Genomic DNA, 144179 nt, shown 5'->3' on the forward strand with positions numbered 1-144179 from the left:
AAACAATTAGACAGGTACATGGATAGGACAGGTTGAGAGGGGTATGGACCAAACGCAGGCAGAAGGGACGAGTACAGATGTGAGCAAGTTGGGCTGATTGTGCTGATTGCTCACTGGGGATAATTACAATTTCGGACTGCAGTGTAAAATGTGCGATGTCAAACATCTGCCAATCACAAACCCTGCTCACCCTGTATCCACCTATCACTTGTCAGACCTTGACCGTCCCACCACCCTTCCAGCCCCCCCCCCTCTCTCCTCACGACAATGGAGCTGAAGAAGGGTCCCAACCCGAAACGTCACCCATCCATGTCCTCCGGAGATGTTGCCTCTATCTGCACCCATTCCCATCGCTACAGTAGGATATTTATTCAAAGATTTTAAAACTACTTTGTGCTAATGTTCAGTGGAATATGACACAGATCCTTAATGGAAAATGCAAATTAAATTAGGAAGGACTGGTTCAGGCCAGTAGATTGGTTGATTAGTTTAAACTCGCATTAATTAGGATTTACAGTGCAGAATTATCTTGTACAAAGAACATCTGATCCTAACAGTAATTAGCACAGCTTCCTCTTGCAACTGGACTGTGGACTCGATAGAGTCGTAACACAGGGGAGAACAGAGGCAATGTTTCCAATGTTCTGCTTTTCAACATAGAGGCATAGAGTCATAGAGTGATACGGCGTGGAAACAGGCCCTTCGGCCCAACCTGCCCACACAGGCCAACAATGTCCCAGCTACACTCGTCCCACCTGTCAGCATTTGGTCCATATTCCTCCAAACCTGTCCTATGCATGTGCCTGTCTAATTGCTTCTTAAACATTGGGATAGTCCTCAACTACCTCTTCTGGCAGCTCGTTCCATACACCCACCACCCTTTGTGTGAAAAAGCTATCCCTCAGTTTCCTATTAAATCTTTCCCCCCCTCTCACCTAAAACCTATGTTCTCTGGTCCTCGAATCCCTTACTGTGAATGGGGGGAGAATTAATAAATGTGCCTCGCACTGGAGTTTAGAAGGATGAGAGGGGATCTCAGATTCCTATTAAATCTTTTCCCCTTCACCTTAAACCAATGTCTTCTACTTTTTTTTGGAAATTCACTGCAAGTGTTAAGTAACGCACGTAGGATTAGGATACAGAAGATAAAGGAAAAGGGCGTTTTGTTAATAAAAAACTACCTCCCTTCCATTGGCACAGAGTCAGTGGGCTGAAGGGCCTGTTTCCACGCTGTGTCTCTAAAGGGACTGTCGTACGTTGAAAGACTGGAGCGACTGGGCTTGTGTACACTGTAATTTAGAAGGATGAGAGGGAATCTTATTGAAACATATAAGATTATTAAGGGATTGGCCACGTTAGAGGCAGGAAACATGTTCCCAATGTTGGGGGAGTCCAGAACCGGGGGCCACAGTTTACGAATAAGGGGTAGGCCATTTAGAACGGAGATGAGGAAAAACGTTTTCAGTCAGAGAGTTGTAAATCTGTGGAATTCTCTGCCTCAGAAGGCAATGGAGACCAATTCTCTGGATGCTTTAGGTGATGTTTAGATTTAGATTTAGAGATACAGCGCAGAAACAGGCCCTTCGGCCCACCGGGTACGCGCCGCCCAGCGATCCCCGCACACTAACACTATCCTACACCCACTAGGGACAATTTTTTTTTTAACATTTGCCCAGCCAATTAACCTACAAACCTGTACGTCTTTGGAGTGTGGGAAGAAACCGAAGATCTCGGAGAAAACCCACGCAGGTCACGGGGAGAACGTACAAACTCCGTACAGACGACGCCCGTAGTCAGAATCGAACCTGAGTCTCCGGCGCTGCATTCGTTGTAAGGCAGCAACTCTACCGCTGCGCCACCGTGCCGCCCTGAAGTTCCCTTTTCCGTGTTCCAGCAACAAGTTACTTTGGTTTCTTCTTTAAAGAAGCCTGATGTCTTGTCATCCCTCATGGAATATTTCACACCCGGCAACGCATTGCAACGCCAGCTGGAGTGATAGCTCCCTCCATTGCCCCTGTGATATCTGGCCTTTGACGGAGCAGATAATTCTAATTGAAGGCAGGTTATGCTAAACCTACCATAATATTTTGATGGCAGCATCATCTTGGAAAGACTTTTCAATGTTTTCCGGATGGTTTCAAGTGCCGTGAGAAGACAGGTGATTAAAGCTGTGAGGACACCTAATGTGTGATTGCTGGCATCCCTAGGATAGAAACAGCTGGAATTTTCATTGCAGAAACCACATTAAAATGGGACATGTTCTCAACAACGGGCGGCACGATGGAGCAGCGGTAGAGTTGCTGCCTTACAGCGAATGCAGCGCCGGAGACTCGGGTTCGATCCTGACTACGGGCTCCGTCCGTACGGAGTTTGTATGTTCTCCCCGTGACCTGCGTGGGTTTTTCTCCGAGACCTTCGGTTTCCTCCCACACTCCAAAGACGTGCAGGTATGTAGGTTAATTGACTGGGTAAATGTAAAAATTGTCCCTAGTGTGTGTAGGATAGTGTTAATGTGCGGGGATCGCTGGGCGGCGCGGACTCGGTGGGCCGAAGGGCCTGTTTCCGCGTTGAATCTCTAAATCTAAAAAAAAAATCTAAAACACTTCATTTTTGTTACGTTCGCCTATGGCACGTCAAAGTATTTGTCTTTGCACTACAAGGAGAAGCGCAAAACAGCAAATTTTGTTAATTTTTTTCGTTTAGTTTAGGGGAAACAGCATGGGAAAGGACCATTCGGCCCACCGAGTCCGTGCTGACTAGCGATCACCCGTACACTAGTTCTACCCTGCACACGAGGCACAATTTACGATCTTTACCACAGCCAATTAGCCTACAAAGCTGCAAGCGTTTGGAAATGCGGGAGGAGACTGGAGTACCCGGAGAAAACCCACGCAGGTCACAGGGAGAACATTCAAACTGGAATTGCAAAATGTCCTTTGTGTGTGTGTAGGATAGTGTTAATGTGTGGGGATCGCTGGTCGGCGCGGACCCGGTGGGCCGATAGGTGTGTTTCTGCACTGTATCTCCAAACTAAACTAAACTAAACATGCTCAAAACAATGGAGGATAAGGTTGAATCTGTGAGATTTTCTGTTGCACGAATTTCTGCTTTATGCAAGAATGGATTGGAGAGTATATTAAAAACAGCGCTCCACCATAATTAACCACCACATCCAATTAATTGTCCAGCCCACAGACTTGTCAAATGGCACGCCAAATAGAGAGTGCAGTTTCTAAATTAGACAATAGACAATAGGTGCAGGAGGAGGCCATTCGGCCCTTTGAGCCAGCACCACCATTCAATGTGATCATGGCTGATCATTCTCAATCAGTACCCCGTTCCTGCCTTCTCCCCATACCCCCTGACTCCGCTATCCTTAAGAGCTCTATCCAGCTCTCTCTTGAATGCATTCAGAGAATTGGCCTCCACTGCCCTCTGAGGCAGAGAATTCCACAGATTCACAACTCTCTGACTGAAAAAGTTTTTCCTCATCTCAGTTCTAAATGGCCTACCCCTTAATCTTAAACTGTGGCCCCTTGTTCTGGACTCCCCCAACATTACTGACCTTTTTGAGTACCAAACCCTCCGTGACCTGCGTGGGTTTTCTCCAGGAGCACCGGTTTCCTCCCACACTCCAAAGGTTTGCAGACTATTTGGCTTCGGTAAAATTGTAAATTATCCCTGGTGTGTGTAAGATAGTGTTAATGTGCGGGGATCCCTGGTCAGCGTGGACTCGGTGGGCCGAAGGGCCTGTTTCCGCGCTGTAGCTTTAAACTAAACTAAACTAAGTAGCTGCCGTTCATTGTGTTTCCACAGAAGTTCATAGTTTGTGTTGTGCTGTGTTCAGGAGCCTGATGGTTGCTGGGAAGAAGGTGTACATGAATCTGAGAGTCACAGTTTTCAGGGTCTTGCGCTTTCTCCCCAAAGGTGGTCGTGAGATGAGAACTTGGGCAGCATCTGCAGTTCCTTCCTGCCTGCACACTAACCCCTGGCAGTCAGGGTGAGGGAAACAGGTTTGAGTGTTCAGATTCGATAGGCCGCAGATTAGTCAAGGCATCCACTCTGGCATTCAAGCAGAATGTGCAGAGTCTAGCTGTCACACATCTCACACGGTTCGACTGCATTGCAGGGCAGCTGCCTGATTAACGGGATAACCTGACATCTGTTAAACCAAGCACACACCATGAGCTCTGTTTGCATTCGACAGTGGGCAGCACAGCGGTAGAATTGCTGCCTTACAGCGTTAGAGACATGGGTTCGATACCGACTACGGGTGTTATCATATCATATCATATCATATCATATCATATATATACAGGCGGAAACAGGCCTTTTCGGCCCTCCAAGTCCGTGCCGCCCAGTGATCCCCGTACATTAACACTATCCTACACCCACTAGGGACAATTTTTACATTTACCCAGCCAATTAACCTACATACCTGTACGTCTTTGGAGTGTGGGAGGAAACCGAAGATCTCGGAGAAAACCCACGCAGGTCACGGGGAGAACGTACAAACTCCTTACAGTGCAGCACCCGTAGTCAGGATCGAACCCGAGTCTCCGGCGCTGCATTCGCTGTAAAGCAGCAACTCTACCGCTGCGCTACCGTGCCGCGTTAGCTGTTTACAAAATTTGCACGTTCTCCCCGTGCCCTGCGTGGGTTTTCTCCGGGTGCTCCGGTTTCCTCCCACACTCCAAAGCCGCACAGGTTTGTAGGTTAGTTGGCATCGGCAAAATTGTAAATTGTCCCTTGTGTGTAGGATAGTGTTAGTGTGCGGGGATCACTGGTCGGCACGGGTTTAGTGGGCCGAATGGCCTGTTTCCGCCCTGTATCTCTAAACTAAACTAAAAATTAATCAAAATAAGACCTTTATGAAAGAAAAAGCCCAGAATTTGTCTGTGGCATATCCAACGTTTCTGTGGCATATGCAAAAGGATGTCACAGAAACATAGAGAAACATAGAAAACAGGTGCAATAACCTTCCTTGTTTATATTAAACTGATTGACCATGGTGTCTGGAGAAGATGACATTGTCAAAAAGTGAAAAATAGACAATTTGATGTTAAATGCCACATTCACATCTAAAACTGAATATAATGAATCCAACTAAACTTTGATTTGTAGCATTGTCAGATAGATCATCATAATCATAATCATAATCATACTTTATTAGCCAAGTATGTTTTGCAACATACGAGGAATTTCATTTGCTATGCAGTCAATAGACAATAGTCTATAGACAATAGACAATAGGTGCAAGAGTGGGCCATTCGGCCCTTCGAGCCAGCACCGCCATTCAATGTGATCATGGCTGATCATTCACAATCAGTACCCCGTTCCTGCCTTCTCCCCATACCCCCTGACTCCGCTATCATTTATACCAATAAAAAGCAACAGGACACACAAAATACATTTTAACATGAACATCCACCACAGTGACTCCTCCATGTTCCTCACTGTGATGGGAGGCGAGAAAAAGTTCAACCTCTCCCTTCTTTGTCCTCCTGCGGTCGGGGGCCTCGAACCTTCCGTTGACGGAACGATGTTGACTCCCGTAGCCGGCGGCCAGGCCTTCCTCGTCGGGGCGATCAAGCTCCTGCATCGGGGGGGATCTCAGCTCCCCCACGCCGGGCGATCTACCCCGGGTCGGGGCGAGTCGAGCCTCGTGCAGACTTTGGAGCTTCCCGACATCGGTCTCTACCTGAGACTACGAGCTCCTCGATGTTGAAGTCCGCAGGCCGCGGTTGGAGCGTCGATCCCAGGCAAGGGATCGCATGCTCTGATGGTGGGGCTCGAAGTCAGTCCCGAGCAAGGCCTCCAGCTCCACGATGTTAGGCTGCAGAGCAACCGGAGATACACACAGATAGAGTGTATAAGAGGGTTTGATTGGAGTCAGCATTGAAACCCACTGAGGTTGAATAGCTCCCCCATCGAAGTTTCAGTGCAAGTTGTGGCTCAGTGGCAGCTCTCAAGCCGATGAATCAGATGACTGAGCATTGCTTTGTAGGACTGTATTGTCCACTACATTGTCCGAGGTACCATTTCTCCAACAAAAAATTAAACGGAGGCATTGCCTGCCCTCTCAGATGAACGCAAAAGTCACCACAGCACTTTCTGAAGAAGGACGCTATTAGTTCATGGAGCTCAAAAAAAAAAAATTATTATATATTATCTGTGTGTATGGTTTTTGCAGGACTTTTAAGCTGCCGAATGTAAGAATTTAGAAAGATGACCAAGGAACTGCAGATGCTTGGTTACAAAAAAAGGACACAAAGTGCTGGAGTAACTCAGCGGGTCAGGCAGCATCTCTGCAGAACATGGATAGGAGATGTTTTGGGTTTTCCGGTCCCATCCCGGCTTGAAATGTCGCATAACCATGTTACCGACAATAAATGGCGCCTATCCATGTTCTCAACCCGAAATGTCACCCTACCCATGTTACTGACAAGAAATGCCACCTATCCATGTTACCGTCCTGAAACGTCACCTATCCATGTTCTCCAGAGAAGCTGCCAGACCAGCTTAGTTACTCAAGCACATTGTATCCTTGCAAGTAAAAATGTGATTACTCTGTTATTAGCACAGATGACAATTAAACCCTCTAGAGTCTTGGGAACAGGAAAGTGCTGCAGCTGCCTGCCCTGGCCAATATTGATCCACCTAAAATAGACACAAAATGCTGGAGTAACTCAGCGGGACAGGCAGTATCTCCGGAGAGAAGGAATGGGTGAAGCTTTGGGTCGAGAGACTCCTCTTCAGAGACCCTTATTGAGATTCTGCCTGTCCCGCTGAGTTACCCCAGCATTTTGTGCCTATTTTTGGTTTATACCAACATCTGCAGTTCCTTCCTACACATTTATCCACCTTGGCAGGGAGGAAAATATGCAAGATCGGAGCCCTGCTGATTATACACAGAGGCCTCCCAAATGGCCAGTGACAACTCCTTTTTTTTCCCAAACCAGGTTTGTCCCCCGAAATTACAGCTCCTAAAAGCATTCCCTGCAGCAGCAGAACGAAACCCAGTAATGATTAACTGGGAGACTTTAAAAAAAAAGGGTAGAGAGCCTTTTAGCCAGTGTGCCGTCAAGCCTTCTCTCTCTCAAGTCTATCAACACTTAAAGCCAGACAGCAAATAACACAGCTGCAGCCGGACAAAGCCCGGGAGGGTCAGAGGTCGATGCCTGCATCTGCATGGTGGTGGCTGAGAACAGAAAAACAAACGCTCCCTTAATTCTATTTTCCACAAGTCAGCAGTATTTTTTTTTTAAAAGAGCAGATACTAACTTAATTACCACCTTCTCCCTTTGTGCCTCAGCTGAGCTGAAGCGCATAAATCAATGGCCGGGGTAACACTGAGGAGAAAAAACAACAGCCTCCAGATGATGCTGTTCCCTTCCTCACGGTTTAGTTGGACCGCTAGTCAGCGACCCCGTTAAAGTGGCTGTGAAAGGGGAGAGTGAAACAACACACTTTAAAAAGGTCTGCTGTAAGATCAATTTCCTTTGTCAGCTTCTCCAGGGCCCATTTTCCGCCCTTCCCCCCTTCGCCCCAACCCTCCTCCCCTGGACATACAGTCAGCACCCGTAGTCAAGATCGAACCTGGTTCTCATAGAAACATAGAAACATAGAAAATAGGTGCAGGTGTAGGCCATTCGGCCCTTCGAGCCTGCACCGCCATTCAATATGATCATGGCTGATCATCCAGCTCAGTAACCTGTACCTGCCTTCTCTCCATACCCCCTGATCCCTTTAGCCACAAGGGCCACATCTAACTCCCTCTTAAATATAGCCAATGAACTGGTCTCAACTACCTTCTGTGGCAGAGAATTCCACAGACTCACCACTCTCTGTGTGAAGAAATGTTTTCTCATCTCGGTCCTAAAAGACTTCCCCTTTATCCTTAAGCTGTGACCCCTGGTTCTGGACTTCCCCAACATCGGGAACAATCTTCCCGCATCTAGCCTCTCCAACCCCTTAAGAATTTTATATGTTTCAATAAGATCCCCCCTCAGTCTTCTAAATTCCAGCGAGTATAAGCCTAGTCTATCCAGTCTTTCTTCATATGAAAGTCCTGCCATCCCAGGGATCAATCTGGTGAACCTTCTCTGTACTCCCTCTAAGGCAAGAACGTCTTTCCTCAGATTAGGAGACCAAGGCAGCATCTCTACCACCGGGCCGCCCTCGATGGTTTATAAAAAAAAGACACAAAGCGCTGGAGTAACTCAACGGGTTAGGCAGCATATTTGGAAAAAAATGGGTGACATTTCGGGTCGAAACTCTGCTTCAGACTAAACGTCGTGCTTCAAGTTTCTGGGCACTCACATTTTGGAGGACCTAACATGGTCCACTAACACTGCTGCGCTGGTTAAGAAGGCACAGCAACGATTGTTCTACCTAAGAACACTGAAAAACTCTGGTCTATCCCAACAGCTGCTGACGACCTTCTACCGCTGCACCATAGAGAGCATCCTAATACATGGCATCCCTGTGTGGTATCTCAACTGCATGGAGGCAGAGAGGAAAGCTCTTCAGCGGGTAGTCCATAGAGCTCAGGAGACTATCGGAACACAGCTACCAGCCTTGGAGGGCATCTACAATGCACGATGCCTCAGGAAAGCCACCAGCATCCACAAAGACTCCTCACACCCCTGCAACAGTCTGTTCGAACTCCTTCCATCGGGCAGACGATACAAGGCCTTCTACGCCCGCACCTCCAGACTCAGGAACAGCTTCATCCCCAGGGCCATAGCTGCTATGAACCGGTCCTGCTGAGCCGGATGGTCACATCGCACAGTGAACCGGCACAGATCTACTTGCACTTTATTCTGTTTTAAAACTGTTTCTAATTTGTTTCACTGGGTTGTTTAAATTTATACTGATTAGCTAATTAAATTATTGCATCGTATGGGAGGCGCGTTCCCAATCTCGTTGTACCCCTGTACAATGACAATAAAGATATATTGTATTGTATGTGTTCCATCTTTCCTTGTTTCTCTGTTGTTGGCCCTGATTTGTTTTGTTCTGGACTTTTCCTACCTCCAGTCCCCCCCACACCCCCTACCTTTAGTCTAAAGAAGGGTCGTCAGTCATCAGTCTGATGATTGGGCATTAACTAGCCAGAATGTATCTGTCCCTACGTTCCTACTTTTATCCTGTCCGGTTATCAGGCAACTGAATCATTCTACCACAACCAGAGAGCTGTGATGTACTACTATCTACCTATTCCTTCTCTCCAGAGATGCTGCCTGTCCTGCTGAGTTACTCCAGGTTTTTGTGTCTGTCTTCGGTTTAAACCAGCATCTGCAGTTCCTTCTTACACACTACTATCTATCTCTGATGACCCTCGGTCTATCCTTGACTGGACTTTGCTGGCTTTACCTCACACTAAACGTTATCCCCTTATCATGTGTCTATATCCTGTAGATGTGTGTCGATTGTAATCATGTATTGTCTTTCTGCTGACTGGTTAGCACGCAACTAAACACTTTTCACTGTACCTCGGTACACGTGACAATAAACTAAGCTAAACAATACTTTTAATGAACATGTCACGACTTGACAATTGTCGGTAATATACCAGTGATGTAACAGTACAATAGACAATAGGTGCAGGAGGAGGCCATTTGGCCCTTCGAGCCAGCACCACCATTCAATGTGATCATGGCTGATCATTCTCAATCAGTACCCCGTTCCTGCCTTCTCCCATACCCCCTGACTCCGCTATCCTTAAGAGCTCTATCCAGCTCTCTCTTGAATGCATTCAGAGAATTGGCCTCCACTGCCTTCTGAGGCAGAGAATTCCACAGATTTACAACTCTCTAACTGAAAAGGTTTTTCCTCATCTCCATTCTAAATGGCCTACCCCTTATTCTTAAACGGTGGCCCCTGGTTCTGGACTCCCCCAACACTGGGAACATGTTTCCTGCCTCTAGCGTGTCCAACCCCTTAATAATCTTATACGTTTCGATAAGATCCCCTCTCATCCTTGCAAATTCCAGAGCATCTCGGCTAGAGGTGCATCTATTTCTTTAATGCAAGTGTTCACTACGATGGGCGCGGCGGTAGAGTCGATGCCTTTCGGCGCCAGAGACCCGGGTTCAATCCCGATTGCAGGTGCTGTCTGTACGGAATTTGTTTATTCACCCCGTCACCGTGTGGGTTTTCTCCAGCTGTTTCAGTTTCCTCCCATATTCTAAAGACGTACATTAATGTAGGTTAATTGGCTTCACTAAATTTCCCCTGGCGTGCAGGGTGTGAAAGTGGGTCAGGGTGGAACATAATGTTAATTGGCTTTGGTAGAACACAAGTGCTCCCCAGCTTACGATAGGGTTCCCTTCCGAGAAACCCATCACAAACCGAAAATATTGTAAGTCAAAATGCACTTAATACGCCTGATCTCGTGGCCGGAAGCGAGCGGCGGCTCGCTGCGGGGTCGCTGCCGTTTACACCACCGCAAAGTCGAAATATCGCAGGTCGCAGCATCGTAAGCCGGTGAGGTCCTGTTGTAAAGTGTTCCCCGTATGTAGGATAGTGCTAGTGTACAGGGATCGCTGGTCGGCGCGGTGGGCCGAAGGGCCTTGTTTCCAAGCTGTGAATGAATGAGTGAATACTTTACTTTATTGTCACATGTGACAAGTCGCAGTGAAAGTCTTTGTTTTGCTTACCCAAGGTATGCGAAGAGTGGCCACACAAAGGGTGCCGACAAACTTACAAAGTATCCAGGTCTTCCTTTGTTCTCCCCGACTCCCCCCCCCCCCCCCCCCCCCCCACCACGCCTGGTATCTCTAAACTAATCTAAACTAAACTATGGCCGGGTATGTTATTGGTTAGTTTAGTGTAGTTTAGTTTGGGTTAGTTTAGTTTAGTTTACTGTCACGTGTACCGAGGTACAGTGAAAAGCTTTTTGTTGCATAGAAACATAGAAACATAGAAACATAGAAATTAGGTGCAGGAGTAGGCCATTCGGCACTTCGAGCCTGCACTGCCATTCAATATGATCATGGCTGATCATCCAACTCAGTATCCCGTACCTGCCTTCTCTCCATACCCCCTGATCCCTTTAGCCACAAGGGCCACATCTAACTCCCTCTTAAATATAGCCAATGAACTGGCCTCAACTACCTTCTGTGGCAGAGAATTCCACAGACTCACCACTCTCTGTGTGAAAAAATGTTTTCTCATCTCGGTCCTAAAAGACTTCCCCCTTATCCTTAAACTGTGACCCCTTGTTCTGGACTTCCCCAACATTGGGAACAATCTTCCCGCATCTAGCCTCTCCAACCCCTTAAGAATTTTATATGTTTCTATAAGATCCCCCCTCAGTCTTCTAAATTCCAGCGAGTACAAGCCGAGTCTATCCAGTCTTTCTTCATATGAAAGTCCTGCCATCCCAGGGATCAATCTGGTGAACCTTCTCTGTACTCCCTCTATGGCAAGAATGTCTTTCCTCAGATTAGGAGACCAAAACTGTTCACAATACTCCAGTTGCGTGCTAATCAGCCAGCAGAAAGACAATACGTGATTACAATCAATCCATTTTCAGTGTATATAGACACATGATAAGGGAATAACGTTTAGTGCAAGGTAAAGCCAGCAAAGTCCGATCAAGGGTAGTCCGAGGGACATCAAAGAGATAGATAGTAGTACAGCATTGCTCTCTCTGGTTGTGGTAGGATGATTCAGTTGCCTGATAACAGCTGGGAAGAAACTGTCTCTGAATCAGGTGGTGTGCGTTCTTCACACTTCTAGTTCAGCACTGCTCTCTGGTTGTGGTGGGATGATTCAGTTGCCTGATAACAGCTGGGAAGAAACTGCCCCTGAATCTGGTGGTGTGCGTGTTGGGATGATGGTGGTCTTCTTGAAGCATGTTGGGATGATGGTGGTCTCCTTGGGTACTTCAGAACGGAGTGGGGAGAGGTTAAAGATGTCGGCGAATACTCCTGCTAGCTGGTCCGCTATCTGGTCCTGTTGCCTTCAGTGTCTCCAACGGTGTCAGCCATTGGGTTGATCTTGGGGGCAGCGCATTGAGTTGGTCGATGACTCTTATCACCATGACCTGGGCTATCTATCTATTGGGAGTCCTGCGTGCGGCTTCCTCCCACCAACCCCCCTCGATCCCAGCACCTGAGCTGAGAGTAAGTCCCTTTTGTTCGGCTCTATACTCCATTGTTTGCTGAAGTGTCCCGACTGTAAATGCCGAGCATCAAGGAAATGTCAATGTTTTTAAGCACGTAACTATGACAAATTGACGCAGAAACCACCAAGCTTCGCTGTCAAGCGCAGCGACTTTCTGCAGAGAGGAATAAACGGATTCGGAATAATGAATGCAGCCAGCCAGCCAGGCTGGGGAAGAATGTGGCCGCATAGTTTTTGTAGACAATGTGAGCAATGTTTCATCCAGGTCTCTTGGCAACACTTCAGGCTGCAAGGACAATGCAAGTTTACTTTAAGCAAAATGGTAACTTCAGTATGTTAAAATCAAACTTTTGGAAAAAAACATATTTGGCAAAACCTCTGTTAATTGGTGTTTTCAGATATTTTCTTTTCGTGATTGCTCAATGCTCAGCATTGAGACAGAACAGAAAGAGGCAAATTCGACCCAAAAGAATTGGGCAGCACAGTAGCACAGCGGTAGAGTTGCTGCCTTGCAACGCCAGAGACCCGGGTTCGATCCTGACTAAGGGGGGGTGGCTTTATGGAGTCTGAAGACAGGTCTGGAGACAGGTTCAGAGACATCTGAAGAAGGGCCTTGACCCGAAACGTCACCCGTTCCTTCTCTCCAGAGATGTTGCCTGTCCCGCTGAGTTACTCCAACTTTTTGTGTCTATCTTCGGTTTAAACCAGCATCCTAATTTGAGGAATCCTAATTTCCTCCTAATCTGAGGAAAGACGTTCTCCTAATCTGAGGAAAGACGTTTTCCTAATCTGAGGAAAGACGTTCTTGCCTTAGAGGGAGTATAGAGAAGGTTCACTAGATTGATCCCTGGGATGGCGGGACTTTCATATGAAGAAAGACTGGATAGACTAGGCTTGTACTCGCTGAAATTTAGAAGACTGAGGGGGGATCTTATTGAAACATATAAAATTCTCAAGGGGTTGGAGAGGCTAGATGTGGGAAGATTGTTCCCAATGTTGGGGGAGTCCAGAACCAGGGGTCACAGCTTAAGGATAAGGGGGAAGTCTTTTAGGACCGAGATGAAAAAACATTTCTTCACACAGAGAGTGGTGAGTCTGTGGAATTCTCTGCCACAGAAGGTAGTTGAGGCCAGTTCATTGGCTATATTTAAGAGGGAGTTAGATGTGGCCCTTTTTGCTAAAGGGATCAGGGGGTATGGAGAGAAGGCAGGTACAGGTTACTGAGTTGGATGATCAGCCATGATCATATTGAATGGTGGTGCAGGCTCGAAGGGCCGAATGGCCTAGTCCTGCACCTATTTTCTATGTTTCTATGTTTCTATATCTGCACTTCCTTCCTACACATAGTTCTCAGCATTGTAGGTGTTTATGATCCTCCTCATATTTCTTTTTATATAATCTTCTATTCCTATCTCCTTCACGCATCTAGTTAGCTTCCTCTTAAATGTCTCTGCGCTTTTCACTTAAATCTCTCCAGTGGTATCACATTCCCACATTCCAGCCACTCCTTCATTCCTGATTGGAATGTTTTATGAATGTCTTACATTCTCCAGTCAAACATCATCGCTGCTATTAGCTTACATGCTTAATGGTCTAACCTTGTTGCAATGAGGTACATTGGTTTTCACCAGGGCACTCAAAGTCTGCTAATGTTTCCCATAACATGGTGCCCAGAACTGAACACAATATTCTAAATGCGGTCTCACCAACGTCTTATACAACTGCAACATGACCTCCCAACTTCTATACCCTATACTGTGACTGATGAAGGCCAATGTGCCAAAAGGCACAAGTCTTCTGTGAATTGTCTCCAGTGTGTAGGATGAAACAAGTGTCGGTGCGGACGTGGTGGACTGAAGGCTGTTTCCATGCTGTATCTCCAAACTAAACTAAAGTAAAACCAATTAACAAGCTCAGTAACCATATAACCATATAACCATATAAAAATTACAGCACGGAAACAGGCCAGTTTGGCCCTTCTAGTCCACGCCGACCATTCTCCCTGACCTAGTCCCATCTACCTGCTCTCAGACCATAACCCTCCAATCCCCTCCTATCCATATACCTATCTAATTTACTCTTAAATAATAAAATCGAGCCTGCCTCCACCACTTCCACCGGAAGCCCATTCCACACAGCCACCACCCTCTGAGTAAAGAAGTTACCCCTCATGTTACCCCTAAACTTTTGTCCCTTAATTCTGAAGTTATGTCCCCTTGTTTGAATCTTCCCCACTCTCAAAGGGAAAAGCCTACCCACGTCAACTCTGTCCGTCCCTCTTAAAATTTAAAAAACCTCTATCAAGTCCCCCCTTAACCTTCTGCACTCCAAAGAATAAAGACCCAACCTGTTCAATCTCTCTCTGTAGCTTAAGTGCTGAAACCCAGGCAACATTCTAGTAAATCTCCTCTGTACTCTCTCTATTTTGTTGACATCCTTCCTATAATTTGGTGACCAGAACTGCACACCATACTCCAGATTCGGCCTCACCAATGCCCTGTACAATTTTAACATTACGTCCCAACTTCTATATTCGTAAGATAGCAGATTACCTATTTTCTACCTATTTACCGCCTTTCCTTAGATGAATACCAAAGGTTTCTTCGTATCTCTTTCACTTCCAACCAATCCATCCTACCATTGGACACATGATTCATTCAATCATGGAAACAGGCCCTTTGCCCCGCCAAGTCCGCGCCGACCAGCGATCACCCCGTACACGAGCACTATCCTACGCTTTCGGGATATTTTACACTTTGCAAAAGCCAATTAACCTACAAGCGTTTTTGGAGTTTTTGAGGTGCGGGAGGAAACCGGAGCACCCGGAGAAATCCCACGCGGTCACAGGCGAACGTGCAAACTCTGTACAGGCAGCACCCGTACGATCCAGCAGGAACGAACTTGGGTCTCTGGCACAGTAGGGACCTGTCCCACTTAGGCGAGGTTTAAAGGGCCTGTCCCACTTAGGCGATTTTAAGGCGACTGCCGGTGACTAGGCTGTCGCCGACAGTTCGCCGGGGTGTCGCGGGCATGATCGTGAGGAGTCTTCCAAGAATCGTAGTGGATCTCGGCGCGTCACTAAGAAATCATCCAGAGTGAAATTTCTCGGCGACAGCTGGCTTGTCGCCAGGTATCGTTGCTTATTGCGGGCGCTGTCACATGCTGTCCCCAGGTTTGATAGTTTCTCTTAGATGCATTTAGAAGCACATAATATTAAAATAAGTAAAGTAATTTGAAGATACCATAAAATACTTGTGTTTAACCAATTTATTTACCATCAGGACATTTGACAGGTAGATTGCAGGCGACAGTTTGACGGTCAGGTAAGCGTGGGGATTTTCGCGATGTTTATGGCCATCAGCGATTACATTTAAAGTGGGCTCCCAACCCAGATATGCAACCCAGAAACCAGATATGCATCTCACGTACATTTTCAAAGAATGCCCACACTCCGCACAAAAATCCATTTAACCACTTTTGAAATTAATTTTCTTAATACAGCTATTAGTAAACTGGAAGTAAATCCAGTTTATGCCTTGTTACCGTGAAGCTTGGTTTTCAAGTAACCCGGTCAAGATGTTATATTTCAAAACTCTCAAGTACTTACCGACTTGTCAGTGATTTTAGCGAAAATTAGGACGCCGGAGAAGCATTGACAGCGTGGGAATTTCGCGATGTTTCCCAAACTGTATAATCTCGACCTGACTCGGCATTGTCATGGTCATTGTCGGTAAAAGAAAATTTTGGCGATCTGCTACAACTTTGACAGTCGCCGGCAGTCGCCTAAAAAATCGCCTAAGTGGGACAGGCCCTTAAGTTGACTGCTGGCAACTGTCACAGTCGTAGCAGTTCGCCAAAAAAACGGCAACTGGACCCCTCCCTACGACAATGTCTACGACAAGCTACAACAACCTACCACCTAGTCGACATCAAGCTACGGCAAGCTACTGACAACCGGCGACCCAATCGTCGCGACTTAGGACGTCCACCTACGACCGCACCTACGACAACCTATGACCACGCAGGCGACAACCTACAACAACCAAAATCAACCTACGTCCACCCGCGACAAGCTACGACCGTGTCGGCGACAACTGAAGACAATTCACGTCATTTTGGCCCCCGGTTTTGACGCCGGTACCTGTCGCCGGTTGACGTCGTTAGTCACCAATGGAATTCAACAAAGTCAGCACCGGCGACAACCTACGTCACCTGGCGACGACCTGGCGACAACCTACGACAGCGCCCATGTCAGGAGACGTTAAGCTACGATCATTGGCGTCAAACCAACAGACGGCGAAAATGTTTAATCATTTCAAAATCGAGCGGCGACCAGAAAAACGCTACGACTCTTTGGAGACGACTCACGACCGTACAGGCGACACCCCAGCAACCGTGTGGCGACAGACTAGTCGCCTGTGGTCGCCTAAATAATCGCCTAAGTGGGACAGGGGCTTAAGGCAGCAACTCTACCACTGCGCCTCCCTTCGACGCCCTCTTCTTCCGCAGTGCCCCAAAAATAAAGTTAGAGAGTTCATCATCGATTCAGAGGAACCCAGGACAATCGTGGCTCGGCAGTGGTATCGATGCCAGAAGGTGGATTGCTTTCGGGAGAAGCTGACTGGGAAACATGATCAATAGACAATAGACAATAGACAGAGAATTCCACAGATTTACAACTCTCTGACCATTCGGCCCTTCGAGCCAGCACTGACATTCAATGTGATCATGGCTGATCATTCTCAATCAGTACCCCGTTCCTGCCTTCTCCCCATACCCCCTGACTCCTCTACCTTTAAGAGCTCTATCTAGCTCCCTCTTGAAAGCATCCAGAGAATTGGCCTCCACTGCCTTCTGAGGCAGAGAATTCCACAGATTCACAACTCTCTGACTGAAAAAGTTTTTCCTGATCTACATTCTAAATGGCCTACCCCTTATTCTTAAACTGTGGCCCCTGGTTCTGGACTCCCCCAACATTGGGAACATGTTTCCTGCCTCTAACGTGTCCAACCCCTTAATAATCTTATACGTTTCGATAAGATCTCCTCTCATCCTTCTAAATTCCAGTGTATTCAAGCCTAGTCGCTCCAGTCTTTCAACATATGACAGTCCCGCCATTCCGGGAATTAACCTAGTAAACCTACGCTGCACGCCCTCAATAGCAAGAATATCCTTCCTCAAATTTGGAGACCAAAACTGCACACAGTACTCCAGGTGCATTTATTCATATTGTATTCTGGTGGTGGGTTCTGTTTGGTTTTATTACATTGTAAATATTGTTTTTAAATAATTGAATAAATGTTTTGATTGAAACAAAAATAATAATAAAAGTTAAAAAAATAAAGTAAGGAAGGGAAAGTTGTACAGCCGCAAATAAGAATGTTGGGGCGCAAATGAATGTCAGACATTTCTCTGGTTGAGTGGAAACAGATAAAGGTTGGAAAATGATCTCTCCAGTTTCCACCGGGCACTGATAATATTTGCCATATCTGCCATCTGTCTTCCCTTTCACCAATGATCCAGAACAAGGGGCCACAGTTTAAGAATAAGGGGTAGGCCATTTCGAAAGGAGATGAGGAAAAACCTTTTCAGTCAGAGAGTTGTGAATCTGTGGAATTCTCTGCCTCAGAAGGCAGTGGATGCCAATTCTCTGAATGCATTCAAGAGAGAGCTGGATAGAGCTCTTAAGGATAGCGGAGTCAGGGGGTATGGGGAGAAGGCAGGAACGGGGTACTGATTGAGAATGATCAGCCATGATCACATTGAAAGGCGGTGCTGGCTCGAAGGGCCGAATGGCCTACTCCTGCACCTATTGTCTATTGTCTATTGTCTATTGTCTATATTATAATCCCGATCCAGGATGCATCCAACCCCCCAGCGGTGCCCAGCGGTCCCGGAAATCCCCCAGGGTGCCCGTGGACAGCGCATAGTCCCTCTCCAACACCACCCGGGCGCGGGCGTAACCCCAGAACAAGGGTGGGCAGCCGGCTCTCGCAGAGCCCTCTTCCACCTGGCGTCTTGACCCGCGGATGGCCAGCTTGGCCAGGCCCAGGAGCAACCCAACCAGGACATCTTCGGGCCTACTCTCTCCCCATACGCACAGGGTGTCCTTACTTTATTTTGGGAGGTTGGGTGCCTGACAAACGCCATCCTGCTGGCACGTGTGGTGGAGTTGGCGTGTATTGCTTTACGTGGCTGTAATGCTTTAGAAACACAGACACATAGAAAATAGGTGCAGGAGTAGGCCATTCGGCCCTTCGAGACAGCACTGCCATTCGATGTGATCATGGCTGATCATCCACAATCGATACCCCCATAGCCACTTTTTCCCCATATCCCCTTGATTCCTTTAGCCCTAAGAGCTAAATCTAACTCTCTCTTGAAAACATCCAGTGAATTGGCCTCCATTGCCTTCTGTGGCAGAGAATTCCACAGATTCACAACTCTGCAGGTGAAAAAAGTTTTTTTTCATCTCAGTCCTAAATGCCCTTATTCTTAAACTGTGACCCCTGGTTCTGGACTCCCACAACATCGGGAACAATTCACCTGCATCTAGCCTGTCCAATCCCTTAAAAGTGTTATATGTTTCTACAAGATCCTCTCTCGTCCTTCTAAATTCCAGTGAGTACGAGACCAGTCGACCCATTCTTTCATCGTACGCCAGTCCCGCCATCCCGGGAATTGACCTGGTGAACCCATGCTGCACTCTCTCCCCCCCCCCCCCCAATAGCAAGAATGTCCTTCCTCAAATTAGCGTCACCCTTGACCCTGATGCTGTAGGGGTTTGCATCAGCTGGAAACAGCTGGGTTATTCCAGCCATGCTCAACCATCTGAAACTGCCATGAGTTTTGCAAAGCAGGGCAGGGGGAAGGGGAGGGGATATATCTGAAAGAAGGAAGCCGCATCCATGTAGCACCACACACAATCTCAGGAGAGGGGAGGAGGAGATTCGAGAACCAGAGGGAGGGCATTGGTTTAAGGTGAAGGGGGAATGTTGGCCTTCATAACAAGAGGAGTTGAGTATAGGAGCAAAGAGGTCCTTCTGCAGTTGTACAGGGCCCTAGTGAGACCGCACCTGGAGTACTGTGTGCAGTTTTGGTCTCCAAATTTGAGGAAGGACATTCTTGCCATTGAGGGCGTGCAGCGTAGGTTTACTAGGTTAATTCCCGGAATGGCGGGACTGTCATATGTTGAAAGACTGGAGCGGCTAGGCTTGTATACACTGGAATTTAGAAGGATGTGAGGGGATCTTATCGAAACGTATAAGATTATTAAGGGGTTGGACACATTAGAGGCAGAAAACATGTTCCCAATGTTGGGGGAGTCCAGAACCAGGGGCCACAGTTTAAGAATAAGGGGTAGGCCATTTAGAACGGAGGTGAGGAAAAACCTTTTCAGTCAGAGAGTTGTGAATCTGTGGAATTCCCTGCCTCAGAAGGCGGTGGAGGCCAGTTCCCTGAGTGCATTCAAGAGAGAGCTAGATAGAGCTCTTAAGGATAGCGGAGTCAGGGGGTATGGGGAGATGGCAGGAACGGGGTACTGATTGAAAATGATCAGCCATGATCACATTGAATTGCGGTGCTGGCTCGAAGGGCCGAATGGCCTCCTCCTGCACCTATTGTCTATTGTCTATTGTCTGTAAAATGTGAGTATGTGGATATACACATTCGGAACCTTTTTTTTCTCTCCTGTTACTATACCGTTTACAGTGTATTATGTTTACATATTCTGTTGTGCTGCTGCAAGTAAGAGTTCTATCTGGGACACGTGACAATAAAACACTCTTGACTCTTGACTCTCGACTCTTGAAACCAGTTGAAGACCAGGGAGATCTGCCGTTTATTTCAGAACAGAGACGTACAGCACAAGACAGCAAGAAATATTTGTACAAACACCAGCTATTGCAATGAACAGGATGAGTTACTAGTTCTGTATTCTTATGCCAGTCAGTCCTTGGCAGGCGCTGAATATTCCCTTTGTTTTGGAGAATGTGTTTTCATGTTCCTTGTGCAGTTACATATTTGAAAGTCAAAACACAGAACATTTTGACGTATGCTATGTGAATGTCTGAAGGAGGGTCTCGACCCGAAACGTCGCCCATTCCTTCTCTCCAGAGATTCTGCCTGTCCCGCTGAGTTACTCCAGCGTTTTGTGTCTATCTTCGGTTCATCTGCAGTTCCTTCCTACACATATGAATGTAAGCCTTCCTTTCTTTGGAAATCCCAGATGTATGAAGTACTTTTGAAGTGTAGTCACTGTCACAATGTAAGAACCGCAGTAGCTAATTGATATAGAGTAATTTCGCACGAATAACAATAGTGATTGGTTTGGTTTAGTTTAGAGATACAGCGCGGAAACAGGCCCTTCGGCCCACCGGGTCCACGCCGGCCAGTGATTCCTGCACATTAACGCTATCCTACACACACTAGGGACAATTTACATTTCTACCAAGTCAATTAACCTACAAACCTGTACGTCTTTGGAGTGTGGGAGGAAGCCGAAGTTTCGGAGAAAACCCACGTGGTCATGGGGAGAATGTACAAACTCTGTACAGACAGCACCCGTAGTCGGGATCGAACCCAGGTGTGTGGCACTGAAAGCGCTGTAAGGCAGCAACTCTACTGAGGTTTGACCGTGCCGCCCCTAATTGGATTGGATATATAAGAACAGAGACCAATACAACACAGGCCCTGTGGCCCACGTTACACATGCTGAACATGATGGCAAATTAAATTAATCTCTTCTCCTTGTTCGTGGTCCATATCCTTCCAATCCCTACATACCCATGTGTCTGTCTAAAATCCTCTTGATTGCCACTGTTAAATCTGCCTCCATCTCCAATCCTGGCAAAGCATTCTAGGCACCCAGCACTGTGTAAAAGAAACATGCCTCGCCTCTAAAACATCTCCTCGAAACTTTTGTCCCTCGTTGGCGACATGCTAGGGTTGCGACTTTCCAGCCCCGGAGACCATATTGACACTGACTACAGATGCCGTCTGTACGGAGTTTGTCAGAAGGTCATAAGGAACAGGAGTGAAATTAGGCCGTTCGGCCCATCAAGTCTACTCCGCCATTCAATCACGGCTGATCTATCTCTCCCTCCTAACCCCATTCTCCTGCCTTCTCCCCATAACCCCTGACACCTGTACTGAATAAATATATCCTGTACATTCTCCCTGTGACCACATGGGTTTTCTCCGGGTGCTCCGGTTTCTTCCCACACTCCAAAGATGTACAGGTTTGTTTGTTAATTGGCTTCGGTTAAACAATTGTTCCCTTGTATGTAGGATAGTGCTAGCATAGAAAACATAGAAAAACATGGCACAAAGCTGGGTGGCAGTGTGAGCAGTAGCAGGATGCTATGAGGCTGCAGGGTGACTTGGATAGGTTGGGTGAGTGGGCAGATGCATGGCAGATGCAGTTTAATGTGGATAAGTGTGAGGTTATCCACTTTGGTGGCAAGAACAGGAAGGCAGATTATTATCTGAATGGTGTCAGATTAGGAAACGGGGAGGTGCAACGAGACCTGGTCGTGCTTGTACATCAGTCACTGAAAGTAAGCATGCAGGTACAGCAGGCAGTGAAGAAAGCCAATGGCATGTTGGCCTTCATTGCGCGAGGATTTGAGTTTAGGAGCAAGGAGGTCCTACTGCAGTGGTACAGGGCCCTGGTGAGATTGCACCTGGAGTATTGTGTGCAATTTTGGTTTCATAATTTGAGGAAGGACATTATTGCTATTGAGGGAGTGCAGCAAAGGTTCACCAGGTTAATTTCCGGGATGGCGGGACGGACATATTATGAAAGAATAGGTCGACTGGGCTTGTATTCACTGGAATTTAGAAGGATGAGAGGGGATCTTGTAGAAACATATAAAATTCTTAAAGGATTGGCCAGGCCAGATGCAGGAATAATGTTCCCGGTGTTGGGGGAGTCCAAAACCAGTGGTTACAGTTTAAGAACAAGGGGTAGGCCATTTAGGACTGAGATGAGGAAAAACCTTTTCACCCAGAGAGTTGTGAATATGTGGAATTCTCTACCACTGAAGAAAGTGGAGGCCAATTCAGTGGATATTTCAAGTGTGAGTTAGATTTAGGTCTTAGGGCTAAAGGACTCAAGGGATATGGGGTAAAAGCACATACCGGGTACTGATTTTAGATGATCAGCTGGGATCATATTGAATGGCAGTGCTGGCTCGAAGGGCTGAATGGCATACTCCTGCACCAATTTTTCTATGTTCTACTTTTTCTCGTATATGGGTGATCGCTGGTTGGCACGGACTCGGTGGGCCAAAGGGCCTGTTTACACAATGTATCTCTAAAGTCTGAGGTAAAGAACCAGGGGCCACAGTTTAAGAATAAGGGGTAGGCCATTTAGAACGGAGATGAGGAAAAACTTTTTCACCCAGAGAGTTATAAATCTGTGGAATTCTCTGCCTCAGAAGGCAGTGGAGGCCAATTCTCTGAATGCTTTCAAGAGAGAGCTAGATAGAGCTCTTAAGGATAGCGGAGTCAGGGGGTATGGGGAGAAGGCAGGAACGGGGTACTGATTGTGAATGATCAGCCATGATCACATTGAATGGCGGTGCTGGCTCGAAGGGCCGAATGGCCTCCTGCTGCACCTATTGTCTATTGTCTAAAAGTGTGTCTGAAGAAGGGTCTCGACCCGAAACGTCACCCATTCCTTCTCTCCTGAGATGCTGCCTGACCTGCTGAGTTACTCCAGCATTTTGTGAATAAATACCTTCGATTTGTGCCAGCATCTGCAGTTATTTTCTTGCACAACATTGTCTAAAGTAAAGTCGTTTGTTAAGGGATAAAAGTCAACCAGAACACTGGGAAACATTGCACTTCTTTGAACAGCATCAAGGGGGCTGTCGCACAGATCCACGCGAGAGGTATCGGGCTTTTAGATTAATGTACCAGTGGGACAAAGTCGCACTGGAGGTTCAGCTTATATTTTCCATTGCAGTCTCTGCGTGAGGTTTGAATTCACAGCCTGCTTACTCCGAGATGTGGGTGATATCATCATGTCTTTCCCCTATAATCAGCTTCAAACTGTGAATTATACATCAAATGCTGTGGTGCAGGCCATTCTCTATTTCCTTCCCCCGCGGGCCAAAACACACGAAGAACCATAAGTCTGCCTCCGTCAGATCTAAATCACATAATTTGTAGTCTGAGAGATTATGTTCTAACTTGTTTGGTATGGAGAGAGATAAGGTTTATCTGTTATCTCGGCACGTCAGCTATCTCTGTATATCTGAGCATAATTGTTTTCAATCTGAAGACTCCAGAACAAGAAAAACATATTTCAAAAGGCTGCGATTTTATAAAAATCAATCACAGCAGAGCATGTTTTTATGGAAGCAGTTATGGCTCCATTTATCCTACACTTGATACCAAAGAACCTGTCATTCTGAACACTTCTAGACAATTTTCTTTACTGACCTCAATCCTGATCCCAGAATGATTCATGGTTACAGCTAGGATGCCTGGCGTTCAGTTTTCCCATTATTGTAATGGCTTCTCACCCAACCATGCAGTGGTAAAGTCTGCCTTTGCTGCGAGCAGGGCCTTAACTCCAGTTGACTACAAGTTCTTTAAGGTGACCTATTGTGAAACACAATACAACACAATACAATATATCTTTATTGTCATTGGACAGGGGTACAACGAGATTGGGAATGCCACTTCCATTCGATGCAATAAATTAATTGGCTAATCAACAGAAATTTAGACAACCCAGAGAAACAAAATCAGAAACAGTTAAAACAGTATAAAGTGCAAATAGGTCTGTGCCGGGTCGCTGAGCGACGCGACCATCCGAAGGGGACAGTTCATGGGGGGGGGGGGGGGGGGGAACTCAGCAGGACCGGTTCAGAGCAGCTATAGCTCTGGGGATGAAGCTGTTCCTAAAGGGCCTGTCCCACTTTAGGCGATTTTAAGGCAACTGCCGGTGACTAGGCTGTCGCCGACAGTTCGCCGGGGTGTCGCGGGCTTGATCGTGAGGAGTCTTCCAACAATCGTAGTGGATCTCAGCGCGTCCCTGAGAAATCATCCGGAGTGAAATTTCTCAGTGACAGCTGGCTTGTCGCCAGGTATCGTTGCTTATTGCGGGCGCTGTCGCATGCTGTCCCCAGGTTTGATAGGTTCTCTTAGATGCATTTAGAAGCACGTAATATTAAAATAAGAAAAGTCATTTCAAAATACCATAAAATGCTTGTGTTTAACCAATTTATTTACCGTCAGGACATTTGACAGGTAGATTGGAGGCGACAGTTTGACGGTCAGGTAAGCGTGGGAATTTTCGCGATGTTTATGGCCATCAGCCATTACATTTAAAGTGGGCTCCCAACCCAGATATGCAACCCAGAAACCAGATATGCATCTCCCTTATATTTTCAAAGAATGCCCACACACTTTTCACAAAAATCCACTTAACCACTTTTTAATATATTTTTTTTAATACAGCTATTAGTAAACAGGAAGTAAATCCAGTTTATGCCTTGTTACAGTGAAGCTTGGTTTTCAAGTAACCCGGGCAAGATGTTATAGTTCAAAACTCTCAAGTACTTACCGACTTGTCAGTGATTTCAGCGAAAATTTAGGACGCCGGAGAAGCATTGACAACGTGGGAATTTTGCGATGTTTCCGAAGACGGTGTAATCTCGACCTGACTCGGCATTGTCGTGGTCATTGTCATCGGGTAAAAGAAAAGTTTGGCGATCTGCTACGATTTTGATAGTCGCCGGCAGTCGCCATAAAATCGCCTAAAGTGGGACAGGCCCTTAAGTCTGGAGGTGCGGGCGTAGAAGGCCATGTAACGACTTCCGAATGGTAGAAGTTCGAACATATTATTGCAAGGGTGTGAGGAGTCTTTGTGGATGCTGGTGGCTTTCCTGAGGCATCGTGTATTGTAGATGCCCTCCAAGGCTGGAAGCTGCACCCCGATAATCTTCTGAGCTCTGTAGACTACCCGCTGAAGAGCTCTCCTCTCCACCTCCGTGCAGCTGAGGTACCACACAGGGATGCCATGCGTTAGAATGCTCTCTATGGTGCAGCGGTAGAAGGTCGTCAGCAGCTGTTGGGGTAGACCAGACTTTTTCAGTGTTCTTAGGTAGAACAGTCGTTGCTGTGCCTTCTTGACCAGCGCAGCAGTGTTAGTGGACCATGTGAGATCCTCCGAAATGTGAGTGCCCAGAAACTTGAAGCTGGACACTCTCTCCACACTGTCCCCGTTGATAAAGATCGGAGTATATTCCCCATTATGTGACCTCCTGACGTTGATGATCAGCTCCTTGGTCTTGGTGGTATTTAGGGACAGGTTGTTATCAGAGCACCAGTCCGCCAGGTTCTGCACCTCCGCTCTGTAGTGTGTTTCATCACCGTTGGTGATCAGCCCGATCACCGTTGTGTCGTCTGCAAACTTGACAATGGTGTTGGTGGCGAATGCAGGAACACAGTCGTGTGTGAAGAGGGAGTAGAGCATCGGGCTCAGAACACAGCCCTGTGGTGTGATAGTGGAGGACAGTGGAGTGATAGTGGAGGACAGGTGCGGGCCCATTCTCACTGCCTGCGGTCGCTCCAGCAGGAAGTCCAGGATCCAGTTGCATTACAGTCTGAAGAAGGGTCTCGACCCGAAACGTCACCCATTCCTTCTCTCCCAAGATGCTGCCTGACCTGCTGAGTTACTCCAGCATTTTGTGAATAAATCCAGTTGCATAACGACGAGCTGAGGCCTAGCTGGTGGAGTTTGGTGATGAGCTTGGTGGGGATGACCGTGTTGAAGACAGAGCTATAGTCAATGAATAGCATCCTCACGTACGTGCCCTGTCTCTCCAGGTGAGTCAGGACAGTGTGAAGAGCCAGAGAGATGGCGTCCTCTGTGGATCTATTTGCCCTGTATGCAAATTGATGTGGGTCCAGTGAGGCAGGGATGCTGGATTTGATGTGTGAGAGGACCAGCCTTTTAAAGCACTTCATGATTATTGGTGTTAGGGCAACCAGACGGTAGTCATTCAGGTTGGTGATCTTTGCTTTTTTCGGCACCGGAACTATGAGAGCCGACTTCAGGCACTTGGGGACCGTAGCCAGAGATAGTGACAGGTTAAAGATCCTGGTGAATACCTCAGCCAGCTGTTCAGCACAGTCCTTCAGTACCCTTCCTTGAACTCCATCCGGGCCTGCAGCCTTGCGTGGATTGACCCTTCGCAGAGTGCGTTGTACTTCCTGTGTGCTCAATTGCAAGACCTGTCCCTCCGCCTCGGCTGGGGTTCTTTCACTCAAGGTGGTTTTGCCAGTTTCAAAGCGGGCAAAGAAGGTGTTAAGCTCGTTGGCCAGTGTGACATCACTGTGGGGGCAGACAGGGCTGCTCTTGTAGCCAATGATGTCCCTGACACCCTGCCACATGCTTCTGGTGTCCGTGGTGTTGAAGTGGTCTTCCACCCGTTGCCTGTGGGTGTCTTTGGCCCTTTTAATACCTTTGTTCAGGTTTGACCTGGCAACACTGTATGCTGAAGTGTCACCAGATTTAAAGGCATTGTTGCGTGCCCTCAACAGATTCTGTACCTCCTTGTTCATCCTTGGTTTCCGGTTTGGGAACATCTTTGTTTCCTTGTCCTCCGTGACATTCTCCACACAGCAGTTGATGTAGGAGAGCACAGTGGATGTGTATTCCTCCAAGTCTACCTCTGAACCGCAGTTGGCCTGTTGTGCAAACAGGTCCCAGTCGGTGCGATCAAAACAGTCCTGGAGTTGTAGGGGGGCATCCTCGGGCCAGATTTTGACCGTCTTTATTGCAGGTTTGGTCTTGCGGATGAGGGGTTTGTATGCGGGCAGTAGAAACAGTGAGAGGTGATCGGATTGTCCCAGGGGTGGGCAGGGGAGAGATCTGTATGCGTCCTTTACGTTGGTGTACACTTTATCCAGCGTGTTTGAGTCCCTGGACCAGAGGCCACAGCCTCAGAATAAAAGGACGTACCTTTAGAAAGGAGATGAGGAGGAATTTCTAGAGTCAGAGGGTGGTGAATTTGAGGAACGCATTGCCACAGACGGCTGTGGAGGTCAAGTCATCGGTCTGAAGAAGGGTCTCGACCCGAAATGTCACCCATTCCTTCTCTCCTGAGATGCTGCCTGACCTGCTGAGTTACTCCAGCATTTTGTGTCTGCCTTCAATTTGAACCAGCATCGGCAGTTATTTTCCCACACATCAAGTCATTGGGTATTTTTAAAGCAGGGATCGACAGGTTAGTGATCAGTAAGGGTTTCGCAAAGGTTGTGGGGAGAAGGCGGGAGAATGGGGTTGAAAGGGAAGGAGAGATCAGGCAAGATTGAATGGTGCAGTAAACTCGATGGGCCGAATGGCCTAATTCCGCTCCGATTATTTATGACTTATGAGATAGCTTCAAGGTGAGGTGGGGGGGTGGGGGGGGTGAGGTTTAAAAGAGAAGTATGGAACAACCTTTGCTCCACAGAGACTCTTGGGTGCCAGAAACATGCTGACTGGGGTGGTGGTAGAAGCAGATTGCAGATTGGTGTATTTATGCTTTAAATGTTGCTATTGTCTGGACATGCTTGGGGATGCAGGGATAGGGTTCACATGTAGGCAGATGAGGTTAGTTTACCTTGGCATTATGTTAAGCACAGATATTTGGGGTTGAAGGGCCAGCTCCCGTGCTGTACTAGTCAATGTTCTATGTGTTGTGTGAAGACGACCTTCATTTACCTTCATCAGCCCGTCCCTTTGCCCTGTCCAATTTAGGTTAGTTTAGAGATACAGCGCGGGAAACAAGCCCACTGGGTCCGCGCCGCCCAGCGATCCCCGCACACTAGCACTACCCAATACCCACCAGGGGCATTTTTTACATTTACACCAAGCCAATTAACCTACAAACCTGCACGTCTTTGGAGTGTGGGAGGAAACCCACGCAGGTCACGGGGAGAACGTACAAACTCCGTACAGGCAGCACCCGTAGTCGGGATCGAACCCAGTTCTCCGGCGCTGCATTCGCTGTAAGGCAGCAACCCTACCGCTGTGCCACCGTGCCGCCCAGTCTTTTCCTTACTTCCATCTCTCCAACATCCTTGATCAAATGGGAAAGAAAGGAGCGAAGAGTTAAATTACGTGCCACCATTTGTAGGAAGCTGGTTTAAGTTCCACATCAAACACCAAGATGCCTTTGGAGACGGCAGGGAGTGCAGGTGCTGGAACCCTGAGTGAAACACAAAGTGCTGGAGGAACTCAGTGGGTCAGGCAGCATCTCCGGAGGGAATGGACAATCAACATTACAAAAGGTCACCTGTCCGTTCCTTCAGAGATGCCACCTGCCCCCCCGAGTTCCTCCAGCACCTTGTCATTCAATGAAGATGTCCTTCCCTGCTGGTGTAGGAAGGAACTGCAGAAGAATAGGTGACGTTTCGGGTCGAGACGTCCCGACCCGAGTAGGGTCTCGACCCAAATCGTCACCTATTCCTTTTCTCCAGAGATGCTGCCTGACCCGCTGAGTTCAAGCTTGTATACACTGGAATTTAGAAGGATGAGAGGAGATCTTATCGAAATGTATAAGATTATTAAGGGGTTGGACACGTTAGAGGCAGGAAACATGTTCCCAATGTTGGGGGAGTCCAGAACAAGGGGCCACAGTTTAAGAATAAGGGGTAGGCCATTTAGAACTGAGATGAGGAAAAACTTTTTCAGTCAGAGAGTTGTGAATCTGTGGAATTCTCTGCCTCAGAAGGTAGTGGAGGCCAATTCTCTGAATGCATTCAAGAGAGAGCTAGATAGAGCTCTTAAGGATAGCGGAGTCAGGGGGTATGGGGAGAAGGCAGGAACGGGGTACTGATTGAGAATGATCAGCCATGATCACATTGAATGGCGGTGCTGGCTCGAAGGGCTGAATGGCCTCCTCCTGCACCTATTGTCTATTGAGTTACTGAAGTATTTTGGTCTGCCTTTGTCTGCTTGGCAGTTCTCCTGTGTAAACATTATTCTCAGCAGTTTAAGGGACAGCTTTATGAATTACAGCCTTGGCAGTGTTGACTATCGGTGAAATACACTGGTGCACTTTGACCTAATGAATAAAGTTTTACCTCCCTCACCTGAAACGCCTAAGATGCAGGATAACATAGAAACATAGAAACATAGAAACATAGAAAATAGGTGCAGGAGTAGGCCATTCGGCCCTTCGAGCCTGCACCGCCATTCAATATGATCATGGCTGATCATCCAACTCAGTATCCCGTACCTGCCTTCTCTCCACACCCCCTGATCCCTTTAGCCACAAGGGCCACATCTAACTCCCTCTTAAATATAGCCAATGAACTGTCCTCAAATACCTTCTGTGGCAGAGAATTCCACAGATTCACCACTCTCTGTGTGAAAAAAAACTTTCTCATCTCGGTCCTAAAAGACTTCCCTCTTATCCTTAAACTGTGACCCCTTGTTCTGGACTTCCCCATCATCGGGAACAATCTTCCTGCATCTAGCCTGTCCAACCCCTTAAGAATTTTGTAAGTTTCTATAAAATCCCCCCTCAATCTTCTAAATTCCAGCGAGTACAAGCCGAGTCTATCCAGTCTTTCATATGAAAGTCCTGCCATCCCAGGGATCAATCTGGTGAACCTTCTCTGTACTCCCTCTATGGCAAGAATGTCTTTCCTCAGATTAGGAGACCAAAACTGTACGCAATACTCCAGGTGCGGTCTCACCAATGCCCTGTACAACAACTGCAGTGTCACACAGTTCATGCAAGTGCTCAGAACTAAACCGACCTCCATTTTCATCAGCTCAAGCATTTACAGAGAGCACGATTTTAATTTAGAATTTTCAATGCAGGCAAGGCCAAACTAATTTGTACAACACACCATGTCTGCGGAGATGGTCTGCCTCACATTGCTCTGCGTTAGTGAGTGAAGTTGTTCAATGTGGTTTGACACTGATAGTCACCAGATGATAGCAAGAAGCGTTTGACCCAGCAACGCCTCTTGGCATGAATAAATGAGTAAAGCGGAATGCCAAGAACAAAATAATTTAATGTCACATCTTGCACCTTGGGAAACATCGTTTTACAATACAAAGTGCTGGAGGAACTTAGTGGGTCTGCACCAAGGGAGGGAATAGACAGGGGGATACTTCTTGTCAGAACACTTTTTTTCGACTCACGCAAGTTCGCAAGTTCATGTTATCGGAGTAGAATTAGGCCATTCGGCCCATCTCTGCCTCCCTAATCCCATTCTCCTGCCTGTGTAGGAAAATAACTGCAGATGCTGGTACAAATCAAAGGTGTCACTAAATGCTGGAGTAACTCAGCAGGTCAGGCAGCATCTAGGAGAGAGGGAATGGGTGACGTTTCGGGTCGAGACCCACCTTCAGACTGGAAGGCCAGCTCTGTCCTGGGTTGCCCCCTCGACTCAGTGCAGGCGGCGGGAGAGAGGAGGATGATGGCAAAGCTAACATCGCTCCTGGACAACGACTCCCACCCCATGCAGGCCACTGTCACTGCACTGAGTAGCTCCTTCAGTGACAGACTCCTTCACCCCAAGTGCGTGAAGGAGAGATATAGGAGGTCCTTCCTTCCCGCTGCTGTGAGTCTGCACAACCAGCACTGCTCCCAGCAGACCAGTCAACAATAACAGCTAAGAACACACGGAATACTGATGACAATTTATGTATCTTTTATTTATTGATAATGAATGATCTCTTGATCTCTTGCTATCCACTTTGCTGCTGTAACACTGTCAATTTCCCCGGTGTGGGACGATCAAATCTATTCCGCCATTCAATCATGGCTGATCCATCTGTCCCTCCTAACCCCATTCTCCTGCCTTCTCCCCGTAACCTCTGACACCTGCACTAATCAAGAATCTATCTATCTCTGCCTCAAAAATATCCACCGACATGGCCTCCACAGCCTTCGTACAAACGTGCAAACACCGTACAGACAACACCCATAATCGGGATCGATCCTGGATCTCTGGCGCTGTAAGGCAGCAACTCTACCGCTGCGCCACCGCGCCGCTCTGTAAACGGACTTGATGAAGGGTCAAGGAAAGGTGATCAGAGGTGGAATAAGGGGTAGGACATTTAGAACGGAGATGAGGAAGAACTTTTTCAGTCAGAGAGTGGTGAAGGTGTGGAATTCTCTGCCTCAGAAGGCAGTGGAGGCCAGTTCGTTGGATGCTTTCAAGAGAGAGCTGGATAGAGCTCTTAAGGATAGCGGAGTGAGGGGGTATGGGGAGAAGGCAGGAACGGGGTACTGATTGAGAGTGATCAGCCATGATCGCATTGAATGGCGGTGCTGGCTCGAAGGGCTGAATGGCCTACTCCTGCACCTATTGTCTATTGTCTATTGGATGGGGTGTGGAGAAGGATGGGGTCAATGTGGTGGAAGATCCAAGCCTGAAGGTTAGGAAAGGGAGAATACTCAAGACTTTTCTTTTGTTTAGTCTAGTTTATTATTGTCACGTGAACCAAGGTACAGTGAAAAGCTGGTGGTTGCGGGCTCTCCAGTCATTGAAAGGACTAGGCATGAATACAATCAAGCCTTTCGCAGAGTACAGATAAAGGAAAAAGGCTACAACAGTTGGTGCAAATGCTGGGGTTCACATGGCTATTTGGTGTTCAGTTCACAGATCAAACTCTGTCTAAACAGAGGCACTTCTACTTACGTATTTGGGTCCCGAAACAGGCACAGAAAAGACAAAAGGAGGAAATGGAAGTTAAATTAAGCGCTGGCTCGAAGGGGAAAATGGCCTCCTCCTGCACCTATTTTCTAAACATAATGGAAATTAAACGACAGGTTAATTCTTCACCCCAGGAAATACTGGCCCCCAATATCTCATTAAAGATTTTAATCTTTTATCTGATGACACCCATGGTATTTTAAATTGAAAGTTGCCATTTAGTTCCAGGCAAAATTATTCCTAACTCTGAAAATGTGTTCAAATTGCCTGCAATGATCGGTAGTCCTGATGACTCCTATAATAATTGGCTGCAATGTTTATTTTGTTTTTTTTTTTTTTTTTTTTGTTTTTTTTTTTTAAATAAAATTTTATTGGGGATAGGTACATAACCTGTTTACATCTTTACAGTCATACATTTTTGAATTGATAATATTGTCAATTATTATTATATACCTTTTACCCCTTTTTTTTAAATTTATTTTATATAAACTAAATAAAGCTAACGAAGTAGATGAAGTGAAGAAAGAAAAGAGAGAGAAGAAAACTAAAAACAAAAACCAATTTAAAAGAAAAAATAACTAAAAACAAAAAAAAAAAAAAAAAAATAAGGAAAAAATTAGTTAAAGAAGAATGGAAAAATTTATTAAAATAACAAAAACTTCATTCGAGATATATTCGTACATTCCAAAGTATAGCATTTCATTCATTCTTTAGTCCGAGTGCTAGTCAGGTTCCTGTGCTGAACTATTCTGACCCTTTAAGTAATCAATAAAAGGAGACCATGTTTCAATGAATAATTCCTGTTTGTCCAACAGGGAAAATCTGATTCTTTCCACGTTTAAGGTCTCCGTCATTTCTATAATCCACATTTTAATTGTGGGGGCCGTAGGGCCTTTCCAAAATTTTAGAATTAATTTTTTTCCTGTTATTAAACTATAATCAATAAAGTTTTTTTGTGTTGTTCTGAATGTTTTATTTAATTCTAATTCTAATATTCCGAGTATAATTAATTTTGGATCTGGGTCCAATTGTGTGCTGGTTATTTTAGATATTATACTAAAAATATTTACCCAAAATTTTTTAATTTTTATACAGTTTGCAAACATATGAGATAATGTAGCTTCTAAATGTTGACATTTATCACATTTAGGTGAAATATGTTGGAAAATTTTATGTAGTTTTGTTTTGGAATAATGTAACCTATGTAATACTTTAAATTGTATTAGAGAATGTCTGGCGTTTAGTGAACACTGATCTATATGTTGCAAACTTTCTTCCCAAGTATCTTTCGTTATTACTTGATTTAATTCTTTTTCCCATTTTTGTCTATATAAATCCGTAGAAGGCATGTCACTGTCTAATAAAATATTATATATATAAGATATTAATTTTTCTGTATTAGGATGTTTGTTCCAACATTCGTCAAGAATTTCTGAATTTCTAATTTGAAAATTTTGGGAGTTCGACTTTACGTAATCTCTAAGTTGAAGATATCTGAAATAATCATTTCCACGAAGACCATAAATCTGTTGCAACTCCTGAAATGTCAGAAAGGTGCCTTCCTTATAAAGTTGTCCCATATTTTTAATTCCATAATTCTTCCACTGTGTAAAACCCCGGTCTAACCATGAAGGCTTAAACAAAGGATTATTCACAATTGGAAGAAAAAGCGATAAATTATCTAGTTTTAATGTCTTTTTTAATTGTTTCCAAATTCGTATAGCACTAAATATTATAGGGTTTTCCCTATAAATTTTTTTGTTTAATTTAGACGTGGCAAATAATATCGAACCAATATCAAAAGGCAAACAATCTTCCAATGTTTATTTTGGATTTACAATGCAATTTTAAGCAGACAAATAGCTTTTTTATGATAACCATTTGCAAAATAGCAGAATTAAATACAGATTACATTAGCACTTAGGTCATGTCATTGACTTATCAATATGTAAATACCAAATCAAACTGGTGTAGGAAGGAACTACAGATGCAGGTTTGAACCGAAGATCGACACAAAAAGCTGGAGTAACTCAGCGGGTCAGGCAGCATCTCTGGAGAGAAGGAATGGGTGACGTTTCGGGTCGAGACCCTTCTTCAGACTGAAGAAGGGTCTCGACCCGAAACGTCACCCATTCCTTCTCTCCCGAGATGCTGCCTGACCTGCTGAGTTACTCCAGCATTTTGTGAATAAATCGATTTGTACCAGCATCTGCAGTTATTTTCTTATACTCCAGCATTTTGATGTGCTGGAGTAACTCTGTGGAGATAGATTTGGTTTATCTCCAAATTAAACTTGCCAGGTTTCAATGACAAACTATTTTAAAGATAATTAAGTTTAGAAACATAGAAACATAGAAACATAGACAATAGGTGCAGGAGGAGGCCATTCGGCTCTTCGAGCCAGCACCGCCATTCATTGTGATCATGGCTGATCATCCCCAGTCAATAACCCGTGCCTGCCTTCTCCCCATATCCCTTGATCCCACTAGCCCCTAGAGCTCTATCTAACTTTCTCTTAAATCCATCCAGTGATTTGGCCTCCACTGCCCTCTGTGGCAGGGAATTCCAGCACGATTCTCTCAGCAGGATAAATTGACTTTGATCATGGTTCGATTTGTATTAACCCATTAATCAGCCATCAAAAGACTCGTGCCACTAAACAAAGGGGAGCAATTGAGTCCAGATTGTGTGGGTGCAATAATCAGGTATGTTAAGTAGGGCCATGATTAAACCATTGTAACACCATCCTTTCATCAAATAAACTATGTCCCAAGCAATGAAACAAATCTGTGTGCTGTGTGGGAGGATTATTGCTGCTTGAGGGGCAGTTGGATTCATAATACTTTGGGAATTATAGTCACAAAATGCAGGAGTAACTCAGCGGGTCAGGCAACATCTCTGGATAAACCATACAGGCGGCACGGTGGCGCAGCAGTAGAGTTACTGCCTTACAGCGCCAGAGACCCGGGTTCGAGCCTGACTATGGGTGCTGTCTGTACGGAGTTTGTACGTTCTCCCTGTGACCGTGTGGGTTCTCTCCAGGTGCTCTGGTTTCCTCCCACACTCCAAAGACGTGCAGGTTTGTAGGTTAAATTGGCTTCAGTAAAATAACATTGTAAATTGTCCCTAGTGTGTGTAGGATAGTGTTAGTGTGCGGGAATCGCTGGTCGGCGCGGACCCGGTGGGCCGATGGGTCTGTTTCCGTGCTGTATCTCAAAAACTTTTGTAAAAAACTGAAAAGAATAGGTGACATTTCAGGCTGGACAAATCTGAAGAGGGGTTCTGACCCGAAACGTCGCCTATTCAATAGACAATAGGCAATAGACAATAGACAATAAGTGCAGGAGTAGGCCATTCGGCCCTTCAAGCCAGCACCGCCTTTCACCGTGACCATGGCTGATCATGCACAATCAGTACCCCGTTCCTGCCTTCTCCCCATACCCCCTGACTCCGCTATCATCAAGAGCTCTATCTAGCTCTCTCTTGAATGCATTCATTGCCTTCTGAGGCAGAGAATTCCACAGATTCACAACTCTCTGACTGAAAAAGTTTTTCCTCATCTCAGTTCTAAATGGCCTACCCCTTATTCTTAAACTGTGGCCCCTTGTTCTGGACTCCCCCAACATTGGGAAAATGTTTCCTGCCTCTAACGTGTCCAACCCCTTAATAATCTTATACGTTTCGATAAGATCTCCTCTCATCCTTCTAAATTCCAGTCTATACAAGCCTAGTCGCTCCAGTCTTTCAACATATGACAGTCACGCCATTCCGGGAATTAACTTAGTAAACCTACGTTGCACCTAGCTCTTGGCTTGGCTAATTGGCTAATTATCCCTAAGTGCGCATAGTGTTAATGTGAGCTGATCGCTGGTCGGCGCGGTTTCGGCGGCCGAAGGGCTTGTTTCTACGCTGTATCTCTAAACTAAACTAAATTAAACTATGATTCCTGTGGCTGAATGCCAACATATTTCCGTTCTGTCCCACTCGGGGAGTTTCGGTTAATACTCCTCAGTACCACGAGCCACTTTCCCCTCGTACCACAGCCTCTCCTGTGGGTGATGCACAATGATAAACATTATTAGTGCATTAGACATGCTTATGTTCAATTACTGTGAGGTTGCATGTGTTTTCAATTCACTTTGACATCATAATCACAATAATAATCTTGTACCACATTCTATATTACTTTGGAAACCATTTGGATCTGTATGGAAACTTTTTCCAACTCTAAATGAAATGCAAAAATGTTACCTAACAATATTAAATTTAGGCATATTCAATATCATGATTAAGTGGAGGTAAAAATCAATCCTTTTTTTTAATGGGCCCATTGATTCCCACAATGTCTTAGGCGAAATTTGATCTTAACTTCCATTAATCAAGTGTTTTAGTCTCAAGGCTGCTCAAGTTAATTCTCAATAAGTAACTCTAAGAAGCATACCACTAATTATAATTAAATACGGAGCATAGAATAGTACAGCATGGGAACAGGACCTTCAGCCCAAAATATCCATGCTGAACATGATGCCAAGATAAACAGATCTCCACTGCCTGTACATGAAACAGTGGCATCAATCAGTGTGCCATGCATGTTTAGGAAGGTGCTGGTTTAAACCGAAGATACACACAAAAAAGCTGGAGTAACTCAGTGGGCCAGGCAGCATTCCTGGATGGAAGGAATGGTTGACGTGTCGGGTCGAGACCCTTCTTCAGACTGGAGAAGAGACTCGACCCGAAATGTCACCGATTCCTTCTATCCAGAGAGGCTGCCTGTCCCGCTGAGTTACTCCAGCTTTTTGTGCCTATCTGCAACGCATGTTTGCCATAACTGCACGTTTGACATGAAGAAACAGTATTGATCCTGACCAGAAAACAGCAAGATAAGTTCTTCAGGAAGATAGGTTCACCAAGTTAATTCGTGGGATGGGCAGGACTGTCGTATGACAAAAGAATGGGTCGACTGGGCTCATATTCACTAGAATTTAGAAGGATGAGAGGGGATCTTATAGAAACATATACAAATTCTTAAGGGATTGGACAGGCTAGATGCAGGAAACATGTTCCCCGATGTTGGGGGAGTCCAGAACGAAGGGTTACAGTTTCAGAATAAGGATGAGGCCATTTAGGACTGAGATGAGGAAAAACTTTTTCACCCAGAGAGTTATGCATCTGTGGAATTCTCTGCCACACAAGGAAGTGGAGGCCAATTCACTGGATGTTTTCAAGAGAGAGTTCGATATAGCTTTTAGGACTAAGGGAATCAAGGGACATGGGGAGAAGGCAAGAACAGGGTACTGATTTGGGATGATCATCCATGATCATATTGAATGGCGGTGCTGGCTCGAAGGGCCGAATGGCCTACTCCTGCACTTATTTTCTATGGTTCTACAAAGGCCTGACACTTAAATGCATTTGCCCCTGCCCGCACTGGTGCAAAACCGTCCATTGAATCTTAGATTTTTTTTTTAGATTTAGAGATACAGCGCGGAAACAGGCCCTTCGGCCCACCGAGTCCGCACCCGCGCCCAGCGATCCCCGCACACTAACACTATCCTACACCCACTAGGGACAATTTTTACATTTACCCAGTCAATTAACCTACATACCTGTACGTCTTTGGAGCGTGGGAGGAAACCGAAGATCTCGGAGAAAACCCACGCAGGTCACGGGGAGAACGTACAAACTCCGTACGGACGGCGCCCGCAGTCAAGATCGAACCTGAGTCTCCGGCGCTGCATTCGATGTAAGGCAGCAACTCTACCGCTGCGCCACCGTGCCGCCCTTCTTTTGTCGACTTGCTTCAATTTTTGGTGAGGCAAGTGGGAGAACAGAAGGGAGCAGAACAGGACGGCCAAGAGAAGGGACCACCAAACATTCCCCCCTAACGTTGATATCCACAGCAATAAACATGATCATTTATTGAGACATGGACAGCACCCTCTGCCATTCTGCTGTTGCTGGCTCGAGCATCCCAGGTGTTGGAGGGGACGTCCACTAGGATAACTAGGATTGCATGGAGGCACAGCGATATAGTTGCTGCCTTACAGCGCCAGCGACCCAGGTTCGATCCTGACCATTGCTGCTGTCTGTACGGAGTTTGCGCGTTCTTCCTCGTGGGTTTTCTCCGGGTGCTCCGGTTTCCTCCCACATTCCAAAGACGTAACAGGTTTGTAGGTTAATTGGCTTGGGTGAAATTGTAAAATTGTCCCGAGTGTGTGTAGGACAGTATTAGTGTGCGGGGATCGCTGGTCGGTGTGGACTCGTCGGGCCGAAGGGCCTGTTTCCGCGCTGTATCTCTAAACTAAACTGAATACCTGCTTTATTAGCTTCCATCATAATTATGTGTAAAGACTCACGCTTTATGCATAAGGCTTGATGTTAAATGAGGTTACTTCAATAACTGTGGTGGACGCTTAGGATTCATAACACATCATCTGATCAAGAACATCAGTATCCAGTGGCCTCCGGCAAAACTGGCAAGGTTCCCACATGCAAAACCACTTTGGCATGTGTGTCCACATGCTCTATTATTTCCACTCTGAACTGTCTTCAGTCCTTGTCGGGTGAACCCAGTGGGTTGAATGCACCCATTGTGTGCAGACGGGGTTTACCAGAATGCTGCCTGGATTAGAGGATATTATCTATAACGAGAGGTCATAATGTCATAAGGAATAAGAGTAGAATTAGTCCATTCGGCCCATCAAGTCTACTCCGCCATTCAATCATGGCTATCTATCACTCCCTCCTAACCCCATTCTCCTGCCTTCTCCCCATTACCTCTGACTCCCCAAACTAATCAAGAATCTATCTATCTCTGCTTTAAAAATATCCACTAAATTGGCCTCCACTGCCTTCTGCAGCAGAGAATTCCACAGATTCACAACTCTCTGACTGAAAAAGTTTTTCCTCATCTCCGTTCTAAATGGCCTACCCCTTATTCTTAAACTGTGGCCCCTTGTTCTGGATAATTCAAGGCCAAAGAAAAGTCAAGAGTCAAGAGTGTTTTATTGTCATATGTCCCAGAAAGAACAATGAAATGAGTTGTGAATCTGTGGAATTCTCTGCCTCAGAAGGCAGTGGAGGCCAATTCTCTGAATGCGTTCAAGAGAGAGCTAGATAGAGCTCTTAAGGATAGTGGAGTCAGGGGGTATGGGGAGAAGGCAGGAACGGGGTACTGATTGAGAATGATCAGCCATGATCATATTGAATGGCGGTGCTGGCTCAAAGGGCCGAATGGCCTCCTCCTGCACCTATTGTCTATTGGCTATTGTCTATTGTCTAAATAATAATAATAATAATAATAATAATAATAATAATAATAATAATAATAATAATAATAATAATAATAATAATAATAATAATAATAATAATAATAATAATAATAATAATAATAATAATAATAATAATAATAATAATAATAATAATAATAATAATAATAATAATAATAGTCTATTGTAGTTCAGAGCTTATTTAAGGCTGTAGTGTTTAATAGTCTGATGGCTGTAGGGAAGAAGGTGTTCCTGAACCTGGACAATAGACAATAGACAATAGACAATAGACAATAGACAATAGACAATAGACAATAGGTGCAGGAGGAGGCCATTTGGCCCTTCGAGCCAGCACCGCCATTCAATGTGATCATGGCTGATCATCCTCAATCAGTACCCCGTTCCTGCCTTCTCCCCATACCCCCTGACTCCGCTATCCTTAAGAGCTCTATCCAGCTCTCTCTTGAACGCATTCAGAGAATTGGCCTCCACTGCCTTCTGAGGCAGAGAATTCCACAGATTCACAACTCTCTGACTGAAAAAGTTTTTCCTCATCTCAGTTCTAAATGGCCTACCCATTATTCTTAAACTGTGGCCCCTTGTTCTGGTCTCCCCCAACATTGGGAACATGTTCCTGCCTCTAACGTGGACGTTACAGTTTTCAGGCTCCTGTACCTTCTTCCCGATGCCAGTGGTGAAATGAGTGTGTGGCAGATACATAAATCCATGCACCATTTACCATCATTTCCAATCAGACACAGCTTGCAGTGAACGAACCATTTATTGAGGTGCCTGGATAAAATTCCTAACATTGCTTGCGATACCATGTTGAGCTTTACTCCAGGAATGAGTAGGTGAACCTATGATGAGCGTTTGTCGGCTTGTACTCGCTAGAGTTTAAAAGAATGAGGTGGGGGACCTCATTCAAACATACGGAGGCTTGGATAGAGTGGATGTGGAGGGGATGTTTCCCACCAGTGGGAGGGTCCAGGACTAGAGGTGATAGCCTCAGAATTAAAGGACGATCTTTTAGGAAGGAGATGAGGAGAAATTATTACTTTAGTCAGAGGGTGGTGAATCTGTGGAATTCTTTGCCACAGAAGGCTGTGGAGGCCAAGTCAGTGGATATTTTTAAGGCAGAGATAGACAGGCTCTTGATTAGTACGGGTGTCAGTGGTTATGGGGAGAAGGCAGGAGAATGGGGTTAGGAGGGAGAGATAGAACAGCCACAATTGAATGGTAGAGTAGACTTGATGGGCCGAATGGCCTAATTCTACTCCTATCACTTATGATCTTATGACTTCATGACCTTACTCAGGTGTTGGAAGAATCCTCAAGAGCACTACCTGCTAAGTCTCAGGACCTCGTGGATGGGAGAAGTGTATGCCAGAAAGGCCTTCAGGTTGACATGTGTAGAGGTGGAACTGCAGATGCTGGTATGTACCGAAGGTAGACACAAAGTGCTGGAGTAACTCAGCGGGTCAGGCAGCATCTCAGGATGGGTGACGTTAATTTTGAGTAGCTTGAGAAAGGAGATGAGAAGGGAGGAATGAGCTGAGAAGGACTTTCTTCAGCCAGAGGGTGGTGAATCTGTGGAATTCATTGTCACTGACGGCTGTGGAGGCCTAGTCAATGGATATTCTTAAGGTGGAGATTGACAGATTCTTGATTAATAAGGGTGTCAGTGGTTACGGGGAGAAGGTAGGAGAATGGGTTTGAGAGGGAGAGATAGATCAGCCAGGATTGAATGGCGGAGTAGACTTGATTGGCCAAATGGCCTTATTCTGCCTAGCCTAGAACTTATGAACCTATGAACATTTCGGGTCAGGGTCTGAAATTAGATCTCAACCCGAATCGTCACCCATCCTTTTTCACCAGGGGTGCTGCCTGACCAGTTGAGTTCCTCTAGCACTTTGAGTCTATCTCGGACTAATGTTAAATTGTATTCCAGTGCCCTCTACTGGATATTTGCACTGTGTAGGAAAGTTTAGGTTGCAGTGATGGCCAGGACAGGTCACCTATTGGCTGGGGACCACAAAGATGATCGAAGTGCAATAATATAATCGCCCCCTTTTAACAGGCAGCCTTATCCTAAGTTCCAAACAGTTACCAACTGAATCACCATATTGCAGCAATCTTATTGCCCTTGTTCTGAAACAAACACAACTCTATATAATTGTGCTATCAACAAACAGTTCATAGAAACACATAAATCAAAGAACACAGTGACTCCAGTATTCAACTTAGACCAAGTTAATATGACTTTGATTGGAGTCAGATGTTGGTGCTACTGCAGAACCTGTAGTATGTAAAAGAAAGATATGCTTGAAAAGCAACTCTTATGGGCTTCAGCATTTCTAAAGCCTTTTTGGTCATTGAAACACTTTTGAAGTCGATAGAACATAGAACAGTGAAGCACAGGAACAGGCCCTTTGGCCCACAATGTTGGCGCTGAACATAATGCCAAGGAAAGCCAATCTCCTCTGACTGCACGTCCAATCCATGTCTCTACATTCTCTGCTTAAAGTCGGCCGCGTGATCTTCCATCGCCCGGCGGGGGCTTCAGAGTCGGGGGCCTTGATCACCTCGACGCAGCGTGACCGCGGGTGAAGAAGCAAGAAAGAGATAAGACTTTCTTCTGACCTTCCATGAGGGTACCTTCGAAACATCCATCACAGTGAGGGGGTGCCTGGAGGAGAGTCACTGTGATGGATGTTTGTGTTGAATTTTGTTGCTTGTGACTGCAGGGCGGCACGGTGGCGCAGCGGTAGAGTTGCTGCCTTACAGCGAATGCAGCGCCGGAGACTCAGGTTCGATCCTGACTACGGGCGCCGTCTGTACGGAGTTTGTACGTTCTCCCCGTGACCTGCGTGGGTTTTCTCCGAGATCTTCGGTTTCCTCCCACACTCCAAAGACGTACAGGTATGTAGGTTAATTGGCTGGGTAAAATGTTAAAAATTGTCCCTAGTGTGTGTAGGATAGTGTTAATGTGCGGGGATCGCTGGGCGGCGCGGACCCGGTGGGCCGAAGGGCCTGTTTCCGTTGCTGTATCTCTAAATCTAAAAATCTAAATTCTATAGGATGCTAGACACAAATCTAAAAATAAAAAAATCTAACTAAATTTCGTTCAAACCTGTTTTTGAATGACAAATAAAGAAATGCAATTCAATTCGATATCCATGCATTGACAACAATTGGCAGTCTTGCAATAGGGGAACCAAGGTAATGTTTCGGAGATAGGCACAAAGCGCCGGAGAAACTCAGCGGGTCAGGCAGCATCTCTGGAGAAAAGGCATAGGTGACGTTTCGGATCGAGACCCTTCTTCAGACTGAGAGGGAACCAAGGGACATGAAAAGGTACAGAGAACCGATTAATGAAAGATATGCAAAAAGAAAGATCAAAGCCAGCAGCCACGACGTTCAAGGAAAAGTGAACCCCACAGTGGACCATTGCTGGCTGTGGGGAAGGTGATAACGAGTTGTACCGACAGTGAAACTCAGCAGGCCGACAGTGAGACTAATGTGACAACTGGGGTGCTGGAGGGACAGGGAGGGACAATAGACAATAGGTGCAGGAGGAGGCCATTCGGCCCTTCGAGCCAGCACCACCATTCAATGTGATCATGGCTGATCATTCACAATCAGTGCCCCATTCCTCCCTTCTCCCCATACCCCCAGACTCTGCTATCCTTAAGAGCTCTATCGAGCTCTCTCTTGAATGCATTCAGAGAACTGGCCTCCACTGCCTTCTGAGGCAGAGAATTCCACAGATTTACAACTCTCTGACTGAAAAAGTTTTTCCTCAGCTCCGTTCTAGGGAGGGATGCAATCTTTACTTGAAGTTACAGAAATTAATATTCATTCCGCTGGGTTGTAAACCCCAGATGCTTCAGAGATTTTTACTTATTCGGAGTAGGTAGCTACCTGAAACAGGAGGTGGCATTGCCATCTATTCCAATAATGTTATTCAACTTATCATCCGAGACTCCAAACTCAGCGAGTACAGGCCTGGTGCAGTCAAACACTCATCATATGTTAACTTCTTTACATCGGCGAAACCAAACACAGGCTCGGCGATCGTTTCGCACAACACCTTCGCTCAGTCCGCCTCAACCAACCTGATCTCCCGGTGGCTGAGCACTTCAACTCCCCTTCCCACTCCCAGTCTGACCTTTCTGTCATGGGCCTCCTCCAGTGCCATAGTGAGGCCCACCGGAAATTGGAGGAACAGCACCTCTTATTTCGCCTGGGCAGCTTGCAGCCCAGTGGTATGAACATCGACTTCTCCAACTTTAGATAGTTCCTCTGACACTCTCTTCCCCTCCTCCTTCCCAGTTCTCCCTCTAACTTCCTGTCTCCACCTATATCCTTCCTTTGTCCCGCCCCCCTGATATCAGTCTGAAGAAGGGTCTCGATCCGAAACGTCACCCATTCCTTCTCTCCTGAGATGCTGCCTGACCTGCTGAGTTACTCCAGCATTTTGTGAATAAATACCTTCATATGTTAACCCAATCAGTCCTGGGATCATTTTGAGTGCTTTATGTAGTTTTTGGTTCCTACAGAGGGATATTTACATCAGAGCATAGACTCAGCAGAAGAAGAATCTGAGCGTGAAGGGGTATCCAGCGAGTCAATATTGGCATAAACTCACTCAAGCTGAGTATGGTGGTGGTGGTCATTGAAATGTGCAGGATTCTGAGAGGGAATGATGGGGTAGGTGCTCGGAAGCTGTGCCTTCTAGCCAGAGAGTCTCACAGAGAATGGTCTCAGAATGGATTTGGACATTTGGAATTATGACTATGAGAAATTTGCATCCTCTAGGCTAAGACCAATAGCTTTTTAGATGAAGGGAATCAGAGGAAGTGGGCATGCGGTGGAAAGGTGGACAGGCCATAGGTTTGAAGAAGACAATAGACAATAGACAATAGGTGCAGGAGGAGGCCATTCAGCCCTTCGAGCCAGCACCGCCATTCAATGCGATCACGGCTGATCACTCTCAATCAGTACCCCGTTCCTGCCTTCTCCCCATACCCCCTCACTCCGCTATCCTTAAGAGCTCTATCCAGCTCTCTCTTGAAAGCATCCAACGAACTGGCCTCCACTGCCTTCTGAGGCAGAGAATTCCACACCTTCACCACTCTGACTGAAAAAGTTCTTCCTCATCTCCGTTCTAAGAAGGGTCTGACCTGAAACGTCACCTATCCACTTTCTCCAGAGAGTGGGAGAAGGCAAGAGAATGAGGTTAGAAGGGAGAGATAGATCAGCCATGACTGAATGGCGGAGTAGACTTGATGGGCCTATTGGCCTAATTCTAATCCTATCACTTATGATCTTATGATCTAATGCTTTAGCAGAGTGGCCTATGATGCCAAGTGACCAACTTATGCCAACATGTCCTATATTTTAACATCTCATCCTAGTAGCCAGTGTATTTAGTGCAAATTCACTGCCAATGAACTGGCCAACAAGTTGCTGTATTGTTGCAAGATTTCAATCGATTCATGAATGCGATTTGAGAAAAGAGACCTTCCAATTCCCACGCTATGCAGTTCCAATGCAATGTCAAAATGATTGACTCATAATTGCCCTTTGCCTTGACAAGCCAGTTAATTATGTGTATTGGACAATCTACTGTATGTTGGTGTAAGAAAATAACTGCGGATGCTGGTGCAAATCGAAGGTATTTATTCACAAAATGCTGGAGTAACTCAGCAGGTCAGGCAGCATCTCGGGAGAGAAGGAATGGGCGACGTTTCGGGTCGAGACCCTTCTTCAGACTGATGTCAGGGGGGCGGGACAAAGGAAGGATATAGGTGGAGACAGGAAGTTAGAGGGAGAACTGGGAAGGGGGGAAGGGTGGGACAGAGGAACTATCTAAAGTTGGAGAAGTCGTAGAGCAGGAGGGTAGGAGAAATCACAGAGGGGGAGCAGCAAGAGAGCATGTTGCTAAACTCTCGTCGAAGAGAGGGGGAGAACTTCTTCAAAGAGGACATACCTTGAGGAGAAATCGCAGTGGAGCAACAGGTAGTGTAAGAAAATAACTGCAGATGCTGGTACAAATCGTGTGGGCATCCTAAGTTTAGTTTAGTTTAGTTTAGTTTAGTTTCGAGAGAGAGTGTGGAAACAGGCCCATTGGCTCACCGAGTCCGATCGCTGTACACTAACACTATCCTACACATTAGGAACAATTTACAATTTCCAGAGACCAAATTAAGCTACAAACCTGTTCGTCTTTGGAGTGTAGGAGGAAACCGGGGCACCTGTGGAAAACTCGGGGAGAACGTACAAACTCCGTACAAAGAGCACCCTACATTCAGGATCGATCCCGGGGGTCTGCTGCTGTAAGGCAACAACTCTACCGCTGTGCCACTGTGCCACTGTGCCACTGTGCCACTGTGCCGCCCCTAGGCTTGTATACACTGGAATTTAGAAGGATGTGAGGAGATCTTATCTTATCGAAACGTATAAGATTATTAAGGGGTTGGACATGTTAGAGGCAGGAAACATGTTCCCAATGTTGGGGGAGTCCAGAACAAGGGGCCACAGTTTAAGAATAAGGGGTAGGCCATTTAGTACTCAGATGAGGAAAAAAAATTTCAGTCAGAGAGTTGTGAATCTGTGGAATTCTCTGCCTCAGAAGGCATTGGAGGCCAATTCTCTGAATGCATTCAAGAGAGAGCTAGATAGAGCTCTTAAGGATAGCGGAGTCAGGGGGTATGGGGAGAAGGCAGGAACGGGGTACTGATTTAGAATGATCAGCCACGATCACATTGAATGGCGGTGCTGGCTCGAAGGGCCGAATGGCCTCCTCCTGCACCTATTGTCTATTGTCTATTGTCTAATGGCTCTTCTTACTAAAGTGCCCATTAAGAACGGGAGCTCGGAGCAATTTTGGGAGCTCTGTCACCTCACTCCCTGCTGCACGAGACTATAAAACATGATTACTTCTTCGTAGTCTGAAGAAGGGTCTCGACCCGAAACGTCACCCATTCCTTCCCGCCAGAGATGCTGCCTGTCCCGCTGAGTTACTCCAGCGTTTTGTGTCAATCGTATGATTACTTCTTCTCTGATTTTCGACACCAGACCATTTGTAGGAATTCATTTTGTTCACCTTGTTCCTAAAATTTTTTAAGTTGGACTCGACGGACAAAACCAATGACCTGGGAAGAGTCCCAGTTCACATTCAAACACGCAGCAAAAGCTACAACTTTTAATTTAGGGGTATGAAGCAAAATGTGTTTGTTATAGAGTTACACAGCACACAAAAAAAAGCCCTTGGGCCCAACAAGTCCATGCCAGCCGTCAACCACCCGTCTTCACTAATCCTACACTAATCCTCTTTCTTCATTCCTCTCACATTCCTGTCACCAACCCGACCCCCCCCCCCCCCCCCCCCCCCGCACCCTCCCCTCCCCTCCCCTCCCCCCACCCTTCTGCAGATTTTGCTATTCATCTACACACAAGCAGCAATTTACCATCACCACTAAACCACATGTTTTGGAGATGTGGGAGGAAACCAAAGATCTAAGAGGAAATCCAAATGGTCATAAGTTCATAAGTTCATAGGTTCATAGGTGGTAGGAGCAGAGTTAGGCCATTCGGCCCATCAAGTCTACTCCGCCATTCAATCTTGGCTGTTCTATCCCTCCCTCCCGACCCTATTTTCCTACCTTCTCCCCATAACCTCCTGACGCCTGTATTAGACAATAGACAATAGACAATAGGTGCAGGATAAGGCCATTCGGCCCTTCGAGCCAGCACCGCCATTCAATGTGATCATGGCTGATCATTCTCAATCAGTACCCCGTTCCTGCCTTCTCCCCATACCACCTGACTCCGCTATCCTTAAGAGCTCTATCCAGCTCTCTCTTGAATGCTGCATTAATCAAGAATCTATCTATCTCTGCCTTTAAAATATCCATTGATGGCCTCCACAGCCTCCTACGGCAATGAATTCCACTAATTCACCACCCTCTGACTGAAGAAATTCCTCCTCATCTCCTTCCTAAAGGAATGTCCTTAATTCTGAGGCTATGACCTCCAGTCCTGGACTATCGCACTAGTGGAAACCTCCTCTCCACATCCACTCTATCCAGGCCTCACGCCACACAAAGAATGATGGTGTCGCTGACGGTAAGGAGGATGGTCTTAGGCAACAGGGTAAAATTGATGAAGTGGTAAGATCAAGATGGCAAACGGTAGTTAATCCGGGTGAGGTGATGCACCGTGGGGGTCTAATAATACACAATGAATGGTAGGGCCCTAAGGAGTATTGAAGAACATGTGAACCTTGATGTACAAGATCAAAGATCCCTGAAGGTGGCAGTACAGGTAGATAAGATGGTCGAGAAGGTACATAGGATCCTTGTCTTTGTTTAGTTGAGGTATAGGAATAAGAGCAGGGAACTTTTTGAAGCATTGGTTAGCCCACAGCTGGAACACAGTTTGCAATCTAGTTGCCAAAATAACATAATCGCACTGAAGAGGTTGCAAAGAGGTTTCTAGGGCGGCACGGTGGCGCAGCGGTAGAGTTGCTGCCTTACAGCGAATGCAGCGCCGGAGACTCAGGTTCGATCCTGACTACGGGCGCCGTCTGTACGGAGTTTGTACGTTCTCCCCGTGACCTGCGTGGGTTTTCTCCGAGATCTTCGGTTTCCTCCCACACTCCAAAGACGTACAGGCATGTAGGTTAATTGGCTGGGCAAATGTTTTAAAAAAATTGTCCCTAGTGTGTGTAGGATAGTGTTAATGTGCGGGGATCGTTGGATAGTGTGGACCCATTGGGCCGAAGGGCCTGTTTCCGCGCTGTATCTCTAAACCTATAAATCTAAATTCTAAAGGATGCTAGACACAAAATGCTGGAGTAACTCAGCGGGCCAGACAGCATCTCTGGAGAGAAGGAATCGGTGACGTTTTGGGCCGAGACCCTTCATCAGACTGAATACTGCACAATGCATTCGGGTTTGAAGAAGGGTCTCGACCCGAAACTTCACCCATTCCTTCTCCCAAGAGATGCTGCCTGTCCCGCTGAGATACTCCAGCATTTTGTGCCTGTCTTCCGTTTAAACCGGCATCTGTAGGTCCTTCCTACAAATTACATTGGGATGCTGCCAGGGATGGAGTGTATCAGCTTTGAGGAGAAATTATTAGGCTGGGCTTCTTTTTCTTGAAGCAGAGAAAGCAGTGGGCGATTGATGTATCCAAAATGATTCAAGATATAGATAGGACAGATAGGAAGAAAGCTGATGTCTCTATAATTAGAGGGCAAAGGTTTAGGATAAGGTGTAACAAGCTCAGAATGGACCTGAGGAAGATTATTTTTACTGCCTCAGAAGGCAGTGGAGCCCAATTCTCTCGATGCTTTCAAGAGAGAGTTAGATAGAGCTCTTAATGATAGCAGAGTGAGGGGGTACGGGGAGAGGGCAGGAACGGGGTACTGATTGAGAATGATCAGCCATGATCACATTGAATGGCGGTGCTGGCTCAAAGGGCCGAATGGCCTACCCCTGCACCTATTGTCTATTGTCTATTGTCCATTGTTTACTCATTGGGGAATTGGGATCTTAAACCTATTGCCTGAGTGAATGGTGGAGACAGAGATTCGCAATATTAAAGAGGAATTAAGACAAGCCCTTGGACGGGCGGCACAGTGGTGCAGCGATAGAGTTGCTGCCTTACAGTGCCACTGGCCAAGGGTGAGTGTGACTATGATCCAGACTATGGGTGCTTGTCTGTGCAGAGTTTTACGTTCTCCCCGTGACCACGTTGGGTTTTTTCCCAGTGCTCCGGTTTCTTCCCACGAGAACGTACAGGTTTAATTGGCTTTGGCTAAATTGTAAACTGTCCCTTGTGTGTGGGATAGTGCTCGTGTGTACGGGCTGATCCCTTTTCGACGAGGACTCCATGGGCCGAAGGGCGTGTTTCCCTGCTGAATCTCTAACGTCTAATGTAAAGTCTAAATCATCAAACTGTAGACCAGGGACTAAGTGTAAGAAAATAACTGCAGATGCTGGTACAAATCGAAGGTATTTATTCACAAAATGCTGGAGTAACTCAGCAGGTCAGGCAGCATCTCGGGAGAGAAGGAATGGGTGCCGTTTCGGGTTGAGACCCTTCTTCAGACTGAAGAAGGGTCTCGACCCGAAACGTCACCCATTCCTTCTCTCCTGAGATGCTGCCTGACCTGCTGAGTTACTCCAGCATTTTGTGAATAAATACCAGAGACTAAGTCCTCGTTGTCACCTTCCCCTCAGCCAACAATGATCCATTCTACATTTTCCTTGACCTACGTCCCCTTTGATCTCTCATTTTCACACCTTACCCTTCCATATCTCTATGTCTCCGTCTCCCCTGACTCTCAGTATGAAGGAGGGTCTCGACCCAAAACGTCACCCATTCCTTCTCTCCAGAGATGCTGCCTGTCCCGCTGAGTTACTCCAGCATTTTGTGCCCATCTTTGGGTGCAAACCAGATGTCTGCAGTTCCTTCCAGACGTTAGAAGCATAGTCATAGAGTCATAGAGTGATACGGTGTGAAAACAGGCCTTTCGGCCCAACTCGCCCACACAGGCCAACAATGTCCCAGCTACACTAGTCCCACTTGCCTGCGCTTGGTCCATCATCCCTCCAAACCTGTCCTATCCATGTACATGTCTAACGTTGAGATAGTCCCAGCCTCAACTACCTCCTCTGGCAGCTTGTTCCATACACCCACCACACTTTGTGTGGAAAAAGTTTCCCCTCGGATTCCAATGGATTTCTGCTGGTACACGATGGACTGAAGGAGTCACACGATGGACTGCAGGATCTGGTTCTGTGCTGGACTACTCTCCGCCAGTGTGAAAATTCTTCCCTTCGGCCGAAACAACTGTTGCCCTTCACCATTCAGTAATCACGGGAGATTGTGCTTACACTCTCTGCAACAACAAGGCACTCCCATCACAATAGACAATAGACAATAGACAATAGACAATAGGTGCAGGAGGAGGCCATTCGGCCCTTCGAGCCAGCACCACCATTCAATGCGAGCATGGTTGATCATTCTCAAACAGTACCCCTTTCCTGCCTTCTCCCCATACCCCCTGACTCCGCTATCCTTAAGAGCTCTATCTAGCTCTCTCTTGAATGCATTCAGAAAATTGGCCTCCACTGCCTTCTGAGGCAGAGAATTCCACAGATTCACAACTTTCTGACTGAAAAGGTTTTTCCTCATCTCCGTTCCAAATGGTCTAAACTGTGGCCCCTTGTTCTGGACTCCCCCAACATTGGGAACATTTTTCCTGCATCTAACGTGTCCAACCCCTTAATAATCTTATACGTTTCGATAAGATCGTACGTGGATGCAGTGAATTCCCAGCATCTGGCTTCTCTTCGCTTTGACTTTCCCCTCAGTCCGTACAAAGGCAGAATCAATGTTTATAGTCTTTAAACCAATGGTCTATTAAAATGATGCCATGCCACGGGGAAATATTGGCCTCCGCAAACTGCCTGCTTGCTTACAGCAAGGCTGAAAAGCAAGAATAATTACCAATAGTTCTTGAACCAAAACTTGGAATCTATGATGGATTCGCCCAGCGGGATTGACAAACAGCAGTCACTTCGTTTGGAGCAGACTGCTATTTAAATACAGGAACAAAAATGAATAAAATTTAACTTTTTCAGTCAGAGAGTTGTGAATCTGTGGAATTCTCTGCCTCAGAAGGCAGTGGGGGCCAATTCTCTGAATGCATTCAAGAGAGAGCTAGATAGAGCTCTTAAAGATATCGGAGTCAGGGGGTATGGGGAGAAGGCAGGAACGGGGTACTGATTGAGAATGATCAGCCATGATCACATTGAATGGCGGTGCTGGCTCGAAGGGCCGAATGGCCTCCTCCTGCACCTATTGTCTATTGTCTATTGTCTAGACCTTCAGTTTTCTGCCCTTTATGTGAGATGTTGAAATGAGGTGTTGACTATTCACTCAGGTGAACTTAAAAAGAGCCCAGCCTAGAAAATCTTCAGTGGCTTATATTTTTGTAATTTAAAAACTAGCATTGTGGGCCGTCGCAACTGTGCGGGTCAGATAAATGACAGGAAATTTAACCTATTGGCATCTGTGTTGTATGTGTGTGTAAATCACTCGACAAAGTGGCACCCAAATTTAGATTCAAGATTCAAGATTCAAGATTCAAGATAGCTTTATTGTCATCCAAATTGGACGAAATTCAGTCACCCACAGTCCAACAACAAAAGCATCAAAATAGGCATTAAAATTACACAACCCCCAAAACACACAAAAGAAACATCCATCAAGAAAACATCCATCACAGTGAGTCTCCTCCAGTCCTCTCCTCACTGTGATGGAAGGCCACAATGTCTTTCCCTTCTCTTGCCGTCTTCTCCCGCGGTCAGGTTGTTGTGGTTGCAGGCCGCGCCGGACGGTCCGCAGCGGCCCGAGCCTAAGGCGAGTCGCAGCCTCTCCCGCAGCCTCCGAAGACGGCCGGCTCCGCCGATGGTAAGTCCGATCCGGGGCGGGCGAACACGCTGCCGCTGCCGCTGTTGCTGCACGTCGGGGCGGTCGTGGCTCCCGACATTGAAGCCCCCGCCCAGCAGAGAAAAATCCCGCGGCATATCTTAGGCCGCGCCGGACGGTGAAATGTCCGCGACCCAAGCCCCGCGATCCGGGGCGGGCGAACACGCTGCCGCTGCCGGAGCTCCCGATGTCGGCATCCACGCGGCCCGAGCCTAAGGCGAGTCGCAGCCGCTCCCGCAGCCTCCGAGGACGGCCGGCTCCGGTGATGGTAAGTCCGGTCCGCGGGCTCAGCGAACCAGAGCCCTGGAGGCCGCCAGCTTCAGTAGTTGGGCCGATGGTTGGGCCGCAGCAGGAACGGAGACAACACCCAGAAAACAAAGGTCGGGTCTCCGTTCGGAAGGGACACCTATTTACAATTTTACAGTTCCCCCCCTCCCCCCCACATACACACATAGTACACAAACACAAAAACACCACATCACAACTACAATTAAGACAAAAAAACAACAAAAACACAAAGACAAATGGACCGCAGGTAAGCCGCAGCTGCTATGGCAGCGCCGCCATTTTGGTAACGGTAGATTGGTAACTAGATTGCACAAGTGATAATTTTGATATGGAATGCTGGCCTTCCATTGTGATAGGATTTGAGTAAAAGGATAAAGTAGAGAGATATCTGGATGTTAAATCATTCGAGGGAGACAGAGATAGAGTAGTAAGTCCCTGCTTGACATGGAAGATCAGCCATGATCTTGTTGATTGCAAGGACAGACTCGAGGGACTGAATGACTTATTCATGTTTCCAGTTCTTATGTTCTTATGACCTTGTGTTCTTCAGGAGTAATCCTGAATTTTACATCAGCACGTTGTTTGAATTCCAGAGAGTTTGATTCAATTATTTTCAAATTAGTGTTATTGCGAGCCAGAATCTGTCATGGGTTAGGTCTAAATGAGAATAATTTAATGCACAGCTCATCTCAAATATCAACGGAGCTTGTTTTCCTCTTCTGTGCTGAGTTTACGGCAGAGCTGGTTTAGATTAAACATCAGATTCAGGCAGGAGAATAGGGTTGAGAAGAGGGGGGGATAGATCGGCCATGATTGAATGGTGGAGTAGACGTGATGGGCCGAGTGGCCTAATCCTGCTCTTATCACTTATGACCTTATGACATGTCAAAAATGTCAATTAGATCCCAAATCAGCGGAATACACAAGTCAAAAACTTTCTGCCGGGATGTGTGAAATGGAAAGACTAGGAAGTGTTCGATGCTTACAGGATTGGGCAAGATTGGAAGTCCTCCTGGTTCATCGTCTCCAACAACCGGATCTTCAGGTGGACACGAAATGCTGGAGTAACTCAGCGGGTCAGGCAGCATCGAGGGAGAGAAGGAATGGGTGACGCTTTGGGGTCGAGACCCTTCTTCAGACTGATGTCAGGGGAGAGGACGGGACAAAGATATACAAAATATCTCATATTTCGCTTCGGCAGTTTACACCCCAGCGGTATCAACATTGATTTCTCTAACTTCAGATAGTTCCTCTGTCCCTCTCTTTCCCCTCCCCTTCCCAGTTCACCCACCAGTCTTCCTGTCTCCTACTACATCCTATCTTTGTCCTGCCCCCTCCCCTTGACATCAGTCTGAAGAAGGGTCTCGACCCAAAACGTCACCCATTCCTTCTCTCCTGAGATGCTGCCTGACCCGCTGAGTTACTCCAGCATTTTGTGTCTACCTTCATTTTGAACCAGCATCTGCAGTTATTTTCCAATTCATAAGTTCATACGTTCTAGGAGCAGAATTAGGTTATTTGGCCCATCAAACCCATTCTCCTGCCTTCCCCCCATAACCCCTGACACCCATGATAATCAAGAACTTGTCAATCTCGGCCTTAGAAATATCTATGGACTTGGCCTCCACAGCCAATTAATTCCACAGATTCACCACCCTCTGACTAAAGAAATTCATCTTTATCTTTATCAAATACTTTGCGCCTCTTGCACATTATTATAGTTGCTGCCTTTTCCACACTTTGCAGTATTTTCTCCATCACATTCAGCAGAAATTCCAGGCGGTCAAGTAAGTAATGATGTGCAAGCAGTGACTGCAGTTACTGGTTTACACTGAAGATTATCACAAGAAGCTGGAGTAACTGAGAGGGACAGGCAACATCTCTGGAGAGAAGGAATGGGTGACGTTTCGGGTCTTATGATGTTTGCTTTAACCAAATTGTTAGTAGTGACTTGTAGCGTGCCGCAAGCTCGATGCTGGGACCGCAGCTATTTACAATATATATTAATGATTCAGATGAAGGAATTAAAAGTAACATTGGCAAATTTGCAGATGACACACAGCTGGCTGGCAGTGTGAACTGTGAAGAGGATGCTATGAGGATGCAGGGTGGCTTGGATAGGTTGGGTGAGTGGGCAGATGCATGGCAGATGCAGTATAATGTGGATAAATGTGAGGTTATCCACTTTGATAGCAAGAACAGGAAGGCAGATTATTATCTGAATGGTGTCAGATTAGGAAAAGGGGAAGTGCAACAAGACCTGGGAGTCCTTGTACATCAGTCACTGAAAGTAAGCATGCAGGTGCAGCAGGCAGTGAAGAAAGCGAATGGCATGTTGGCCTTCATAATGAGAGGATTTGAGTATAGGAGCAAAGAGGTCCTTCTACAGTTGTACCGGGCCCTGGTGAGACCGCACCTGGAGTATTGGTGTCGTTTTGGTCTCCTTATTTGAGGAAGGACATTCTTGCTATTGAGGGCGTGCAGCGTAGGTTCACAAGGTTAATTCCCGGGATTGCAGGACTGTCATATGATGAAAGAATGGAACGACTGGACTTGTATTCACTGGAATGTAGAAGGATGAGAGGGGATCTTATAGAAACATATACAATTATTAAGGGATTGGATACGCTAGATGCAGGAAACATATTCCCGATGTTGTGGGATTCCAGAACAAGGGGCCACAGTTTAAGAATAAGGGGTAGGCCATTTAGAACTGAGACGAGGAAAAACTTTTTCACCCAGAGTGTTGTAAATCTGTGGAATTCTCTGCCTCAGAAGGCAGTGGAGGCCGATTCACTGGATACATTCAAAAGAGAGTTAGATAGAGCGCTTAGGGCTAGCGGAATCAAGGGATATGGGGAGAAGGCAGGAACGGGGTACTGATTGTGGATGATCAGCCATGATCACATTGAATGGTGGTGCTGGCTCGAAGGACCGAATGGCCTACTCCTGCATCTATTTTCTATGTATCTATGTCTCTATAAGTGGCTTTGATCACTGGAGTTACTGAAGATTCTCTATTTGGCGGTACCTTGGCAATCGAGTTGAAACTAGCAAAGGTCTTGCCAACTGCAGCTTTGACCCTGCATGCCTTTGGTTGTTTAGTGGCCATTTTATTTCAGTTTAGTTTTGAGATATAGCGCAGAAACCGGCCCTACGGCCCACACGACCAGCGATCCCCACACATTAACACCACCCGCACACGCACTAGGGACAATTTTACATTTATATCAAGCCAATTAAACCTCCAAACCTGTATGTCTTTGGAGTGTGGGAAGAAACCGAAGATCTCGGAGAATGCCCACGCGGGTCACGGGGAGAACGTACAAGCCGCGTACAGACAAGCACCCGCAGTCTGGATCGAACCCGGGTCTCAGGCGCTGCAATGCTGTAGCTCTACCACTGCGCCACCATACAGAGACACACCAGACATCCAGAAATTGTTGGGCAGTATGTAGTCAAAGGAGTATGGCAATGTATGTCACGATTGACGTGTGTTTACCCCATCATAATAAATTCTCCCATGACAAATTAGGTGTTGCAAAAATACAACATCTGAAGGTGCTGTTTAAGTTCGAATGGCCCCCTTTTCAATTAAGTGTTCATTCATTGCCCACTGCAATTTCGGTCGAGACCCGTACACATTTGTGGACAAACTATTTCAGTGCAATTGTCGCAACTCTGCAACCAGAAAGGCAACGCTATGTCTCTGCGAGATATTTATTGAACATCACCCGCACGTTTTTCATTTACTTTAATGGGAAAGAAATTGACAGGAAAAATTAAACTGTCATTGCTTTGCCATTCTGGGATCAATATTCATGGAAAACCTCAGTTCAGAAAATGACCTCAGAGTCTGTTTTGCTGTGTTGCCTAAAAGAGTCATTATTCTGTTTTTCGGGGAGCGAGGAGCCCGTGCCGCGACACGTAAACACACAAGCTCGGTAAAATTAGATAACTTTCACTCAGAGAGTTGTGAATCTGTGGAATTCTCTGCCTCAGAAGGCAGTGGACGCCAATTCTCTGGGTGCTTTCAAGAGAGAGCTAGATAGAGCTCTTCATGATAGCGGAGTCAGGGGGTATGGGAAGAAGGCAGGAACGGGGTACTGATTGTGAATGACAATAGACAATAGACAATAGGTGCAGGAGGAGGCCATTCGACCCTTCGAGCCAGCACCGCCATTCACTGCCCAACAATTTCTGGATGTCTGATCATTCTCAATCAGTACCCCGTTCCTGCCTTCTCCCCATACCCCCTGACTCCGCTATCCTTAAGAGCTCTATCTAGCTCTCTCTTGAATGCATTCAGAGAATTGGCCTCCACTGCCTTCTGAGGCAGAGAATTCCACAGATTCACAACTCTCTGACTGAAAAAGTTTTTCCTCATCTCAGTTCTAAATGGCCTACCCCTTATTCTTACACTGTGGCCCCTTGTTCTGGACTCCCCCAACATTGGGAACATGTTTCCTGCCTCTAACGTGTCCAACCCCTTAATAATCTTATACGTTTCGATAAGATAATAATCTTATATAATATAATCCCCCCTTCATCCTCCTGCGAATCTTATATAATAGTCTACAATAATAATAATGATCAGCCATGATCACATTGAATGGCGGTGCTGGCTCGAAGGGCCGAATGGCCTACTCCTGCACCTATTGTCTATTGTCTATTGACATCTATGCAGTTTCTGATGAAAACTGCAAGGTACTTTCTTCGGTTCCATTTCCCTCACAGCAAAGGCAATTTTCATCAGCAGCCATAATCTCGAGTCACACCCCGGCCACTCCCCCTCCCCCCCTCTCCTGTCAGGCATAAGGTGTAGAAGAGTGAAAACGCACAGCACCAGATTCAGGGACAGTTTCTTCCCAGCTGTTATCAGGCAACTGAATCGACCTACCGCACCCAGAGATGATTACCATCTACCTCATTGGTGACCTTCGGACTGTCCTTGATTGGGTTTTGCTGGCTTTACCTCGCACTAAACGTTATTCCCTTACCATGTATCTGTACACTGTAAATGGCTCGATTGTAATCATGTATTGTCTTTCTGCTGACTGGTCAGCACGCAACAAAAGCTTTTCACTGTACCTCGGTAAACAATAGACAATAGACAATAGGTGCAGGAGGAGGCCATTCGGCCCTTCGAGCCAGCACCACCATTCAATGTGATCATGGCTGATCATTCTCAATCAGTACCCCGTTCCTGCCTTCTCCCCATACCCCCTGACTCCACTATCCTTAAGAGCTCTATCTAGCTCTCTCTTGAATGCATTCAGAGAATTGGCCTCCACTGCCTTCTGAGGCAGTCATTTCCACAGATTTACAACTCTCTGACTGAAAAGGTTTTTCCTCATCTCCGTTCTAAATGGCCTACCCCTTATTTTTAAAATGTGGCCCCTGGTTCTGGACTCCCCCAACATTGGGAACATGTTTCCTGCCTCTAACGTGTCCAACCCCTTAATAATCTTATATGTTTCGATAAGATCCCCTCTCATCCTTCTAAATTCCAGTGTATACAAGCCTAGCCGCTCCAGTCTTTCAACATATGACAGCCCCGCTATTCCGGGAATTAACCTAGTAAACCTATGCTGCACGCCCTCAATAGCAAGAATATCCTTCCTCAAATTTGGAGACCAAAACTGCACACAGTACTCCAGGTGCGGTCTCACTAGGGCCCTGTACAACTGCAGAAGGACCTCTTTGCTCCTATACTCAACTCCTCTTGTTATGAAGGCCAACGTGACACTAAACTAAACTGAGAATCTTGTGGGTCCTTTTTGCAAACACTCAAGATGATAGTGTGTACAAGATGAATAGCTACTTTGATCAGCAACTGGTAGTCAGCTATGTTTTCATTCACTATTTTTAGAAAAAAATAATTAAGAGTCAAGAGTATTTTAGAGTCATTGAGTCACACAGTGTGGAAACGGGGCCTTTGGTCCAACTTGCCCATGCCGAACATTATGCCCCACCTACACTAGTCCCACCGGCCTGCGTTTGGCCCATATCCCTCTAAACCTACTCTGTCCATGTACCTGTCTAAATCCTTCTAACACGTTGCGATATTATCGGTCTCGACTATCTCCTCCAGCAGCTCGTTCCACACACCCACCATCATTTGTGTAGAAATGTTACCCCTATTCTATTTCAATCTTTCCCCCCTCATCTTGAAGCTATGCCCTCTGGTTCTCAATTCCCCTACTCTGGGCAAGAGACTCCGTGCGTTAACCCGATCTATTCCTCCCATGATTTTGCACACCTCTATACGATCCCCCCCTTCATCCTCCTGCGCTCCATGAAATAAAGTCCCAGCCTGCTCAACCTCTCCCCTGTAGCTCGGGCCCTCGAGTCCTGGCAACATCCTGGTAAATCTCTGCACCCTTTCTTGTCAAATGTTCCGAAACGGAACAGTGAAATTCTTACCTGAAGCAGCAAAATGACAGATAATATAATACACAAACAAAAAGAAAAGAAGTTCAATAAATAAAACAATATAGTGCAAAAAAACTAAACAAAGCCTGAAGTCCCTCGTGCAACCCAGACATAATCACCCTCAGATATGAAAATGTTGGGTAATGAGCAAGAGAAAAATAGGAGCTGGTGTTCACAAGACATTAAATTCTGACACCTCTAATCTATTAGGCTGCAAAAAACAAGATGATGCCAGCTTGTTTTGCCAATAATTAAAAAGTTGAAAAGAGCGTTGAAATTATAAATATACTTAGGACTATACATAATATTCTGTGTTTCAGTTTTGGCTCTCATTTATATCAGGAGGTTGTTAAGGCAATATAAAGAACATCGGGACATCGGAAATCGCAGCAGGGGATTTGCTTCTCAAAGCTTCTCTCCCTTCGATAAGGTCCACTTTTCTGCCAGGTGAACTTGGGCAGCTTACAACCCAACGGTATGAATATTGGTTTCCCTAACATCACGTGACCCTTGCTTTCCCTCTCTCTCCACCCGTCCCCTATCCTTGTTCAACGACTAGTTCTACTGTCCTCCTGATTAAATATTGCTGATTGTCTGCTGCATTGTCACCTTCCCCTCAGCTAACAATGAACCATGTTACATTTCCCCGATTATCGTCTGCATTGATCTATCGTTTTCGCAACTTACCTTTCTATATCTATCGTCTCCCTCTCCCCTGACTCTCAGTTTGAAGTAGAGGTCTCGACCTGATACGTTCTTAAACGTTGGGATAGTCCCAGCCTCAACTACCTCTACTGGCAGCTCGTTCCATACACCCACCACCCTTTGTGTGAAAAAGGTTACCCCTCAGATCCCTATTAAATTTAGAGATACAGCGTGGAAACGGGCCCTTCGGCACACTGGGTCCGCGCCGCCCAGCGATCCCCACACATTACCACTATCCTACACACACTAGGGACAATTTTTTACATTTGCCCAGCCAATTAACCTACATACCTGCACGTCTTTGGAGTGTGGGAGGAAACTGAAGATCTCGGAGAAAACCCACGCAGGGAGAAGGTACAAACTCCGTACAGATGGCGCCCGTAGTCAGGATCGAACCTGAGTCTTCGGCGCTGCATTCGCTGTAAGGCAGCAACTCTACCGCTGCACCACCGTGCCGCCCCCTTCACCTTGAACCTTTGTCCTCTGGTCCTCGATTCTCCTACTCTGGGAAAGAGACTCCGTGCGTCTACCCGATCTATTTCTCTCCAACCAAAACATCACCCATTCCCTCTCTCCAGAGATGCTGCCTGTCCCGCTGAGTTACTTCAGCATTTTGCGTCAATCTTCGGTGTAAACCAGCATCGGCAGTTCCTTCCAACACAGGTTCCCATGACCCTTGACTCTCCTATGGATCAAAACTCTGGAAGCCTGGAATATATTCAATGACTGAGTCTCCATGGTGCTCTGAGGTAAGGAATGCCAAAGATTCACAACAGACTGAGAGTTCACAACAGGCGGAGTAGACATGATGGGCCGAATGGCCTAATTCTGCTCCTTGAACCCAAGAACTTATGGGAGAGAAAAAAAGATCCTCTCATTCCAGAGTATATTACGCAGGCAAAGAGGTCTTAACTTCAACATTGATGTCCACTGACCCGGTAAGCTAAACAACCCATTTCTATTTGTAAATTTCTGTGTGATTCTTAAAAATACCATTCCCAAATGCCACGCCCTGATCTGCACAGAGCAACACTGAGTTTTTAGTTACTGCAGCAAATTACCTACTTTAGTTTAGTTTGGTTTAGAGATGCAACACGGAAACAGGCCCTTTGGCCCATCGAGACCGTACAGACCAGCGATCCCTGCACATTGACACTGTCCTGCACACACAAGGGACAATTTACATTGACACCAAGCCAATTAACCAACAAACCTGTACGTCTTTGGAGTGTAGGAGGAAACCGAAGATCTCGGAGAAAACCCGCGTAGGTCAAGGGGAGACCGTACAAACTCCGTACAGACGGCGCCCGTAGCCAGGATCGAACCTGGGTCTCTGGCGCTGTAAGGCAGCAGCTCTACCACTGCGCCACCTGATTTAAACCGGTCTTCGGTTTAAACCAGCGTCTGCAGTTCCTTCCCATATAAACATAGTACTCTGTAAATACCATAAATCATGCAGAAAAACACAGCAAAATGTTGAATTTGTGCGTGAAGGAGCCTGCAACAAGGGGCTAAAATAACCTTTTAAGTGCAATATTTACAGTTTGGTTAAGCAATAAAGCATTGGAAGAAACGTTTTCGAAGGCCTTTGCTATGTAAAGTTGACCATGTTAATGGCTGAGGTCAGGCCTGCATTGATTTTCTTCGTGTCCCACCTCTGCTCAGAAATTAATTAAGCCAGAAATTACTGCGTGGCTTGGAGTAGCTGCTTGAAATCTGAACACGTGAAGGTAAACAGGCTGAGGATTAGAAGTCAATTACCCTGACTGTCGAAATGATAAAGTGAGATGTTTGCAGGGAAGTGGTTATGCCAGACATTCACACCCAACCTTGTCACGTGCGATGGCTGGCATTAAGTTGTAAAATGAAAGGGTTTCTGCGACATAAATCTGCATCGATCTTAGACAATAGACAATAGACAATAGGTGCAGGAGGAGGCCATTCGGCCCTTCGAATGGCCACCTCCTGCACCTATTGTCTATTGTCTATTGTCTAAGATCGATGCAGATTCATCTTCATTGCGATGTACAGAAAATTTCCAGGTCGCAGTTCAGAACTCAGGGAGGAATTTCTCTTTCCTTCTCAGTTGCGATCTCCTTCATCCTCCCTTCATTTTGATACCCGTTCTTTTCAGTTCCTTGCTCCCCCCCCATCATCTCTCATTTCGTTGGATCCCCGTGTTTCTTACAGTCATAGAGTCATACAGCGTTGAAACAGGCCCTTCGGCCCAACTTGCCCACACCGACCAGCATGCCCCATCTGCACCCGTCCCACCTGCCTGCCTTTGGCCCAAATCCCTTAAACCTCCAATCTGAAGAAGGGTCTCGACCCGAAACGTCACCTATTCCTTTTCTCCAGAGATGCTGAGTGCCTTGCCTCTAAACCTATCCTATCCATGGACCTGTCTCAACTATCTCCTCCGGCAGCTCGTTCCATGTTCAAACCACCATTTGTGTAAAATTTGCCCCTTGGGTTGCTATTAAATCTTTCCCCCCACACCTTTGAGTATTCCCTACTTGGTTCCTCAGTTATCTATCTCCAATAGTTCCTTTCTTATCGATCTCTCTTTGAAAGTTTTTCAGTCAGCCCCTTTCTCAAACCAAAACATTCCCCCTATCCACACTATCCAACCATTGCACCATCTCCAACTTCACAGCTCTCTGAATGAGTCTTATTTTTGCACCTCTCCCAAGATACTCAGTTTAGTTGGTTCACTGAAGCCAGTGATATATTGACCCCGTCCGCCAGCCCCTCTCCGTCCCACCCCCAACCTTCTCCCATTTTGGGCTCGCAGGCATCAATTATTTCTCCCCGTGTCCTGATTGCCACCCTACCCACCAATGTCCATGTCCAAGCCTCCCCTTGTTCATCATGGCCGGATCTCCTGAGTCTTAACTCGACCCCTCTTGCCTCACTATCAATGCCAACGATTCTCACCGGAATGGAAAGACAATAGACAATAGACAATAGACAAGAGGTGCAGGAGTAGGCTATTCGGCCCTTTGAGCCAGCTTCGTCATTCAATGTGATCATGGCTGATCATTCTCAATCAGTACCCCGTTCCTGCCTTCTCCCCATACCCCCTGACTCCGCAATCCTTAAGAGCTCTATCCAGCTCTCTCTTGATAAAGAAATGATATATTTGATTTTTAGAAGCGAACGCAAACACAGGGTGAAAGAGATTCGAGTCAAGTGTCAAGAGGCGAGTGTTTTATTTTCGTAAGTCCCGAAACGGAACATTCTCTGCCACAGAGGGCAGTGGAGGCCAATTCACTGGATGAATTTAAAAGAGAGTTAGATAGAGCTCTAGGGGCTAGTGGAATCAAAGGAATGGAGTACTGATTGAGAATGATCAGCCATAATCACATTGAATGGTGGTGCTGGCTCGAAGGGCTGAATGACCTACTCCTGCACCTATTGTCTATTGTCTATTGATTTGCAAGTCAACTCAGTAGTAAGGAAGGCAAATTCAATGCTAGCATTTACAATAAGAGCACTGGAATACAAAAGTAGAGATGTAATGCTGAGGCTTTATCAGGTGCTGGTCAGGCCACATTTGGACTACTGTGAGCAGATTTGGGCCTCATATTTGAGGAAGGATGTGCTGGCTCTGGAGAGGGTCCAGAGGAGGTTTACAAGAATGATTCCAGGAATGAGTGGGTTAGCATATGATGACCGTTTGACAGCACTGGGCCTGTACTCGCTGGAGTTTAGAAGGATGAGGGGGGACCTCATTGAAACTTGAGAATAATGAAAGGCATAGATAGCGTGGAAGTGGAAAGGATGTTTCTGCTAGTGGGAGAGTTTAGGACCAGAGGTCATAGCCTCAGAATTAAAGGGTGCTCTTTAGAAAGGAGGTGAGGAGGAACGTCTTTAGTCAGATGGTAGTTAATCTACAGAACTCATTGCCCCAGAGGGCTGTGGAGGCCAAGTCAGTGGATATTTTTAAGGCAGAGATAGACAAATTCTTAATTAGAATGGGTGTCGAGGGTTATGGGGAGAAGGCAGGAAAGTGGGATTAGGAGGCAGAGATCAGCCATGATTGAATGGTGGAGTAGACTTGATGGGCCGAATGGCCTGATTCTGCTCCTATCACTTTTGACCTTGTAAACTTTATGAAGAATAGAAGGGAATTTATAGAATTTATCACACTGGGGTCCCAATCTGGGATTGCACAGTGAAAATATGGTTACCCTGAAAGTACAACACAGCAGATGATGTTGGGATAATGCTCCAATAGGAGGATTGCAAGGGCATGATGACATTTATTCCATGACATTTGTTCCCAATAGGAACTTGAGGGGCAACTTTTTCCACACAGAAGGTGGTGGGGATATGAAACGAGCTGCCAGAGGAAGTAGTTGAGGCAGGTACTATAAATAACATTTAAAAGATATTTGGACAGGTACATGGATAGGAAAGGTTTAGTGGGATATGGGCCAAGTGCAGGCAGGTAGGACTATTATAGACTGGGCATCCTAGTCGGCATGGGCAAGTTGGGCTGAAGGGCTTGTTTCTCAACTGTATGACTGCACGGCTCAACGTTTTATGCAAAACTCTCACCAGAGATGCAGGCAGGATTGCTCCAGCAAGTATTTATTGAGCCATGGAGTCTTACAGTACGGCAACAGGCCCTTCCAGCCGACGTGCCCTCACCGACCAACATGTCCCGTCTACACCGGCCCCACCTACCTGCGTTAGGCCCCTGATCCCTCTCAACCCATCCTATCCGTGTACCTGTCTAAATGTTTCTTATTCGACTGAATTGCTGTGGCAGCATAAAACAACATGGTCACCATAACATTCTCCTTTGGAAGCTATCCACCTTGAAGTGTGCATCATTGAACAAACAGCAGTTTACAACTGAATTCATGGGCAAGCAACTCTTCACCATTGCGTTTTACGTTGAGCAGTAATAATTTATTGGTGGCACAGTGTCTCGTTAAACTAATAATAAAACTGTTTGTCTTGATCACTTAGCCGTTAAAGTCAGTCAAGGGCAGACCAGCATCGGTGGGCCTGTCTCTCGAGACCCACTTGTAATATAATCACCATTTCCTCCATTAAGTGGCAAATCTTTCCATTTTGCATTTTCTATTTCAACCACGGTAGCTCCCTTACCTGCACATGGACACCCACTCCACTGGACTTTGTTGTTGTTGTTTATTATAGTATTTACAGAATACTATGTTTATGCCGGAAGGAACTGCAGATGCTGGTTTAAACCGAAGATACAATACAATACAATACAATACAATATATCTTTATTGACATTGTACAGGGGTACAACGAGATTGGGAATGCGCCTCCCATACGATGCAATAATTTAGTTAATTTAAACAAGAGCAACCCAACGAAACAAATTGTAACAGTTTTAAGACAGAATAAAGTGCAAGTAGATCTGTGCCGGATCACTGTGCCATGTGACCATCCGGCTCAGCAGGACCGGTTCATAGCAGCTATGGCCCTGGGGATGAAGCTGTTCCTGAGTCTGGAGGTGCGGGCGTAGAAGGCCTTGTATCGTCTGCCCGATGGAAGGAGTTCGAACAGACTGTTGCAGGGGCGTGAAGAGTCTTTGTGGATGCTGGTGGCTTTTCTGAGGCATCGTGTGTTGTAGATGCCCTCCAAGTCTGGTAGCTGTGTTCCGATGGCCATCTGAGCTCTATGGACTACCTGCTGAAGAGCTTTCCTCTTTGCCTCCGTGCAGCTGAGATACCACACAGGGATGCCATGTGTTCGGATGCTCTCTATGGTGCAGCGGTAGAATGTCGTCAGTAACTGTTGGGGTAGACCAGACTTTTTCAGTGTTCTTAGGTAGAACAGTTGTTGCTGTGCCTTCTTGACCAGCGCAGCAGTGTTATTGGACCATGTTAGGTCCTCCGAAATGTGAGTGCCCAGAAACGTGAAGCTGGACACTCTCTCCACACTGTCCCCGTTGATAGAGATCGGGGCGTATTCCCCGTTGTGTGACCTACGGAAGTGCACAATACTGGAGTAACTCCGCGGGACTGCAGCATCTCTAAAGAGAAGGAATGGGTGGCGTTTCGGGTCGAGACCCTTCTGTATCGGTTGTGCTGCTGCAAGTAAGAATTTCATTGTTCCACATAGAAACATAGAAAATAGGTGCAGGAGGAGGCCATTTGGCCCTTCGAGCCAGCACCGCCATTCAATGTGATCATGGCTGATCATTCTCAATCAGTACCCCGTGCCTGCCTTCTCCCCATACCCTCTGTCTCCGCCATCCTTAAGAGCTCTATCCAGCTCTCTCTTGAATGCATTCAGAGAATTGGCCTCCACTGCCTTCTGAGGCAGAGAATTCAACAGATTCACAACTCTCTGACTGAAAAAGTTTTTCCTCATCTCAGTTTTAAATGGCCTAACCCTTATTCTTAAACTGTGGCCCCTTGTTCTGGACTCCCCCAACATTGGGAACATGTTTCCTGCCTCTAACGTGTCCAACCCCTTAATAATCTTATATGTTTCGATAAGATCTCCTCTCATCCTTATAAATTCCAGTGTATACAAGCCTAGTCGCTCCAGTCTTTCAACGTATGAAAGTCCCGCCATTCCGGGAATTAACCTAGTTAATCTAATCTGCACGCCCTCAATAGCAAGAATATCCTTCCTCAAATTTGGAGAGCAAAACTGCACACAGTATTCCAGGTGCGGTCTCACCAGGGCCCTGTACAACTGCAGAAGGACCTCCTTGCTCCTTTACTCAACTCCTCTTGTTACGAAGGCCAACATTCTATTGGCTTTCTTCACTGCCTGCTGTACCTGCATGCTTCCTTTCAGTGACTGATGCACTAGGACACCCAGATCTCGTTGTACGTCCCCTTTTTCTAACTTGACACCATTCAGATAATACTCTGCCTTCCGTAGAGCCCTTGCTTCGTCTACACTGCCTGGCCCTCCACCTAGCTTAGCTTCACCTGCAAACAGCTGGACTGTGAATCAACCTTTAACAACTGATTCTCCCTCCTCCTAAACACACATGTGCTCTCAGTACCTCACTTTAGTCATAGGGTGGTGAATCTGTGGAATTCTTTGGCACAGGAGTCTGTGGAGACCAAGTCAGTGGATATTTTTAAGGCGGAGATTGATAGATTCTTGATTGGTACTGGTGTCAGGGGTTATGGGAAGAAGGCAGGAGAATGGGGTTGAGAGGGAAAGATAGATCAGCCATGATTGAATGGCGGAGTAGACACGATGGGCCGAATGGCCTAATTCTGTTCCTATAACTTATGAACTTCTGAATTAATAATAATAATAATAATGCATTACATTTGTATAGCGCTTTTCTAAAAACTCAAACACGCTTTACAGGGTTTACTAAAACATAGAAAAAAATATATAATAAGTAGACGAACAGAAAAGGAGACAGAAGGTGAGGTGACGGTCAGTGGTTGAAGGCAGTGCTGAACAGGTGAGACTTCAGTGATGTTTTGAATGTGGTGAGTGAGGAGGAGTCTCTGACGGTTTGGGGTAGTGAGTTCCAGAGGGTGGGAGCAGCGATGGAGAAAGCCCTGTCCCCCCAGGATCTGAGTTTGGACCGGATGGGGGGGGGACAGGAGGTTAGCAGCAGCAGAGCGGAGGGTACGGGTGGGAGTGTGTCTGTGCAGGAGGTCAGTCAGGTAGGATGGGGCCAGGTTATGGAGGCCTTTGTAGGTCATGAGGAGGATTTTGTACTGGATTCTCTGGGGGATGGGGAGCCAGTGGAGCTTGTAAAGGACGGGGGTGATATGGTCACGGGTCGGGGAGTGGGTGAGTAGACGGGCAGCCGAGTTCTGGATGTATTGGAGTTTATTGATGATTTTTGAGGGTGAACCATAGAGGAGGCTGTTGCAGTAGTCCAGATGGGAGGTGATGAAGGCGTGGATGAGGGTTTCAGCAGCTGTGGAGGAGAGGGATGGACGGAGACGGGCGATGTTTTTGAGGTGGAAGAAGGCTGTCTTTGCGATGTGTTTGATGTGTTTGTCGAAGGAGAGGGTTTGATCAAAGATGATTCCAAGATTCCGGATGTCAGGGGAGGTGGATACTGGGAAACCATCAATATTGAGGGTGAAGTTGTGGGTGGATTTGGTGAGCGTTTTTGGTCCAATGATGATGATTTCAGATTTGTTGCAGTTGAGTTTGAGGAAATTGATTTGAAGCCAAGATTTTATTTCAGTGATGCAGTTTGTCAGGGTAGAGTGCGTGGTGGTGGAGATTGACTTGGTGGAGATGAGGAGCTGGATATCATCAGCGAAGCAGTGGAAATTGAGACCATGACGGCGGATTAATTCACCAAGGGGGAACAGGTACAGGATGAAGAGGAGGGGGCCAAGGACTGAACCTTGGGGGACACCTTGGGGGAGGGGAGCGGTGGGGGATTACATTTTTCTTCACGCATAGCATTGCAAGAGAAACAGTTTGTGTAAGGTCAGTCACCCTTGTTGGTCAATAGACAATAGACAATAGCAATAGGTGCAGGAGTAGGCCATTCAGCCCTTCGAGCCAGCACCGCCATTCAATGCGATCATGGCTGATCACTCTCAATCAGTACCCCGTTCCTGCCTTCTCCCCATACCCCCTCACTCCGCTATCCTTAAGAGCTCTATCCAGCTCTCTCTTGAAAGCATCCAACGAACTGGCCTCCACTGCCTTCTGAGGCAGAGAATTCCACACCTTCACCACTCTCTGACTGAAAAAGTTCTTCCTCATCTCCGTTCTAAATGGCCTACCCCTTATTCTTAAACTGTGGCCCCTTGTTCTAGACTCCCCCAACATTGGGAACATGTTTCCTGCCTCTAATGTGTCCAATCCCCTAATTATCTTATATGTTTCAATAAGATCCCCCCTCATCCTTCTAAATTCCAGTGTATACAAGCCCAATCGCTCCAGCCTTTCAACATACGACAGTCCCGCCATTCCGGGAATTAACCTAGTGAACCTACGCTGCACGCCCTCCATAGCAAGAATATCCTTCCTCAAATTTGGAGACCAAAACTGCACACAGTACTCCAGGTGCGGTCTCACCAGGGCCCGGTACAACTGTAGAAGGACCTCTTTGCTCCTATACTCAACTCCTCTTGTTATGAAGGCCAACATTCCATTGGCTTTCTTCACTGCCTGCTGTACCTGCATGCTTCCTTTCATTGACTGATGCACTAGGACACCCAGATCTCGTTGAACTCCCCCTCCTCCTAACTTGACACCATTCAGATAATAATCTGCCTTTCTATTCTTACTTCCAAAGTGAATAACCTCACACTTATCTACATTAAACTGCATCTGCCATGTATCCGCCCACTCACACAACCTGTCCAAGTCAATGAACTGTACCAGGCTTTTAACAGTGTATTGCAACTCTCTGTTAGTTGAATGTGGATGACTAGTGTGGACGGGACATGTTGGCCGGTGTGGGAAAGCTGGGCCGAAGGGCCTGTTTCCACACTTTAAGAATCTATGATTCTATGAACACTTGCTGGAGCAATCCAGCCTGCATCTCTGGTGAGAGTTTGGCATCGAACAAAGGGTCGTACAGTCATCCGGGGTACAGAAACAAGCCCTTCACCAACTTGCCCATGCCGACCCAGGATGCCCCATCTATACTCGTCCCCCTTGCCAGCACTTGGTCCATATCCCTCTAAACCTTTCCCATCCATGTACCTGTCCAAATGTCTTTTAAATTTTGTTATCGTCCCTGCCTCACCTACTTACTCTGGCAGCTTGTTCTATACACCCACCGCCCTCTGTGTGGAAAAAGTGGTCCCTCAAGTTTTTTAGATGACAGTCTCTGTGGATGCTTTAACAATAGCTGATTTGTAGGTTTCCCTTGTCATAAGAATTGCACGGGCTGTTGCAGAAGGAGCGTAAAATAAGCTGCTGGGTGATCTTAGATTCCAGCATCAGCACTCTCTCGTGTCTCCATACCTTGGGCCGCAAAACCTTGCAGCTCACCATGAGACAGACTCGACTTTCCACGCGAGTTTCAAACTTAAGAGTGAAACGGATAACAATAGACAATAGACAATAGACAATAGGTGCAGGAGTAGGCCATTCGGCCCTTCGAGCCAGCACCGCCATTCAATGTGATCATGGCTGATCATTCTCAATCAGTACCCCGTTGCTGCTTCTCCCCATACCCCCTGACTCCGCTATCCTTAAGAGCTCTCTCTAGCTCTCTCTTGAATGTATTCAGAGAATTGTTTGCTTTGGACTGGATACTGCACGGAATGTGAATGAAAAGTAAATGGTTTTCTGTATGGGAATTCAGTGCTTGGAACCGGATTTATGAGCCAGCTCAATTTTATTGGAAAATGTCGTCTGTTTATACACAAGATATTCCTAGATTAGCGACATGCTGTGTCAAACCCGAATCCAGCATTTGGCCAGGTTTTGCTTACATTAGATTGAGGCACCAATCTCTTTCTAAACGTGCTCATGGCAATATAATTTTCAATTAACCCAGCAAGTTCTCCCTTCTATCATGGTAACGGTGGCTACAATAATTTAGTTTAGTTTAGTTTAGTTTAGTTTAGTTTAGTTTAGTTTAGTTTAGTTTAGTTTAGTTTAGTTTAGTTTAGTTTAGTTTAGTTTAGTTTAAGACAATAGACAATAGACAATAGGTGCAGGAGGAGGCCATTCGGCCCTTCGAGCCAGCACCGCCATTCAATGTGATCACGGCTGATCATTCTCAATCAGTACCCCGTTCCTGCCTTCTCCCCATACCCCCTGACTCCGCTATCCTTAAGAGCTCTATCCAGCTCTCTCTTGAATGCATTCAGAGAATTGGCCTCCACTGCCTTCTGAGGCAGAGAATTCCACAGATTCGCAACTCTCTGACTGAAAAAGTTTTTCCTCATCTCAGTTCTAAATGGCCTACCCCTTATTCTTAAACTGTGGCCCCTGGTTCTGGACTCCCCCAACATTGGGAACATGTTTCCTGCCTCTAACGTGTCCAACCCCTTAATAATCTTATACGTTTCGATAAGATTGGCGGGAGGCTTGGCAGGCAAACTGTAACGGGGAAGTGATGAGAATTCCTTTGGTGCACAGTAAAAGTAATCGGAGCAACTTGACCGACTTTCCCCCCGCAATGTGTGGAAAGATCATTTCACTTAATGATATCAGAGCCCCCCCCCCCCCCCCCCCCCAAACATAGCTTACACCAAGTGCACTGGAATTTAGAAGGATGAGAGGGGATCTTATCGAAACGTATAAGATTATTAAGGGGTTGGACACGTTAGAGGCAGGAAACATGTGCCCATTGTTGGGGGAGTCCAGAACCAGGGGCCACTGTTTAAGAATAAGGGGTAGGCCATTTAGAACTGAGATGAGGAAAAACGTTTTCAGTCAGAGAGTTGTGAATCTGTGGAATTCTCTGCCTCAGAAGGCAGTGGAGGCCAATTCTCTGAATGCATTCAAGAGAGAGCTAGATAGAGCTCTTAAGGATAGCGGAGTCAGGGGGTATGGGGAGAAGGCAGGAACTGATTGAGAATGATCAGCCATGATCACATTGAATGGCGGTGCTGCGTCGAAGGGCCGAATGGCCTCCTCCTGCACCTATTGTCTATTGTTTATTATTGTCCAATACAGAGAGTGCGGCCAAACAACCTCGCGGAAAGCTCAGGAAAAGCCTGATTTCAGTTCTGCCGCACTGAAGTAACCTACCCGTTTGCTTACATTTTCAGACCATTAGTTTCAGTGATCTTGTCGCAACAGTCCAAGACATTCGCCCTGAAGTCACACGTCAAGGACGGACAACCCACTAGAGCATCCCATGTAGGGAGCCACGGTGGCGCAGCGGTAGAGTTGCTGCCTTACAGCGCTTGCAGTGTCGGAGACCCGGGTTCGTACCCGACTACGGGTACCGTCTGTACGGAGTTTGTACGTTCTCCCCGTGTGACCTGGGTGGGTTTTGTCCGAGATCTTCGGTTTCCTCCCACGCTCCAAAGCCGTACAGGTTTGTATGTTAATTGGATTGGTTTAAATGTAAATTGGCCCTAGTGCGTGTAGGATAATGGTAATGTGTGGGGATCGCTGGTCGGTGCAGACTCGGTGGGCCGAAGGGCCTGTTTCTGCGCTGTATCTCTAAACTAAACTGAACTAAACCTCTGACAGCTAAAAGCACTACCTTAATAAGAAGGAGATGAATTCTATAGTGAAGAAAGTCTTAGGTTTGATGTATTATCACACTGTATCTGAGTAAATAATTAGAGTATCATAAGTTCTAGGAGCAGAATGAGGCCAATCGGCCCATCAAGTCTACTCTGCCATTCATTCATTGCTGATCTATCTTTCCCTCTCAACCCCATTCTTCTGTCTTCCCCACATAATCCCTGACACACGTACTATTCAAGAATCTGTCAATCGTACGGTATGGTCAAAATATCCATTGACTTGGCCCCCACAGCCGTCTGTGGCAATGAATTCCTCAGATTCAACACTCTCTGGTTAAATAAATTCCTCCTCATCTCCTCATCACCGGGCGGTCACGGTGGCGCAGCGGTAGAGTTGCTGCCTTACAGCGAATGCAGCGCCGGAGACTCAGGTTCGATCCTGACTACGGGCGCCGTCTGTAAGGAGTTTGTACGTTCTCCCCGTGACCTGCGTGGGTTTTCTCCGAGATCTTCGGTTTCCTCCCACACTCCAAAGACGTACAGGTTTGTAGGTTAATTGACTGGGGCAAATGTAAAAATTGTCCCTAGTGTGTGTAGGATAGTGTTAATGTGCGGGGATCGCTGGGCGGCGCGGACTCGGTGGGCCGAAGGGCCTGTTTCCGCGCTTTATATCTAAATCTAAAATCTAAAGATACGTCCTTTTATTCTGAGGCAAAGGCCGTAGGTCATAGACTCTCCCACTGGGGGTGGAAACTGCCTCTCCACATTCACTCTGTCCAGGCCTTTCACTATTTGGCAAGTTTCATTGAGGTCCCGCCTCATTCTTCTAAACTCCAGTGAGTTCAGTCCCATTGACTTTAAACTCCCATTGACGAACTGTACACTGCAAGGGCCAGGAAGCGAGCGGGCAAGATCATCTCTGTCCCCTCTCACCCTGGCCACAAACTCTTCAAAGCACTTCCTTCTGGAAGGGAAGGCGACTCCGGACTGTCAAAGCAGCCACAGCCGGACATAAAAACAGCTTTTTTTTCCACGAGTGGTAGTTCTACTCAATAACCAAAGTCTGTAGTCTCATTTTTGCTCTGGTTTCTCTTCACCCACATGTTTAGACTGTAATGGTGTATCATTATTGTTTTGATGTGTTTGACGCTTTATTCGTAATTGTTAACTGTATGTTTGTGTTGTCATTTGTGAGTGGAGCACCAAGGCACATTCCTTGTATGTGCACATACTTGGCCAATAAACTTATTCATCATATGTTAAGCCAATAATTTCTTGGATCATTCCCATGAACTTCTTCTAGGCCCAGCACGTCCTTCCTCGGCTATGGGACCCAAAACTGCTCACAATGGTCAAGTCTGAAGAAGGGTCTCGACCCGAAACGTCACCCATTCCTTCTCTCCTGAGATGCTGCCTGACCTGCTGAGTTACTCCAGCATTTTGTGAATAAATACCTTCGATTTGTACCAGCATCTGCAGTTATTTTCTTATACCACAATGGTCGAAATGCGTTCTGACCAGTGCCTTATGAAGCCTCAGCATCTTACCCTGTTTTTATATTCTAGTCCTCTCGAAATAAATGCTAGCATTGCATTCGCCTTCCTTACTACCGATTCAACTTGCAAATGAACTTCTGGGGAATCCCGCACCAGCACTCCCAAGTCCCTTTGTATGTCTGATTTCAAAATTAGAAAATAGTGTATGCCTTTATTCCGATATCCACATGAATATTATGACAGCATATCCACCAGTCAGCCAAAACATTATGACCACTGACAGGCGAAGTGAGTAACGTTGATTATCTTGTTACAGTGGCACCTGTCAAGGGGTGGGATATATTAGGCAGCAAGTGAACGGTCAGATCTTGACGTTGATGTGTTGGATGCAGGAGAAATGGGCAGGAGTAACGACCTGAGCGACTTTGACAAGGGCCAAATTGTTATGGCCAGACGACTGGGTCGGAGCATCTCTGAAATGGCAAGGCTTGTGGGGTGCTCCCGGTCAGCAGTGGTGAGTACCTACCGACAGTGGTCCGAGGAGGGACAAACCACAAACCGGCGACAGGGTGTTGGGCGCCAGAGGCTCATCGATGCGCGAGGGCAACGAAGGTTATCCTGTCTGGTCCGAACCGACAGAAGGTCTACTGTGGCACAAGTCACAGAAAATGTTAATGGTGGTCACGGGAGGAATGTGTCACAATACACAGTGCATCGCACCCTGCTGCGTATGGGGCTGCACACGGAGGACCAACAGCATATTAGGCAGGTGGTCATAATGTTTTGGCTGATCGGTGTATTCTTTGTATTTTAGACTAGCAAAAAAAAAATGGTCTTATCTAGCATCTAATGATGTTTGGTGTAGCAGGACACCTTGGCCCGGTCGCATTGCTAAATATAATTGCTTTGAATATTTTGTCATTATCTGGGTTTTGTGCTGATGTGACTACTTTGCTAAGAATTCAGTGGTGGTCTGAAGTGATCCCTTTTGTAACCTTCGTGTGACCGCATTTCAGCCAGCTGTTATGCATGTTTCTCTCAGGGCAGTTCAGTTTTGCAAAGGAAGTACAACCTAGATATTAAATCCAGATAACCCCGACACACAAAGAGCCTGATGCTGTTCTTTGTACAGGCTATGTATCGATGCCTTCTTTTTTTCACCAAGAACATCGCCAAGTGTGCAGCGGTAGAGTTGCTGCCTCACAGCACCAGAGACCCGGGTTCGATCCTGACTACAGGTGCGTGTCTGTACGGAGTTTGTACGTTCTCCCCCCCGTGACCTGGGTGGGTTTTCTCCGAGACCTTCGGCTTCCTCCCGCACTCCAAAGACGTACAGGTTTGTTGGTTAATTGGATTGGTAAAATTGTAAATTGCCCCCTAGTGTGCAGGATAGTGTCAGTGTGCGGGGATCGCTGGTCGGTGCGGACTCGGTGAGCCGAAGGGCCTGTTTCCGCGCTGTATCTCTAAACTAAACTAAACTACATCATGCCTCGGATGTTAGAGTACCTGCCTTGCGCCTCAAAACTGGCTAAAAATCCAATGTTTTTTCTTCTTGTGGACATAGATTGCTTTATGATCTCCCTTAATCCAGTTCTGTGTCTCAAGCAATCGCAATATTATTTAAAGAAAGCAGTAAATCTAATCTAATATACTTTGGAACACCCTGTCCAACCAGGCCAAGGTGTCTCACCATATCAAACATCAGTAGATCTTAGATAAATCCATGCTGGCTCGTCCAAGAGATCAAGAATAGACGTGGTCACGATGCTCATGGGAATACTCCGACTGTTTACTTTGGTAAAATGTGAAAAGAATTTTAAGCTATAAACATGTTCAGGTTAATGAAAGGCAGATGGATAAAACACATGTGTCTGCCGTGGAGAATTCTTTAACTACTTGAAGACCATTGAACTGCCCCAGTCACTGATTCCACCAACTTCACAGACATGGCCCGATTCTTCACAGCATGAGAGTTTGGCAATGCTGAGCTGGCATCCTCTCGAACATACAAGTCACCTATTACTTTACTCCGGCTTTAGAATATAACGGATCACTATCATTGTTTCTGGGTCTCCTGTCATTTGAAAAATAGATCCTTGCATTTGTCAACCTCAGTAAGAACAGTTCCTCTTGTCTAACGACCTGCCCCGAATTTCAATGCTCCGTGAACTTTATACACAACAGTAGGGGAATTGAGAACCAGAGGACATATTGTAGGTTTAAGGTGAAGGGGGAAAGATTTAATAGGAAGTAACTTTTTCACACAGACGTGGTGTGTGTGTGTGTGTGTGTGTGTAATGAGCTGCCAGAGTAGGTAGTTAAGGCAGGGACTATTGCAATGTTTGAAACAATGGACAGGTAAATGGATAGGACAGGTTTAGAGGGATACTAGACCAAGTGGACCAGTTGGGCCCAAACCTCTCCTGTATTGGTGCGGCACCCTCTCCTCCCCCCTTCCCCCCCTCCTCCCCCTCCTCCCTTTCGCCCTCCCTCCCCCTTCTTCCCCCTCCCTCCTCCCTCTCCCCCTTCCCCCTCCTCCCCTCCCCTCCCCTATCCCCTACCTCTCCCCTCACCTCCCCCTTCCCCTCCCCCTTCCCCTCCCACTCCATCCCCTCCAGCCCCCCTTATCCTCCCCCCTCCCTCCCCCTCTCCCCTTCCCCCTCCCACCCCCCTCCTTCTCCCCTCCCTCCCCCTCCCCCTACCCCCTCCCACCCCCTCCCTCCTCCCTCTCCCCTCCCCCTCCCTCCCCTCCCCCTCCCCTACCCCTCCCCTCACCTCCCCCTTCCCCATCCCCTCCCACTCCATCCCCCCTTTTCCTCCCTTCCCCTCCCTCCTCCCTCTCCCCTCCCCCTCTCTCCCCTCCCCCTCCCCTCACCTCTCCCTTCCCCATCCCCTCCCACTCCATCCCCCCTTTTCCTCCCTTCCCCTCCCTCCTCCCCCTCCCCTCCCCCTCCCCTCCCCCCTCCCCTACCCCTCCCCTCACCTCCCCCTTCCCCTCCCACTTCCCCTCACACTCCATCCCCCTCAACCCCCTTATCCTCCCTCCATCCCCTCCCCCCTTCCCCCTCCCTCCCCCTCCCTCCTCCCTCTCCCCTTCCCTCCCCTCTCCCCTCCCCCTTTCCCCTCCCCCTTCCCCCTCCCTCCCCCCTACATCCTCCCTCTCCCCTCGCACTCCCTCCCCTACCCCTCCCCTACCCCTCCCCTCACCTCCCCCTCCCCAATTCCCCTCCCCCATCCCCTCACACTCCATCCCCCTCAACCCGCCTTATCCTCCCTCCTCCCCCCCTCCCTCCCTCCCCCCCTCCACCCCACCCAGCCTCCCTCCCCCCCTCCACCCCACCCAGCCTCCCTCCCCCCTCCCTCCCTGGGAGATAGATTTAAACTTTAAAATATGAATGTTTAAAACTATAACACCGATTTCAATGAAACTTCTTCCATTAGCACCAAAGTGATGACGGTGAGTAAGGTGGGCCTAAAATTGTCACGCTATCGTGTACCATCTTGGCTGTAGTTCAGGAACAAACAAACAATTGTAAACAAACTAATTGTAGACATTCAAAGAACTCCCCCTCCCCTCCCCCACTCACCATCAACAGCACCATAGTCACATCTGTGGAGTCATTTAAGTTCCTTGGAACCATCATCTCCAGGGACCTTAAATGGGGGCCACCATCGACTCCACAGTCAAAAAGGCCCAACAGAGGATGTACTTCCTGCGGCAATTGAGGAAACACAATCTGCCACAGGCAATGATGGTCCAATTCTATACTGCTATCATTGAGTCCGTCCTCACCTTCTCCATCATGGTCTGGTTTGGCTCAGCACCAAGCACGACATCCGGAGACTGCCACGGATCGTTCGATCAGCTGAGAAGGTTGTTGGCTGCAACCTTCCCCCCATTGACGAACTGTACACTGCAAGGGCCAGGAAGCGAGCGGGCAAGATCATCTCTGACCCCTCTCACCCTAGCCACAAACTCTTCGAAGCACTTCCCTTCTGGAGGGCAACTCCGGACTGTCAAAGCAGCCACAACCAGACATAAAAACAGCTTTTTTCCATGTGATAGTTCTACTCAATAACCAAAGTCTGTAGTCTCTTTTTTTGCTCTGGTTTATTTTCATCCACATGTTTAGACCGTAATGTTGTATCCTTATTGTTTTGAAGTGTTATGCTTTATTCTTAATTGTTAACTATATGTTTGTGTTGTCATTTGTGAGGGGAGCACCAAGGCACATTCCTTGTATATGCACATACTTGGCCAATAAACTTATTCACTCATTCATTCATTCATTCATTCATTCATTCATTCATTCATTCATTCATTCATTCATTCATTCATTCATTCATTCATACATTCATTCATTCATTCCAACAAACAAGAGTTTTAGTATATAGATGGGCCAAAGACAGGCAGGTAGGACTAGTGTAGATGGGACATGTTGGTCAGTGTTGGCAAGTTAGGCCAAAGGGCCTGTTTGAAGGAATGGGTGACGTTTCGAGTCGAGACTCGTCTTCAGTGTATCTTCAGTTTAAACCAGCATCTGCAGTTCCTTCCTACACATTTTGTCCGCTCCATTGCAAAATCTCCTCAAGATTTGTCTACTTTGAAGAAGTTCTCCTCCTCTCTCCGACGAGAGTTTTGCAACGCCCTCTTTCGCTGCTCCCCTCTGTGGAGTCTGAAGAAGGGTCTCCACCCGAAATGCCACCCATTCCGTCGCTCCAGAGATGCTGCCTATCCCGCTGAGTTAGACAATAGACAATAGGTGTAGGAGGAGGCCATTCGGCCCTTCGAGCCAGCGCCGCCATTCAATGTGATCATGGCTGATCATTCTCAATCAGTACCCCGTTCCTGCCTTCTTCCCATACCCCCTGACTCCGCTATCCTTAAGAGCTCTATCTAGCTCTCTCTTGAATGCATTCAGAGAATTGGCCCCCACTGCCTTCTGAGGCAGAGAATTCCACAGATTCACAACTCTCTGACTGAAAAAGTTTTTCCTCATCTCAGTTCTAAATGGCCTACCCCTTATTCTTAAACTGTGGCCCCTTGTTCTGGACTCCCCCAACATTGGGAACAAGTTTCCCAATGTTACTCCAGCTTCGGTTTAAACCAGCATCTGCAGTTCCTTCCTACACCTTCAATATAGATGTTGTCTTGTTTGTTACTCTTCTGCCATTTGCCTTGGCAAGCAGTTGTAACACCAAAGGGCTTCCTGATACCACAATTACTGTGGCTACCATGCAGAAGCCCTCATGAAAAATGATTTTGAACAGGAAAAGAGGGAAATAAATGCATCTTATTTAATTTTATTTTCGAGAAGCAACAGCATCAAATGCCTGGGGAAATGTTTTTGCTCTCTGAGTGAGCACGTATGAAATATTAATTGGATAAAACATGAATCACAGTCTCCGCGATCTTGCTGCCATTTTGTTTGGACAAGCAGGGCGGTATTGAAATGAGTGCCACAAAACACCGAAGACGATGTGAAAGGATGAACAAAAATTTGTCGAACGCTTAGCTTTCTGAAGGTCAAAGAGCTGAAAGACCCAAGTAAAAATTGACAATAATGAACAATACTCAGATTTTCACTGCCCCTTGTTCAGTATAATAGACGTCCAGGAATGCCAGAGAAACAAACAACATTTTCTGAAAGAGCTGCTTTCTTGACCAAGTGTTGAAGTGCGATTCTTAAAGTACCAGTGAAATCAGATTCACCCTGTGTACACTAATAGGTTTTTAGATTGATGTTTTATTCTGGTCCTTCAGACTTAGTTACATGATTTTTAAAAATGGAATCTCTACGTGTTTTCTCTGTGCTTTTTCCATCTGGCACCTTCGACCTCCCACAGACCGTGACACTCTGAAGATAGCTTTGCTGGTCGTCTGTGTGGCCTGTTTGGCAGTGCACATTTCCAATACGCATTTATATGAGCTAGAAATGCAAACATAATCTGGGTTACATTTGGAATGGAGGCTGACAGGCCTTTCATCTGTGTGAACCCGCATTTATTATTTAACGTAGAATATTTTTCTTATTAAGCGCAAATATAATTCCGTGTCCGCTCAGTGATACGAATTTTGGATTTTGGAGATGTAGCACATATACAGGCCTTTCAGCCCACCGAGTCCGCACCGACCAGCGATCCCCGCACATTAACATAAGCCTGTTTATTTCACAAAGTGCAGGAGTAACTCAGCAGGTCAGGCAGCATCTCAGGAGAGAAGGAATGGGAGAAGGAAAGGTCCCGCTGAGTTACTCCAGCATTTTGTAATGCTAACAATGACCTGTTTCCTTTATCACTGTTACTTGTTTGAATATCTTTCATTCATTTGTTCTACATCTCTCTACACCACTGTCTATATCTCTCGTTTCCCTATCCCCTGACGTTCAGTCTGAAGAAGGGTCTCGATCCGAAACATCACCCATTCCTTTTCTGCAGAGATGCTGCCTGTCCCGCTGAATTACTCCAGCTCTTTGTGTCTAACTTCAGTTTAAACCAGCATCTGCAGTTCCTTCCTACACAAGGAAATAAGGAGATGATTGAGCAGGGCTCCTTCAATAGGACATTTGCAGGCTCCTTTCAGCTGCATTGTTTCAGCACACACTATGCACAAAAGCGCCAGGCCTTGGAGAGCCAGAGCCCTGCCATCGGTTCCATATTAACATAGAAACATAGAAAATAGGTGCAGAAGGAGCCCATTTGGCCCTTCGAGCCAGCACCGCCATTCATTGTGATCATGCTGATCATTAAGAATAAGGGGTAGGCCATTTAGAACTGAGATGAGGAAAAACCTTTTCAGTCAGAGAGTTGTGAATCTGTGGAATTCTCTGCCTCAGAAGGCAGTGGAGGCCAATTCTCTGAATGCATTCAAGAGAGAGCTAGATAGAGCTCTTAAGGATAGCGGAGTCAGGAGGTATGGGGAGAAGGCAGGAACGGGGTACTGATTGAGAATGATCAGCCATGATCACATTGAATGGCGGTGCTGGCTCGAAGGGCCGAATGGTCTCCTCCTGCTATTGTCTATTGTCTATTGTCTATTGTGAAAGGCTCAATTGTAATCGTGTATTGTCTTTCCGCTGGCTGGTTAGCATGCAACAAAACCTTTTCACTGTACACGTGACAATTAACCAAACTAAACTAAACTAAACTACATTGAACGAAAATAAAGATTGCAAGGTTGCAACTCAAGGGAGAATTATTTGGCAGAAGTATACCACACAAGCACTACGCTAACAAGAAATAAAATTAGACCAAACTAGCATTCGTTATTCAATGATCTATTTTATCAGCCTTTAATGAAAATGATTTTCTTACCATTTTTCACACATTAAGTGGCCCTTGTTTGTGAGGTATTTACCATCTGCCATAGGCCAACACTTTGCATATGAATTGAAAGAGATATTAATAAAATAATTGAGGGCTTATCCAGAGGTTAGCCTCAGAAGGGCCATTGTTGGGGAAGGAACATTTATTCCTTATCGCTGGTCTTAAAAAGGGCAATTATTTGGAATCTATTAAATCGGAATTTATAATACCTCAGCATTCTGCATTTTAAATGGGAAACTGTTTGGATGAAGGAATACATTAGTATAAATCATTACCACACTGAAAATCCATGACTAGCCCATTTTTCAAACATTTCTATCCCTTGCCAAGGAAATGAGAGGCTCAGTGAATACTTGATGGGAAAAACATGGAGTAGTGGGTGTTGTCAGAATGTTTATTGTATTCACCCGCATCGGTGCAGGGACAATGACTGAAGCACCAGTCATAAGTTCACGTTCATAAGTGATAGAAGAATTAAGGCCGTTCAGCCCATCTAGTGTTCTCTGGTCTATTTTTGATGGAAAATAGATGCAGGAGGAGGCCATTCGGCCCTTCGAGCCAGCACCGCCATTCATTGTGATCATGGCTGATCGTCCACAATCAATAACCTGTGTTTATTCACAAAATGCTGGAGTAACTCAGCAGGTCAGGCAGCATCTCGGGAGAGAAGGAATGGGTGACGTTTCGGGTTGAGACCCTTCTTCAGACTCGACCCGAAACGTCACCCATTCCTTCTCTCCCGAGATGCTGCCTGACCTGCTGAGTTACACCAGCATTTTGTGAATAAATACCTTCAATTTGTACCAGCATCTGCAGTTATCTTCTTATACTATCAATAACCCGTGCCTGCCTTCTCCCCATATCCCTTGATTCCACTAGCCCCTAGAGCTCTATCTAACTCTCTCTTAAATCCATCCAGTGGTTTGGCTTCCACTGCCCTCTGTGGCAGAGAATTCCACAAATTCACAACACTCTGGGTAATATATCGTTATTGATATATTCATCTATCTCTCCCTCCTAACCCCATTCTCCTGCCTTCTCCCCATAACCTCTGACACACGCACTAATCAAGAATCTGTCTATCTCTGCCTTAAAAATATCCACTGACTTGGCCTCCACAGCCTACTGCGGCAAAGAGTTCCACAGATTCACAGCCCTCTGACAAAGAAAAATTCCTCTTAATCTTCCTAAAGGAATGTCCTTTAATTCTATTGCTATGACCTCTGGTCCTAGACTCTCCCACCAGTGGAAACATCCTCTCCACATCCACTCTATCCAGGCTTTTCACTATTCGGTAAGTTTCAATGAGGTCCCCCCTCATCCTTCTAAACTCCAGCGAGTACAGGCCCAGTGCCATCAAACGCACATCATATGTTCATCATCGCTAATGGAATGTTGGCCTTCATAACGAGAGGATTTCAGTATAGAAGTAAAGAGGTTCTTCTGCAGTTGTATAGGCCCCTGGTAAGACCACATCTGGAGTATTGTGTACAGTTTTGGTCTCCTAATTTGAGGAAGGACATCCTTGTAATTGAGGCAGTGCAGCGTAGGTTCACGAGATTGATCCCTGGGATTACGGGACTGTCATATGAGGAAAGATTGAAAAGACTAGGCTTGTATTCACTGGAGTTTAGAAGGGCGAGAGGGGATCTTATAGAAACATATAAAATTATAAAAGGACTGGACAAGCTAAATGCAGGAAAAAATTTCCCAATGTTGGGCGAATCCAGAACCAGGGGGCACAGTCTTAGACTAAAGGGGAGGCCATTTAAAACTGAGGTGAGAAGGAACCTTTTTTACCCAGAGAGTTGTGAATTTGTGGAATTCTCTGCCACAGAGGGCAGTGGAGGCCAAATCACTGGATGGATTTAAGAGAGAGTTAGATAGAGCTCTAGGGGCTAGTGGAATCAAGGGATATGGGGAGAAGGCAGGCACGGGTTATTGATTGTGGATGATCAGCCATGATCACAATGAATGGTGCTGGCTCGAAGGGCTGAATGGCCTCCTCCTGCACCTATTTTCTATGTTTCTATGTTTCTATATATCATCACAGTCGAAACGGAATTCTTTATGCCAATGGGTTGTGGACGCTGGATCACAGGCGGTCCAGTTTTGGTCTCCAAATTTGAGGAAGGATATTCTTGCTATTGAGGGCGTGCAGCACAGGTTTACTAGGTTAATTCCCAGAATGGCGGGACTGTCATATGTTGAAAGACTGGAGCGACTAGGCTTGTATACACTGGAATTTAGAAGGATGAGAGGGGATCTTATCGAAACGTATAAGATTATTAAGGGGTTGGATACGTTAGAGGCAGGAAACATGTTCCCAATGTTGGGGTAGTCCAGAACCAGGGGCCACAGTTTAAGAATAAGGGGTAGGCCATTTAGAACAGAGATGAGGAAAAACTTTTTCAGTCAGATAGATGTGAATCTGTGGAATTCTCTGCCTCAGAAGGCAGTGGAGGCCAATTCTCCGAATGCATTCAAGAGAGAGCTGGATAGAGCTCTTAAGGATAGCGGAGTCAGGGTGTATGGGGAGAAGGCAGGAACGGGGTACTGATTGAGAATGATCGGCCATGATCGCATTGAATGGCGGTGCTGGCTCGAAGGGCCGAATGGCCTCCTCCTGCACCTATTGTCTATTGTCTATTGTCTATTGTATTTAAAGTGGATTTTAAATATATATATTTTGTAGATACGGAGTGGAAACAGACCCTTACAACCCATTAAGTTCAGCGATCACCCATACGTCTTCTATCCAACACACTAGTGACAATGTACAGAAGGCAAATAACCTACATATCTGCGCAGCTTTGGAATGTGGGAGGAAACCGGAGCACCCGGAGAAAATCAACAGAGGGACAGTACAAACGCCATCCAGACAGCACCCGTAGTCAGGATCGAGCTCGGGTCTCTGGCGCTGTAAGGCAGCAACTCTACCGCTGCACCACCGTGCTGCCATGGACATTAGATCATCGGAGCCATTTCAAGTGGAGTATTTTTTCGTTTAGTTTGGAGATACAAAGTGGAATCAGACCCTTTCTGCCCACATCAAGCAACTGAACCATCCTACAAGAACTAGAGGGCAGTCCTGACCTAATATCTACCTCATTGGAGACCCTTGGAATACCTTGGAATCCGCAGAGACCGTTCCCTCCGTTACTCCCTGGTCCACTCGTCCCTTCCTACCCAAACCACCCCATCCCCGGGCACTTTCCCCTGCAACCGCACGAGATGCAACACCTGTCCCTTTACCTCCCCCCTCAACTCCATCCAGGGACCCAAACAGTCTTTCCAGGTGAGACAGAGATTCACCTGCACCTCCTCCAACCTCATCTATTGCATCCGCTGCTCTAGATGTCCACTTATTTACATCGGCGAAACCAAACGCAGGCTCGCCGATCGTTTCGTTCAACACCTTCGCTCAGTCCGTCTTAACCAACCTGATCTCCCGGTGGCTGAGCACCAACTCCCCCTCCCACTCCCAGTCTGACCTTTCTGTCATGGGCCTCCTCCAGTGCCATAGTGAGGCCCACCGGAAATTGGAGGAACAGCACCTCATATCTCGCTTGGGCAACTTGCAGCCCAGCGGTATGAACATTGACTTCTCCAACTTTAGATAGTTCCTCTGCCCCTCCCTTCCCCTCCCCCTTCCCAGTTCTCCCTCTATCTTCCTGTCTCCACCTATATCCTTCCTTTGTCCCGCCCCCCCTGACATTAGTATGAAGAAGGGTCTCGACCCGAAACGTCACCCATTCCTTCTCTCCCGAGATGCTGCCTGACCTGCTGAGTTACTCCAGCATTTTGTGAATAAATACCTTGGAATACCTTTAATCAGACTTTACTGGATTTTATCTTGCACTGAACGTTATTCCCGCCATTCCCTTTGTCGTGTGTCTGTTTACTGTGGATGGCTCAATTCTAAGCTTGTATTGTTTTTTCCACTGAACTCATAGCACACAACTAAAGCTTTCCACTGTAGCCCAGCACAGGTGACAAACTAAATGAAACCGTGTGCACTCCACCCAGACGAACACCCATACACTACTAGTTCCTTCCTGCACACTAGAGACAATTTACAGAAGATAATTAACATACAAACCTGCACGTCTTTGGAATGGGGAAGGAAACAACTTGCCCACACCGACCAACATGCTCCGCCTGCGCTAGTCCCGCCTGACAGCATTTGGCCCATATCCCTCCAACCTGTCCTGGTTTCTGGGGAGAAGGCAGGAGGATGGAGTTGAGAGGGAGAGATAGATCAGCCATGATTGAATGGCGGATTAGACGTGATGGGCTGAACGGCCTAATTCCGCTCCTATCGCTTATGACCTTATGAAACCGATGCTGACTATGGGTGCTTGTCTGTACGTCGCCTGTACGTTCTCCCCGTGACCTACGTGGGTATTCTCACAGATCTTCCGTTTCATCCCACACTCCAAAAACGTGCAGGTTTGTAGGTTATTTGGCTTGGTGCAATTGTAAATTCTCCCCAGAGTGTGGAGGATAGTGCTAGAGTGCGGGGATCGCTGGACGGTGTGGACTCGGTGGGCCGAAGGGCCTGTTTCCGCACTGTACCTCTAAACTAAAGAAGAGTTGAGGTGTGGAGCAGTCCGCCCATAAATGTACTGGATAACGGTGCGGGTTTAAAGGGCCTCAAAGGGCTGGCTTTCTCCTCATCCTGTTTTCATGTGTTCTTTCCTTCTCCTGGAAAAACAGAGTTCTGGAAAGCTGAAATGAGAACAGAGAATGCTGGAGATACTTAGCAGGTGAGACATGTCTACTTCTGATGAAAAGTCACCAATCAGAAACGTCGACTTTGTTTCGAAGGTAGACACAAAATGCTGGAGTAACTCAGCGGGACAGGGGGCATCTCTGGAGAGAAGGAATGGGTGACGTTTCGGGTCGAGACCCTTCTTCAGAGTTTCTCTGCACAAATGCTGCCTGGCCAACAACCTCCATCTTAATTAATAGAGCAATCTAATTAATAGAGGCAAGCTAATACATCCTGTGACGGTAGGATGTGTGCAAATCAAAGCGAACGACAGCCTTTAATGATTATTAAATATCATTCAATATTGTGTCTGAAGAAGGGTCCAGACCCGAAACGTCACCCCGTCCCTTTTCTCCAGAGATGCTGCCTGCCCCGCTGAGTAGTCTAGTTGAGTTTAGTTTAGAGATACAGCGCGGAAACAGGCCCTTCGGCCCACCGGGTCTGCACCGACCAGCGATCCCCGCACACTAACTCTACTCTACACACACGAGGGACAATTGTACATTCATACCAAGCCAATTAACTCACAAACCAGTACGTCTTTGGAGTGTGGGAGGAAACCGGAGATCTCGGAGAAAACCCCACGCAGATCACGGGGAGAACGTACAAACTCCGTGCAGACAAACACCCGTGGTCAGGATCGAACCCGTGCCTCTGGCGCGGTAAGCCGGCAGCTCTACCGCTGCACCACCCTGCCACCCACACTCCTACACATTTTGTCTACCATCACTAAATATCGCGGACTGATGTGTCTTTCTTTTACATTCTAGGTGTAGAAAGCCTACCGGGAGGAGGTGGCTGATCTGGCACTCTGGTGTCAGGACAATAGCCTCCTCTTGAATGTCAAAAAAACTAAGGAGCTGATTGTGGACTTTAGAAGGGCTCTGTAATGTCTTTTGTATGACCCTGTTGTGGCTAGCACAATGAATATATGCCCGACATCTTGTAAGAAGATTTTATTACTGATCCTTCACCAGGAAACTTCTAGAAGGTCACCTGACCTCAGTCACAAGGCACAAGCCCATTAGCCCTAGAAGGTCATCTGACCTCAGTCACAATGAACAAGCCCATTGGCCAGCTTCTGCTCTTGGCCTCAAGGGGGCACTGGCATTTACATTACATATACATCACATCTCCCCCTTTACTTTACTTACATCACATCTCCCCCTTCAACGTTGGGGTCAAAACTAATAACTTGAAGCTTTAATCAATTTAATGTGGATGAAACACCACAAATAACACAATGCTCTTCAAACTACAAAACTATCAATTTTACATAACAAGCCGTGCCGGGGGTTTGGACAATCGCCCACTTCTCGTGCAAGTCGTATTTCCAACCCGTTCTGTGTCGTATTTATGTTGTATGCGTGTGTGGCTTGGCACGCTTTGAGCCGGTTCCTCCACCACAAGACCCTGTGATGCGGCCTGTGATAGTCCTCTTGAATCTGTGAGACTAGCTCCTTCTAGGAGAGGGGGTCCTCCTTGTTGGAGAGTGCTCGCGCTCGTCTGCTGCGTATTGCCAGGGTATTGCTCAGCTGCTTCGTGCGCAGGTCTAATGTCCTTCCTGTTTCTGCGGAACTCAGTACCGCTCGGTGTAGAGATGACGTAGCTCCGAGGGGACAGGTTTTCTCTTGCAATGCGGCCACGTTGCCACTCGGTTGGTTTGGCACGAAACCACACCTGTTGTTGTTGTTCCAACTGGAGATAAATGGGTCTACTGTGGATAGGGTGAGCAGTTTTAAATACCTGGGAGTCCACATCACAGAGGATCTGACGTGGGCAACGCACATTGCCGCACTGGTGGGTAAGGCAAAGCAGCGCCTTTACCACCTTAGACAGCTGAGGAAATTCAGAGTGTCTCAGAGGATCCTTTATTGCTTCTACTCTGGGGCTGTAGAGAGCATCCTGTCCGGCAACATTACAGTCTGGTTTGGGAACAGCTCTGCCCAGGACAGGATGGCCCTGCAGAGAGTAGTGCGTTCGGCAGAACGCACCATGGGAACTACACTCGTCCCCCTGCAGGACCTATACATCAGGAGGTGCAGATCCAGAGCAAGTAAGATTCTGAGGGACCCCTGCCACCCCAGTAACGGACTGTTCCAGATGCTACGGTCAGGCAAACGCCTCCGCTGTCACGCTGTGAAAACGGAGAGGATGAGACGGAGTTTCTTCCCACAGGCCATCAGGACTGTCAACTTTTATAATTCCAGGGACTAAATTTTGTCTTCTCTGTATTAACTTTAATTTATATGCTGTAACTGTAATTCGTTTATTTTTTGCACAATCCGCGGGCATTGCCACTTTCATTTCACTGCACATCGTGTATGTGTACGTGACAAATAAACTTGACTTGACTTGACTTGAAATGAATCCAATGCAGTCGTTCAAAAATGACAGCAGTGAATGAATTGAACACATTTCCCCAGTAACTGTGATGGAAATAGTAAAGGCCATTTAACAAACAAAGGACGTATTTTCCCTGGGGAACTTGTACAGTAAACCATCAGTGCGATGTAAAGCACCAGCAAAGTATTCTTGAATTGTGGTCACGGTTGTGAGGCCAGAAACTACATCAAGAAGCAGTGAACAGCAGATAGACACAAAATGCTGGAGTAACTCAGCGGGACAGGCAGCATGTCTGGAGAGAAGGAACGGGTGACGTTTCGGGTCGAGACCCTTCTTCACACTGAGAGTCAGGGGGGAGGGAAACTGGAGATATGGAAAGGCACAGAGAGAAGGTAAAGTGTGAAAATGACAGATCAAAGCTGACGAGCCGGAGCGCTGGAGGAATCACATAGGGGGAGCAGCGAGAGAGGGGCGTTGCTGAACTCTCGTCGGAGAGAGGAGGGGAACTTCTTCAAAATAGACATACCTTAAGGAGATTTCGCAGTGGAGCAAACAAAATATGTATTTATTCACAAAATGCTGGAGTAACTCAGCAGGTCAGGCAGCATCTCGGGAGAGAAGGAATGGGTGACGTTTCGGGTCGAGACCCTTCTTCAAACGTGACAAAGAAGGGACTCGACCCGAAACGTCACCCATTCCTTCTCTCCCGAGATGCTGCCTGACCTGCTGAGTTACTCCAGCATTTTGTGAATAAATACCTTCGATTTGTACCAGCATCTGCAGTTATAGACAATAGACAATAGACAATAGGTGCAGGAGTACGCCATTCAGCCCTTCGAGCCAGCACCGCCATTCAATGCGATCATGGCTGATCACTCTCAATCAGTACCCCGTTCCTGCCTTCTCCCCATACCCCCTCACTCCGCCATCCTTAAGAGCTCTATCCAGCTCTCTCTTGAAAGCATCCAACGAACTGGCCTCCACTGCCTTCTGAGGCAGAGAATTCCACACCTTCACCACTCTCTGACTGAAAAAGTTCTTCCTCATCTCCGTTCTAAATGGCCTACCCCTTATTCTTAAACTGTGGCCCCTGGTTCTGGACTCCCCCAACATTGGGAACATGTTTCCTGCCTCCAATGTTATTTTCTTAAACAAAATATATAGGAAGGAACTGCAGATGCTGGTTCCCACCGAAGATAGACACTCAGCGATGCCAGACAATGCAACTCTGGAGAACATGGATGCACGATGTTTAGGGTCAGGACCCTTCTTCAGACTCCGTTCCCACTGAGTTACTCCAGACACGTTGTCTCTTCTTTTGTAGACCAACATCTGAAGCACCTTTCCATATCTCCAGTTTCCCTCTCCCCTGTTTGTTTGTGAGAGGAATATGTGGAATTCTCTGCCACAGAGGGCAGTGGAAGCCAAATCACTGGATGGATTTAAGAGAGAGTCAGATAGAGTACTAGGGGATAGTGGAATCAAGGGATGTGGGGAGAAGGCAGGCACGGGTTGCTAGTTGTGGACGATCAGCCATGATCACAATGAATGGCGGTGCTGGCTCGAAGGGCCATAATGGCCTCCTCCTGCACCTATTTTCTATATTTCTATGTTTCTATGTTTCTATGAATAGATCGGGTAGATGCACAGAGTAGGTAAATCGAGGACCAGAGGACATTGGTTTAAGTTGAAGGGGAAAAGATTTAATAGGAATCTGAAGGGTAACTTCAATATTTGTTTGATTCAGGATAAATAATGTAAAGTTTTATGGGGAGAGGAGCTGTTAATGCCTGCAAGGTTTAAAAAAAAACATTTTTGGCAGTAAAAAAACTTGTTGGAAGAGCTCAGCAGGGCAGGCAGCATCTGTGGAGGCAAATGTACAGGTGACATTTCAGGATTGGTCAGAATAAGGGGTAGGCTAAAAATAAGGGATAGGACATTTCGGACTGAGATGAGGACAAACTGTTTTCACCCAGTGAATCTGTGGAATTCTCTGCCACAGAAGGCAGTGGAGGCCGATTCACTGGATGTTTTCAAGAGAGAGTTAGATTTAGCTCTTAGGGCTAACGGAATCAAGGGATATGGGGAGAAAGCAGGAACGGGGCACTGATTTTAGATGATCAGCCATGATCATATTGAATGGCGGCGCAGGCTCGAAGGGCCGAATGGCCTGCTCCTGCACCTACTTTCTGTGTTTCTATGTTTCTGTGGTCCCTTCTCATTTCTTTCCCTAGAAACTGCATGGCCCGTAGGGTTTCTCCGGCAATTTGTTTCTCACGCTGGATTCCTGCATCTGTAATCTCTTGAGTTGCAATTTTTATAGGCAATCTGTAAATAGCACTGCGCCCATAATGGGAGTGACTGCACAAAACCTGATGAGAGATCATTAGTATTTAATGTGTTTGTTGATCTTATCACATCATGGATCAAAGGCCCGTTTATTGAAAAGAAATGCCAAGCATTTCTAACCAAGCGTTCTGTTTTTAGAATCAATGATGCAAGCCGTAATAAGAGTTCATCATTCTGGATTAGTACAGGGTGCCGGGGTTAATGGGGAGAAGGCAGGGGGAATGGGGTTAGGACAGAGAGGTAGATCAGCCATGACTGAATGGCGGAGTTGATTTAATGGGCCGGATGGTCTAATTCTGCTCCTATAACTTACAGTATGAACTATTATCATTGATGTATGAAAACTCACTGAACAGTGGAACAGCATCCCTCTCCCCATCAGAACTGCCCCCTCCATCGACTCCTTTAAGTCCAGGCTCAAAACCTATTTCTACTCCCTAGCGTTTGAGGCCCTCTGAGGGGGCGCTGTGAACTGTTTATGTATGTGCTGTTATGTTTGTGTGCCATTGTATGTTCGTTCTTAGTACCTGAACTGATGTACAGCACTTTGGTCAACGTGGGTTTTTTTACAAATGTGCTACACAAATAAAATTGACTTGACTTGATTCTAAAAACACCCATTCTTCCCGAGAAGCAGATTAAATTGAATCAGCAGTAATGCCTAATTCTCCACAGTTTCACTCTTTCCTCTGGTACAGTTGTTCGTCAGGTATGGGAATCATAATCCGCTACACAATTCAAAACATTCCCACCAATTCTGCTAAAGTTTCACAATTCACAACTCTTTATCCTTCCCGTTCTTCCACCTGTCTTTCCATCCCTTGCTTCAGTCCAGGACCTGCCTGTGTTCACCTCTTACTGCCCATGCTCTGCCCTGTCTCTCCTCTTTCCCACCCTCCCACCTGCAGTCAGTCTGACGAAGGGGCCGGACCTGCGACTTCACCTATCCACTGTCTCCAGAGATGCTGCCTGACCTGCTGGGTCACTCCAGCAATTTGTATCTATCTTTGGTGAAAGCTGGCATCTGTATTTCCTTGTTATTACACGAGAACCGTTGCTCCATATTCTAAGACCTATGGCCTTTGCCTCAGAATAAAATCTTTAGATTTTAGATTTAGATTTAGAGATACAGCACGGAAACAGGCCCTTCGGCCCACCGAGTCCGCGCCGCCTGTTGTGATATTGCAGGGACTACTTTGTTGTATTACAAGGACTACTTTGTTTGCCTGTGTAGTAATGTCTATATAAGAGAATGAGGTGATTAGGTGGCCACTCTGGTTCCAGGTGGCCACGGAATAAACAGCCTGGATTTAATCTCCAGAATTCTAACCTTTTAAACACGTGTACTTGTGGTCCGTCCAGAGCCATAACAAAGGTACAACAGATACCGGACCACGAAGTACAACACCGCCCAGCGATCCCCGCACATTAACACTATCCTACACGCACTAGGGACAGTTTTTACATTCATCCAGCCAATTAACCTACAAACCTGCACGTCTTTGGAGTGTGGGAGGAAACCGAAGATCTCGGAGAAAACCCACGCAGGTCACGGGGAGAACGTACAAACTCCGTACAGACGGCGCCCGTAGTCAGGATCGAACCTGAGTCTCCGGCGCTGCATTCGCTGTAAGGCAGCAACTCTACCGCTGCGCCACCGTGTTTATTGAGGGATCGCTGGTCGGCGCGGACTCGGCAGGGCCGAAGGGCCTGTTCCCGCACTGTATCTCTAAAGTCTAAATCCTAAAGGCCACTGCTTAGGAAAATATGAAGATTAGGAAATGCAGTGCCAGAGACCTCAGGTAATAAAAACAGAACAAGCTTGAAACACTCAGCTGATCGGATAACAACCATGGAAAGAGAAGCAGAGTTAACAATTCATATCAAGTGCCCTTTGTCAATTGCCACGGGTCAAGCTGATTTTGTGTCAGGAACATTGAGCTTGCAATAATTAAATCCCTGGTGTGCATATGTAAAGGTTCTAACATCTGCCTGCAGTGCACACACTCTAGGCCTGTGCCAGTCTATTGTTATAGACTATTAGATCAGCGCTGTAGCCTGGTTCTTAACCGTTATGAGCACGCATTTCTCTGCCCAGGATAGACACACAAAGCTGGAGTAACTCAGCGGGACAGGCAGCATCTTTGGAGAGAAGGAATGGGTGACGTTTCGGTTCGAGACCCTTCTTCAGACTGGTTAGGGATAAGGGAAACGAGAGATATAAATGGTGGTGGGGAGAGATATTCATTGTTCTTTATCTCTCCACATCATCGTCTATATCTCTCGTCTATATCTCTCGTCTCACCCCTAACCGGTCTGAAGAAGGGTCTCGACCTGAAACGTCACCCATTCCTTCTCTCCAGAGATGCTGCCTGTCCCGCTGAGTTACTCCCGCCTTTTGTGTCTATCTTTGGTTTAAACCAGCATCTGCTGTTCCTTCCTACACACTTCCCTACCCTGTTGGGAGGTTGTGCCTACTTAGAACGACAGGCCTAGTACCATCACATTTCCAGGACAAAGAGGTCTTGTCAGCTTTATATTACCCATATTTCATCCTCATTTTTCACTCTGAGGGTGGTGATAATTTTTAGAGATTTAGAGACAAAGCGCAGAAACAGGCCCTTCGGCCCACCGGGTCTGCACCGCCCAGCGATCCCCGCACACTAACACTATCCTACACCCACTAGGGACAATTTTTACATTTGCCCAGCCAATTAACCTACATACCTGCACGTCTTTGGAGTGTGGGAGGAAACCGAAGATATCGGAGAAAACCCACGCAGGTCGCGGGGAGAAGGTACAAACTCCGTACAGACGGCGCCCGTAGTCGGGATCGAACCTGAGTCTCCGGCGCTGCATTCGCTGTAAGGCAGCAACTCTACCGCTGCGCCACCGTGCAGTGGGTGGGTATATGGAACGAGCTGCCAGGGGAGGTAGTGGAGGCAGGTACTGCAACAGCATTTAGAACATAGTACACAGAACAGTACAGCACAGGAACAGGCCCTTCGGCCCAAGATTGTTGTGCTGAACATGATGGCAAGTTAAACTGATCTCATCTGCCTGTACATGATCCATATCCCTCTATTCCCTGCACTTCCATGTGAGTATCCAAAAGCCTGTTAAACACCACGATCGGATCTGCCTCGACCACCACCCCTGGCAATGTATTCCAAGCCCCTTCCACACTCTGTGTAAAGAAAATCGTGTTTGTTTGTTTTGTTCCTGAACTACAGCCAAAACGGTACACGATAGCGCGGCAATCTTAGGCCCACCTTACTCACCGTCGTCCCTTTGGTGCTAATGGAAGAAGCTTCATTGAAATCGGTGATATATTTTTTAAGTTATTCACATTTTAAAGTTTAAATCTACCTCCTAGGGAGGGAGGGATGTGGAGAGAGGGGGGGGGGCGGAGAGGGAGGGAGGGGGAGAGGAAGGGGGGAGGGGCAGGGGAGGGGAAGGGGAGGGGCAGTGGGAGGGGAGGGGGAGGGGAAGGGGAGGGGCAGTGGGAGGGGAGGGGAAGGGGAAGGGGAGGGGCAGTGGGAGGGGAGGGGGAGGGGAAGGGGAGGGGCAGCAGAGGGGAAGGGTGGGAGGGGAGGGGGAGGGGAAGGGGAGGGGAGGGGGAGGGGAAGGGGGAGGGGCAGGGGAGGGGAAGGGGAGGGGAAGGGAGGAGAGGCAGGGAGGGGGAGGGGCAGGGGAGGGGTAGGGTGGGAGGGGCAGAGGAAGGGAAGGGGAGGGGCAGTGGGAGGGGAGGGGAGGGGGAGGGGGTGGGGGGATGGAGAGGGGAGGGAGAGGGGAGGGGGGGAGGGGGGGAGGGGGGGAGGGGGGGAGGGGGAAGGGGGTAGAGGGGGAAGGGGGTAGAGGGGAGTGGAAGGTGGGAGGACAGGGTGCTGCACCAATGCAGGAGAGGTTTGGGCCCAACGGGTCCACTTGGTCTAGTCTCCATTAAACTTATCCCCTCTCACCTTATAGCTATCCCAACTAGTGTTGGACATTTCTATCGCGGGATAAAGGTTCTGGCTCTCAATACATCTCGTAATGATATATACCTCTATCAAGTCTCCCCTTAACCTCCGATATTTCCAGAGGTTACAATCCACATCTATCCAACCTCTCCCTGTAGCTGAAGCCCTCTAATCCAGGCAGCATTCTGACAAACGTCCTCTGCACCCTCTCCAAATGTGGCCTAACCAATGTCCCACAGAGCTGCATCGTGACTTCCTGACCCTTTATTCAATGCCCCTGTCAATGAAGGTAAGCACGCCCTTTGGCCCACCGAGTCCGCACCGATCAGCGATCACCCCGTACACTGACACTATCCTACACACCAGGGACAATGTGCAATTCTTACTGAAGCCAATTAATCTACAAACCCGCACGTCTTTGCAGTGTGGGAGGAAACCGGAGCACCCGGAGGAAACCCACGCAGTCACGGAGAGAACATGGCCTCGTGGGTTTTCTCCGAGACCTTCGGCTTCCTCCCACAGTCCAAGGCGTACAAGTTTGTAGGTTAATTGGCTTGGTTGAAAGGTAAAAATTGCCTCTAGTGTGTAGGTGTGCGGGGATTGCTGGTCAGTGTGGACTCGGTGGGCCGAAGGGCCTGTTTCCATGCTGTATCTCTAAACTAAACTACACTAAACAATTGGCCCATAAACCTCTACGTCTTTGGTGTGTGGGACGAAACCAGAGCTCCCGGAGAAAACCCATATTGTCACGGGGAGAACGTACAAACTCCGCACAGACAACACCCGTAGTCAGGATCGAACCCGGGTCTCTGGCGCTGTAAAACAGCAACTCCACCATGCCTCCCCGCTCCTCCTACTAACACGGCAACAGGAGCTTGGGAAAGTGCTTCTTCCCAGCTCAAATGGAGTTTCAGGAGGACAATATATTTGAGGCTTTAAAGACAGCAGCAACACGAACCAACCCACTCCAAGATAAGGGCCCCTTTCCGGATGAAATATGAAGTAAAGCCGACTGCCTCCTTGCAGTTTTGTTAGATTTCTGCCTTGAATATAAGCAAAGGATTGTTCCCCACTCTTCCACTTCTGTTTTAAATTAATTGCTGATAGAGAGGTTTAAGGTCAACCTCTTGAAAGGTCAAAAAAGGATCGAATCCTGGCATTTCAGGTTAGATACAAATTCTGCAGCTTTTGGGACCTATCAGTATTTCAGTCAATCAGTGTTCCATGTTCCTGGAAAACACTGTTCCCTATTGTTTATCCTACCTGTATAATGTAAAGCAATCATTCATTGAAACAGGAGAGAAAGCTACCCATTCCTCAAAGGGATTAACTCGAAAGAATTTATCCCAGATTAAGACAGCTCCGTGTGGGAACAGAATGTGTATTTAATGGAAGATATTGCCCCCAACACAGCCCCTGTGCACTTTAGAAACTGCATCTGCTGGCTGTGTTTAGTGTAGTTTAGTTTAGTTTAGTTTAGTTTAGTTTAGTTTAGTTTAGTTTAGATTAGATTAGATTAGATTAAATTAGATTAAATTAGATTAAATTAGATTAGATTAGATTAGATTCGATTATGGGGGTATGGGGAGAAGGCAGCAACGGGGTACTGATTGAGAATGATCAGCCATGATCACATTGAATGGCGGTGCTGGCTCGATGGGCCGAATGACCTACTCCTGCACCTATTGTCTATTGTCTATTGTCTATTAGTTTAGATTAGTTTAGTTTAGTTAGTTTAGCTTCGTTTACTTTAGAGATACAGCACAGAAACAGGCCCTTCGGCCCACCGTGTCCGCGCCGACCAGCGATCCCCGCACATTAACACTTTCCTACACACACTAGAGACAATTTACAATCATACCAAGCCAATTAACCTACAATCATGTACGTCTGGAGTGTGGGAGGAAAATAGAGATCCCGGGGAAAACCCACGCAGGTCACGGGGAGAACGTACAAACTCCGCACAGGCAGCACCCGTGGTCAGGATGGAAGCTGGGTCTTTGGCTCTGCAAGGCAGCAACTCTACCGCTGCACCACCGTGTCGCCCTGTTAATGATGAGTGGTTGGCAAGGGCTTGAAAAGAAACTCATCATCTGGATTTCTCTGCAGCAAAAGAAGAAATATATTGGTTCCCTCTGAAGAATCCTGCTCTAATTAGTGAAGTGCCAAACCAGCAGAAATATCCATCAATGTTTCCCTATGATTCTACTGCTCCTTCATAGCCGAGGATAAGGAAAGTCATATATCAGATAAGTATGTCGAGATTTAATGACCTCTGGGATTCTCTCAGCCTACACTACACGCAAGTTCAGGGCAGGAGTTTGCAACATGACACATGGGCTGCAATTCAACCCAATCCCCATTACAGCAACCTCCTGATGCTCCATCTATTCAATACATTGACCTACTTACGCACAGTACAAATGTGATTTAACATGATACAATCACAGCACGGTAGAGTTGCTGCCTTACAGCCCTTTCAGCGCCAGAGACCCGGGTTCGATCCCGACTGTCTGTACGAAGTTCGTACGCTCTCCCCCTGACCGCGTGGGTTTTCTCCGAGATATTCGGTTTCCTCCCACGCTCCAAAGACCGACAGGTTTGTAGGTTAATTGGGTTGGTGTAAGTGTAAATTGCCCCTAGTGTGCGTAGGATAGTGTTAATGTGCGGGGACCGCTGGGCGGTGCGGACTCGGTGGGCTGAAGGGCCTGTTTCCGCGCTGTATCTCTAAACTAAACTAAACTTCCAGCTGGCATGTTGCACACAGCAGGCCTCACATTCAAATTCAACAATTCCAGCACAGATGGGTTTTGAAATTGACCAATTCAGTTACAGTGCAATATTAACACCGTTTTCTCTCTCTATGAGGACTGTCTAGTTTACTGGGCATTCTCTTTTTATGTTTCAGTGTCAGCAACAACTTTGTGCTACATTCCACAGCTTTAAAATGCTCCATTGTCATAGAGTCATAGAGTTAGAGTGGAATAGGTCCTTCAGCCCAACTTGCTCACAACCTACCAACATGTCCCATCTACACTAAACTCACTTAGAGTCATAGAGTCAGAGAGTCACACAGAGTGGAAACAGACCATTCAGCCCAACTTGCTCACAACCTACCAACATGTCCCATCTACACTAAACTCACTTAGAGTCATAGAGTCAGAGAGTCACACAGACTGGAAACAGACCATTCAGCCCAACTTGCTCACACCTACCAACATGTTCCATCTACACTAAACTCACTTAGTCATAGAGTCAGAGTGGAAATAGGCCATTCAGCCCAACTTGCTCACACCTACCAACATGTTCCATCTACACTAAACTCACTTAGTCATAGAGTCAGAGAGCCATACAGAGTGGAAACAGGCCATTCAGCCCAACTTGCTCACAACCTACCAACATGTCCCATCTACACTAAACTCACTTAGTCATAGAGTCAGAGAGTCACACAGACTGGAAACAGACCATTCAGCCCAACTTGCTCACAACCTACCAACATGTCCCATCTATGATGTATTCAAGAGAGAGTTCGATATAGCTCTTAGGGCTAATGGAATCAAGGGATTTGGGGAGAAAGCAGGAACGGGGTACTGATTTTGGATGATCAGCCATGATCATGTTGAATGGCGGTGCTGGCTCGAAGGGCCGAATGGCCTACTCCTGCACCTATTTTCTATGTTTCGATGCTTCTATCTGCACTAATCCCGTTTGCATGTGTTTTTGTCTTGAAACAAACGCCTTGCTTCTTTACTCTCTGCCCCTCTCACTTCCTCCTTCTTTCCCTCTCCCTCCCCGTCACCTCATTATTTTGATGGCCGGACAACGGAGAAACATCTTAATGTGGTCTCACCTTGGCAGCCCAAGCCGCACCCACCAGAGATAGAGTCATACAGCACGGAAACAGGCCCTTCGGCCCAGCCTGCCCATGCAGACCAAGGTGCCCCGTCTCCACCTGCCCGCCTTTGGCCCATGTCCCTCTAAACCTTTCCTATCCATGTGCCTGTCCAAACTTTTTCACCCAGAGAGTTGTGAATTTGTGGAATTCTCTGCCACAGAGGGCAGTGGAGGCCAAATCACTGGATGGATTTAAGAGAGAGTTAGATAGAGCTCTTGTGGCTAGTGGAATCAGGGGATATGGGGAGAAGGCAGGCACGGGTTATTGATTGGGGACGATCAGCCATGATCACAATGAATCGCGGTGCTGGCTCGAAGGGCCAAATGGCCTCCTCCTGCACCTATTTTCTATGTTTCTATGTTTCTTTTAAATGATGGTGCCTTCCCTTCGTCCTAACCATCTATCTCCTGTTCTCCCTGCAATTTAAAACAAACTTGCGTTCCCACTTTCCCAGTTCCGATGGAAAGACTTTGAACTGAAACATTAACTCCGTTTCCCTTTCCACAAATGCTGCCTGGCTTGCTGAGTGTTTCCTGCACTTTCTGATGTTATTTCAGATTTGAACATTCACGTTTTATTTTGGTTTTCAATTCGCTTGATTGCTCCTTGAGTATTTTGGTTTAGTTTAGTTTGGAGATACAGCACGGAAACAGACCCTACGGCCCCCCGAGTCCGTGCCAACCAGCGATCCCCGCGCATTAACACCATCCTACACACACTTGGGCCAACTTTACATTTATACATTGAAGCCAAGACAATTAACCTGCAACGTGTACGTCTTTTAAGTTTTTCTACTTCAGATATGTGTCTAGTTTAGTTTAGTTTAGTTTGGAGATACAGTGCGGAAACAGGCCCTTCGGCCCACCGAGTCCGCACCGACCAACGATCCCCGCACATTAACACCATCCTATACCCACTAGGGACAATTGACATTTATATCAAGCCAATTAACCTACATTCCTGTACGTCTTTGGAGTGTGGAAGGAAACCCAGGATCTCGGAGAAAACCCACGTGGTCACGGGGAGAACGTACAAACTCCGTACAGACAGCACCCGTAGTCGGGATCGAACCCGGGTCTCTGCAAGCGCTGTAAGGCAGCAACTCTACCGCTGCGCCACCGTGACCGTCGTTGCCGGTGCAATCTTAACCAAAGGGCAAAATCGACATTTTCATCAGGCCTTGTTCCCCACTCCTCTTCCGCTCCAGTCTACATATGTTCTCCCTTTGCTTTATCTCGGACCACAATGTTCCGAGGATTAAATTTCCTCTGCTTTGTCTGTATCTAACATTGATAATGATCGGCAGAACAAAGCAAGTAAAAAAATAGTTGGTCACCCATACATCTTCCTATAAAAAGAAGCACCACATGAAATCCAAGCCACATCCAAGCCAATGAAAGATGGTTAGACACCATCTAATGGCAGTCCCATCTGTTAATACAAAGCTGGTGTTGGCCTCAGCCATTAAAATGCTCTGAATACATGACATATTGTAATAGAAGATCAGCACAATGCTGTATTGAGTTACAGGCTTATTAAAGATATCACATTACATTCCTGAAACCTCTTTCATGGAGTTCCAGTGCCTGTTATTGATAAGCTTTTAAGTTATACAGAGATTCCCAATGTAACTTGAAGAGTAAAACCACAGTTATCTTCTCTTCAGTATTGATCACCAGATTGATCCCTGGGATGGCAGGACTTTCATATGAAGAAAGACTGGATAGACTGGGCTTATACTCGCTGGAATTTAGAAGACTGAGGGGGGATCTTATTGAAACATATAAAATTCTTAAGGGGTTGGAGAGGCTAGATGCGGGAAGATTGTTCCCGATGTTGGGAGTCCAGAACCAGGGGTCACAGCTTAAGGATAAGGGGGAAGACTTTTAGGACCGAGATGAGAAAACATTTCTTCACACAGAGAGTGGTGAGTCTGTGGAATTCTCTGCCACAGAAGGTAGTTGAGGCCAGTTCATTGGCTATATTTAAGAGGGAGTTAGATGTGGCCCTTGTGGCTAAAGGGATCAGGGGGTATGGAGAGAAGGCAGGTACAGGTTACTGAGCTGGATGATCAGCCATGATCATATTGAATGGCGGTGCAGGCTCGAAGGGCCGAATGGCCTTCTCCTGCACCTATTTTCTATGTTTCTATGTTTCTATTAACAGCAACATATCCGCACTGTTAAAGTACTCAATAGTAAAAGGAGGAAAAAAGGATTAAAAATAGTTCAAAGCCATTCTTCTTACAGAATGTATGACACACTGCTACAATTAAGTTGTCACCCTTCCTTTTCTTTGAAATATCCCCTGACACGGTGGCACAGCGGTAGAGTTGCTGCCATACAGCACCAAAGACCAGGGTTCGATCCTGACTACGGGTGCTGTCTGTACGGAGTTTGTACGTTCTCCCCGTGACCTGCGTGGGTCTCCTCCAGGATCTCCAGTTTCCTCCCACACTCCAAAGGCACACATGTAGGCTAATTGGCTAGGTATAATTGTAAAGTTAGTGTGTGTATGATTGTGTTAATGTGCGGGGATTGGTGCGAACTAAAAAAAAACTAATCTAAAACTCTACCCTCCAAAGTCCCTGGGGGATTTCCTGGGCGGGAAAAAAACCCGGCTTTCAGGCTTCTCTGAATTTCTTTCTCCCAACACCATCATGTGCATCTTTACTCCTGGAAAGTATAGGATTCTCTCTCTAAATCCTCCTTTGCCCACTTCTTCATTACAGCATGCCTATACTCCGCTCTGCTGCTGCCAATCTCCTGTCCCCCCCCCCCATCCGGACCAAACTCAGATCCTGGGGGGACAGGGCTTTCTCCATCGCTGCTCTCACCCTATGGAACTCACTACCCCAAATCGTCAGAGACTCCTCCTCACTCACCACATTCAAAACATCACTGAAGTCTCACCTGTTCAGTACTGCCTTCAACCACTGAAGGTCACCTCACCTTCTGTCTCCTTTCTCTGTTCGTTTACTTATTTATCTATTTATTCACTTCCCTATGTTCTTTAAATCCCTGTAAAGCGTCTTTGAGTGTATGAAAAGCGCTATATAAATATAATGCATTATTATTATTATTATTATACTGGAAAAGTACTTCAATACCTGTCGAGCACTTCAAAACGTGTTACATGTTTCCCAATTGTAAGTTATTCTTTCTTTCTTTAACACAGTCCTGGTGTTAATATGTGGCTCATCAACTTTGAAGCACTTTGAGATTTGTTTAAGAAAATAACTGCAGATGCTGGTACAAATCGAAGGTATTTATTCACAAAATGCTGGAGTAACTCAGCAGGTCAGGCAGCATCTCGGGAGAGAAGGAATGGGTGACGTTTCGGGTCGAGACCCTTCTTCAGACTGATGTCATGGGGGCGGGACAAAGGAAGGATATAGGTGGAGACAGGAAGATAGAGGGAGATCTGGGAAGGGGAGGGGGGGGGGACAGAGGAACTATCTAAAGTTTAAGAAGTCGACGTTCATACCGCTGGGCTGCAAGCTGCCCAGGCGAAATATGAGGTGCTGTTCCTCCAATTTCCGGTGGGCCTCACTATGGCACTGGAGGAGGCCCCTGACAGAAAGGTCAGACTGGGAATGGGAGGGGGAGTTGAAGTGCTCGGCCACCGGGAGATCAGTTTGGCCAACGCGGACCGAGCGCAGGTGTTGAGCGAAGCGATCGCCGAGCCTGCGCTTGGTTTCGCCGATGTAAATGAGTTGACATCTGGAGCAGCGGATGCAATAGATGAGGTTGGAGGAGGTGCAGGTGGTCGAAACAGAAAAATGCAGCTGCTGGTTTACAAAAAAATACATCAAGTGTTGGAGTAACTTAGCGGGTCAGGCAGCATCCCTGGAGAACATGGAAAGGTGGCATTTCAGAATGGGACCCTTGTTCAGGTTTATTTGTTTCACTACGCTGAGTACAAGAGCAGCCCTGCCTGCCCCCACAGCGATATGGCACTGACCAACGAGCTTAACACCTTCTTTGCCCGCTTTGAAACTGGCAAAACCACCTTGAGTGAAAGAACCCCAGCCGAGGCGGTGGGACAGGTCTTGCAACTGAACACACAGGAGGTACAACGCGCTCTGCAAAGGGTCAACCCACGCAAGGCTGCAGGACCGGATGGAGTTCAAGGAAGGGTACTGAAGGACTGTGCTGAACAGCTGGCTGAGGTATTCACCAGGATCTTTAACCTGTCATTATCTCTAGCTACGGTCCCCAAGTGCCTGAAGTCGGCTATCATAGTGCCGGTGCCGAAAAAAGCAAAGATCTCCAACCTGAACGACTACCGCCCGGTTGCCCTAACGCCGATAGTCATGAAGTGCTTTGAGAGGCTGGTCCTCTCACACATCAAATCCAGCATCCCTGACTCACTGGACCCACATCAATTTGCATACAGGGCAAATAGATCCACAGAGGACGCCATCTCTCTGGCTCTTCACACTGTCCTGACTCACCTAGAGAGACAGGCCACGTACGTGAGGATGCTATTCATAGACTATAGCTCCGCCTTCAACACGGTCATCCTCACCAAGCTCATCACCAAACTCCACCAGCTAGGCCTCAGCTCGTCATTATGTGACTGGATCCTGGACTTCCTGCTGGAACGACCGCAGGCAGTGAGAATGGGCCCGCACCTGTCCTCCACTATCACCCTGAGTACCGGCACACCACAAGGCTGTGTTCTGAGCCCCATGCTCTACTCCCTCTTCACACACGACTGTGTTCCTGCATTCGACACCAACACCATTGTCAAGTTTGCAGACGACACAACGGTGATCGGGCTGATCACCAACGGGGATGAAACAAACTATAGAGCGGAGGTGCAGAACCTGGCGGACTGGTGCTCGGATAACAACCTGTCCCTAAATACCACCAAGACCAAGGAGCTGATCATCAACTTCCGTAGGTCACACAACGGGGAATACGCCCCGATCTCTATCAACGGGGACAGTGTGGAGAGAGTGTCCAGCTTCACGTTTCTGGGCACTCACATTTCGGAGGACCTAACATGGTCCAATAACACTGCTGCGCTGGTCAAGAAGGCACAACAAAGACTGTTCTACTTAAGAACACTGAAAAAGTCTGGTCTACCCCAACAGCTGCTGACGACCTTCTACCGCTGCACCATAGAGAGCATCCTAACGCATGGCATCCCTGTGTGGTACCTCAGCTGCACGGAGGCAGAAAGGAAAGTTCTACAGCGGGTAGTCCATAGAGCTCGGAGGGCCATCGGAACACAGCTACCAGACTTGGAGGGCATCTACAACACACGATGCCTCAGAAAAGCCACCAGCATCCACAAAGACTCTTCACACCCCTGCAACAGTCTGTTCGAACTCCTTCTATCGGGCAGACGATACAAGGCCTTCTACGCCCGCACCTCCAGACTCAGGAACAGCTTCATCCCCAGGGCCATAGCTGCTATGAACCGGTCCTGCTGAGCCGGATGGCCACAACGCATAGATCAACTTGCACTTTACCCTGTCTAAAAACTGTTACAATTGTTTCGTTTCGTTGGGTTGCTGTTAATTACTTAAATTATTGCATCGTATGGGAGGCGCATTCCCAATCTCGTTGTACCCCTGGGTACAATGACAATAAAGATATATTGTATTGTATTGTATTGTATTGTAAATGCAGTACAAGTTATTGTTGTTTTACCCCACATCATGCACACTCCCAACTTCTACTGATTGAAAAGAGAAATTTGAAAGTTGAAACAGTTCCTAAAGCCACTGAGACCGTCCAAGGAGAAAAATCACAACAGCAGTAACAAAACCGTGTGTTCTTGCTGTCCCTGTAGGTTTTCATTTATCAGAAATATAAATGTCAAGAGTCAACGCTATAAACAGTATAATAAACGAGAAATAAAAGTATTTTATTTGAATTCTTTTTTAAAATACATATATACATATGCACACACATATATTCTTCAGTCTGAAGAAGGGTCTCGACCCGAAACTTCACCCATTCCTTCTCTCTAGAGATGCTGCCTGACCCGCTGAGTTACTGCATCATTTTGTGTCTACCACACATACAATACACACACACACACACACACACACACACACACACACACACACACACACACACACACACACACACACACACACACACACACATACACACACACACACACACACACACACACACACACACACACACACACACACAACATATATATATATGATACATATGATGCACACATACACACATATATAATACACATTTTATACATGCCACACACACATACACACACACAAACACACACACACACACACACACACACATATATATATATACACAGATATACATGCATGTATATATATATATATAATACAACTGATGCACACACACACATATATATACATGCATGTATATATGATACATATGATGCACACACACATATAATATACATGTTACACATGCTACACACACACATGCTACACACACACACACACACACACATATACATATATATATATATATATAATACACACACGTACATTCACATAAAAACACACAATTATTGAAGAAAGAGAAATGTGTTCGACTGCCAGTGAAAGCTTCACCAATTCTAAGTGGTCTGATTATTGTCCATACAGGGACAGTGAGGTGTATCCAGGCAGGTGCGCGGAGCAACCAGAGGCGGGAAGGATTAGTCGGAGGCAGGAGGACCCATGATTGATCCTCCTGGAGCCCCTCCATTCACAGCTGCCAACCCGAGCAGAATGCGTACGGCCCGATATTATGGGATTATAAAAAGAGAGAGAGAGAGAGAGAGAGAGAGAGAGAGAGAGAGAGAGAGAGAGAGCGAGAGAGAGAGAGAGAGACAGAGAGAGAGAGAGAGAGAGAGAGAGAGAGAGAGAGAGAGAGAGAGAGAGAGAGAGAGAGAGAGAGAGAGAGAGAGAGAGAGAGAGAGAGAGAGAGAGAGAGAGAGAGAGAGAGAGAGAGAGAGAGAGAGAGAGAGAGAGAGAGAAAAGATGAAGCATTGATTAGAGAAATGTAAAGGTTAGTCTGCCATGAAAAGAAACAATTCCATTATCACCTAAAGGTGATGAAGCATGGAGCTACATAGGAAAAAAACCTATAACAATGACTTATGGATAGGGAAGATGTAACTTCAGTTATTTGTGATCAGGTTGCTGTGTGTTATCCTTATAAACTAAAGTAAAGCTTTGCAAAGCTCAATGGCTTGCAATTTGTCAGCTACTATGTATAATGCATGGCCTTAAAGAGCTGTAATGAGAGTCAGTGATGTTGAAGATGCAATGGAATGGTAATTTCTTTCTTAATCGTATCCCCGTCTGCCTCTCTAAATGAAGCTATTAGGGCAGGCAAGCTGTTTGAACGACACGCGATTAGAATTATTTCCAGTGAAGGTTGTGGTCACTGAATTATAAATGACTGCCGTTGGGAAATATAGGTCAGCCATGATCTAATGGCGAAGCAGACTCGATGGGCGAAATGGCCTCCTTTCGGTACTCCATATCTCATCGTCTTATTTTCATCACCGAGACCCACGTCAAGATCGCACCGACCAGAACCAATCACCCAGGCCTACTCAATCACTACTGGAACAGACCCCATCACATTGGCCCTTCACAAGTTCATATCCATAAGTTATAGGAGCAGAATTAGGCCATTCGGCCCATCGCCCACTCCGCCATTCAATCTCTCCCTCTCTACCGCATTCTCCTGCCTTCTTCTCATAACAATAGACAATAGACAATAGGTGCAGGAGTAGGCCATTCAGCCCTTCGAGCCAGCACCGCCATTCAATGCGATCATGGCTGATCACTATCAATCAGTACCCCGTTCCTGCCTTCTCCCCATACCCCCTCACTCCGCTATCCTTAAGAGCTCTATCCAGCTCTCTCTTGAAAGCATCCAACGAACTGGCCTCCACTGCCTTCTGAGGCAGAGAATTCCACACCTTCACCACCCTCTGACTGAAAAAGTTCTTCCTCATCTCCGTTCTAAATGGCCTACCCCTTATTCTCAAACTGTGGCCCCTTGTTCTGGACTCCCCCAACATTGGGAACATGTTATCTGCCTCTAACCCCTGACATCCGTACTAATAAAGAATCTGTCAATCTCCACCTAACAAATATACATTGATTTGGCCTCCTCAGCCATCTGTGGTGTTGAATTCCACAGATTCACCACCCTCTGAGTGAAGAAATTCCTCCTCATCTCCTTTCTGAAGGTATGTACCACCAGGGGGAGCCGCACGATAGCTGACTTGCCAACGGTCTGTCTTCGTCTTTTTCCTTCTCTGGGTTTTTAGTTTGTTGTAAAATATATATTTTAGTTTGTCTTTAGTTTCGTATTTGTGGGGGGTGTTGGGGGGTGGGGGAAACATTTCTTATCCCCTTCCTCTACGGAGATGCGACTTTTTCCGTGTCGTGTCTCCGCCTGCACTGCGGCCTAACATTGTGGAGTTGGCGGCCTCTTGTTTGGGGCTTCTAGAGCTCCAAAACCGCGGAGCCTCTGGCCTTTAACATCTCGGAGCGGGCGATCCCTTTGCCAGGGGTCGGCCTTTGGTGCTCCTACCTGCGGGAGCTGCAGACTTTAACATCGTGGTGCTCACGGTCCCTGGTTAGGGACCGACTTCAGTGTCCTCCAACACTCCAAAGATGTACAGGTTTGTAGGTTAATTGACTTGGTATAAATGTAACAAAAATGTGCCTGGTGTGTGAAAGATAGTGTTAGTGTGCGGGGATAGCTGGTCAGTGCAGACTCGGTGGGCCCGAAGGACCTGTTTCCACGCTGCATCGCTAAACTAATCTAAAGTAAACCTAAGATAGACACAAAATGCTGTGGTAATTCAGCGCAACAGGCAGCATCCCTAGAGAGATTCTGGAGAGCATTTTGTGTCTGTCTTTGATTTAAACCAGCATCTGCAGTTCTTTCCTAAACTAAACGGAACCTGGATCCTCTCCTAGAATCCACACCATTCAACGTTCAGTCTTCACCCTGATCATGATCCAATAGACAATAGACAATAGGTGCAGGAGTAGGCCATTCGGCCCTTCGAGCCAACACCGCCATTCAATGTGATCATGGCTGATCATTCTCAATCAGTACCCCGTTCCTGCCTTCTCCCCATACCCCCTGACTCCGCTATCCTCAAAGAGCCCTATCTAGCTCTCTCTTGAATGCATTCAGAGAATTGGCCTCCACTGCCTTCAGAGGCAGAGAATTCCACAGAGATCTAGAGATCTCAACGGCGGAGATCCAACACAGAGCCTGATGGACCTCTGAGCGCTGTCAATTTAACGGCAGCTTTTTTATTTCTCAGACCATTCTCAGGACTGTGTTTGCAACCACACATGAAAGTCTATAGCAGCCTCTATCTTCCCACTGCAGCGGGGTTACTTCTGCTGAAAAGAATGGAAGATAATTATGTATTACAAATGATGCGCAAAAAAAAATCAATCCCAATTACTTTCAGCGGTTCAGGGTCTGCGAAGGATTCATGGATGAATTACCAACTCAGCATCCCGCTGGCCAGTACTTGCAATGTCACAATGTGTGGCTAATAATGAAGGATGTGAAGCAACCATTTTCTCATCATAAACCTTGTGGCTTTTCAATAGACAATAGACAATAGGTGCAGGAGGAGGCCATTATGCCCTTTGAGCCTGCACCGCCATTCAATGTGATCATGGCGGATCATTCTCAATCAGTACCCCGTTCCTGCTTTCTCCCCACACCCCCTGACTCCGCTATCCTTAAGAGCTCTATCTAGCTCTCTCTTGAATGTATTCAGAGAATTGTCCTCCACTGCCCTCTGAGGCGGAGAATTCCACAGATTCACAACTCTCTGTCTGAAAAAAAAATTCTCATCTCTATTCTAAATGGCCTACCCCTTATTCTTAAACAGTGGCCCCTTGTTCTGGACTCCCCCAACATTGGGAACATGTTTCCTGCCTCTAACGTGTCCAACCCCTTAATAATCTTATACGTTTCGATAAAATCCCCTCTCATCCTTCTAAATTCCAGTGTATACAAGCCTAGTCGCTCCAGTCTTTCAACATATGACAGTCCCGCCATTCCGGGAATCAACCTAGTTTTCCCCTATTGATTTAGGATGATCGCCTGGTTGAATGCAGCATTTTTGTTGTTCAAAGTCATTTGCAAATGCACATGGGATGACGTTCAGATTTTCCTTTTGATGGTCAGTCATCAAGTTAATTGCAAAAGGCGCTGCGTTAAATGATCCAGCAGGGTGTACAAGTTACCCAGACCAATGCTGTTACAACGCTCAGTCAGGGCTGAGGAAGCAGGCTATTCTCCAGTTGAGCAAAGTCTTATCAATGTTTCCAATGAATTGACCATGTATTTAAGCCATTCTCAACAGATCCATGGATAATCCTGATGGATTTTTATGGTCATCCCCCAGGCTTTTTATGCAAAACACTTAATAGTCTTAGAGTCAGTTGCCATGGAAACAGGCCCTTTGGCCCACCTTGTCCATCCCTACCAAAATGCCCCATCTAAGCTAGACCCGCTTGCCTCTGTTTGGCACATATCTCTATCCATCTATCTGTCCAAGTGTCTTTTAGATGATGTTTGTAGTGTCTGCCTCAAATATCTCTTCCGGCAGCTCATCCCATATACTCAGTGGGACAGGCAGCATCTCTAAGGATGTTCAGTCTGAAGAAGGGTCCTGACCCGAAATGTCACCCCATTCATTCCTTCTCTCTTGAGATGTTGCCTGTCCCACTGAGTTACTCCAGCATCTTAGTCAATAGACAATAGACAATAGATGCAGGAGGAGGCCATTCAGCCCTTCAAGCCAGTACCGCCATTCAATGTGATCATGGCTGATCATTCTCAACCAGTACCCCGTTCCTGCCTTCTCCCCATACCCCCTGACTCCGCTATCCTTAAAGAACTCTATCTAGCTCTCTCTTGAATGCATTCAGAGAATTGGCCTCCACTGCCTTCTGAGGCAGAGAATTCCACAGATTCACAACTCTCTGACTGAAAAGGTTTTTCCTCATCTCCGTTCTAAATAGCCTACCCCTTATTCTTAAACTGTGGCCCCTTGTTCTGGACTCCCCCAACATTGGGAACATGTTTCCTGCCTCTAACGTGTCCAACCCCTTAATAATCTTATACGTTTCGATAAGATCCCCTCTCATCCTTCTAAATTCCTGTGTATACAAGCCTAGTCGCTCCAGTCTTTCAACATACGACAGTCCCACCATTCCGGGAATTAACCTAGTAAACCTACGCTGCACGCCCTCAATAGCAAGAATATCCTTCCTCAAATTTGGAGACCAAAACTGCACACAGTACTCCAGGTGCGGTCTCACTAGGGCCCTGTCCAACTGCACACAGTACTCCAGGTGCGGTCTCACTAGGGCCCTGTACAACTGCACACAGTACTCCAGGTGCGGTCTCACTAGGGCCCTGTACAACTGCACACAGTACTCCAAGTGCGGTCTCACTAGGGCCCTGTACAACTGCACACAGTACTCCAGGTGCGGTCTCACTAGGGCCCTGTACAACTGCAAAAGGACCTCTTTACTCTTGTGTCTGTCTTCGGTGTAAACCAGCACCTGCAGTTCTTTCCTACACATTTCGTCTGCTCCACTGCGAAATCTCCTCAAGTTATGCCTACTTTGAGGAAGTTCTCCTTCTCTCTCCGACGGCTCATTCTGAAGAAGGGTCTCGGTTCGACACGTCATCCAAGAACATGTCCTTGGAGATGAGGAGGAGTTTATTTAGCCAAAGGATGGTGAGTCTGTGGAATTGAATTCATTGCCACAGATGGCTGTGGGGGCTAAGACCAACGATAATTGAGTAGAGTAAGATAGACCACTCGACCCTAAAAAAACGTAGTATGTCATGGCGCCATTTTAGTAGGCAGAAACTTGCAGAAACATTTAAAAAGAAAAAAAACAAAATTCTGTGAATTGATAGATGAGATATATTCTGCATTTTTATGGTATCATCACACATATTGTTCCCCCAAAACACTGATTACACTGCGAGAGGCATAACGGACGGCGGGTTTTGCTTCCAAAATGGTTCCTTTGTGTACTACACATCAGTGTAGGCGATTCCGATGGAGTGGTCGATCTTGCTCCACTCTATTATCCTTGGCCAAGACATTGCATGTTTATTAAGGGGAAATTCATAGAGTCACACAGTGTGGAAACAGGCCCTTCAGCCCAACTTGCCTACGCCAACCAATATGCCCCATCTACATTAGTCCCACCTCCCCGTGTTTGGCCCATACCCCTCTAAACCTATCCCATCCAAGACTGGTCGAAATGTTTTCTTAAACGGAGAGGGGGGATCTTATTGAAACATATAAGATAATTAGGGGATTGGACACATTAGAGGCAGATAACATGTTCCCAATGTTGGGGGAGTCCAGAACAAGGGGCCACAGTTTGAGAATAAGGGGTAGGCCATTTAGAACGGAGATGAGGAAGAACTTTTTCAGTCAGAGGGTGGTGAAGGTGTGGAATTCTCTGCCTCAGAAGGCAGTGGAGACCAGTTCGTTGGATGCTTTCAAGAGAGAGCTGGATAGAGCTCTTAAGGATAGCGGAGTGAGGGGGTATGGGGAGAAGGCAGGAACGGGGTACTGATTGATAGTGATCAGCCATGATCGCATTGAATGGCGGTGCTGGCTCGAAGGGCTGAATGGCCTACTCCTGCACCTATTGTCTATTGTCTATTGTCTATTGAGATCATTCGGTTCTTGATTAGGAAGGGCTTCAAAGGTTACATGGAGAAGGCAGGAGAATGGGGTTGAGAGGGAAATATAGATCAACCATGGCAGAGCTGACTTGATGGGCCAAATGGCCTAATTCTGCTCTTATGTCTTATGGTCTTATGGACCTCATAAAACTGAAGGAATTTTGGAAAATAAACGGGGGAAAGGTTGATTTAAAATTACAAACACAGCTCCTTATTCCCCTCAAACCAACAGCACATAACTTTGTGTTATGGCGGAGCAGATTTAAGAGGTTTTTTTAGATTTGGATTTACAGATACAGTGCAGAAACAGGCCCTTCGGCCCACCGGGTCCGCGCCGCCCAGTGATCCCCGCACATTAACACTATCCTACACCCACTAGGGACAATTTTTACATTTGCCCAGCCAATTAACCTACATACCTGTACGTCTTTGGAGTGTGGGAGGAAACCGAAGATCTCGGAGAAAACCCACGCAGGTCACGGGGAGAACGTACAAACTCCGTACAGTCGGCGCCCGTAGTCAGGATCGAACCTGAGTCTCCGGTGCTGCATTCGCTGTAAGGCAGCAACTCTACCGCTGTGCCACCGTGCTGCCCCAGGGCACGATGTTCCCAGGGCGTGAGGGCCTCAAAGTTGGGAAAACTAGGAGTTTCCACCTCCAGTATAAATTCCATTTGGAATATTTTGGAGGACCAAGAACCAAGAACCAAGACATTATTCCTTGGAGCGCAAGAGGCTGAGTGGTGATCTGATAGAGATTTATGAGTGGAATAGATGAGGTGAATTTACAAAGTCTCTCTTACCCAAAGTTGGGGAATCAAGACCAGAGGACATAGGTTTAAGATAACAATAGACAATAGACAATAGGTGCAGGAGTAGGCCATTCGCCCCTTTGAGCCAGCACTGGATGTCAGGGGTTATGGGGAGAAGGCAGGAGAATGCGGTAGAGAGGGAGAGATTGAATGGCAGAGTAGATGATGGGCCGAATGGCCTAGTTCTGCTCCTATAACTTATGGACAAGAACTTGTGAAGGGTCAATGTGATGGGGTAGGTTCCAGTAGTGATTGAATAGGCCCGGATGATTGGTTCTGGTCGGTGCAATCTTGACGTGGGTCTCGGTGATGAAAATAAGACGATGAGACATGGGGACAGAATTGAGGCCATTTCACCCATCGAGTCTGCTTCGCCATTAGATCATGCTTGATGATCAGTGAGGGAGGAGAGAATTAGTAGGAACCCAAGGGACAATGTTTTCACTCAGAGAGTGGTGGGGTAAATGGAACCAGCTGCTGGAGGAAGTAGTTGAGGCAGGTCCTATCACATATAAAAGGCAATTGGACAGCTACAAGGATGGGACAGGTTTAGAAGAATATGTGACAAATGTGGGGAAATAGACAATAGACAATAGACAATAGGTGCAGGAGGAGGCCATTCGGCCCTTCGAGCCAGCACCACCATTCAATGTGATCATGGCTGATCATTCTCAATCAGTACCTCGTTCCTGCCTTCTCCCCATATCCCCTGACTCCGCTATCCTTAAGAGCTCTATCTAGCTCTCTCTTGAATGCATTCAGAGAATTGGCCTCCACTGCCTTCTGAGGCAGAGAATTCCACAGATTCACAACTCTCTGACTGAAAAAGTTTTTCCTCATCTCAGTTCTAAATGGCCTACCCCTTATTCTTAAACTGTGGCCCCTTGTTCTGGACTCCCCCAACATTGGGAACATGTTTCCTGCCTCTAACGTGTCCAACCCCTTAATAATCTTATATGTTTCGATAAGATCTCCTCTCATCCTTCTAAATTCCAGTGTATACAAGCAAATTCCAGTGTATACAAATAGAACAAGCAAAGATGGAGCATTTTGGATGGGTTGGGCTGAAGGGCCTCTTCCAATGCCATGTGATTCCATGGCTCTGTGACTCTATGACTCCAAGACTCTTATACCTCAGTTTATAGCATTTAAATGGATCAGCTCCATACACCCCGTGAGATCTCACAAAATAAAAATCGGCTGCATTATTTTCCATATTGCAAGGACATTCCATTTCAAAAATGCCCCATTGCTTGCACAGCTCTTCACCATTGCTTGCCTGTGTGGTACCTCAGCTACACGGAGGCAGAGAGGAGAGCTCTTCAGCGGGTAGTCCATAGAGCTCCAGAAGACTATCGGAACACAGCTACCAGCCTTGGAGGGCATCTACAACACACAATGCATCAGAAAAGCCACCAGCATCCACAAAGACTCTTCACACCCCTGCAATAGTCTGTTCGAAATTCTACCATCGGGCAGACGATACAAGGCCTTCTACGCCCGCACCTCCAGACTCAGGAACAGCTTCATCCCCAGGGCCATAGCTGCTATGAACCGGTCCTGCTGAGCCGGATGGTCACATCGCACAGTGAACCGGCACAGATCTACTTGCACTTTATACTGTTTTAAAACTGTTTCTAATTTTGTTTCACTGGGTTGTATAAATTAATACTGATTAGCTAATTAACTTATTGCATTGTATGGGAAGCGCATTCCCAATCTCGTTGTACCCCTGTACAATGACAATAAAGATATATTGTATTGTATTAAACGTGCAACATAAATCCAATTCTTGCCCCTGCTGAAGAAGTCCTGTACAGAGCACTGATGGACCGGGCTGAAAGTCATAGAGTCATAGAGTGATACAGCGTGGAAACAGGCCCATCGGCCCAACTTGCCCACACCGGCCAACATGTCCCAGCTACACTAGTCCCACCTGCCAGCGTTTGGTCCATATCCCTCCAAACCTGTCCTATCCATGTACCTGTCTAACTGCTCCTTAAATGTTGGGATAGTCCTTGCCTCAACTACCTCCTCTGGCAGCTTGTTCCACACACCCACCACCCTTAGTGTGAAAAAAAATTACCCCTCAGATTCCTATTAAATCTTTCCCCCTTCACCTTAAACCTATGTCCTCTGGTCCTCAATTCACCTACTCTGGGCAAGAGACTCTGTGCATTTATCACCTACTGTGGGTAAGAGACTCTGTGCATCTATGTGTGAGGCTACAACATCCTATACAAGAATTGAATTAAAATCTACGAAAGAGAGAAGTATTTGTAGACAATAAAACTCCCCAGAATGCCAAAACATAATTTGTTTTAATCTCAATCACATTAAATAAAAACAGATGTGCTTTGCACTGTTACATCACCATGTGCTCAATATTCCACCTAATGTGTTTCCAATAATTAGAGCTCGTTGCAATGTTACCGCAACTCAACTTTCCTAAAGTAAACCATATTTTCTCCCTTTTGCCCTGACAAACATAGGTGGCTTTGATTTACATATCATTCCAGGCATTTAATGGCACTGCAGAAACTGATTTAACGATAATGCAGGAAGGGGAATTTCTATGAATCTTTCGCCTTTACCGGCCCTCTGAGACCCCCTCAGCCTGATTCGAGTTTGGACCGCAGAAATCTCATCAACACTTCTTGCTATTGTATAAATTAGCAGCATTTTATGGCAATGCAAAATTATGCTCAGTGGATCTCCAATAACAAATATTTATTTGAAACTAACGCTGGCATTCGAAGCACCAGAAAACATTCCATGACTGATGTTAAGACCTACAACACAAAGCTTACCCATGATTTAGCTTTACCAGTAAAACCGTCAGATGAAGTGCTTCATTTGAAGGGAATTATAGAATATATTTAAACTTTTACTTGTATCGGCACCATAACAGGTGGTGCGGCGGTAGAGTTACTGCCTTACAGAGACCAGGGTTCGATCCTGGCTACGGGTGCTGCCTGTATGGTGTTTGTACGTTCTCCCCGCGACCTGCGTGGGTTTTCTCCGGGATCTCCGGTTTCCTCCCACACTCCAAAGACGTACAGGTTAATTGGCTTGGTAACATTGTAAATTGTCCCTTGTGTGTGTAGGATAGTGCTAGTGAACGGGGCTCGCTGATGACGCTGGCTTTGTGAGCCGAAGGGCCTGTTTCCATGCTGAATCGCTAAACTAGTAAGATAAACTGAAGATACACAATATTGTATATTTCAACTTTTTCTTTCTTTTAGATATTTACACATGACAGCCTTATAGACAATAGACAATAGACAATAGGTGCAGGAGGAGGCCATTCGGCCCTTCGAGCCCGCACCGCCATTCAATGTGATCATGGCTGATCATTCTCAATCAGTACCCCGTTCCTGCCTTCTCCCCATACCCCCTGACTCCGCTATCCTTAAGAGCTCTATCTAGCTCTCTCTTGAATGCATTCAGAGAATTAGCCTCCACTGCCTTCTGAGGCAGAGAATTCCACAGATTTACAACTTTCCTCTTCACACTGACACCAAACATGTTGAAAATGTTGAGTCCCAATTTAACCTGTTAATCTTTGAATCCATCCACATGCCCAAAGCCACTGGTAATTACCATAATATCAGGATTTGTGTAATTACCACAATATCAGGTTTTACACCAATGATAGCCGGGGTAAATATTGTGGTGTGGGGGGGGGGACCGTCATGAGGGGGGGGGTAGAACAACGGAGGACCCGGCGTGGGGGTATCACTGTGAGGGGAAGGGGGAGGGGGAGGGGGAGGGGGAGGTGGAGGGGGAGGGGGAGGGGGAGGGGGAGGGGGAGGGGGAGGGGGAGGGGGAGGGGGAGGGGGAGGGGGAGGGGGAGGGGGAGGGGGAGGGGGGAGGGGGAGGGGGAGGGGGAGGGGGAGGGGGAGGGGGAGGGGGAGGGGGAGGGGGAGGGGGAGGGGGAGGGGGAGGGGGAGGGGGAGGGGGAGGGGGAGGGGGAGGGGGAGGGGGAGGGGGAGGGGGAGGGGGAGGGGGAGGGGGAGGGGGAAGAACAAAGGTGGACCTGGTGCGTGATACTGGTGTGCCCTTTAAGTGGTGACTATATGCATACCTCGGGTATGCAAGCAAAGAATTTCACTGTGACTTGTCATATGTGACAATAAAGTATTCATTCCTCCATTCATTCATTCATTCATTCATTCATTTATTCATTCATTCATTCTAAGCTATCACAAAATGCTGGAGTAACTCAGCAGGTCAGGCAGGATCTCAGGAGAGAAGGAATGGGTGCCGTTTCGGGTCGAGACCCTTCTTCAGACTGGAGAAGGGTCTCGACCCGAAGCGTCAACCATTCCTTCTCTCCTGAGATGCTGCCTGACCTGCTGAGTTACTATCATTTTGTGATACCTTCGATTTGTACCAGCATCTGCAGTTATTTTCCTACATTCATTCATTCATTCTGATTCATTTGAATGGAGGCACTGATATTGTCTCACAGAGTAGGCACGGATAAGTGCATTACTTCTATGCGGCATTAAATGAGCCATTTGTCCATCTGGTCCATGCTGGATCATATGCTGGCCATTCATCCCCTCTATTGATCTTCCCTGTGACCTACACCTCCCAGAGTCACATCAACATCCATCAACAACCAGCCACCTACGAAAGGTCTCCAGAGGTGATACCAATGGGTTTGTGAAGGAAAATGAGATGGTTCTCTAATTTGTAGGAGAGAACTGCAGGTGCTGGTTTAAATCGAAGATAGACACAATTCCTTCTCTCCAGAGATGCTGCCTGTCCCGTTGACATTCCGTGTCTATCATTGGCTCCGTAATTTAATGGGATGAAGACATTTAAAGGAATTGGATTGTTGTCGGAAGGGAATTTGTCCAAACCTATTTCTTTTGCTCCACTTTGTTCTTTTGATACTCCGACCTATGGTCGCCCGTCAACAATAAGGAATCTGCTCCTCCAACTACGGGTGGTAGAATTGAACATCCACTAGGAGCCACATTGTTGACCGTCATCCTGTGCGGTCTCCAGCCGACTACGCCACTTGTAGTATCGAAAGAACAAAGTGGGGGAAAGGAAATAAAAAGGAAAAATCTCCTCCTGCAATTGGCTTAGTTGGCAGGATTCCACAGAGCCACAGAGTATAAGGCCATAGAACATAAGAGCAGAATTAGTCCATTCATACCATTGAGTCTACTCTGCCATTCAATCTTGGCTGACCTATTTTCCCCTCTCAACCCCATTCTCCTGCGTTTTCCCTGTAAAATTTGATGCCTTTACTATTCAGGAACCTATCAATGTCCGCCTTAAAAATATCCAATGCCTTGGCCTCCATAGCTGTCTGTGGCAAATGAATTCCACAGATTCACCACCCTCTGATTAAAGAAATTCCTCCTCATCTCCCAAGCAGAATATGCAGTGTTGTTGCTCCAGTTTATGTGTGGCCTTTGATAATGGAGGTGGCCCAGGACAGGGAAGGTCAGTGTGGGAATGGGAAGGGGGGTTAAAATAGTTACAGGGACAGCAGGCTGATAAGAAAGCTGATGGCATGTTGGCCTTCATTGCAAGAGGATTTGAGTTTAGGAGCAAGGAGGTCCGACTGCAGTTGTTCAGGCCCCTGGTGAGACCGCACCTGGAGTATTGTGTGCAGTTTTTGGTCTCCTAATTTGAGGAAGGACATTCTTGCTAATGAGGGAGTGCAGCATAGGTTCACCAGGCTAATTCCCGGGATGGCGGGACTGACATATGATGAAAGAATGAGTCAACTGAGTTTGTATTCACTGGAATTCGGAAGGATGAGAGGTGATCTTATATAAAATTCTTAAAGGAGTGGACAGGCTGGATGCAGGAAAAATGTTCCCAATGTTGGGCGGGTCCAGAACCTGGGGTCACAGTTTAAGATTTTTTAGATTTTTTTTAGATTTAGGTTTAGAGATACAGCGCGGAAACAGGCCTTTCGGCCAACTGAGTCCGCGCCGCCCAGCGATCCCTGCACATTAACACTATCCTACACACACTAGGGACAATTTTTACATTTACCCAGTCAATTAACCTACATACCTGCACGTCTTTGGAGTGTGGAAGGAAACCGAAGATCTCGGAGAAAACCCACGCAGGTCACGGGGAGAACGTACAAACTCCGTACAGACGGCGCCCGTAGTCAGGGTCGAACCTGAGTCTCCGGCGCTGCATTCGCTGTAAGGCAGCAACTCTACCGCTGCGCCACCGTGCGGTAGAATAAGGGGTAGGCCATTTAGAACTGAGATGAGGAAAATCTTTTTTGCCCAGAGAGTTGTGAATCTGTGGAATTCTCTGCCACAGAAGGCAGTGGAGGCCAATTCACTGAATGTTTTCAAGAGAGAGTTAGATTTAGCTCTTGGGGCTAAAGGAATCAAGAGGTATGGGGAAAAAGCAGGAACGGGATACCGAGTTTGGATGATCAGCCCTAATCTATTGAATGGCGGTGCTAGCTCGAAGGGCCGAATGGCCAACTCCTGTACCTAGTTTCTATGTTTCTATAGAATATGCAGTGCCGTTGGACCAGTTTATGTGTGGCCTTATTCTGGTGATGGGGTTGGCCCAGGACAGAGAGGTCAGTGTGGGAATAATAATAATAATCCTTTATTCGTCCCACAACAGGGAATTATTTTTTTTAGATTTAGATTTAGAGATACAGCGCGGAAACAGACCCTTCGGCCCACCGGGTCCGCGCCGCCCAGTGATCCCCGCACACTAACACTATCCTACACACCCTAGGGACAATTTTTACATTTGCCCAGCCAATTAACCTACATACCTGTACGTCTTTGAAGTGTGGGAGGAAACCGAAGATCTCGGAGAAAACCCACGCAGGTCACGGGGAGAACGTACAAACTCCGTACAGACGGCGCCCGTAGTCAGGATCGAACCTGTCTCCGGCGCTGCACTCGCTGTAAGGCAGCAACTCTACCGCTGCGCCACCGTGCGGATTTTGCAGGGGAATTTGCAGGGGAATTTGCAGGGGAATGGGAAGAGGGGTTAAAATGGTCAGCAACCAGGAGATCCAGTAGGCCTTGGCGGGTCGAGCTCAGAAGTGTTCAATGAACCAGTCGCCGAGTCTACGCTTGGACCCGCTGATATACAACGTTGTCTCGAATGACTGTCTAATCGGTCTGATAATAAATGTCGCCTCTAATAGCTGCCTCTGTGAGCTTTTCTCCAGGCTAATCGCAGCAAAGCTCTGTTATAGATCATTACAGAGCTCTTAAACAATTAGAAGCACCACTTGCTGAGTTTGAAAAACGTTTACAACCAGCAAAGAAAAGCTTGGAATGGGCAAAGGCTGCTCTGTTTTCATGAGAACTAAGTGGTCCGGGATTGAAGTTTCGAGTGAGGGAGAGCAATATTAGATGATATATTTAAATTAAATATGCAAAGAGGTCACAATGATATATTGCAACTCTCACCATCATGTTGAAAGCAAGTTTACTTTTTGATTTCAACGTGCACCAGAATTGCTTCACAGAAGAAAGTATTTGGAAGAAAGTGCTCTCAGTATGTAGTAATACACCGATCAGCCAAAACATTATGACCACTGACAGGCGAAGTAACATTGATTATCTTGTTACAGTGGCACCTGTCAAGGGGTGGGATATATTAGGCAGCAAGTGAACAGTCAGTTCTTGAAGTTGATGTGTTGGATGCAGGAGAAATGGGCAGGAGTAAAGACCTGAGCGACTTTGACAAGGGCCAAATTGTTATGGCCAGACGACTGGGTCAGAGCATCTCTGAAACGGCAAGGCTTGTGGGGTGCTCCCGGTCAGCAGCGGTGAGTACCTACCGACAGTGGTCCGAGGAGGGACAAACCAGCGAAAGGGTATTGGGCGCCCAAGGCTCATCGATGTGCAAGGGCACCGAAGGCTATCCTGTCTGGTCCGAACCGACAGAAGGTCCACTGTGGCACAAGTCACAGAATGGTCATGGGAGGAATGTGTCACAATACACAGTGCATCGCACCCTGCTGCATATGAGGCTGCACACGGAGGACCAACAGCATATTGGGCAGGTGGTCATAATGTTTTGGCTCATCAGGTCATCATGTTTTGGCTGATCGGTGTATGTCTCTGTGTACAGACTTTAAGCTTTCAATGCAATCTTGATAGGGTGAATTGCATTGAAAAATTGCTTAAAACTATAATGTTTTGCACATTGCTGCTGATGAAAACAATCAACATATAACACGCATGTTTCCTTTTCGTAGGGTGAATGTTGTTGTTGTTGTTCGTCCTTCGGGTTCGAAGTTGACCGTGACTTCACTTTCAGTTGGAGGATTGGTGACTGTGGGTCCGGAAGTGACTGGTGAGGCCAATCCGGGCCCGGAAGGCACGCCCACACGTAGGACACAAGTGGATGGGTGCTGCAGTGGAAGTGGAGGTAGCCCGGGCCTTGCGCGCGGTGCATTTCCTCTGGGCCTCTGCAGTGCGTCTGTTCTCTGCTGCACGGGCTCCTGTGGTGAGCTTGCTGCACCAAGTTGGACGGTCCAGAGCAAGAGACTCCCAAGTGCTGAGGTTGATGTCCAAGTCTTTGAGGGACACTTTGAGGCAGTCCTTAAACCGTTTCTTCTGTCCTCCTACTGAGCGCTTGCCCTGACACAGTTCTCCATACAGAAGCTGTTTTGGCAGTCGACTCTCGGGCATTCTGACGACATGGCCTGCCCATCTGGCTTGGGCTTTCCGTAGGAGGGTCTGGACGCTGGCACCGCGCGAATGATATCGCACACACAAAACCATTCGCCGAATCTGTAATCTGCGGTGAATCTGTGAATCTGTGGAATTCTTTGCCACTGAAGGCTGTGGAGGCCAAGTCAGTGGATATTTTTAAGGCAGAGATAGATAGATTCTGGATTAGCACAGGTGTCAGAGGCTGTGGGGAGAAGACAGGAGAATGGGGTTAGGAGGGAGAGATAGATCAGCCATAATTGAATGGCGGAGTAGACTTGAAGGGCTGAATGGCCTAATTCTACTCCTATTCCTTATAGACAATAGACAATAGATGCAGGAGTAGGCCATTTGACCCTTCGAGCCAGCACCACCATTCAATGTGATCATGGCTGATCATTCTCAATCCTGTTTTCTCCCCATACCAAATTATCACCTGATGACCAACTGAGGTGAGATTGCTACATTGTTTTGGGGAATCCAAGACTACATAACCTCCATAATTAAAGACTTGCATGTAATTAATTGGCAGTTTATTTTACCAACTCAAGACATGCTAAAGCATTTTACAACCAATGAAGCATTTGTCAAATTGCAACAATATTATTGCTGGAGTAGCCACATTTCTTGCGGCAATAAATCGTGCCAAATTTCTAACAGTAATGCATTATCAGCCATTGGTTGAACAATAATTATTAGTCAGAATGTTACATGACCTTTAAGGTGAGAGGTTAAAGATTTAATAGAAACGAGGGGCAATTTTTTACCATGTAGAGTGGTGACGAGATGGAATGAGCTGCCGGTGGACATAGTTGTGGCAGGTACTATAACTATGTTTAAAAGGCATATGGACAGACACGTGGGTAAGCATGCGCAGGTTGGAATAGAGGCATCTTGGGTCAAAAGGCCAATGCTGTATGACTCTATGACTATACACGTCCCCTTCTCTTCAAGTCAAGTCAAGTCAAGTCAAGTCAAGTTTATTCGTCACATACACATACACGTCACCTATTCCTTCTCTCCCAAGATGCTGCCTGACCCGGGCGGCACGGTGGCGCAACGGTAGAGTTGCTGCCTTACAGCGAATGCAGCGCCGGAGACTCGGGTTCTATCCTGACTACGGGTGCTGTACTGTAAGGTGTTTGTACGTTCTCCCCGTGACCTGCCTTGGTTTTCTCCGAGATCTTCGGTTTCCTCCCACACTCCAAAGACGTACAGGTATGTAGGTTAATTGACTGGGTAAATGTAAAAAATTGTCCCTAGTGTGTGTAGGATAGTGTTAATGTGCAGGGATCGCTGGGCGGCGCGGACTTGGTGGGCCGAAAAGGCCTGTTTCCACGCTGTATTTGAAATATGGAATATGAAATACGATGTGCAGTGAAATGAAAGTGGCAATGCCCGCGGATTGTGCAAAAAAAATTACAATTACAGCATATAAATCAAAATTAATACAGAAAAAAAAATTACTTCCTGGAGTTATAAGAGTTAACAGTCCTGATGGCCTGTGGAAAGAAACTCCGTCTCATCCTCTCCGTTTTCACAGCGTGACGGCGGAGGCGTTTGCCTGACCGTAGCAGCTGGTCAGGATGGGGGAACACACCCATCTAGCCCTCTCACCCTGAACACAGGATCCCCCCAGGGTTGCATCCATAGCCCCCTACTGTACTCCCTCTACACACATGACTGTGTGGCCAGGTTCAGCTCCAACTCCATCATCAAGTTTGCTGATGACACTGTAGTGGTGGGCCGGATCTCCGACAACGATGAGAAGGCCTACCAGGAGGAGATGGCTGATCTGGCACTCTGATGTCAGGACAGCAGCCTCCTCTTGAATGTCAAAAAAACGAAGGAGCTGATTGTGGACTTTAGAAGGGCTCAACATCCAAGGACGTACACGCCACTGGAGATAAATGGGATTACTGTGGATAGGGTGAGCAGTTTTAAATTCCCGGGAGTCCACATCAAAGAGGATCTGACATGGACAACACACATTGAGTTGTGCTTTTAGCAAGATCTCTGTTAACTCCTTATTGAAAAGACAACTTTTCAGACAGTGCCGCAATAGTTTTTGAGGAGTACACTTTTGTCTCAGGTAGACACAAAAAGCTGGAGTAACTCAGCGGGTCAGGCAGCATCTCGGGAGAGAAGGAATGGGTGACGTTTCGGGTCGAGACCCTTCTTCACTCTGAAACCCGAAACGTCACCCATTCCTTCTCTCTGAGCCTGACCCCCTGAGATACTCCAGCTTTTTGTGTCTACCTTCGATTTAAACCAGCATCTGCAGTTTTCTTTCCAACACTTATGTTCCACCCTGGGTAATGTGGATAAGGTGTCAGAGCTTGTGGGGAGAAGGCAGGAGAATGGGGTTAGGAAGGAGAGATAGATCAGCCATGATTGAATGGCGGAGTAGACTTGATGGGCCGAATGGCCTGTCTACTCCTAGTCCTTATGACCTTGTGACCTAATTCAAACATCAGTCTGAAGAAGGGTCTCGACCCGAAACGTCACCCATTCCTTCTCTCCTGAGATGCTGCCTGACCTGCTGAATTACTCCAGCATTTTATGAAATAAATACCTTTAATTCAAACATATGGTCAATCAATCGAGTTTCTACAAATCTATTATCAATGGCTCAGAATTTATTGTGTTGGGGCATCCAATACCACCTACCTTGCCTTTTGCTGAGTTAAGTTTATAATTTTTTGTGTGGGGGTGATTTGATCATAATTAAAAATGTAACAATGAGAAAAAAGTGGACATCCGGAAAATAACTAAACCTGGAAATAATCAGGTTGTAAAATTAGCAATATGAATGGGAATTTAAGAGAGGCAATGGCAAATTCAATTGTAAAGCCAGATAATAATAATAATAATAATAATAATAATAATAATAATAATAATAATAATAATAATAATAATAATAATAATAATAATAATAATAATAATAATAATAATAATAATAATAATAATAATAATAATAATAATAATAATAATAATAATAATAATAATAATAATAATAATAATAATAATAATTTTTAAAAATAAATAAATAATAATAATAATAATAATAATAATAATAATAATAATAATAATAATAATAATAATAATAATAATAATCATAATAATAATAATAATAATAATAATTAAAAAAAAAAAATAATAATAATAATAATAATCATAATCATAATAATAATAATAATAATAATAATAATAATAATAATAATAATAATAATAATAATAATAATAATAATAATAATAATAATAATAATAATAATATATTCCTTTATTCGTCCCACACCGGGGAAATTTACAGATAAGGAAGCGGTAGCGTGGTGGCGCAGCGGTAGAGTTGCTGCCTTACAGCGCTTACAGTGCCAAAGACCAGAGTTCGATCCTGACTACGGGCGCCGTCTGTACGGAGTTTGTACGTTCTCCCCGTGACCTGCGTGGGTTTTCTCCCAGATCTTCGGTTTCCTCCCACACTCCAAAGACGTACAGATATGTAGGTCAATTGGCTGGGCAAATGTAAAAATTGTCCCTAGTGGGTGTAGGATAGTGTTAGTGTGTGGGGATCGCTGGGCGGCGCGGACCCGGTGGGCCGAAGGGCCTGTTTCTGCACTGTATCTCTAAATCTAAAAAAATCTAAAATCTCCCCAATCTATTCCTCTTATGATTGTGTACACCTCGATAAGATCACCCCTCGTTCTCCTGAGTCCCAGTCTGCTCAACCTATCCCTTTAGTTCAGGACCGCGAGTCCTGTGAACATCCTCGTGAATCTTCTATGCACCCTTTCCAGATTGACAACATCTTGCCTATAACATGGTGCCCAGAACTGAACACTATTGTGGTTATTAAATGCGGCCTCACCAACGTCTTATCCAATGGCAAGATGGCTTCCCAACTTCTATACTCAAAATACTCTATTCATCTGAAGTTTCTGCAAGTTGCAGCTTATTATCTCCGGTAATGCCTTGCCCTTCTTCACATTGTAACTGTTGCCTTCCTAAAATCCATCATGGCTTGGTGTAAATGTAAATTGTCCCTAGTGTGTGTAGGATAGTGCTAGTGTGCGGGGTTCGCTGGGCGGCACGGACTCGGTGGGTCGAAGGGCCTGTTTCCGCGCTGTATCTCTAAACTGAGCTAAAGTAAACTAAGGAAAGATTGGATTAAGAGAGGACCAATTAGAGCCAATGATGCTGAAATGGAAATGGATGAGAGTTCCAAAGCAACAACGTCTTGAGCTGACCACATTGAAGCTACAGCTAATAAAGCCCTCCAAAGCCTCTACATCCTCAGACAACGAAGGAAGTCCGACGTATTTCCAGTGACTTTTACCAACTGTAACATAGAAAAAACGTCGTAGAAAGCAAGCTATCTGGATGCATTCAGCTTGGTTTAGCAAAAAAAGATAGACCCAAAATGGTGTAGTAACTCAGTGGGACAGGCAGCGTCTCTGGAGAGAAGAAATGGGCGACGTTTTGGGTCGAGACCCGTCTTCAGACTGAGCGTCAGGGGAGAGGGAGACATAGAGATATGGAAGCGTAAGGTGTGAAAATGAGAGTTCAAAATGGAAGCAGTACAAGGAAAATGTAGAATGGATGATTGTTATCTGAGGGGAACAAGGCCGACAATCAGTAAAATGTATCCAGCAGGGCAGTGAAACTAGTCGGAGAACTAGGATGGGGGATGGATGGAGAGAGAGGGAGAGCAAGGTTCAGCGGCTGCTCTGCACAAGACTGTAAGAAATTGCAGAATTGCGGATATAGACCAGTCCATCACACAGAGCGGCCTCCTTCCTCACTGTCGACTCCCTCTCTGCTTCACGCTGCCTTGGGAAAGCAGCCAACATAATCAAGGACCTTTGTCACCCTGGTCATTCCTTCTTCTCCCCGCTCCCATCTGGTGCAAGATACAAAAGCTTGAAAGCACGTGGCAGCAGATATCTCTCCTCCCTTGCTTTTATCAGACCACTGAATGGTCCTCCCGTAAGCTAGGGCGTAGTCCTGATCTCCGACCTACGCCACGGCAGGTCTTGGGCTTCTTGGAAACTGCAGCGCTCTAATGTTGTCACACTCTATGCTGCACGACTGTCTCTGTCCCTTTGCACTGCCGACTGTGCTTGTGTCAGGCTTGACTGTCCTCATGCACGGTGTGACTTGACTGGATAAAACATAAAGAAAAGTGGTGAATCCAGTGGAATTCTCTGCCACAGAGGGTAGTTGAGGCCAGTTCATTGGCTATATTTAAGAGGGAGTTAGATGTGGCCCTTGTGGCTAAAGGGATCAGGGGGTACGGAGAGAAGGCAGGTACAGGATACTGAGTTGGATGATCAGCCATGATCATATTGAATGGCGGTGCGTACAGGCTCGAAGGGCCGAATGGCCTACTCCTGCACCTATTTTCTATGTTTCTATGTTTCTAAAAGCTTTTCACTGCATAGACCATGAGACTCTAGCATTTTGTGTCTTTCTTCGGTATAAACCAGCTTCTTCATTTCCATCCCAAACAAGAAAAGAACCTTGTCCGATTTAATCTGGCGTTTTGATTTCCTTGCTCAAGGGTGTATATAACTCTCTGGCAATGCCGGTACTTGTTGCCTGACCTGAGTTGCCCCTAAAGCGTGGCGGTCATAAGATCATATCATTAGAGATAGGAGCAGAATTAGGCCGTTCAACCCATCCGGTCTACTCCGCCATTCAATCATGGCTGATCTATCTCTCCCTCCCAACTTCATTCTCCTGCCTTCTCCCTGTAATCATAAGGTCATAAGGTCATAAGTGATAAGGGAAAAATTAGGCCATTCGGCCCATCAAGTCTACTCTGCCATTCAATCATGGCTGATCTAACTCTCCCTCCTAACCTCATTCTCCTGCTTTCTCCCTGTAACCCGTGACACCCTTTAACGCCCTTACTAATCAAGAATTTATCAATCTCTGCTTTAATAATACCCAGTGACCTGGCCTCCACAGCCATCTGAGGCAATGAATTCCACAGATTCGCCACCCTCTGACTAATGAAATTCTTCCTCATCTCCATTCTGAAGGCATGTCCTTTTATTGTGAGGCTGTGCCCTCTGGTTCTAGTCTCTCAGATTACTGGAAACATCCTTTCCATGTCCATTCTATCTAAGCCTTTCATTATCTGGTAGGTTTCAATGAGACCCCCCCCCTCATTCTTCTAAACTCCAGCGAGTACAGGCACGGAGACTTCAAACGTTCCTCATACATTAACCCAATTATCTCCAGGATCAATCTCATAAACCTCCTCTGAACCCTCTCCAAAGCCAGCACATCCTTCCTCAGATATGGACCTAAAACTGCTGGCAATACTCCTAATTTGACCTCATCAGCTCCAGATAAAGTCCCAACTTTACACACTTTCTTTTATATTCTAGTCCCCTCTAAATGAATGCTGGCAAACGCAGGTTCGGCGATCGCTTCGCTCAACACCTGCGCTCGGTCCGCATTAACCAATCTGATCTCCCGGTGGCTGAGCACTTCAACTCCCCCTCCCACTCCCAGTCTGACCTTTCTGTCATGGGCCTCCTCCAGTGCCATAGTGAGGCCCACCGGAAATTGGAGGAACAGCACCTCATATTTCGCCTGGGCAGCTTGCAGCCCAGCGGTATGAACATCGACTTCTCCAACTTTAGATAGTTCCTCTGTCCCTCTCTTCTCCCTCCCCCCCCTCCTTCCCAGATCTCCCTCTATCTTCCTGTCTCCACCTATATCCTTCCTTTGTCCCGCCCCTCTGACATCAGTCTGAAGAAGGGTCTCGACCCGAAACGTCGCCCATTCCTTCTCTCCTGAGATGCTGCCTGACCTGCTGAGTTACTCCAGCATTTTGTGAATAAATACCTTCCTTACCACTGACTCATCCTGCATCCTGAGGAAAAACTTTTTCAGTCAGAGAGTTGTGAATCTGTGGAATTCTCTGCCTCAGAAGGCAGTGGAGGCCAATTCTCTGAATGCATTCAAGAGAGAGCTAGATAGAGCTCTTAAGGATAGCGGAGTCAGGGGGTATGGGGAGAAGGCAGGAACGGGGTACTGATTGAGAATGATCAGCCATGATCCCAGTGAATGGTGGTGCTGGCTCGAAGGGCCGAATGGCCTCCTCCTGCACCTATTGTCTATTGTCTATTGTCTAAATCATCCTTTTAGGGATCCTGCCCCACTGCCAAGTCCTTTTTCACTTCCTATTTCTGAAACCTCTCCCCTATTTGGACAGTGGTCTAGGCCTTTATTCCTTCTACCAACGTCCATGATCGTACACTTTGCTTCACTGTGTCCATTTGCATCAAGAATACACAAAACAATGATAATAAAACAAGCCAAACCAAAAGGAGACAGGGAAGTAAAACTGGGATAAAATCTAGAATTTTCCAACAAAAGGAAGGAATGAGTCTCCTCCCTTGGTTGCCACGGAGACATTGAAAGTAAATGATGCATTGGTACAAATCAACCTCGTCAAAATGCACAACTAGCAGGTACACTTGAAATTAATTGATGTCTTTGTACTGCTAGCATTGCTCATATTGCACTGGGCCTGTACTCGCTGGAGTTTAGAAGGATGAGGGGGGACTTTGGCATTTTGTTTTCCTTGTTCAAGGATGTGTATAACTCTCTGGCAATGCCGGTACGTGTTGCCTGACCCGAGTTAGACAATAAACAATGGACAATAGACAATAGGTGCAGGAGTAGGCCATTCGGCCCTTCGAGGCAGCACCGCCATTCAATGGGATCATGGCTGATCATTCACAATCAGTACCCCGTTCCTGCCTTCTCCCCATACCCCCTGACTCCGCTATTTTTAAGAGATCTATCTAGCTCTCTCTTGAAAGCATCCAGAGAATTGGCCTCCACTGCCTTCTGAGGCAGAGATTTCCACAGATTTACAACTCTCTGACTGAAAAAGGTTTTTCCTCATCTCCGTTCTAAATGGCCTACCCCTTATTCTTAAACTGCGGCCCCTGGTTCTGGACTCCCCCAACATTGGGAACATGTTTCCTGCCTCTAATCGTTGCCTCTGATTTAGAGTTGCCTCTAAACTGTGGAGGTGGCTGGGAGCCAGACCATATTCTATGTCTCGTCTTTGGATGAGGGTGGAAACCAGAGCATCCGGGGGAAACCTCCATGATCAGAGAGAGAACGCATGAACTGATGTTGAAGAACCATGCATTGGGAGAATAAAGGTACTATTCAATTTACTGATGGTGTCAGAGGATGGGACATGGTGGATTTTGGGAAGGCAACAGTTACAATGTGAAGAAGGGCAGGGCATTACCGGAGATAATGAGTTGCAACTTGCAGAAACTTCAGATGAATAGAGTATTTTGAGTATAGAAGTTGGGAAGCCATCTTGCCATTGGATAAGACGTTGGTGAGGCCGCATTTAATAACCACAATAGTGTTCAGTTCTGGGCACCATGTTATAGGCAAGATGTTGTCAATCTGGAAAGGGTGCATAGAAGATTTACGAGGATGTTCCCAGGACACGGGGTCCTGAACTAAAGGGATAGGTTGAGCAGGTTGGGACTCAGGAGTGCGAGGGGTGATCTTATCGAGGTGTACACAATCATAAGAGGAATAGATTGGGGAGATTTTAGATTTTTTTAGATTTAGAGATACAGAGCAGAAACAGGCCGTTCGGCCCACCGGGTCCGTGCCGCCCAGCGATCCCCACACACTAACACTATCCTACACCCACTAGGGACAATTTTTACATTTGCCCAGCCAATTAACCTACATACCTGTACGTCTTTGGAGTGTGGGAGGAAACCGAAGATTTCGGAGAAAACCCACGCAGGTCACGGGGAGAACGTACAAACTCCGTACAGACGGCGCCCGTAGTCAGGATCGAACCTGAGTCTCAGGCGCTGCATTCGCTGTAAGGCAGCAACTCTACTGCTGCGCCACCGTGCCGCTAGATGCACAGAGTCTCTTGCCCAGAGTAAGTGTATCAAGAACAAGATGACATAGATTTAAGGTGAAGGGAGGAAGATTAAATAGGAACCAGAGAGGTAGCTTTTTCACGCAATGAGTGGTGGCTGTGTGGAACGAGCTGCCAGAGGAGGCAGTTGAGGCAGGTACTATCACAACGTTTAAGAAACAGTTAGACAGGTCCATGAATTGGACAGGTTTAGAGGGATATGTGTCAAACGCAGGCAGGTGGGACCAGTGTAGATGGGACATGTAGGCCGGTGTGGGAAAGTTGGGCCGAAGGGCCTGTTTCCACACTGTAAGACTCTATGTTTGGTAGCAAAACATTTAATCCTTCAGTCCTGGACTACTGAACTGGAGTGACAATTTTATATCCCACTGGAACAGCTGGGGCATTTATAGATTCACGGAGACTATTGCTTTATGGCAGTGTTATCTCCGACTATGGCAGCTGGGGTATTTAAAAGCATGTCATTAAATAAATGTGGAACAAAAGGCTAGAATGGGTAATGGTGGTCATAAAATCACCAAATGGGTCACTACTGCTTTTCAGGACTGGAAATAGACAATAGACAATAGACAATAGGTGCATGAGGAGGCGGCACGGTGGCGCAGCGGTAGAGTTGCTGCTTTACAGCGAATGCAGCGCCGGAGACTCAGGTTCGATCCTGACTACGGGTGCTGCACTGTAAGGAGTTTGTACGTTCTCCCCGTGACCTGCGTGGGTTTTCTCCGAGATCTTCGGTTTCCTCCCACACTCCAAAGACGTACAGGTTTGTAGGTTAATTGGCTTGGTAAATGTAAAAATTGTCCCTAGTGGGTGTAGGATAGTGTTAATGTACGGGGATCGCTGGGCGGCGCGGACTTGGTGGGCCGAAAAGGCCTGTTTCCGCGCTGTATATATATGATATGATTCGGCCCTTCGAGCCAGCACCACCATTCAATGTGATCATGGCTGATCATTCTCAATCAGTACCCCGTTCCTGCCTTCTCCCCATACCCCCTGACTCCGCTATCCTTAAGAGCTCTATCTAGCTCTCTCTTGCCATACCTTGGTTTAATTTGGTTTAAAGACACAGCGTGGAAACAGGCCCTGCGGCCCATCGAGTATAATAATAATAATAATAATAAATTTATTTGTGATATGTAGGTTGGCACAGGGTCAACGGTACAATGAAATGTATTTGACAAAACAACGGGTCACCTCAGCAGTAATATTCCAAGGATAAATAAGATAAAAATGACATTAGTAAGGTAAAAAGACAATATTAAAAATAGGTAAAAAGACAATATTAAAAATAATCAACATATATGATTTGAAATGTGTTTATGAGTTCAGAAGCCTGATGGCCTGATGGTAGAAACTGTTCTTAAGTCTGGTGGTACGCACAGCCATACTCCTGTATCGTCTGCCTGACGGTAACAAGGAGAACAGCCTGCGTGCTGGGTGGCTGTGGTCCTTGATGATGCTGCGTGCCTTCCGCAGGCACCGCCGGTAGGAAATGTCCTGAATGGCCGGGAGACAGTTGCCAGTGATGTGCTGTGCCGTCTTCACCACTCTCTGTAGTGATTTGTGGCTGTGGCTATGTGCCGATCAGCAATCCCCGCACACTCACACTATCCTACACACACGAGGGACAATTTATAATTATACCATGCCAATTAGCCTACAAACCTGTACGTCTTTGGAGTGTGGGAGGAAACCGGAGCACCTGGAGAAATCGCACGCGGGTCACGGGGAGAACGTACAAACTCCGTAAGACAGCATCCGTAGTCAGGGACTCTCTGGCGCTGTAAGGCAGCAACTCTACCGCTGCACCACCGTGCCACTCTGGTCTGGCCAATACAGGAAGGAGCCTGGACTCGCGATATGGTCTGGGGTCCCAGTCGCCTTGTACAGGTTAGTGCGGGTGTCAGGGGTTATGGGGAGAAGGCAGGAGAATGGAGTTAGGAGGGAGAGATAGATCAGCCATGATTGAATGGCCGAGTGGACTTGATGGGACGAATGGCCTAATTCTGCTGCTATCTCATGATCTTATGATCTTATGACCTCTACACTTTCGGGGCAACTTAGGTCAAGCAACAGCATTGCCAGAGAGTTATATACTCAGAGAGTTATACAGACTCGGGTTCAATCCTGACTACGGGTGCTGTACTGTACGGAGTTTGTACGTTCTCCTCGTGACCTGCGTGGGTTTTCACCGAGATCTTCGGTTTCCTCCCACACTCCAAAGACGTACAGGTTTGTTGGCTGGGAAAATGTGAAAGAAAAAAAATTGTCCGTAGTGGGTGTAGGATAGTGTTAGTGTGCGGGGATCGCTGGGCGGCGCGGACTTGGTGGGCCGAAGGGCCTGTTTCTGCGCTGTATCTCTAAACTAAGCGATACACCCTTGAACAAGGAAATCAACATGCCAAATTAAATCGGGCAAGGTCCTTTTCTTGTTTAGGAAAGGGAATGAAGATGCTGGTTTATACCGAAGAAAGACACAAAATGCTAGAGTAACTCAGCAGTTCAGGTGGCATCTCCGGAGTAAAAGAACAGGTAACGTTTCAGCTCGGAACCCTTCAGCGGACTACTTTACTTTTCTTTCCTGATTTGCTTCCGTGGAACAAATTAACAGCACCTCAGGGTGGTGAATTTCACCAACAAGGTGTAATCTTCATCAAGTGGGAGTTTTGCGTACAATGTAATAACCTTCAGTTTAGTTTAGTTTTGTGTAGTTTTGAGATTCAGCCCGGAAACAGGCCCTTCCACCCACCGAGTCCTCGCCGACCAACGATCCCCGCACATTAGACAATAGACAATAGACAATAGACAATAGGTGCAGGAGGAGGCCATTCAGCCCTTCGAGCCAGCACCGCCATTCAATGTGATCATGGCTGATCATTCTCAATCAGTACCCCGTTCCTGCCTTCTCCCCACACCCCCTGTCTCCGCTATCCTTAAGAGCTCTATCTAGCTCTCTCTTGAATGCATTCAGAGAATTGGCCCCCACTGCCTTCTGAGGCAGAGAATTCCACAGATTCACAACTCTCTGACTGAAAAAGTTTTTCCTCTTCTCAGTTCTAAATGGCCTACCCCTTATTCTTAAACTGTGGCCCCTTGTTCTGGACTCCCCCAACATTGGGAACATGTTTCCGTCCTCTAACGTGTCCAAACCCTTAATAATCTTATACGTTTCGATAAGATCTCCTCTCATCATAAATTCCAGTGTATACAAGCCTAGTCGCTCCAGTCTTTCAACATATGACAGTCCCGCCATTCCCGGAATTAACCTAGTAAACCTACGCTGCACGCCCTCAATAGCAAGAATATCCTTCCTCAAATTTGGAGACCAAAAGTGCACACAGTACTCCAGGTGCGGTCTCACTAGGACCCTGTACAACTGCAGAAGGACCTCTTTGCTCCTATTACTCAACTCCTCTTGTTATGAAGGCCAACATTCCATTGGCTTTCTTCACTGCCTGCTGCACCTGCATGCTTCCTTTCAGCGACTGATGCACTAGGACACCCAGATCACGTTGTACGTCCCCTTTTCCTAACATTAACCCTATCCGACACACGCTAGGGACAATTTACAATTTTACCAAGCCAATTAGCCTGCAAAACCTGCATGCCTTTGGAGTGTGGGAGGAAACCGGAGTTCCCGGAGAAAACCCACGCAGGTCACGGGGAGAGCGTACAGACTCCGTACAGACGGCGCCCGTAGTCAGGATCGAACCCGGGTTTCTGACGCAGGTAGGCAGCAACTCTGCCGCTGCGCCACCGTGCCGCCTCTATCATCATTTTGCAGATGAGGCATGAATATAAATGTAAAGTAGAAACGATGGAATGTTTCCATTGGTAAACTTACACTTTGTGTTGATATATTGATCACTTGTCACTGATAGTTGGTGGAGATAAATTCCACACGGCATCATTGGGGAGATGCTTCTCACAGAGAAAGTGATAACCGCCAGGGTGTCTCAGCGGTAACGCTACCGCCTCACAGAACCAGAGACCCGGGTTCGATCCTGACTACATGCGCCGCCTGTACAGAGTTTGTACGTTCTCCCCGTAACCTGCGTGGGTTTTCTCCGAGATCTTCGGTTTCCTCCCACACTCCAAAGACGTCCAGGTTTAATTGGCTTGGTATATATAAAAAAGTAAAATTGGCCCCAGTGCGCATAGGACAGCGTTAGTGTGCGGGGATCGCTGGTGGGGGCGGACGGACCTGTGGGCCGAAGGGCCTGTTTCTGTGCTGGATCTCTAAACTAAGCTAAACTAAACCAATTGGTCTCAATCATCGCAGCTGCGTGCTTAAAAGGCATGAAATGTGATTATAATTAGCTGCCAGCTCCACAACATACATCACTATTATGATGCAACCACTTGAGAGGGGTAGCTTTGAAATCTGGGGTAAGCGCAAGTTGGAGGAACAGACTGAACCATGTGAGTTCTGTGATTTGTACAATCTGCTGCACGAGGATCCAATTAGGTCCAGGTGCATCTCATGGCAATTCACACTCGTAAAGATCATTTTTCTCCTTTACTGCCTAATATACCATCTGGCACCTTCGCACTTCGAAGAGAAGCTAGCCATCTTTAAGCCCCCCCCCCCCCCACCCCCCCTCCCCCCCACCAATTCCTGGCACAGGGAATAGAAGAGGCGGCGCGGTGGCGCAGCGGTAAAGTTGCTGCCTCACAGCGCCAGAGGCCCCGGGTTCGATCCTGACTATGGGTGCTGCCTGTACGGAGTTGCACGTTCTCCCCGCGACCGCGTGGGTTTTCTCCGGGTGCTCCGGTTTCCTCCCACACTCCAAAGATGTACAGCTTTATAGATTAGATTTAGAGATACAGCGCGGAAACAGGCCCTTCGGCCCACCGGGTCCGCGCCGCCCAGCGATCCCCGCACACTAACACTATCCTACACCCACTAGGGACAATTTTTACATTTTTTTACCCAGTCAATTAACCTACATACCTGTACGTCTTTGGAGTGTGGGAGGAAACCGAAGATCTCGGAGAAAACCCACACAGGTCACGGGGAGAACGTACAAACTCCGTACAGAGGGCGCCCGTAGTCAGGATCGAACCTGAGTCTCAGGCGCTGCATTCGCTGTAAGGCAGCAACTCTACCGCTGCGCCACCGTGCCGCCCTTCGGCGCCCTTTGGCTTCGGTAAAATTGTAAATTGACCCGAGTGTGTGGGATAGGGCTGGTGTACGGGGTGATCGCCGGTCGGCGTGGACTTGGTGGTACAAAGGGCATGCTTCCACACTGTATCTCTAAAGTCCAGGGTAAATGAACAGATTCTTTTAACCAGAGTAGTGGAATCGAGAACCTGGGGACATAGATTTAAGGTGAGGGGGGGTAAAGATTTAATAGGGCCTGTTCCCGCGCTGTATCTCAAAAACTAAAACTAAAGAGTACAAACAAGGGAAGGGTGCAGGCATAGAACATGGAACAGTACAGGGCTTCAGCCCACAATGTCTGTACCAAACATGATGCTAAGACCAACCATTACCTGCCTGCACATAATCCATACACTGGAATTTAGAAGGATGAGAGGGAATCTTATCGAAACGTATAAGATTATTAAAGGGTTGGACACGTTAGAGGCAGGAAACATGTTCCCAATGTTGGGGGAGTCCAGAACAAGGGGCCACAGTGTAAGAATAAGGGGTAGGCCATTTAGAACTGAGATGAGGAAAAACGTTTTCAGTCAGAGAGTTGTGAATCTGTGGAATTCTCTGCCTCAGAAGGCAGTGGAGGCCAATTCTCTGAATGCATTCAAGAGAGAGCTAGATAGAGCTCTTAAGGATAGCGGAGTCAGGGGGTATGGGGAGAAGGCAGGAACTGGGTACTGATTGAGAATGATCAGCCATGATCACATTGAATGGCGGTGCTGGCTCAAAGGGCCGAATGGCCTCCTCCTGCACCTATTGTCTATTGTCTATTGTCTATATCCATGCCACATATCCATGTGCCTGGCTGAAAGTCTCTTAAATGCCTCTATCGTATCTGACCACCACCACAAGCAACGCCCCAGCTCATCTCCTTTACACTTTGCCCCTCTCACTTTAAAGCCATGCCTTCTAGTATTTGATATTTTCATCCCGGGGAAATGGTTGTGACTGTCTACCGTATCTATGTCTCTCATAATGTTATATACTCCTAGAAGGTCTCCCCTCAACCTTCCGGTATTCCAGAGAAAACAATCCAAGGCTGTCCGATCGCTCCCTGCTGATAATGCACGCATAATTCCAGTAAACATCCTCTAAACATCCTCCTTTATTCTGGTAAACCTGCACCCTCTCCAAAGCCTCCACATTCTTCTTGTAATGCGGCCTAATGACAATCCGACAAAGCTGCCTCACGACTTCCTGACTCATATACTCAATGCCCTGACCAATATAGGTAAGCATATCATAAGCCTGCTTTACCACTCCACCTACTAGCGTTGCCACTTTCACGGAGTGGTGAAAGAATGGGTCGACTGGGCTCGAACTCACTAGAATTTAAAAGGATGAGAGGGGATCCGATAGAAACATATAGAATTCTTCAGGGATTGGACAGGCTAGATGCAGGAAAAATGTTCCCCATGTTGGGGGAGCCCGGAACCAGGGGTCACAGTTTAAGTATAAGGGGTAGGCCATTTGGGACTGAGATGAGGAAAAACTTTTTCACCCAGAGAGTTTTGAATCTGTGGAATTCTCTGCCGCAGAAGGTAGTGGAGGCCGATTCACTGGATGTTTTCAAGAGAGAGTGAGATTTAGCTTTTAGGGCTAACGGAATCAAGGGATATCGGGAAAAAGCAGGAATGGGGTACTGATTTTGGATGATCAGCCATGATCATAGAATGGCATGTGCTGGCCCGAAGGGCCGAATGGCCCACTCCTGCACCCATTTTCTATGTTTCTATGTTTCTATGTTATGGACTTGGACCCCAAGATCCCTCTGTACATTAATGCCATTAAGGGTCTTACCATGAATTGTATATTTTCCCTTTACATTTGACCTCCCAAAATGCAACTCCTCACAATTGTTTGGATTAAACTCCATCTGCCATTTCTCTGCCCATCTCTGCAGGTGATCTGTGTTCTGTGGCAGCTTTCCACACAGTCCACAACTCTTGCAATCTTGATGTCATCAGCAAACTGACTAACCGACCAATTTACGTTTCCATCCAAGTCACTTATGTATAGGTATCCCACACAGTAGAGATGTGTGGAATTATCTGTGGAATTCTCTGCCTCAGAAGGCAGTGGAGGCCAATTAAATGACCTCCCCTTTATTCTTAGACTGTGGCCCCTGGTTCTGGACTCCCCCTACATTGGGAACATTTTTCCTGCATCTAGCTTGTCCAGTCCTTTAGTGACTCATGAGTTCACATGTTTATAGGTTCTCGGAGCAGAATAAGCCCATTTGGCCCATCAAGTCTACGTTGGTCTATCATTCCCTCTCAACCTCATTCTCCTGCCTTCTAAACCCCTGACACCCATACCAATCAAAAATTTGTCAACCTGCACGTCAATAAATATTTTGTTGGTTGCAAAATGGTTTGAAATATCCTGAGACCATGCAAAATGCTACATGAATGCAAATCCTTCAGGTTTCTTTTATTTCCCATTAGCTGGACATCTCTCATCATAGAATGCAGTCAATGCAGTCACAGAATTCAGTCAATTTGCAACATTATTCAGGGAAACATTTACTGATGTACTTCTGAACCTGAATATAAAGCATTTTATCGGGATGCATCACAGCTTGGTTTGGGAACAGCTCCATCCAAAACCGCAAGACATAGCAGCGAATTGCGGACGCAGCCCAGACCATCACACAAACCGACCTCCCTTCCATTGACTCCATTTACGCCTCACGCTGCCTCGGCAAGGCCAGCAACATAATCAAGGACGAGTCACACCCTGGCCACTCCCTCTTCTCCCCTCTCCCATCGGGCAAAAGGTATAGAAGTGTGAAAACGCACACCTCCAGATTCAAGGACAGTTTCTTCCCAGCTGTTATCAGGCAATTGAATCATCCTACCACAACCACAGATCAGTGCCGAACTACTATCTTCCTCTTTGATGACCCTCGGACTATCCTTGATCGGACTTTCCCGGTTTTACATTGCACTAAACGTTTATTCCCTTCTCACGTATCTCTACACTGTAAATGGATCGATTGTAATCATGTATCGTCTTTCTGCTAACTGGTTAACACGCAACAAAAGCTTTTCACTGTACCTCGGTACACGTGACAATAAACTAAACTGAAATCACTGAAACTGAACTTCTGCGATATTGGTCAAACAAAATTATATTATGTCTAGTTTCACTAACAGATGGCCGAGAGATCAGATACTTACAACTTGTCAGGAAGTGTTATAGACAATAGACAATAGACAATAGGTGCAGGAGGAGGCCATTCGGCCCTTCGAGCCAGCACCGCCATTCAATGTGATCATGGCTGATCATTCTCAATCAGTACCCCGTTCCTGCCTTCTCCCCGTACCCCCTGACTCCGCTATCCTTAAGAGCTCTATCTAGTTTTTATTTTTCATTGTTTGCGATTGAACCAGAAACATTGGTAATCTTGCAGTGTTGTTTGCTCTGGCAAGCTCTTTGCTTCGACTGTTATCTAGCTCAGATTGGTAATGTAGACATTAGTTCTGATGGGACAAAACAAAAACCTATTGTTTCACGGAGCAACAGCAACCGATTTCTGGCAATAAGTAATGAATCTGTTCTATTTATTTTTGCTGATCCAATGCTTAAATACATTGGATTAATGTAGGGCTTAAATGAAGGGCTTAAATACAAGCCCTTCGGCCCATACGCCCACACCGGCCAACATGTCCCAGCTACACTAGTCCCACCTGCCTGCGCTTGGTCCAGATCCCTCCTTGGTTCAGCTTGGCCATTTTTTTTAATTTTGCTGAATTGTGTATAAAATCATGAGAGGAATCGATGGGGTAGATGCACAGAGTCTCTTGCCCAGAGCAGGTGAATCGAGGACCGGAGGACATAGGTTTAAGGTGAAGGGGAAAAGATTTAATGGGAATCTGAGGGGTAACATTTTTACACAAAGGGTGGTGGGTGTATGGAACAAACTGCCAGAGGAGGTAGTTGAGGCTGGGACTACCCCAACATTTAAGAAACAGTTAGGCAGGTACATGGATAGAACAGGTTTGGAGGGATCTGGACCAAGCGCAGGCAGGTGGGACTAGTGTAGCTGGGACATGTTGGCCGGTGTGGGCAAGTATGGGCCGAAGGGCTTGTTTCCACATTATATCACTCTATGACTCTATTATTGATTCCACACTGAAGTTCTCACCAGAAGGTAACAGCAATGGTGCGGTTATCATAGCTTCTCCCGACATAACTGCGTGATTTTATTGTGCCCCTCGTACTATAATGAGTGATAGATGATCTGTATTTGGCCCATATCCCTCTAAACCTATCCTATCCATGTACCTGTCTAAATGTTTCCTAAACGGTTGCGTAAAATAGAAATCTTTTTCTTGACTTAACATATAGGATTTAGGATTCAAAGTGTTAAAAAAATATAATGGAATCACGTTAGGACCACAGGCGTCCATGATAGAACCTGGAAACAAACCACACCCAATTTTTCCCATGTTGAAAAGCTGCTATTCATGTGCAGGATAATGCAATATTATTCCTGTTCGTCATTATTTTTCTCCATCCTTTTCCCACCCACCAGCTAAAATGCTGACTGACGTTGAATGTCAGGTCACGCGATTGGGAAGTGCATTGTCAAATGTGGCCAGTCAGAGGATTTCCTCTTGACACAGCCCCAGATGGAACTGTTCAGCCTTGTTGTGTGCTGACCATTACTGCCCCAGTTTCCCTGCGCGTTCCCTGCCCCAGAGGTAGGCAGACAGACGTCTTGGACAGGCAGCATCTCTGGAGAACATGGATAGACGATGTTTAAGGTCGGAGCCCTTCTCCAGCACTTTGTATCTTTTTTTTTTGTAAACCAGCATCTGCAGTTCCTGGTAGCTATGTTTAGTTTAGTTTAGAGATACAGCGAAGAAGCAGGCCCTTCGGCCCACCGGGTCCGCGCCGACCAGCGATCCCCGCACACTAACACTATCCGACACGCATTAGGGACAATTTACATTTGTGCCCAGCCAATTAACCTACAAACCTGTACGTCTTTGGAGGGTGGGAGGAAACCAAAGATCTCGGAGAAAACCCACGCAGGTCACGGGGAGAACGTACAAACGGACAGCATCCGTAGTCGGGATGGAGCCAGGGTCTCCGGCGCTGTAAGGCGGCAACACTACCGCTGCGCCACCGCGCCGTCCTTGGTCTCTGGTTTTCTCTTTCTCCTCTCCTACTTTGACCTGGATCTTTCATTTAGAAAAAACGATGTTTATTTTTCATTCAAAGTGCCACTCGGACCATTCTTCTTCACAGGAAGGAACAGAACTAAAAAAAAAGATTCTACTGTGCCTTTATAATGGTATCACTACTCCTCATGCCAAAAGTTGATGCAGCCACACCATGAGTTCATCGGCTTAAAAGTTTTAAAAAAGGGTGTGTTCTAATTGCCCCTTTGACTTCCCAGAATGATCTCTGCTTAACGTTCAAGGAATGTTTAACGTTTTCACCCCCTTACCCAAATAAAAGGTGTAAGTTTATAAGTGATAGAAGCAGAATAAGGCCATTTGGCCCGTCAAGTCAACTCTGCCATTCAATCATGGCTGATCTATCTCTCCCTCTCTACCCCATTCTCCTGCCATGTCCCCATAACCCCCATAGGCTTGTATACACTGGAATTTAGAAGGATGAGAGGAGATCTTATCGAAACGTATAAGATTATTAAGGGGTTGGACACGTTAGAGGCAGGAAACATGTTGGGGGAGTCCAGAACAAGGGGCCACAGTTTAAGAATAAGGGGTAGGCCATTTAGAACGGAGATGAGGAAAAACGTTTTCAGCCAGAGAGTTGTGAATCTGTGGAATTCTCTGCCTCGGAAGGCAGTGGGGGCCAATTCTCTGAATGCATTCAAGAGAGAGCTAGATAGAGCTCTTAAGGATAGCGGAGTCAGGGGGTATGGGGAGAAGGCAGGAACGGGGTACCGATTGAGAATGATCAGCCATGATCACATTAAATGGCGGTGCTGGCTCGAAGGGCCGAATGGCCTCCTCCTGCACCTATTGTCTATTGTCTATTGTCTGCAGAGCTCCAGTACATCCAACATATGGACCAGAATTTAGACTTTGACTCTTTCCTTTTGTAAATGGCGCAAAAATATGTGGACTTGTGCATGTGTGAGCTGTGCAAAAATAATTTCACTGTGCAGTGCGTACGTGACAATAAAGACCCACTAAACCATTGAAATCTTTTCATCACATTGAGTGATGCATACATCAGCTTGTCTTACCTCAGGTAATATAGACACAAAATGCTGGAGTAACTCAGCAGGACAGGCAGCATCTCTGGATACTGCCAGACCCGCTGAGTTACTCCAGCATTTTGCGTCCATCTTTGGTGTAGACCAGCATCTGCATTTCATTCCATCATATTACCTCAGGTAAGAACTATGTTACTCGTGGAAATCAGTCAACCTCAAAGACTTTCCATTCCCTAACAAGCCTTTCAACCAAACTGACGATAAAGAACTATTTCACCTAGGCTAGATTTAAAGGATTCAAACTCTACTGGGGGTGAATGCAGCTCTGAAGTAGACTTTAAACCAAGGTCACCCACTCTGAATGTAAGTGGTTCTATGAGGCAACTGCAATAAAGACTGCAGAGTTCAGAAGAATGTTGCCAGGATTTACGAGGATGTTGCCAGGACTAGAGGGTCTGTGCTATAGGGAGAGGTTGAGTAGGCTGGGTCTCCATTCCATGGAGCGCAGGAGGATGCGAGGTGATCTTATAGAGGTGCATAAGATCATGAGAGGAATAGATTGGGTAGACGCACAGAGTATTTTGCCCAGAGTGGGGGAATCGAGGACCAGAGGACATAGGTTCAAGGTAAAGAGGAAAAGATTTAGTAAGAATCTGAGGGATAACTTTTTCACACAAAGGGAACAAGCTGTCAGAGGAGGTAGTTGAGGCTGGGACTATCCCAACGTTTAAGAAACCGTCAGACAGGTACATGGATAGGACAGGTTTGGAGGGATATGGACTGATGTCGGGGGGGGGGGGGGGGCGGGACAAAGAAAGGATATAGGTGGAGACAGGAAGACAGTGGGAGAACTGGGAAGGGGGAGGGGAAGAGAGGGGCAGATGAACTATCTAAAGTTAGAGAAGTCAATGCTCTCAATTCCACTTTCATGCCTGATCCCAATTATCCTTGACTCCTGGTAACCCAAACATCTCAATCATCTGCTGTTTTTCGAACATTTGCTGTTTTCAGTCAAAAGATCTCCTCCAATATAGATTGACAACCTCCACACCTCTCTGGGGCAGAGAATTCCAAAGATTCATGAGGACTTTTTTTTTATAAGGAATTTTTCGTCTATCCTTAAAGTGGGTGACCTCTTATTTCGAAACAATACTCCTTAATCCTGTAATCCTTCTGAATGGGCTTCATTCTCCCATTATCCTACCTGTTGGGCTCCTTAGAATCCGAAATGTTTGGATAAGATAATTCCCATTAGTCATAAAGTCACAGTGTGGAAGCAGGCCCTTCAGCCCAACTTGCCCACACCGGCCAACATGTCCCAGCCTCACTAGTTCCACCTGCCTGCGTTTGGTCCATATCCCTCCAAATCTGTCCTATCCATGTGCCTGTCTAACTGCTTCTTAAACGTTGAGATAGTCCCAGCCTCAACTACCTCCTCTGGCAGCTTGCTCCATGCACCCACCACCCTTTGTGATAAAGTTACCCCCTCAAATTCCTATTAAATCTTTTCCCCTTCACCTTGAACCTGTGACCTCGGTTCCTCGATTCATCTGGGCAAGAGACTCTGTGCATCCACCTGATCTATTCCTCTCATGGTTTTATATACCTCTTGTTGGCTGAGGAAGAGGTGGTAATGAAGGGATGCAAGGATGCGAACAGTGGAACTAGTGGATGCCATGAAGATTGTGGTTATAGCCTTTGGTAGGTAGATAGCAGTGATGAGAGCACGGACAGACATCTTTGCATTTGCAGCTATGTACAAGCCCCGTTAATAGAGGCTGTGGCACCAGCTGTGAATATAGCAATGTTAGTGTTATTATCTATATGCTAAAACTCTCGTTTGTATGTTTGTTTGTTCCTGAACTACAGTCAAAACGGTACACGACAGCGTGACAATTTTAGGCCCACCTTACTCACCGTCGTCCCTTTGGTGCTAATGGTAGAAGTTTCATTGAAATCGGTGTTATGTTTTTAAAGTTATTCACATTTTAAAGTTTAAATCTATCTCCGAGTGAGGGAAGTGGGGTGGGGGGGGGAGGGGCGGTTGGTGGAGGAAGGGGGAGATGGAGGGGGAGGAGGGAGGATATGGGGGGTTGAGGAGGGTGGAGTGGGGGGGGAGGGGAAGGGGAGGGGGAAGGGAGGGAGGGAGGGAGGGAGGGAGGGAGGGAGGGAAGGAGGGAGGGAAGGAGGGAGGGAGGGAGGGAGGGAGGGAGGGAGGGAGGGAGGGAGGGAGGGAGGGAGGGAGGGAGGGAGGGAGGGAGGGAGGGAGGGAGGGAGGGAGGGAGGGAGGGAGGGAGGGAGGGAGGGAGGGAGGGAGGGAGGGAGGGAGGGAGGGGAGGAGGGGGGGAGGAGGGGAGAAGGAGGGGAGTGGGGGAGGGGAGTGAGGGAGGGAAGGGGGTAGGGGAGAGGGGGAGGGTAGGGGGGGGGGAGGAGATGGTACAGGAGAGGTTTGCAGGAGAGGTTTAGATTTATAGATTTAGATTTAGAGATACAAGTTTGGGTCCACTTGGTCTAGTGAGAAATATAAGGGAAAAAAACAGGCAATGCAATACCTTAGTCCTGAAATGAAATGAACTTAATTTTAACTTTCTGTTTTATTAATGCAACCTTTTTTTTAAACAAGCACAATCATTTCATGATTGGAACAGCTGTAAAAGAAATGAAGGCCAGGACACTCCAAGTTTGGGAGGTTTAGTTTAGTTTAGTTTAGTTTAGTTTAGTTTAATTTTGTTTAGTTTAGTTTTGAGATACAGCACGGCAACAGGCCCTTCGGCCCACCGAGTCTGCACCGACCAGCGATCCCCGCACATTAGCACTATCCTACTACACGCACTAGGAACAATTTTGCATTTTACATTTCATACCTAGCCAATTAACCTACAAACCTGTACGTCTTTCGAGTGTGCTAGGAAACCGAAGATTTCAGAGAAAAACCCACGCAGTTCACGGGGAGAATTTACAAACTCCGTACAGACAGCAACCGTAGACAGGATGGAACCCGGGTCTTTGGCACTGTAAGGCAGTAGCTCTACAGCTATGCCACCGTGCTGTGATCAGGTATTCTGTCCAACATTTTGCTCCTGCAGAAAAAGGTATCACGTGACTTCAGCATAAAACCTCAGACAAACCCTCCTCTACATACAATGAGATCTGGGTGTCCTAGTGCATCAGTCACTGAAAGGAAGCATGCAGGTACTGCAGGCAGTGAAGAAACCCAATGGAATGTTGGCCTTCATAACAAGAGGAGTTGAGTATAGGAGCAAAGAGGTCCTTCTGCAGTTGTACAGGGCCCTAGTGAGACCGCACCTGGAGTACTGTGTGCAGTTTTGGTCTCCAAATTTGAGGAAGGATATTCTTGTTATTGAGGGCGTGCAGCGTAGGTTTATTAGGTTAATTCCCGGAATGGCGGGACTATCATATGTTGAAAGACTGGAGCGACTAGGCTTGCATACACTGGAATTTAGAAGGATGAGAGGAGATCTTATCGAAACGTATAAGATTATTAAGGGGTTGGACACGTTGGAGGCAGGAAACATGTTCCCAATGTTGGGGGAGTCCAGAACAAGGGGCCACGGTTTAAGAATAAGGGGTAGGCCATTTAGAACTAAGATGAGGAAAAACTTTTTCAGTCAGAGAGTTGTGAATCTGTGGAATTCTCTGCCTCAGAAGGCAGTGGAGGCCAATTCTCTGAATGCATTCAAGAGAGAGCTAGATAGAGCTCTTAAGGATAGCGGAGTCAGGGGGTATGGGGAGAAGGCAGGAACGGGGTACTCATTGAGAATAATCAGCCATGATCACATTGAATGGCGGTGCTGGCTTGAAGGCTGAATGGCCTCTTCCTGCACCTATTGTCTATTGTCTATTGTCTAAATGTAAAATGACTGTGGAAACGTCTTTAATTAGTACCAGTATGGTAACAATCCCTAATGTAAACATTTGTTGTGGTGGGGAAGATGATATCTGTGCAATTGCCACAAGGCTTCAGCTAAAGGGGTCAGTAACAATAATTTAGTAATTGTTTCTTGAAGTATCTACTAGCTTATCTCTTTTTCCAAATATAGTGTCTGCCTTCACGTAAGTTCTTGCACAACTTGTCCTTTCACAGTGAAACAATGAACAAACTCAGACGTAATGAGTTCCAGATTTTTTTGTGTGTTTCATGTTAGAACAACGTTACTGTTATACAAGTATCACACTAGTGGCATGAACATTAATATCTCTAACTCTATGTAACCCTTGCTCTCCCTCTCTGCCCGTCTCTCCCTCACCCTAGTTCTCCGACTAGTTTCACTGTCTTCCTGATTAATTATACTGATTGTATGCCTCATTGACACCTTCCCCTCAGCCAACTATGAACCATTCCAAAGATAGACGCAAAA

Source organism: Rhinoraja longicauda, chromosome 2, assembly GCF_053455715.1.
Source record: "Rhinoraja longicauda isolate Sanriku21f chromosome 2, sRhiLon1.1, whole genome shotgun sequence".
In the NCBI taxonomy this organism is placed as follows: Eukaryota; Metazoa; Chordata; class Chondrichthyes; order Rajiformes; family Arhynchobatidae; genus Rhinoraja; species Rhinoraja longicauda.